At 38.8% G+C, this 122,940-nt stretch overlaps 3 protein-coding genes across 13 annotated transcripts in view; 1 reads left to right on the top strand and 2 right to left on the bottom strand.

Annotated features, from left to right (window-relative positions):
- The first annotated feature begins 1,854 nt into the window (after positions 1–1,854).
- Positions 1,855–59,068, top strand: PCM1 (pericentriolar material 1). Of its 11 annotated transcripts, none has more exons than XM_067468745.1 (41): positions 1,856–2,157; positions 7,485–7,610; positions 7,993–8,238; positions 9,162–9,434; positions 10,888–11,058; positions 11,212–11,328; positions 14,261–14,443; positions 15,659–15,836; positions 17,417–17,488; positions 18,749–18,858; positions 20,058–20,274; positions 21,514–21,715; positions 23,650–23,826; positions 26,089–26,243; positions 27,258–27,481; positions 29,228–29,376; positions 29,996–30,125; positions 30,581–30,691; positions 31,167–31,357; positions 32,188–32,385; positions 33,143–33,365; positions 34,779–34,924; positions 35,361–35,551; positions 35,824–35,995; positions 36,804–37,159; positions 38,054–38,221; positions 43,199–43,371; positions 43,486–43,614; positions 44,457–44,577; positions 44,733–44,852; positions 45,313–45,446; positions 46,541–46,675; positions 47,842–48,039; positions 49,041–49,100; positions 49,482–49,617; positions 51,272–51,429; positions 51,887–51,959; positions 54,287–54,543; positions 55,948–56,040; positions 56,155–56,278; positions 58,762–59,068. In XM_067468745.1, exons 2-41 carry the CDS (start codon positions 7,515–7,517, stop codon positions 58,785–58,787), a joined length of 6,393 nt encoding a protein of 2,130 aa, XP_067324846.1. In that variant the 5' UTR covers positions 1,856–2,157; positions 7,485–7,514; the 3' UTR covers positions 58,788–59,068. The 11 variants fall into 11 exon arrangements, with proteins under 11 accessions (XP_067324848.1, XP_067324846.1, XP_067324844.1 ...); XM_067468743.1 differs by having other exon boundaries at positions 17,414–17,488; XM_067468744.1 differs by lacking the exon at positions 1,856–2,157 and adding an exon at positions 2,495–2,631 and having other exon boundaries at positions 17,414–17,488.
- Positions 59,069–61,053: 1,985 nt separating this feature from the next.
- Positions 61,054–92,803, bottom strand: ASAH1 (N-acylsphingosine amidohydrolase 1). Its single transcript, XM_060778584.2, has 14 exons — positions 92,615–92,803; positions 78,315–78,361; positions 77,684–77,774; positions 75,381–75,467; positions 73,379–73,457; positions 72,287–72,361; positions 72,137–72,182; positions 69,277–69,421; positions 68,340–68,394; positions 67,888–67,969; positions 66,077–66,208; positions 65,243–65,366; positions 63,665–63,721; positions 61,054–62,546 (listed from the first exon to the last, which is right to left on the bottom strand). The coding sequence occupies exons 1-14, from the start codon at positions 92,690–92,692 to the stop codon at positions 62,457–62,459; spliced, it is 1,188 nt and encodes a 395-aa protein (XP_060634567.2). The 5' UTR covers positions 92,693–92,803; the 3' UTR covers positions 61,054–62,456.
- Positions 92,804–116,060: 23,257 nt separating this feature from the next.
- FRG1 (FSHD region gene 1) overlaps positions 116,061–122,940 on the bottom strand; it is a 10,740-nt gene continuing 3,860 nt past the window's right edge. Inside the window, exons 4-9 of the mRNA XM_060778585.2 lie at positions 121,951–122,005; positions 120,585–120,699; positions 119,718–119,822; positions 118,300–118,391; positions 117,928–118,038; positions 116,061–116,198 (exon numbers count right to left, since the gene is read on the bottom strand). Coding sequence (XP_060634568.1) covers positions 116,162–116,198; positions 117,928–118,038; positions 118,300–118,391; positions 119,718–119,822; positions 120,585–120,699; positions 121,951–122,005 — 515 coding nt within the window. The 3' untranslated portion in view covers positions 116,061–116,161. The remainder of the gene's footprint in view (positions 116,199–117,927; positions 118,039–118,299; positions 118,392–119,717; positions 119,823–120,584; positions 120,700–121,950; positions 122,006–122,940) is intronic.

Here is a 122,940-nt window from a genome sequence, read left to right as displayed (position 1 = left end):
TTTCATAAGAGCCCCATCTACACTGCCAGATAAAATTCAGATTTTCTGCTTTGAACTGAATTATATTAGTTTACACCAGGGGTCCTCAAACTAAGGCCCGGGGCCCGGATGCGGCCCTCCAAGGTCATTTACCCGGCCCTCGCTCAGAGTCAACCTAAGTCTGAAACTACTTGAAAGCACACAACAACAACAATCCTATCTCATCAGCCAAAAGCAGGCCCATACTTTCCATTGGAATACTAATGTTTATATTTGTTAAAATTGTTCTTAATTTTAATTATTGTATTGTTTTAAAATGTTTTTTGAACTACAAATAAGATATGTGCAGTGTGCATAGGAATTCATTCATGTTTTTCCCCCCGAATTATAATCCGGCCCTCCAACAGTTTGAGGGACTGTGACCTGGCCCTCTGTTTAAAAAGTTTGAGGACCCTTGGTCTACACTGTCATATAATCCAGTTCAAAGATGATAATCTGGATATTATCTGGCAGCTCAGATGGGGTCAAGGTGTTTACTAAGTGTTGGTATCTCACGCAACTCCAACTCCCATAATGCTATAGCATTGAGTCCCATTTGAGTGTCCTAGTGCCCATCTACACAACCACATAACATAGACTATCAAGGCAGAAAATCCCAGAATATCTTTGAATTGGGTTATCCGAGTCCACACTGCCATATATTCCAGTTCAAAGTAGATAATGTGGGATTTTATTCAGTTGTATTTAAGGGGCCTCAGATAACCCAGTTCAAAGCAGATATTGTGGATTATCTGCCTTGACATTCTGCCTTCTGGAACTGGGGGCCCTTCCACACAGACCTATATCCCAGAATATCAAGGCAGAATATCCTACAATATCTGCTTTGTCCTTGGGTTATCTGATTCCACACTCAGATAATGTGGGATTTTCTGCCTTGATATTTTGGGATATAGGGCTGTGTGGTAGGGCCCTGGGTCACATGGCTGTGTGGAAGGGCCCTAAGCACCTTCTGTACAATGTTTGTTTGTTTGTTTGTCTGTCGTGTCAGGACAACCAGTCAAATTATATTACATTTCTAACAGAACAAAGCAAACAAACAGATAAAATACAGCATTTGTGAGTTTGGTAGTTGGTTAAATGTCCTTTGACCAGTATCTGGCCACTTGGAGTGCTTCTGGTGTTGCTGCAAGAAGGTCCTCCATTGTGCATGTGGCGCAGGTTGCATTGCAGCAGGTGGTCAGTGGTTTGCTTTTCTCCACACTCGCATGTCGAGGATTCCACTTTGTAGCCCCATTTCTGAAGGTTGGCTCTGCATCTCGTGGTGCCAGAGCGCAGTCTGTTCAGCGCCTTCCAAGTCGCCCAGTCCTCTGAGTGCCCAGGGGGGAGTCTCTCATTTGGTATCAGCCATTGGTTGAGGTTCTGGGTTTGAGCCTGCCACTTTTGGACTCTCGCTTGCTGAGGTGTTCCAGATAGTGTCTCTGTAGATCTTAGAAAACTATTTCTTGATTTAAGTCGTTGACGTGCTGGCTGATACCCAAACGGGATGAGCTGGAGATGTCTCTGCCTTGGTCCTTTCACTATTGGCTGCTACTTCCTGGCGGATGTCAGGTGGTGCAATACCGGCTAAGCAGTGTAATTTCTCCAGTGGTGTAGGGCGCAGACACCCCGTGATAATGCGGCATGTCTCATTCAGAGCTGTACAATAAGGAACCCCCACGAGGGATCTGAAAGGCCAACGCTCCACTGTGAGCGAGTCCCTTGCGTAGGATGTAGAACTACAGTTCCCAGGAGGCCTTCTGTCGAGGAACGCCGAGGGTTTGAGGCAGCCCCCGCGCACTGCACTCTGGGAAACGTAGTCCTACGCACGGCTCCGCCTTCGGGGTTGTTGGGCAGAGCAGAGGCCGCACTGCACCTGCCTTGCCGGCCACGTGACCCTGGCGGGGGCGGGGATGCCCGCGCGCCAGAGCCTCGTCGGCGTTGCCGTGGAAGAGGTTACTAAGTAACGGTGTGTGTATCCGCCCGCCCCCTTTCGCTTCCCCCTTTTTTTTGTCAACGGAAGGAAGACCAAGATGGCGGCGGTGGCAGCCGTTAGAGTTTCTGTGTGAAGGTTGGGGAGGCTTTTCCCTCAAGCCGCGGAGGCTTTTCCCTCTACAACAAGGGAAAGAGCGCCATTCCCAGGTAAAGCAGAGGCGTTCCTCGCCTTCCTTCCTTCCTTCCTTCCTGAGAGAGAGAGAGAGAGACCCTTCACAACATCTCTGAGGGAATAATGGGGGCGTTGTTTCTCAGTGGGCCGCGGCGCGCGCGAGGCCGTATTTGCATGAAGGGGGCGTGGCCTCGTCGCGGGCCACGCGCTCCTTTGCTTTTCCTTCATTTCCCCCCTCCCGCCTCCGCGAGCGCCTTTGATAGGCTCCGCCTCTTTTGCGGAGGCAGGGTCGGGGGCTGCCTTTGTTGCTAAGGGCGACGGTTCCATCGCCTTTCCTGATTGGCCCACCGCCAAGCTGCCAGTCTTGTTCGTTCCCGCCCACTCCCCTTGCCCTGGACTTTGCCGCCCGTTTGAGGGCAGGCGCGGGCTCGCTGGCTCTGCCCTTTAACTGCTCCCCCCCCCCCCCAAGTGACCCTCCATTTCTGACACAACTTCTAGTTTGGAGGCAGGTAAGATCTTGGCCGTGGTAAGCGGGTGGGGGAAAGCACCCAAAGACTCCTATATTCCGAATGGGGCAGCTCAGCCTCAGGTGGGCCTCTGTTAAGGTTCTGTGTTTATGTATTGTCGAAGGCTTTCTCACAACCTCTGAGGATGCTTGCCATAGATGCAGGCGAAACGTCAGGAGAGAATGCCTCTAGAACATGGCCATATAGCCCGAAAAAACCTACAATAACCCAGTTCTGTTTATGTGTTTTTTGTTGTGCCTTCAGATCTGTTCTGATCTATGGGGTTTTTGTTGGCATTTGGTTGTGTTGCCCCTTTCAAAGGCAAATTCTGAAACCTCTCGATCTGTTCCTAATCTGACACTATGGCCCCTTCCACACAGTTGTGTAAAATCCCACATTATCAGCTTTGAACTGGAATATATGGCAGTGTGGACTGAGGGCCCTTCCATACAGCCATATAACCCAGAATATCAAGGCAAAAATTCCCATAAAATCTGCTTTGAACTGGGGCTCTTTCTACAGTTTCCTCCTGGGAACTGTAGTTCTACATCCTACGCAGGGGACTCGCTCACAGTGGAGCGTTGGCCTTTCAGATCCCTCGTGGGGGTTCCTTATTGTACAGCAGGTGCTAAGGGCCCTTCTACACAGCCATGTAACCCAGAATATCAAGGCAAAAAATTCCACAAAATCTGCTTTGAACTGGGGCTCTTTCTACAGTTTTCTCCTGGGAACTGTAGTTCTACATCCTACACAGGGGAATCGCTCACAGTGGAGCGTTGGCCTTTCAGATCCCTCTTTGAGGGTTCCTTATTGTACAGCAGGAGCTTAGGGCCCTTCCACACAGCCATGTAACCCAGAGCCCTACTACACAGCCCTATATCCCAGAACATCAAGGCAGAAACATCCTACATGATCAGAGTGTGGACTCAGATAACCCAGATCAAAGCAGATATTGTGGGATTTTCTGCCTTGATATTCTGGGATATAGGACTGCGTGGAAGGGCCCTGTGATAACCTAGTTCAAAACAGATATTGTGGGGTTTTCTGCCTTGTTATTCTGGGTTATATGGCTGTCTGGAAGGGCCCTGAGAGGTGCGGAGAAAAAAATACAACAGCTTTATTTGCAAATAAGGCCTGTCAGATGAGCAAAGGAAGAAAGTGCCACACAGAAACCTAGCTCAAGTGGAGCTTTTATAAGATTTCCAAATATGTTTCACACTTTCACACATTTTCCTTTCATATTCCTCTTTACCTTTTTTCTTGACCATAAAGCTTTCATCAGTTGTTTACCTAAATAATTCAAGTAAGCAATTTCCCAACAATTTTTCAATTGCAGGTCATTCAACCCATCAAACACTGTTTGGACTTTCTGAGGCCCCTTCCACACAGCTGAATAAAATCCCACATTTTTTGGCTTTGATCTGGAATATATGGCAGTGTGGACTCAGATAACTAAGGACTCTTCCACCACAGCCCTATATCCCAGAATATGAAGGCAGAAAATCCCACAATATCTGTTTTGATCTGGGTTATCACAATGTGGGATTTTCTGCCTTGATATTCTAGGATATAGGGCTGTGTGGAAGGGGTCCTAGTTCAAAGCAGATATTGTGGGATTTTCTGCCTTGATATTCTGGGTTATATGGCTGTGTGGAAGGGCCCTGAATTCTTTTTGAACTTTCTTCCTTCTCTTTAATGTCTCATGCTTCCATTTGGTGCATTTGTTTAAACTTCCTTCCTTACATCTGAGGGTATTGCCTTCATCTGGCATTTATTGCCTGGTCTCTCTCTCTCCCTCTCTCCTCCCCTTCCTGTGGTATTTCCCAGGCCCTTCAGTTGATTTCTCTACATGACTAAAAGAGACTATTTATTAATCAAACCGTCATCTCTTAATACTACTTATTTTTCATATTACTTAAATCAGGTCCTTATCCCCTTCAGTTTGCCATCCTCTTCCTCAGAGACTAAGAGGATATGTCTTGCCCAAGAACACTTGGTGGGTTTCTGTTTTTTTTATTGTGTCAGAAGCGACTTGAGAACATACTGCAAGTTGCTTCTGATGTGAAAGAATTGGCCACCTATAGAGACATTGCCCAGGAGATGCCCGGATGTGTTACTATCCTGCTGGGAGGGTTCTCTCATGTCACTGCAAGCTAGAGCTGACAGATGGGAGCTCACTCAGTCTTGCAGATTCAAACTGGCAACCTTCAGGTCAGCAGTCCAACCAGCACAAGGGTTTAACCCATTGCACTACTGCAGCTCCAGTGGATTTCTATTCATACAGCATCTTAAAATAGCTGTTTATTTTTTAATGTTGGTTATATATATTATATAGTAACTTACCATCATGCATAGGATATACAGCATTCTGACCAATGCCTCCCATTTAAAGCTGTCTTCCTTATATTATCTGAGCTATTTATCACAGAGATCCATGTCATTAGCACTGAAATTTAGCTGTGGACTTTTAAAAAACTTTATATTATGCAGTTGGCAAATTTTTGCATACAGTAACTAATGTAAAGCTGAATATGTTACTTAGATCTACACCACCACTGTAGAAAATACCAATCTCTATGTGTAGCAATCACAGTGGAATTAAAACTTCATGGATCAGATAAAATGTGCTGTAGTCCAAAATATATCACAATAAAAATGTTAATACCTTTCCATCATTTTGGATTTAGCTGATTAAGATGCTGCTTCTTGCTGATTGTTTTTAAGGGATGTTGTTAACTCTGATGCATGGTTTTAAATTGGACTGATAAAAATATGTGCAAAATATCTACCAAGTCAAACTAATAGTTGAAGAGGAACATTGCTACTTTTGAATAACAACTGGGATTGTATTGTTTTTTACATGACATGTGAAATTGGCATGGTGTCTGAGTCCCTGGTTGCATTGGCTTGGCAGGAGCAACTGTGCCTCCATTATTATTCAGCATGGGACAAACCATATGTGGAAGAGAATTCCTAGTGTCAGGTTATTGGGATAACTATTAAAGATAGAGCCAGTATTTTAGGAGCCTGATCCCATGCGTATAGCAGGCTTCAGTTCCTAGGAAATACTGCCTTTTGACTTTGAAGAACACTTGTGCTATATCATAATAACTAATTACTATAAGTAACAACTATATTTTAGCAACATTTACCTGTAATTTTTCTAATAAAACAGTTACCTTTTAGCAGCATTCCTGAATTAATTCACCCTCTTTTGTCCAACCTCCTGTCTTGAAACAGTATCTACTGGATTGCAACCATAGGGTATCATATTTTTTCTTTAAACATTGGCTATGCCCTTTTGTTTGTGGCAGTTCATAAGGTGATAAAAGAGTTCTTGTGGCTGATCTTAGATACTGACAACACCTATTGGAAACTTGCTTTTCACAGTTTGATATTACATTACTGCCCGTATTTGATGATAGCAGTTTATTTAGAGAATTGAATTGAGTTGTGTCTGTGGCTTTCCATTTCAGGTAAGTTGGTGTAGCTCATAGGAAAATTCCACGTGCTTGTTAATGGTTCTGTGATACCTAATTTTGAAAGGGCATTTTTGACTTTTTTTTGTATTGTAAACACATTTTAAAAGGAATGTCTTGTAATGCTAGCACTTTCATTATTTCTGTTTAGGGTTCTGGCACTGAAAACTTTAACACACACAACTCCCATTTTAATGAGATCATAAGGTTCAAGTTTGCTCCCACATATCCAGTGGTGTGTCTCATTGAACTGCAGAATTGTCTTCCAAATAAACAGATTTCACTGAAAATGTATCAGAAACAGGACTCTGATATTTTGTCAGTATTTTTCTGCAAGAGTAAAAGTGAAAAGTTGGAGACATTTTAGTATGCATTTCCATTCATCATAGGTTTTACTTGGTACTAGTTGATAAGGAACCACATATCTATCCAGGAGATTAGTGCCAACCTGTGTGGCATCTTGTAACTTCTAATGGAAGTGAAAGAGCATGACAGGGCAGCAAAGCTTTTATAAGAGGATTCTTCTGAAAATAGCTTCTAGGAAGATGAGAATGAAGTCAGAAAAGCAAATAAAGAATGTATAAATATTCTTAATCACATACACATGTAATCTTTCTAATTCAAGATATATCTTATACAAACAACAATGATAGACAACTGCAATAGATACTAGGGGGCATATTTCTGTCCTTTGAACTCTATGTGAGCCCACAGAACCTGCCCAGTATGCAATCACCAACTAAAATAAATGAGTGTCAAAAGTTAATTTCCAGTTTTGAAAAATTGATGTTTAATTATATATGCTTATGTGTGCATGGATGCAATTAATTTAGAAGATGAATTTCTGTTCTTAGAAACTTCCAGGAGTTTACCTTAGGAGCAGTCTGTCAAATTTGAAAGGGGTCAAGACCTGCAAAGATCGCCTCAGGAGGTGACATAGGGCCCAGGGCAACCCTTGCTAACTCTTGTTGTAGAAGTCATTATTACTACTCCTTAAGAAAAATGATGAAACTTTGATGAGGCTTTCTGTATGAATGTTGTTGCTATCTTTCAGCCCAATATTTCTTGAAATATATTTATTTTTAGGAAGTAATTTTTAAAACTGGCCCAAAGAGTGGTTTGATTTTTTTCCATTAAATAAGCTTGTGTTTATTATGATCTGTAATTAAATTAGTAGAACATTGCATAATAGTCAAGTGGGTCAGGTGAGATATAATGGAAATTGTGTTTGTTTTGTTATACAGGTGAAAGCACCTGTATAGTCACAAGACTGATAATGTTGCAGGAAAACAGGGGTTCCTGTTACATGTGAACTGGCTTAGTGACTAAGCTTAACTAGAAGAGTGATTCACTTAAACTGTGTGTTTTCTCTTGAAGGTAATTATTGTTAGCAGTTGATTATACAACATGGCAGCTGGAGGTGGTCCTTTTGAAGAAGGAATGGATGATCATGACTTACCCAATTGGAGTAATGAGAGTCTTGATGATCGATTGAACAATACGGTAAAACTACAATTCTTGGTGTTTGTATTAAAATATAATATTATAATATTAAGCTGTTATGTATATTATATGTCATAGTAAACCCTTTTAACATTTATAGTGTTTATAATCAATAAATTGTGGTTCTTTTCATTAGGATAGCTAAAGATAAGCATGCAATCTATTTTAGTGTGCTGTCCAGAGTTTTTGTAAATGATAGTGTCCTGCTGTCTTGTTTTAAATGGAAAATATAATACAATTTAATTTAAATGCTTCTTATTTAGTGTGGGTTTTTTTTGCTAAGAATCAGTAGCTTCGGATAATAATTTTTTATTCAGTTATGGCAATAAAGTTTATTTTTATTTTGTGAATGTGTGTATTATTTGTTTTTGTGTGTGTTTAGAGCTGGGGCGGTCAACCAAAGAGACCAAACAAATCTTCAGAAAAAAACAAGAAAAAAGTTTCTAGTGAAAGTGAAACAAGACTTACTAATGACATCTCTCCAGAATCCACTCCAGGAGTTGGACGAAGGAAATCGAAGGCTCCTCATAGCTTTCCTCATACAAGATATATGACTCAGATGTCTGTCCCAGAGCAGGCAGAACTAGAAAAACTTAAACAAAGAATAAACTTCAGTGATTTGGATCAGGTTTGTGTTTGTACTCAAAAGAAAAATGTGGTCCTGAAAGCCTATTAATATTGTTTATGTTATTTTAAGAAACAAGGTGATTATAACTTGAAAGCATATATTATGTTTGTGTGCATAGATTTAATTGGTTGTAACTAGATTCTGGACCTGTATGTGCATAGGGTTTAATGCATTTGTTTGCATCGCCCATTTCACTTGATTATAATACTTTTGATTCACACTTTTAAAATGCATTTCCCCTCAGTTACATTTCTAGAGATGCAACAGGGGTTTTATAGCACATTTATCACAACTGTAACTCTTAACCTTGGAAGGAAGTGTCAATGTGTCTAGCTCAGGAATGCTGTGTTTTTTTACTTGTTCCTTTAATAGGGATTGAGGGCAGGTAGAAGTAGAAGATAGCAATGCCTTGAATGCTACCTCAGGTTGCAAGCTAGAAAACATGACCAGATGTGTGTCTTGTCAGTTGGTTCACCTTCCATGTTCTTTTGATAAAAGAGTCAGCATGTGTTTGTGTGTAAAACTGGCAGTTGTCAAAGGGTCCTGATGTTTGTTCTGCCATCATCTCATAACTCAGACTGATAAGGAACTGGGATAATAAAATGAAGCTATGGATTACATTGCATTTGGCAACTTTTCAGTTCAGTCCTCTGCCACTATTCTTACCTGTAGCTATGGTAAACAAGAGAATAGAGAACTGGGAGAACTAGGATGGGCAATGAGAAGGGCAGGACAGGAGCTAAACTCAAGCGGTTGAAGTAGGGGATGGGCAACTCTAGACTGCATTCCTATATGTATTTTATGATGATACATTATTCAATAGCTATCACTTATTTGTTCATATTTTTATCTCTAGATTTGAAGAACCGTAGATTATATTTAAAAAATGATTTAAGTAATTTGTTGATATTTTATTCTTGTAGAGAAGTATTGGAAGTGATTCTCAGGGAAGAGCAACAGCTGCTAACAACAAACGTCAGCTAAATGAAAACAGAAAGCCGTTCAACTTCCTCTCACTACAAATTAATACTAACAAAGGCAAGGATGGTGCTACAAGTTCTCAAACACAGGAAACTGCTGGTTCATCACAATATAAAGACTTAATTACAGCTGCCTTGAGTAAGGATTTGCTGCAGAATTGTCCTGTCTCAATTGAAGAAGATGGAAGAGGTGAACCTGCAGTGGACAGTAGTCAGGTATGGTTTTTGCTTCATGTCTCTGATTCATGTAGAAACAAAATTTGAGTAGAATGTGTAATTGTTGTGTTTCTTACAATACAAACTTTTTTCAAAATTTTATTATGAAAGGGAGGCAACATTTAAGAGTGTGGTTGAAGGTGTTCGTGGCCGGAATCACTGGGTTGCTGTGAGCTTTCCGGGCTGTATGGCCATGTTCCAGAAGCATTTCCTCCAGACAAGAGGTCTTTCTCCCACCCTGGACATTCTACAGATATATAAACCTCACTTGCCTAGTTTCCAGAGACCCCTCAACCTCTGAAGATGCCTGCCATAGATGTATGTGAAATCTCAGGAGAGAATGCTTCTGGAACATGGCCATTCAGCCCGGAAAACTCACAGCAACCCATTATTTAAGAGATCATAAGCTATAAGACTTGGAAGATAGTAGTATATCAGTCAAACAATTTTGCAATTTTGGTTTTTTTATGCAAGGATACATTTTTTTATTGAATCATGATTTGCTTCTAGAGTAGTGTTCACAAACCAGACACCCTCTTTACACTTTGAACTTCAGTCAGAACCCCCAGTCAACATGACTAATGGTCAAGTTGTAACAGTAGTAGTCCCCACCTTCTGCATGGCACCATGTTGGGAAAGCCTGCTTGAGAGACTTCAGGACAGCTAACCAAACAAGTTATATGAGTAGAAATGAAAATGTAGGACTTGGGCTGATTGAATTTCTGCCTTTAACATTTTAATTTTTTCATACATTCTTTGTCTATGTATGCTTAACTGGGAGTAACCTCAACCCAGTGATGATGATGATGATGATGCTAATAACAGTAATAATAATAATAATAATAAATGAGATTGAACTGTTAGCAGTCACACAAAGAGATGCTTATTAATGTTATAAGTTATTTATATAATTATCCACATATATCCCTATATTGGGGTGGTAAATGTGGAATTCCATTTGTTGACTTGAAAAGCAGCTATTTTTAATGTTAAATGGTGCAGGCGAGTGCTGGATCCTATTTAAAAGGAGAATAGCTACCCAAGGGACTTACAAAAGAAGTAACTGACTTTGTTTATCTTTCCCTTTCCTTCTCTTTTTTGTTTTAAGAAAATGGGCTATCTGGATGAGTCAAAGACTGCATGGAACAGTGTAGCTGGGTGCACTTTACCCATCCTGACTTATATCCTTAATTCACTAGCTTAGATTTGAGTTTAGCTTACAAGGTTACCATAAACTTTGTGTTTCGTTGTGGTGCTCTTGTTGTCCTACATGAACATATCTCATGCTGGATTTCTAATAGTAGAATGGGCGTTTTAAAAAAAACTGGATGGGGTGACCACCCTCTCAGAAAACTTTTGCACAGTCTATAGGGCAACCACTAGCAGATCATTACAATTGACCCTGAAGTCTTTAACTCTGTATATATCTGTTACTGTCTTGTAACATTTTCAGATTGTGAGCAGATTAGTTCAAATTCGTGATTATATTGCAAAAGCCAGTTCCATGCGAGATGATCTTGTTGAGAAAAATGAGAGATCTGCTAACGTTGAACGCTTATCACATCTCATAAATCATCTGAAAGAACAGGAGAAATCTTACCTGAAATTTTTACAGAAGATACTAGTAAGTTTGAGAATTTAAATTATCTTTCAACTCTATACAAACATTCTTGGAAATAGCATGGTGAATGAGTTTATTATGTAGCAGTTTCCCTTTAACTTTCCCTTTATTACTCCATTTATATAGTTTTTTGTTTATGCCACTAAAATATTCCAGGCTAGAAAGAATGAGGAGGAGGATGGTCGAACTGTAGATTCAGCTGTGGGATCTGGTTCTGTAGCTGAGAGCACATCGCTAAACATAGATGTGCAGTCTGAAGTTTCAGATACAACGGTAAGCTGCTTTTTAGTAATTAAGGTAGTAGCAAATATGCTTTCTTCTGCAGATAAATGTTTTTATTCTGAATCTTACTTCAAGAAAAAAAAATAGCAAGCTAAAAGTCTTGACATTGTTTTTATTCTGAATCTTACTTCAAGAAAAAAAATAGCAAGCTAAAAGTCTTGACAGTGTCATAGAGAATTTAATTATTTTAAATCAGATGTGGTTAGATCCTAACTACCATGAAACTGAGAGCATTGTTTCACTTTCACCATCCCCAATTTGGCCTGTTTGGGAACAAGTCTCCCAAGGTTACAAACCCCCTGGGGTGGAATCTGTTGCAGGGCGTTGCAGCAGGAAAGGGAAATTGCTCAGTATAAAAACCCTCAGATGCTCAAACAGTTTTTACTTATTTTATGCTAGGAATAGTTAATGGATACTCACTGCTTAATAAAATTTGCCTAATGTAAAAGGTTCCAGGCTTAGAGAGACCTCACCCTCTTCTAGAACATGCAGTCTACACATTTTTCAGATTGTGGCATTCTAATGAACTCTTGATAGGTGTGAAATTGGACCCCTCTGACCATACATTCTTAATTGTTTATAACTTTCAAAGTGTTATCTTCAAATCTATTTATTTGAAGTTGTTCCATTCCTTGCCTATTGTGTTCTCTGTTGTCTGCTAAAATAATTCAGGTATCTGATAATGTGGTTTTCACTTCAAATGCAATCCTATATTTATTTAGAGGTAAGCACCACTGACCTCCATGGGACTTACCCTTAGGTGAGTGAAACTAGACGCTTCTCTCCATGTTTCTGCTTAAATTGGCACACACAAATATTGTAAATGTAACAAGCCTGAAAAATGAGCATAGAGAAACCTTAAAACTCCAGGATTTCTTTTTCTGAATCGGCCATGACACAGAAGAGGAATTGTTTGGAATAATATCCCCCATCTCCAAAAGTCACAGTTACTTGATCTTGGTTACTATTTCCTACTTTTCCCTGCCTGCCAATTTTAAGAAACATCTACACTGTAGAATTAATGCAGTTTGACACCACTTTAACTGCCGTGACTCAGTGCTATAGAATCCTGGGCTTTGTAGTTTGGTGGGACGTCACCACTCTCTTATTGTAGTTCCACAAAGCTAAAGGCCTTGAAGACTACAACTTCCATGATTCCATAGCATTGAGACATAGCAGTTAACATGGCAGGGACACTGTGATTCTCAAGTGTAAAGTACTTTTTCACTCTGCTTCTACAGATTTTTTTCCCCTCTGAGATGGAAGAGTAGATGAATCATTTAACAGCATCTTTATCACCCTAATATTTCTCTCACTATGCCCTAATAGTTTCTGACCTTCCTAAATTTATTCTGTTCTCACTTAAAATTAGCTGTTCAATGTGTGCAGTTATTGATGAGGTGAGAACAAATGATCATGGCCATAACAACAACAACAACAACAAACTTTATTTATATCCCACCCCCTCTCCAAACAGGACTCAGGGTGGCTTACAGAAAATAAAACACAGTACCAAAACCAAAGCAAAAATAATACATAATACATGAACAGCAATCTCAAAAATCTAACAGAAAAGAAAATACAATACAAAAACCAAGGCAAAAATAAAAACATAATACATAAACGGCAATCTCAAATCCTAATAGACTAACATAACAATAACACAGTAGAAAATAACATGAATTTTAAAAAATTGCTGGATTTTGTTGGTGCACTACATTGAACAACATACAGCAGCTTGTGTCATATACAAGGAAATAATTGGTTTTGACTAGTCTATCGTTCAATGGTGGCTATACCTATGGCCTTTTTCTTGATCTCTCCACAGTGCTGTAATTATGTTGCTGTTTTGCCTTGACAGGATGCTGGCCTGTGTCCTTTTGTAGTTGGTAGAAAATAATTACACAGGCAAGAAGAAGTATTTATGGTTCTTGGAAGTTCCAAGTTGGGCCATGGGTGTTAAATTAGAATATTGTATCTCAAAAACAATTCAAATGGTGAATTTTGTTTTCTTTGGAAGCTTGTCTCTAGTGATAAAATAGTAAATTGTTCAATACTCTTGAATTCTAGTTGAAACACTGAACAATATTCAGTTGGAAACTTATTGGCATTTAATTGGGCACTATGGTTTCCTACTCTCTTTTGTGAAGTGTAATGCTTTGTATGAATGAGATTTTTCTGCATAAACATGTGGCAGTAATGTATTGGAAGAAACAAGTTGTGAGTAATAGTAATTAGATTTTAAAAAGTAAGTAGCCACATTGCTACTTTGTAAATGATCCACAAGCTTAAAACATTACTGGGAACATAGTGGGATAGCCATTTCTGTACAGTTCTGACATTGCTGCTGGTAATGTATAAATTAGGTTGTCACGTTCTTAATGTTTTCTTTCTTTTACAGTCTGGGGTTTGCTTGGACAGATTTTTAAATAGTAGAAATTCAAATAATACATTACTAATAATACAAGAGAAATGTTCAGGTGTCAGTCGTGTCCACAGAAGGTGTATTTAAAGTAGGAATCTTTGTTAAATTTCCAGTCTGATTCTTTCAGGTTTGTGGGATCTGATGTTTGAGTTGTCCCCCATGCCTCTACTTAATCTAGTCACTTTTTGGGTTGTCTGTCTGCCAAACCTACAAATTGCCTATTCAGTTTTTGGGATCTTGGAGCAATTGAGGGATTTTGTAGAAGGAGCTGCAGTAATAGAAATTCAAAGACACTCTTGTTCTCCTGCATAACTGTTAATCTGTCCATTTCGCAAAAAATAAAATAAAAATCTATTATACGGTATATAGACATAGCTTAAATTGGCTGTTAGATTAACAAATAAAATAGTTGAATAGATCTGTAGTTTTATTAGCTTAATAGCTATGATTAGCAGAAGTATGTACTTACAGTCTAACTTACTAAACTATTTGATAAAGGAAGCATCTTTTAGCCTGGGACCTCGACCCGGCATTGAGGACAAACTAGGGAATTCAACTTCTCAAGGACAGGTTTCAAACATGGATGATACAGGAAGTCCAAAAGTGAGATGTGACAGAGCTGCCCTGAATGGCAGCTGGCCTAGTAGGATTAATAACCAAGAACCTGGATTGCCCTCAAAGGTACACTTATCAGATTTTGCCTTGGAAAATTTACAATATAGGTATTAATGTGGATTCTTTCCTCCCACATAATTGTTTTTATTTCAAATCTATACATGCATTAATCAACTGCTTTAGCCCTTATATAGATGATCTTTCTTAATACTTATTGATAGTTAATAGGCAGTCTGTTTTAATGATTTATAAGGATTAATTGCTTAGAATTAGTCATCACAAACTACAATTTTAAAACTGTTTAATCTCCTTTCTCAATTACTCTGTCACAGCACGATTCCCATTTGCCATCATGCCAAACTTGATTCATAAGTCTAACATGCTGTTTACATTTTGTTCTACATATGTGTGTGTGTGAACAAGAACATTTCTCTGATGTAGTGTATTAACCTTTTTGCAATCAAAATTATTCATTTTGTTGGTGAAAATAGTTGCTCAGTTCTAAATGTCACCTTTCAGTACTATGGATTGTAGACAGACTTGCTTTTCTGCAAATGGAAAATGTAGTGAATGTTCTTGCTTTGTGATCTAGATGTTCCTGTGGGGAGAGGGGAGGAAACTGATTTCCCCCAGTTTCATCTTCCTCTCCGCTCATAACCACCAAACTTGCTGTTATGGAAGGTCCCCAAGTCTAGTTGCTCTCATCTGGAAGATTTCCCTTCTTCTTCCTGTTGCATTAAAATTGTGATTTGATTGGCCTTCTTTGGATGGCTTTCTTTTTTCCTTAATGTTCATAGTATTGTTAGTGTTGCGACATCACAGTGCTGGGAGATAGATACAAGACAGTAGGACTTGAATGTGCCCTGGCTGGATGATTCTCCTTTGTGGTTGTACAAAACAAAAGCAGTGGTTGTTAAACTTTTTCATTCACTCATTCTTAAAGCAGACTCTAAAAAGTAAGGGCCTTTTCACATTAATATGGCAGTGCTGTAAGCACTTATTTTGGAAAGAGCCCCAACTAAACACAGTGGATTACAATGTATGTAACACTGTTCAGTATTGGTGATTTTATTGAAATAACGTACAAGACATAGTCAGATTTTTTTTTAAAAAAACTGAATATAAGTAACCTTGGCTAATGAGCTATTGGCCATGAGGAAAGGGTGACAAATATACTTGATGATCAGTGTATAAAGTAAGCTTGCAGTGCATTATACATTTGTATTAATTGCATTTATCTTTTTTGCATTACTGTCTGTTTTCTAAACATTTATTTTCCAGGCTAGAGATCCTCAGCAAGAAGCTACAGAAGAACTTGTAAATTTAAAGAAGCAGCATGATTTACTAAAGAGGATGTTACAACAGCAGGAACAATTGAAAGCTCTTCAAGGGAGGCAGGCTGCCCTTCTTGCTCTACAACATAAAGCAGAACAGGCTATTGCTGTCATGGATGATTCCGGTATGCTTTTGTTATATACCCAAACAGAAGTTCTCAATCAGTAACACAGACCCACCCCCCCTCCATTTCTCTCTTGGTGTTGCATCCCAGTTCAAGAAACGAGACCATAAGATTAAATCCACCACACTGGACTGTAGGAAAAGCAATCCTTGTTTATTGATGAAAAATTGGTTACAAAAGAAAGGTAAATGCAAAGTCAAAAAGCCACAGAAAAACACAGCAGTCAGTAGAATCTCTGAACTTGAGCAAAATTTCAAAAGCCACAATACAAGAACCAGGAACCTGTTAGTCTTTTACTAACCATGAACTTGATAAATACAAGCCTCTGGGATTACCGGCCATGAAACACAGGAATTCTGCCAAGGCACAGCCACAGTCCCAAACGTTGCTTGATCTAAAGAGGCACCCGGCAGGAGGCCTCTTAAACCAAAGAAGCTATTCTTTGAAACGCCCCTTGACTTTGGAGCCTGGGCCTGTCTCTCCTGTAAATGAAGTGACCTTCGTAGAAACTGGGAAATATTTCTGTCTCTAACTATCTGTTCTCTTTGGTCCTCATTAAAAACCCCAGGTGGAGAGATATCACGGCTAGTTTCCAAAACATTTTCCTCCAGCTGTTGAGTTTCATTTTCATCACCGTTGACCTCTGTATCAACAACAGATTCCACACTGTCAGGGTCAGGGAGAGCTTGCTCAGTTGGAAAAACTATCAGAGAATCCGGTTCACACAGATCAGGATCAGGCTGAACCCCAACACCAACACTTGGTGTTTGGTTTTGTGGTCTGTTTTTGGGGGGTGCTGATTTAGAAAATTGCATTAGATAGACTGCATCAGCTCTAATTTCTTAGAAATGGTTGTGGTTTTCTATGGGTGAGCAGTTTGCGACTGGTAGTTGGCATATATTCTGTATCTCAAAAGCTAGATCTGATAGGGGAAAACTGGTGTCATGTTTGGAATCAGCACGTCAAATGTAAGAACCATCAGCAGTGAAATTGTGTACATTATTTTTCCGGTGCTGTTACTTAAAAATGAGAAATTTACTCAAAATTGCATCCCAACTAACTTATTTATTTACCACACTTGTACCCCACCCCTCTCATCCCAAGGGGACTTTAGAGCGGCTTTACAAAGGCAACAGTTTGATGCCACACATATACATATTGATAAATAAACAATATATTAAAATTCAAAACAATGAAAACCATCAGCATTAAAACATCAGTTAAAATCACGCTATCAAGTCATACTCCAGGGCCATTCCATTCGTCATTGTGTTATTTCGTAATGTCTTATTACATTGCTCCAATTTACTTATCCAGAAGCCAGTGTAATGTCCTATTATGTATATAATAACCAAGAAGTATTTGAGGTATGATAGTGGGGAATAATGTATTCCATGTCTTGTTGGAAGAAGCTATACAAAAGGATGGTTTTATATTCTTTTACTGTTCAAGAAATCGGGGATGACATGGCCATCATTTTGGTCTCATGTTAGTGATCCAAGGTTACTCCTTTAGTTGACACTGTTTTTGGCCATAATAGAGCTTTTTCTGAGCTGTATTTTCTTTTAATTTCCCAGCAGCTGCTTCTGCCTTTATTGATGCTCCAGTAGTGGTCCCTAAAGATGGAGATAAAACTGCTAGAGGGGTTCAAGGTAATGTAGACTGGGCATGTGTAGCGGCTGTCTTGGCTACTTCTATTGATTGCATAGAGAGGATAGTATAAACTTAGTTCAACCCATGCTGGGAATTGTATTTCAGCAACATCTTGGGGGTGATCAAACTGGGTTTAGATCATCTATATTTATTTGTCGTGTCAGGGCAACCAGTCAATAGATAATCTATGATCTTGATGTTACTGCACTCCGCTAAAAAGCCACCCTGGCCTAATGACTAAAGACATTCATTTTCATAGCTCATAAAGTGCAGTGTTCTCTGGAGTCAAAGGAGATAATTGTGCACTCTATTAGGACCAAAGAAAATGCATCCTATACTTTGGGATGTACTTCCCCACTGGACACATGCATTTCTCATGAAGATTAATCTGGTGGGACGGAAACACCCTGGGGCAACTTAGTTTAGAGAGGAGTCTTCAGTTGTGAACTTTTAAAATGTGCCTGCACCTCCCATTGCCGTAAAGTTTCAGCAGCATGCCTCCCTTAAAAGCTAACCCATGTCTCCATTAAGGGACTCTTTGAGTTATCTGCTGTATATTTTGACATGGTTGAGCTTGAGAAGGAGCCAAGTGGCACTAATGCTAGACCAAAAATTGTGGTCATCCGATCCCTGCTTTTCTGGGTAGAAAAACTTACCCCATCCTTTTAGATGTCTTCTTTAAACTAGACCAGAAGAAATCTTCTGTGTGCATTCTCTAGTGTGATTAGTAATCTCCCAAGATATAAAGACCTTTTTTGTATGATGTTTTGCATTGTGAGCCAATCAGTTTTTCTAAAGTAGAAAAATATTTTTCAGATATTTAAAATGTTTCTGTGTTCCATACTGGAGCCCCCGGTGGTGCAGTGGGTTAAACCACTGAGCTGCTGAACTTGCTGACCGAAAGGTTGGCAGTTCGAATCTGGGGAGAGGGGTGAGCTCCTGTTGTTATCCCCAGCTTCTGATAGCTTAGCAGTTTGAAAACATGCAAATGTGAGTAGATCAATAGGTACTACTTCTGCAGGAAGGTAACGGCACTCCATACAGTCATGCCGGCCACATGACCTTGGAGGCATCTAGAAATGGAGATGAGCACCACACCCAAGAGTCAGACATGACTAGACTTAATGTCAGGGGAAACCTTTACCTTATATTCCATAGTTCATGATATGATTGCATTTTCTGTACCTTGGCACCTTGGCCTACTTTGATTGAAAAGGTTATCTTTTCTAATACATGTTGTTTCCTTATCCTATCTGTAGTGGTAACAGAAACCACAGGTAGCATTTCAGGAGTGAGTCTAACTTCTGAGCTGAATGAAGAATTGAATGACTTAATTCAGCGCTTTCACAATCAGCTTCATGATTCTCAGGTAACCCCTTTTATGTATGGACTATACAGGTTTTCCTCAGTTAACAAAATATATGTGTTCAACAGTATTAATATTTTAACAGAAAATTTGGTTCCAGGGAAGAAATAACCTGGAAAGAATAGAGATTGGTCCATATACCACAAAAACAGAAGAAGTGTTCAATAAGCTTCAGCATTTTATTCAAAATCAAAAATATGCATGTGAAGAATAAAACAACTTGATCAGACAAACCTTCAGTAAATAAAGAAAAAACATTTAAGATTGATGACAGTAGAAGTTTGTTCATTCTAGCTCAAAATTTACTTTTTTTTCCTTTGCATTGTTTACACATATTACACATATTTCTGTAGCTTGACATTGCAAGGTTGTATTTTCCCATTCTTCCTTTACCACTAGTGTCTTGATGCTGATGCTGAGAAATGTCCAGCTGCACAGAGGACAAAAAGAAATGGGACTAAGGCATAAGAAGCTTCACGCCTTGTGTATGGGACTTCTAAAACCTTTGTTTTAAAAATAGACTAATAAAAGAGATATATAAAAAGGTTTCTCAGAGAACTAGCTGAGAAGTGTCCATCAACAAGGACAGATTCTTGACCTGGAACTTGAGTTGGTTTAAAATGTATTAACAGAGCAATTATTTGATCCTTTAAAAGAGTGAAAAACCATGGGATGCTAGTGGCTGCATGGAACCCCTCCAGAGATATTTCCCCAAAATTCACTCAGTGTTTACCCCCAAATGTTTCCAGACACACTCTAGAGGACATGTGGGCTTATTTTGCTTTTTGGGCCCTTTTTAGGAGAGGCTTTTTCTTAGCAGGAAGTGATTTGAGGATGGAGTGAGTGCTTTTCTTTTGGCAAGACTTTGTAGCAGAACCGAAGAAGAGAAAGGAGTCAATAATTAAATGCCTGATAATCATGTGACCTCTGCCTCCTGCCAGCCATGAAGAAAGATAAGCCATATGATCATAAATTGCTACTTTGAACACAGAATGACTTAAAAAAAACAACATTCCATTATCTTCTAGTCACAATCCTTTAATAGACTGAAGCAGAAAAAGATTGAAAGGTGGTATGATTTGTGTTTGAGTTTACATTTGCAGTGTTAAAACACTGTTATATAAACCACTTTAAGCTGCGTTATTGTAAGCTGCCTTGATCCCTCCAAATAAAGATGATAAAGATGATATATTTACTTTTAGGTTCAAGCGGTGCCAGATAATAGAAGGCAAGCAGAAAGTCTCTCTCTTACCAGGGAAGTTTCCCAAAGCAGGAATTCCTCCATGTCTGAGCATTTGTCTGAAGAGAAAGCACAACTCTTTAGTAAGATGATAGCACTGCAGGGTAAAAAGCAAAAAATGGACAAATTGCTAGGAGAATTGCATACGCTTCGTGACCACCATCTTAACAACTCATCTTGTAAGTATTGTGCAGTTTTATGAATTCCATTTTGTGCTTGTATTATTTTAAGGTGATGATACAGTCTAATGGTGCAAACTTTCTGTGAAGTTTTTAGTTGATATTTGAATGTATAATCTTGAGATTTGAATTCCCGCTTAGGTTCATTTTCCTACATAAAGTTAGGAAAACTGTTTTTAGAAGCAAGTAAGGAAGGGGTATTGCATATTTGTATATGCACATGTTTTAATATATATACACAGAAGTTACCATAGTTGTCCCTAACCATTCAGACTTGATAGAGCTACCTATTCAGATTTCTTCTATTTTCTTGACTTCTTTTCACAGAAAGTAATGTGTTGATTTTATGCTTTTACAATGCTGTTGCAAGGCTAAACATCATATGTTTGCAATAAGTTAGAGCATATGCCTCCAAAAATAAATAGCAGAAATTCATTTTCTAGCAGTTCAGTTGACGTTAAAGCATTTCTTTGTAAATAGGTTAAGTTGATCTTAATCATAATAAAATTTTACTTATTTGTAATAGGGCTGACCTAAATTATTCTATAGGTTCTCAACCTGTGGGTGCCCAGATGTTTTGACCTTCAACTCCCAGAAAAGCTAACAGATGGTAAACTGGCTGGAATTTCTGGGAATTGTAGGCCAAAATATCTGGGGACTTATAGGTTGAGAACCACTGCTATAGGGTATCAGATAATTCTGCCTAATGAATTTAAACAAAAGGGAGGGATACCTGCCTGTTTGTTGCCAAATATCATATTTGTCTATTTTCTCTTCTATAAAAAGAGATTGGTGAAATACAAATTAAAATTGTAACGCAATGGCAGCTGAAGTTAGTATTATATTGATTTCATCCAATGCAACAATTAAGATACACATTTTTTCTTTTCTCTTTGCACATAATATATAAAGTTACTTTTCATTTAGGTAAAACTGAGCAAAAATTGAAATATCATGTGTCACGGATTGATCAGAAATTATAAACTAATTCCCAGACAAGAATTCGACACCTTCTTTCTATGTATTTAAAAAAGAGAAAAGTCACTATATGGGCCTATATCCGGTGCCTTTCTGATGTTTTGGAATTAGGTTTCTATCAAGTTCAACATGATGGTAATTGTGCTCCTCTGGAAAGTACTGAGTTGGAGAGAGCTACATTAATTGATCAGTCAAATGTTCCAGCCAATCCTTTATTCCTTTTGCACAGAAGATAAAATCCGTTTGTTTTCTTATTTACAGTGTTGCCTGGTTCAGGTTCTCCTCAAAGGAGTGTTGATCAAAGAAGTGCAACTTCGGTAGCTTCTGCACCTGTAGGGATAGCAGCAGGCGTCAATGAAGAACCGAACAGCTTAGCATCATCCGTTGTCTATCATCCAGACTCTGTAACCTCACAGAATGAAAGTGAAGAGGATGACAACCTAAATGCAACGGAAAAGCTTCAGTAATATACCCTTACTTGTTAATTTTGGATATATAGTTGAATCAATTGTCTGTAAGAAACAGTTGGGAATAACATTTATTTGAGAACATGCTATGTACTAGTTGCAGTTTTAGTCATGGATATTTTCTATTTTTACACGATTCTATCAATAGGTACTACACTGCAATGGATTACAGTTCTATTGTGAGTTCAAATTGTGTGCTGGTAAAAAGGCAAGGTTGTATGTTCACTGCTAATTTGTTCACTGCTAGTTTCATACTGAATGGTCGATGTATGCATAGCCTCAGGTTCCTTCAAGAAAGTATAAATAAATGTCTGTGGTCCCTTATAAATACTTTTCTGACAGTGCTTGGTAATTCTGTTTTTATCTGTGCAGCCCACTAGAGACTAATCTTAGTATAGGTTAAGCATTCCTTATCCAGAATGCTGATGTTTGAAATGCTCCAAAATCCAAAATTGTCTGGATAGATCAGGTAGTGACTTTTTTTTCTTTCTGATGGTTCAGTGTCAAAAACCTTTGTTGCATGCACAAAAATATTTGATTTACAATATTTTATTTAAAATTACCTTCATGCTATGTGTATAAGGTGCATATGAAACAAATTAGTTTTATCTTTAGATTTGAACCTCATCTCCAAGATGTCTCCTTATGTATATGTACGTAAATACAAGTATTCCAAAGTGCAAAAACAAAAAACAAAAAAACAAAACCAAAAAAAAACAAACCCCTCCAATATTCAAAATATTTTTGGTCCCAAGTATTTTGGATAAAGGATACTTAACCTGTATGTGGTCTTGGACTCTAATGAGTAGAGTGCATAGCTGTAGAACTGTTCTGGGAGGTGGTGTAATGGTTAGGAGGTAGAGGCATTAATTGTGATGTCTTGGGTTCAGATCAACTCTATTCTCACTAGTGGCTTTAGATGTGTCACTGTCCCTCTACTTTGGCAAACGTATCTGAAGTATAGGTATAAGACCAACCTACAGTGTAGATATAAAACCTATAATGATGTATCATTGTTGTAAGATGTTATAGCAGAAAATTTACCATATTCATTTGTAAGATGCCATCGATTGTAAGATACACCCTAATATCAGTATCACCACCACTATCAAAAGTATATAGGGCACACATGCGATTCTAAGTTGCACCCAATTTTTAGGGATGTTTATATAGGAAAAACAGCATCTTAGAATGGAAGAAATTTAGTTTTTGAAGTAATCTGAACATTCCCCAGAAATTTTATTAAATAATTGATCCCAAAAACCTGGGTTGACTTATCCTTGGGCCAGTGTAATTACTGTGCTAATTCTTACAAAAAAATGAACCATTCCCTACTCTGAGTAGAATGGCAGAAGGCAAGAGCTTGGTCTGTCCTGGGAGAGCCCAAAAGAAGAACTAACTCCCACTACTTTCTCCACCATAGTGTTGCTTCTGGCCTTTTTGAATGCCTTGAGCAGTACTGGCCACTATGTGGAATGACCCTATGGGAGATCAAAATCCACAATTTTGGCCCCCCAACCCCCCATTGACTAATACATGAGGTTGGCTTATACAGGAGTATATACGGTATGTATATGCTAAGCAGTAGCAGCCAGATTTTAAAGGAACTGCGCAGGTGTTTGAAACAACTCTTTAGCAACCGCTTTAACATAAACCCCAATCTTGCTTGCTTAGCTTATGTGAAGTTAGAGTAATCAGATGTTTTTGTATTTCCTTGTTGTTGTGGTTGTTTTCATTCTCTTCCTCTTCTGCCCAATTTTTCTAGTATGTATCCAGAAAATCATGATAGTTACCAACATTTTGGCAAAAACTAGTTTCCTTGAGGAAAACCCCAACATTCTATTTTCCTTTGCACAAAAAATTTAAAAAGACTCTTAAATAATTCAAACTCTACTGAACATTCTGTCACTTTAAACACTTTGCATTGTAGGAAATTGAATGAAGTTCGGAAGAGGCTTAATGAATTGCGTGAATTAGTGCACTACTATGAACAGACCTCAGATATGATGACAGATGCCGTTAATGAGAACACTAAAGGGGAAGAAGAGACAGAGGATTCAGAGTGTGATTCTGACCTTGAGAATCCACAGCCTGTTACCAATATTAGGTTGGTTATTATTGGCATTCTTCTGTTAAAATGATGGTGACAAAATGACATAGATCTTACATTATCAAAATCAAATCATGCTACAATAATTGGTTTTATCTGGAATACCTGAGAAATGAGCATATTCTTAGAGGAAGTGAGGAAAAGGAAGCCTGTGTGTCCTGCTGCTTCTTATTACCAATTGCTTTGTCTTACCTATTTTTCTCTTTTATCCCAGAATGCACCTAATTTAATTCATGTCTGGAAGTGACATTTTTTTCACGCTTTGCCCCCAAATAACTGTTATATTCCTTATCGCATCAAGATATGTGTCACTGCCTCTTCCAGGTTATATCTTGAACAGGAGGTGCTTAACTCCATTCATTCACCAAGAGTAGGATATTCTCTATTCATACCTGAAAAAAGAAGTCTCATAGTAACTAACTGCTTCTCTGTTTTCCAGCAGCAGCGAAGAATATGCTACTCTTGGTGAGTGGTAGGAGTTAACTAAAATGGAAGTAAAATACATTATGTGTACTACTGAAGCACATTGTAAATTAGTCCATCATGTTTCATTCAAGAAATAAGCAGGCTGGGCACTTGCTTCACTGCAGACAGTGCTTGTCCTGCAGTTTAAAGACTGGGATTTCTGAGTGGTACGAAGGAGCAGTTGACACAAATTGTCACCACCCAGAAAAGAAGCAGGTGTTCTACTCTCCCTTTGTTTTTTCTTCTGTCTCATGTAGATAAATGAAGTTTCAGAGAAGTGAAACATCAGACGTGAAATTGATTGTACTAGAAGATAGCCTTTTAACTCAAATCTAATGCTCACCTTTTTTGGCTAAATTACCTTGCTGAAATGAGGGTGCACATTAGATTTGTGTCATATTTAGTAATCTTCGTGCTGAACTGAAGAAAAAGGGGAAGCTACTTCAGTAGCTGTTCTTGGAGTTCCTGTTTGAGGGATTCTATCTCTAATTTAATGGCCATGGCTCCATGCTGTGCCATCTTGGATTTGTAGTGAGGCATCAGCATCCTTTGGCAGAGAAGGCTCAAGACCTTATCAAACTGCAGCCCCCGTGATTCCATAGCATTGAACCAAAGCTAGAAAGTTAGAGTGGATCTACAGCAGGCATGGTCAAACTTCGCCCTCCAGGTGTTTTGGACTTCAACTTCCACAATTCCTAACAGCCTTGTTAGGAATTTGAAGTCCAAAACATCTGGATGGCCAAAGTTTGCCCATGCCTGATCTACGGCATAGATGTGCCCCCAAGGTTTTCCTTTCCATTGCTGGGAGCATTGGCGTTCTAACACTTCCTGAGTCATTGCTTCCCAGGTTTCACTTATTAGATGTGGCAAACTGTTTTTGATGCATAATAGTTTCAGAAGCAGGATGTGATGAGACCCAACTCTTCTTTCCCCTCTCTTTGTACTTGTGAATCTAAGGAGTTATTTGGATCCTAGCCACAATGTTAAGATATATGGTTTTTGGATCAGTGTGATGGGTTTTCTCCAAGATAATTATTTAATTGCTGTTGGTACAATGAGGTATGAATAAATTCTGCTTATCTGCTTTGGTAATGTACACACACTGCTTCCCAAAATATTGAATTTTCAATGGATTTGACTCTTGTGTTGCAGTGAGTTTTCTGGACTGTATGGCCATGTTCCAAAAGGATTCTCTCCTGAGGTTTCACCCACATTTATGGCAGGCATCATCAGAGGTTGAGGGGGTTCTGTTGGAAACTAAGCAAGTGAGGTTTGTATATCTGTAGAATGTCCAGGGTGGGAGAAAGAACTCTTGTCTGGAGGGAATGCTTCTGGAACATGGCCATACAGCCCGGAAAGCTCACAGCAACCCAGTGATTCTGGCCGTGAAAACCTTCGACAACACAATTTGGGTTTCCTATCCTTTAGTATATTGCACGTTGTTGCTGTTTTGAAAGTAAGAGAAAGCTATATTGGAAGAACCACATACATTTCATAATACAGTTTGCCTTTGGTGTCTGTTGGAGTTTGGTTTCAAGACCTCTCGTCATAAATAGTGGCGTAGTGAAATGTTGTCCCTAATACTAAATGGCAATTTTATTTTATTTATTTATTGCTGGGGGGTTGGAGGGCAGGGTATTTTTTAATCTATGATGGTGGAATCTGTGGCTATTGGGAGCAGCCAGTATGTCTTTCTCATACTTTTTGTTACACAATTTTGTTTTGATTATTTTTGGTATAGAACTTGAGATGACATAAGTAAATGATATTTAATGTTGTTTTTTTCCTACCTAGAAATCCACAGGGCAGTAGTAACTGGAGTGAAATCAATTGTAACAGTAATTTGCAGTGTGGAACTAATAATAGAAGTGGAAATCACCTTAATACAGCCTGTGAAATAAACAACCGATCTGCTAACATAAGGATGTTGAATATGCCTTCAAGCGTAGGTATGTTTTGGGAATAATGTTAGAGCTGATTTTCTAAGAGCAGAAAAAAAAGTTACATTAATATTTTGATTGCTGAAATATTACTTTTTGGTTTGTTTTTTAAAATCTTTTTTTGAATCTTGAACATGAGATGTATTGATTGTTTTTAAAATGTCCTCTTATATCCTCAGTAACCTGAGGCTGACATTCTTAGAATACATTTGGAGTATAATTCCAAAAAATAATACTTAATTTAGTTTTATGTTAGAATAGCCTGTTAGGACAATAGTGTGTTCACATTAATATGCATATCTTAATATGATATTGCTCAAGGATTTAAAACAGAATATTGGATCAGTTCTTATTGGTACTTGGATGTCAGACTAGCAATGAATAACAGGCTGTGTTCCAGAGGAAGAAACTGCCAAAAACCACATCTGAATATTCCATACCTAAGAAAACCCTACGAAATACATAGAGTTGTCATAATATTATTTATTTATTTACTGTATTTATATTCCACCCTTCTCACCATGAAGGGAACTCAGAGTGGCCATGCTTTTGAAGACACATGCACACACAAGCTTACACCGCAGAGCAACATCAGAGGAAGTTGTCTTATATTGACTGAAACTATTGTTCCCACTGACTCAGTGTTGTGAACTCAGAAAGGAAGCAAGGGCTTTCAGAGGTTTCAGGCAGAATTCTTTCCTTCCATTTCCTTGAGTTCCCTGGTGTTTCCTGGTCTCCCATCTAAGTACTAATCAGACCAAGTCCTAGTTACTCTCAGACATGATCAGAAGTATTCAGTTAGATGCTAATGTAATTTTCTTCATATGAGAGAAGGGAGAATGCTCTTTGAAGCAGGTGCTTGCTATCTGTCTTTGTGATAAGCACTTAACTAAAAAGAGATTTTAAAAAATCTATCTCATTAATTTAAGATGCTTGAAAATGTTTAATTGACTAATGTGGATTAAGTGATTTAAATATTTCAGCATTGCTTATAATTAGCCATTTCATTTTGTTTACTTTGAGACTGTCATTATAATAGAGAAGATGATAGTATAGAAATACCTCAAGGTGAGGATGACGACATTGGTCCTGAAGCTGATAGAGCTAGTGAAGCTTCCTTATCCAGTCGCAGAAGCAGCATTGTTGACGAGGCACCTGTTGATGCAGAGTTTGAGCAAAAGATTAACAGACTTATAGCAGCCAAACAGAAACTAAGGCAGCTACAAAATCTGGTTGCTATGGTTCAGGTATGTTCCCGTTAATAAAGATGGCAGTTCATTGACTTAAAACACATCATTTTGATATTGGTTTTATTTTGAAAATCAGTGTGCTATAATTCTGGTTGGTTTAAGATTAGCTTTGTCCTGCATGTTTTGAAATCCTTTCCAGCCAGAAAATATTTAGAATGTGTTTTCTTTCCTCCAGGTTTAAAAATTTATTTATTTATTTAGTGTAAAAAATAATAGCAAAATTCAATGCCTCACATACATAAAAACCAAATCATAAATCTAAACAAAACAAACAACTATGCAATAAGACAATTAACCATAAGATAAAACAACATTTAAACATGGAGACATAAAAATGAAAACCACCTAATAAAAACATTAAAATCACATGATCCAAACTCGTAGACCAGGGCCATTCCAAATGTTGATTGCACAAATTCCATATTTACTTCTTGTACTGCTTTACTTTACTATGAAATGAAATAAGAATTATATTTTATGAAAGAAACTGATTTTTAAAGTAACAGAATTATGACATTTTAAGATGTGATCCCAACAAATTAAATCACACTAATTCCTGTGAAGAAAAGTTGAACAAATGGTTAATTCTTTCATCAAAATCAGTTGGGACTTAATTTGGCTAGGTAGCATTCAAACAGTCCCCCCTCCCCTCATAGATATGTGTATCCATGCTTATACAGTAGACTCACAGTTAACTGGAACACCAGAACTCTCAAACAACTTACAATAAATAAATAATAGTACTGCATTCATAAAGATGTTTTTATAACACAGTAAAACTGTGTTACTTAAGTTTTTTTTACTGTGCTACATAAGTAACACAGTAAAATTGTGTTACTTATTTGTTTTAATTTGGTTTTAATTATTTTATTTAACTATCAATATCAAGTGAATTCAGAGTTTATTATATGGTATAGTATGGGGTATAGTATTAATTAGGCCTGTTATTACCAGTAACTCTCAAGCAATCTGAAACTACATGTATTTGAAATCTACCAGTCCCCATGAGTACTGGTTAACTGAGATTGTTTTGTGTATATTCACACACACACACAGCGCTAGAGTAGGCACTCTCATTTTAGGTTAGAGATGCAGGTTTTCCATGAAAGTGAAAAAACCACAAATAAAAACCTTCTATTTTTTTTACTTGAGATAAAACCCAGGAATCCCAGCCAGCTTAACTGCTGTTAGGAACTGTGGAATCTGAAGTCCAAAACACCTGGAGAACCAAAGGTTGGGAACCACTGCTCTAGGTCCTCCAGCACAACACTTTGATCGACTTCTGGAGGACCTGGAGGAATTAGAAATTCATAGGGATAAGACATTAATCAAATCTGCCAAAGTCAAACCCTCAAATGTTCGTGTGTATAAACTATGTGCTATGTGTATAAAGGTTCCATTTATTATATCACCTTAGAATTGGGTCTAAATATAATTATTTTTACTGAAAATGAGATAATTTAGTGTGCTTGTAAGACTTCAAATTGCTTGTGTAGTTTTCTACTACAGAGAATGTATTTGACACTTCTGTCCTTCTGCCTTGGACTTTGGGAAACACCTCTGTCCCCAAACAGGATTAAATTCCATTGTTTAAAAACCAACATGTAGCAATGTTTGCATCAAATGTTCAGCATAATGTCTCAATTTCAGTGCAGCCAGAGATCGAGAACTTGTTTGTATGACCTCATATTTTGAAAATGAATTCAGAGAGATCACACCTGAAAATACTACTGCTCTTTTTAGGATGATGAAGGTGCACCAGAGGCTGCAGGGCGGGATAATGTAGATCAGTACTATTTGGCTGAAGAAGAAAAAGAACAACAGCAGCCAAATAATGTCCTAACAAATGCAAACAAGTCAGAGAAGGCTGTGGCTCTGAATGAAAAAGCAAGGTATGGCTACTTTGACTTGAAGTTTGTAATGAACTGGATCCAAAATTTCAGGGTCTATTTTTAGGCTGAGATGTTAAATTGGATATTTATTTATTTACTATGTATACTGCTTTTCTCACCCCTGAGGAGAGACAAAGCCGTGTACATCAAACAATGGCAAAATTAAATGCCAACGTACATACAAACAAAGCATATAACTTAAACATGTCACATCACTATACATTATATAGTTAAAACATGACTTAGATCAGTGTTTCTCAAACTCTTCCCCTCCAGGTGTTTTGGACATCAGCTCCTAGAAATTCCAGCCAGCTTATTAGATATAAGGAATTATGGAAGCTGAAGTCCAAACAATCTGGAGGAGCAGAGTTACTGTCACATACAGATTATTTTATTTAGCACACTTTTTGGTATACTGTTCCCTGTATAGCCATGAATGGCAGTGTCTGAGACTTCACTTTCCTATCATCTTCAACATAATAGTTGTCTAACGCTCTTGGTCAAACCCAACCTCTTGTTTGAGTAGGTGATCACCAGTTCTCATATGCCACCACTACTTTATTTACTCTTGTGCAATCTGGTTCCAGAAGACGATAAAATGGGAATTTCCTTATTTTAGGGAGAAATTTTATGAAGCAAAACTTCAGCAGCAGCAGAGAGAACTCAAGCATCTCCAGGAAGAAAGAAAGAAATTAATAAAGATCCAAGAAAAAATCCAGGTGTTGCAGAAGGCTTGTCCAGATCTCCAAGTAGGTGAAATGCTTGAATGAGGATAGCCCTGCCCCCAAAGAGATCTTTTTGTTAGCATAATGCCCTGATATTAACAGTGATAGTTCGCTTTTAGCCGGGCAATTCAAGGCTGGAACAAGCTGAGCTGGGGCACAAACATTGCTATTAGCCATGTGCTTTGTGGATGCAAAGGTAATTCTTGAAAATGTGGCACTATTGTATTGAAAGGTCAGAGAACAGAAAAAAATGTATTTTGGAAAAGGAGCCCTGATAGTGGAATGGTTGGATGAGGAGGTCAAAAGCATAAAAAATGATAGAAAGTATCATACAGTTACTAAGAAGCATATTGCAGTTCAGTGTTATCTATTATACAATTTTGCCACTTTTGCCTGTTAATCAAACAATGCTACAGAATTCAGATTAGGGATCTTAGAACATTGATTTCATTGTAATTTTAATATTCTGTTCACTCTAGCTGTCATCTAGCTTGGATAATTGTCCAGGGAATACTTCAACTGCTAATGAAATCAATGCAGGAAACAAAGCTATGGATCAGCCAGAAGAAAAGGCCTTGGTGGATAGTGAGGTACCATATCAGAGTTTTTATGAATGTATTTCCAGTCAATCTTTGTTTGTAAATGCACTGTTGCATTGGACTGTTCACCATCCATTTTATTACTTTAATTGAAGTATACAGTGAGTCTTTTGAATTTTTTTTAATTCCAGATAGTATCCATATCAAATCACCCTGACAAGATTAATGCTTTTTGAGAAGTTACATTGGACAACAATTTAGAAGTTTTAAGAAGAAAAGCTGGATGAGAATTAAGATGTAAAAGGGCCATTGGGATCCTATGGGGAAGAGATTTTTTTGTATCATTCTCTTGCATCTCTTTCTCTCCTCATGGTTTTACAGAAAAGCTGTGCTTGTTTAACAGCAGATTGCTCTCTGAACTAGTCGAACCATAAGCATCTCAAAGGCTCACATATGCTAACAAGAATGTAATATTGATTTATATTTCATATTAATATTTTCAATTAATATTTTATTTTCCAAACAGCTTTGGTCTGAGATGCGTAGACATGAGCTTCTAAGGGAGGAATTACGGCAGAGAAGAAAACAGCTTGAAGCTTTAATGGCTGAGCACCAGAGAAGAAGAGATTTAGCAGATACCACATCTGCTGGTGCTGCTTCTGTGAAAAGTGATGGATCAGAAACTCAATGCACTCCCCATCAAAGCAGAACAGAAAAGTAAGGGGAAAACCTTCATTTAATTTTATATAAGAATGGAAATTTAAGCTACTGCTATGTTTGAGGATGCATCAGAACACCTTTGTCCTTACAGTCCTCTGTGGCTGTAGAATTTTGTTGGGGAATTTTGGAGGCTTCTGGAAAAAGTGTGTTTTCCCAGTTTAGTTTCTAGAAACATGTTCTATATTCTAGTCATGTATTGTAAAGACAGCTATTTCTTCAGAATTGTAATTGGACAAGGAATATTTTTTAAATAGTCATAATTTGAATAACTATAGTGCTTTCCCCCACAAATTTTAAGAGTTATAATAATTTATCATGGTTATGGTCATTTTCAGTGCCTCTCTGTACTTAAAATTATCATGAAAAACCAGATGATGTACATTTTTAAAATTACATTTATACCCCACCCTCTCTCACCCCAAAGGGGACTCAGAGCGGCTTACAAGTAATATGTACATACAATGCAACATATTATTAGCATAGCACAATATTAACATTATATATTACTATATTGTACAATAACTATACTGTAATATTATTAGTAATATTGCATGAAATATATAATTAATATTATATTCTTTTATATTGTATTAAATTATAATATTATTATCAATATTATATATCTATGTACAATATTTATTTATTTATTTATTTATTTACTTTGCTTATATTATTATATTATATATTATATTATTGCCGAGGGGAAGGGCCTGCAACTGATGGCACAGGAGACAAGTTGGAACTTTAGTTGGCTCTGTGTGACCTAACTTTTCTTCTTAGGCCCTAGCACACCATGACTGTTTTCTTTTTAAAATACCTGCTACTAGAACAATGGCCACATGGGGAGGGTCTACTCAGTGTGCACTTGATGAAGATGAAGTCGATGAAGATGCTTATCTTTCTGATGGACTTGCTCAAGCAGAAGAGGAGGAAGAGGAAGAACAAGATTCTAGTTCCAATGAACTGTCCATATGTCCCAATAATGTAGACCAAAGCTCATACTGTGCAAAGGAAGATAAACAGAGGTTAGTTGTGTGTTGTTTATCAATATTAAAGTTGTGGTAAATTGCTCCAAGAGGGCAATTACTCCTTGACACTATTTAAAACACTGTTTTTAATTGAGTGTTACTTATTGTTTTATATGTCTAAATGTTTTATTTAATTGTATTTTAAAATTGTTTTCTTTTTTTTTTTTTTTTGGTTCTGTTTTCAGGTACCTTGTGCTTTGTATAAGCCGCACCGAGTCCCTTTGGAGAGATGGTGGTGGGATATAATAATCATCATCATCTTTATTTATATCCCATCACCATCTCCCGGTGGGGACTCGGGGCGGCTTAAAAAGGCACTCCAGGGTGCATATATATAATATTACAAGAATAAAGTTGTTATTAATAGTTCTTTATGATGTAAGTGCTTTGTGTTATTTTGGTTGCTTCATGTGTGAGTTTACCATTCAACTATACAGAGTTGTAGCTAATTAATTTTGGAAATTCAACTGAAATATTTATGGAGATGGTAAAAGTCTGTAAAGGAACAGAAGCACATGTGTTCCATCTGGATTATAGATACAAGCAACTCCCCTCAAAAAGATAGGGAAGGGAGAATGTATGTATAAATTAGTTATCTAATCTATGATCTTACCTGTATGACAGCAGGGAAGAAGTGTGTCTACGGAAATATAGACCTGTGATTTTTTTACGCTGAATATAGGCTTGTAATGTTTTGCCCCAAAAGCAGAATTTTGAAATATGTAACTCCTTGTCATAATACTCATTATTCTAGCTGGAAAAATCCACGTCCATTTTCAGCAGATGGAAACTACCGTCCTCTAGCAAAAGCAAAGCAACAACAAAACATCAGCATGCGCCGTCAAGAAAACCATCGTTGGATGTCTGAACTTTCTTATGTGGAGGAGAAAGAACAATGGCAAGAACAAATTAACCAGCTGAAAAAACAGCTTGAATTTAGCGTTAGTATTTGCCAGACCTTAATGCAGGATCAACAGGTAAAAGGCTTTTTGGGTTTTCTTTCTTATATCCTAACTTATTTGAGAGATAATATCATTGTTGAAACAGAGTCAGGACTAAAGCTTTTAGAAGTGGCCAGTACATTGATGTACTTGGTGGGTTATTTCAACTTTCAAATTAAGGAGAGCATTGCAGACTATTTCTTTTTGTGTAGCCCAACACTTGGTGTCTGGGATCGTCTTCTTCCTATTGATTGTAAGCATTGAACGAGACATCTGTGAATGGATTAACTCTCGTCAAGACTCACTCCAGCTAGAATTATGCACTATTGTTGTATAGAACCCTGGGTTCCTTCCATTTCATTAATTTTTGCCTGTTTACTATTACTGGAATTCTTTGATTCCTTACTGTTTCTGCATTTTAAAGGTATTTTCCTTACTGTGCTAATCTTTGTCTTTCATGCTTTCTTGGATAAAAACAAGACACCCTTCATCTTTCTTCCCTTTTTTTCCTTTGACTTTTACTGATTCCTTCTCTGGGTTTCCCATTTTGAATTGAAAAAATTGCTCAACCAAATTGAGGCTATTGTGTGAACAGGAGAGGAAGTAGCCATAATTTTTATGAGTTATTAAATCTGTCTTGAAATGTAGTGGCAATCTTGGTTAATATAAATTGTTATCCCAACTCTGATTTCTTGTGAGCATGTTACTAGACTAACTCCAGAGACAGCATAATTCCTGGAGCATATTCTGTTTATTTTTTGGGCTAGTTTTAGTAAATTTGGACTAATCATCAGATTCTGTGTTTCATGTATACATCAAGATGGTTATGAGACATTGCATATTCCTTGGCCATTACGGTCAGCTGTGATAAAGTCACTTTAGTGGTCTTCTTGCCTGTGGCTTTCCTTTTGGGAATCTGAAAGGCAGTCCATATGATCCTGTTGTTAGGATTTAATAGTGGATATTATTACTTTTATGGCCACCTGGTAGCACAGTGGTTTAAACCGCTGAGCTGCTGAACTTGCTGACAAAAGGTTGGCGGTACGAATCCGGGGAGCGGGCTGAGCTCCTGCTGTTAGTGCCAGCTTCTGCCAACCTAGCAGTTTGAAAACATGCAAATGTGAGTAGATCAATAAGTACTGCTTCTGTGGGAAGGTAACAGCGCTCCATGCAGTCATGCTGGCCACATGACCTTGAAGGTGTCCATGGACAACGCTGACTCTTCAGCATCACCCCCCAAAGTCAGATACAACTAGACTTAAAGGCAGGGGAAACCTTTATCTTTACTATTGTTACTTTTTCTATTGCTGCTTCTTTTAAATATTTTTGCTTGTTTTTGTTTTGCTCTACTGTGCATTATGTTTGAGGCATAGAAGAATAAAATATTTTAAGTGGCAAACTTTAATAAGAATTAAATTAGAATCAACATGTATTTTTTTTTCTTTGCAGAACCTTTCCTGCCTATTACAAACCTTGCTCACTGGTCCTTACAGTGTGATGCCCAGTAATGTTTCTTCACCACAAGTACATCTTATAATGCACCAGTTAAATCAATGCTATTCTCAACTGACCTGGCAACAAAATAATGTACAAAGGTATCGGTTTAATTTTTTTTTAGTCTGCCTTTCTCCACTGCTGAGCAGATAAATAAAATGGTACAAAGTATTTTGCTAGTAGAGAAAGAGAGTGGAGTATTTTGGAAGTGCAGTAAAGTCAAAAAGATAATGCAGTGAGGTGTGTCACATAATATAAAACTAATCACATTTTGGTACTATTTGTATTAATGTGATATAAATGAGAACATTATAATGGTCTGACATTCTTTGATGATATTTGTTTTATTTTGCCCTTCTTTGGCTGATATTTGGAAACTAGGTACAGCTGAAATTTAGCACTAGATGTGTTCTTATGTAGTACTGCTTGCTGAATAGCCTGGCATGCTTCTGACTATTGTTGTTAATAATTTGAATAACATTGTGCTTAAAAATCTGTTTTATAACTCACTTTTTAAAAAGCTTTCTTATTTCCTAGATTGAAGCAAATGTTAAACGATTTAATGCATCAACAAGAGCAGCAGCAGGCAAGAACAACCAAAAAGGAAAAATCCAGCAGGGCTCCACCACCTCCATCACCAACTGTGTTTTGTCCCTTCAGTTTTCCTTCCCAGACAATGAACTTATTCAACATGCCTGGATTCACAAATTTCTCTTCTTTTCCACCAGGTGGGCATTTCAGAATTGCATGGAAGATCATTAAATGGCTAGTATGGAAACTCCATGAGCCTTACCTTTTATTTCTAGATGAATGCTGGATGCAGTGGTGATAAGGACACAATGCGTAATCCATTTTAAAATCCTTGGAGAAAAATTGGATATAAATTTAATGAACTTTTCATACGTTATCTGACATTTACTATTTTTGCATTTTATGATATAAATATGTGCACTGAGCAGTGAGTCAAGTTATCAATTTCTTATTTGATTTTCTTTAATAGGTATCAACTTCAGCCCAATGTTTCCACCTGGTTTAGGGGATTTCTCACAAAACTGTAATGTTCAAAACAATGAGCAGCAGCCATTAGAACATAACACTACTGGGAAGACTGATTATATGGCATTTCCAAAACCATTTGAAAGTAGTTCCACTCCTGGAGCAGAGAAGCCAAGGTATTTTTTTAGTATCATTTGAATTATATGTGAGCTGTATTGCTTTTTTATCCCTTGCCTACATTTAAAAGAAAAAAATTGAATTGAATTAGCTTGTTACTAAGTTTTCTGAAAGTGTGTTTTTTCCTCTCATTTCATTACTTGTGAAACAGTGCTATGAATATCAATTTTGTAGTTGAACAATAATAACCTAGTTAAGAAAATCTGAACCCATTTGAAACATTTTGAAAGAAAACCCAACAGTTAATTTTATCAAGTGCATTTTCAGTTTCAAGCGGAATAATGACAGTAGAGTCGGATCTTTAGTATTTGAAGCATTTGATATCAAGTATTTGATATCAAGTAAGCCCTTGATATCCATGGGCTTTGGTTCCAAAACTCCCTGTGACTACCAAAATCCTTGGATGCTTAAATCCCACTACTTATAGTCGCATAGTAAACGGATTTCCCTTATATAAAGTAGCAAAAAATAAGGTTTGCTTTTGTTTTTTTTTATTTTTTTAAAACATTTTCAAGTTATGGATGGTTTAATCTATGAATTCTGAATTGGTAGATAGTAGTACGCTTTATTGATTAGCCCATCGGCTGTATCAAAACACTTGACAAACACATTTAACATATACATATACAGCATACAACCCACAGTACAACAGAAGTTAAAATAAACAAGCTCTGAATTGGTAGATAATTGAGAGGTGGCCATAATCAAATTTGTGACTAACCTTTTTAGTGAATTAATGCTTGTGAGTACATTTTGAAGTCTATTAGGCATTATCACAGTATTATAACCCTCTTTGTTTCTGTTAAGAGGCCAGAGGCAGTCTGAAGAAGAGCTGGAGAGTAGATCCGCATGGTTAAATGAACATCAAGGAGGAGGGAAAGAGAAACCGTTGTTCCTGAAGACTGGATTCGCAGTACCAGTACAAAATACAGCGTGTAGTAGTCAGAAAAGCCAGCCTGACACTGTCAGGAGAAGGGAATTTGATGAAGAATCTTTAGAGAGCTATAGCAGCATGCCAGATCCAGTGGATCCAACTACTGTGACAAAAACATTTAAACCTAGAAAAGCATCTGCACAGGCCAGCCTGGCTTCAAAAGACAAGACACCAAAGTCCAAGAGCAAGAGGAGCACTTCTCAGTTTAAAAACTGGCCTAGAACTAATGGTATGCTCATTTTAAGCAAACATAATTTGAGAGTGTTTGTTTTCTTTGCTTGTATATGGAATTTGTATATGGAATTTTCCTCTCATACAGGTAAATATACTTGCCCTCTATAGTCAATTCAAAGGCATATTTTTGTGGGATTTGCAATACGTATTTAAAATAAATAATAGAGTTGAAGAGAAATATTTACTTAAAATTGACCTCTGATAGTGTCACTTCCCTACATGGTTTTACAAGGAACTAATAATGGACTGCTACTGGAGCATACTTAGCATAAATTTGTTATCTTTATACATTCTTGAGTTCTGTACTACAAAGGGGTATATTAAAAATAAAATGAAAATAAAATTGATAGGTCATTTCTAAGTGAACATGTTTGGGAGCAAAATTGATTACTATTATTGGAATTTTATGGGATCAGATTGTTGTGACAGTCTATATTGAGAAAATATATTTCAAATACATTAATAGTAATGTAGATAAAATAACATTGTCTAATCCATGGGTTGCTGTGAGTTTTTCGGGCTGTATGCCATGTTCCAGAAATATTCTCTCCCAACGTTTAGCCCACATCGATAGCAGGCATCCTCAGACATTTCGAGGTCAGTTGGAAACTAGGCAAGTGAGGTTTATATATCTGTGGAATATCCAGGGTGGGAGAAAAAACACTTGTTTGCTTGAGGCAAGTGTGAATGTTGTAATTGGCCACATTGATTAGCATCTAATCCTTTTTTTCTGGTTTGGTCACTCTGATTTGAATATTGATTTCCTCAGAATCTTCTAATGGAGATCTTTAATATATACGGTTCATTAATCTGGGATTATGATATTTGACTCTGTGCAAAATCTTCAATAACTTGTGCAAGTTTTAAAAGCACATCTTTTCATTTTAAGGATTTGAAAGTGCCAGTGCATCTAGTACGTGTGAGCCTTATAAGCGAAATAGGAGTAGGCACTCCACTCGAAAAGAAGAAGTTACTCAAGCAAAAGTGTTCAGTAAAAAGAATCGGGAACAGCTGGAAAAAATAATTAAATACAGTAGATCATCAGAAATGTCTTCAGGTACAACAAGTTAAAAGTTTGCATTAAAATGAATTGTTACTTAAGATAAAATAGGATCAAAATTTGTTGGTAATGATGTATACTATTAATATAAGAGTTACTTACTGTTGTTACCAAATCACCACTAAATGTAGATAAATTGAGAAGTACTTTTGCATTCAATTATGGTCTTTTCAAATGGTTGCAGATAATACTTCATAGAATCCAGGGTTACTCATTTTTTTAACTATTTAAATTATATTATGTTATACTTTTAAATAAAATTTAATAGTACCGTATTTTCCAGTGTATAAGATGACTTTTTAACCCTGGAAAATCTTATGAAAAGTCGGGGGTCATCTTATATGCCAGGTACAAAAATTATGATATACAAGTACCATATTTTCTGGTGTACAAGACAGTTTTTAAAAGAGAAGAATAAAATCCAAGCTGTGTAGCTTGGATCTCCCTCCTGCTCTCTCCTTCTCTCCCTCCCTTCATGGGGCGGGTGGAGAAGGAGGCTCCCAGTGGCTCCCAGCCTCACATCGCTGCCGCCACCTCTTCTTTCACCCCTTTCCCTTGGAGACAGAGGGAAGGAGGTCCTCCGTGGGCAGAAGTGAGAGCTCTTTCAGTTGGGTAAAACCAAGGGAGAGACAGCAACCCTTTCCAAGTTCATTGAAAGCAGATTGAGTGAGGGAGAGTGGAGGAGGTGGCTTCTCCTCTTCTCTGTTGCCCAGAGGCTCCCAGCCTCGGGTCGCCGCCTCCTCCTCAGCCGCCGTACTGTCAGCCGAGGCAGGCATGGAGTGGAGGAGCCCCTCGGGGAGGCTGAAGCCTGGCAGCAGGAGCCTGGGCAGCCGAGGGGTGCAGCAGCAGCAGAAGCAGGCTTCCTCGCCCTTGGCATCTCTGAGCGGCGTGGCCTGAGGAGGAGAAGGGAGGGAGGAGGAGGAGGGTGGAGGGAGGGCTCAAGGAGGAGGAGCAGCAGGCCACATTGCCATGAAGACAATGGTGGCCCACTGAGTTGTACCCGCTGCTGCCACCAGCCTGCTGCTGGCTATGCCTCGCCATGAACCTCCTTCAGAAGACAGCCCTCAAGCCCGGAGCAAAGAAAGTTTTAGGAAAAGGATGTTGGAAGAGGGTAGTCTTATACGGCGAGTATATCCCAAACTCTATATTTTAATTGGAAAAATTGGAAGTCGTCTTATATGCCCAGTTGTCTTGTATGCTAGAAGATACATTATTTAACTGACAAAAATTGTTTCTATTTAATGAGCGACAACTTAAGTAAAAGCTTCATTCTCTAAACTTTTTTTAGAGCTTGGAAATGGGGAATAAATTGTGATTAAATCTTTATTTCACTAATGGTGATACAATGGAGTAAAATTCCAATTATAGCTTGATAACTTTCTTTTGCTTTTAATTATCTTTATATTTAAGGGAATGTGGCTTCACTGAATGGTGAAAGAGAAATACTACATAATTAAGGCACTGGCACATGCTGCTTCATTCAGTCATTATTTTAGAAAGTTATTCATTTTGGTTATTTTTGAGGAAAATAGGAGGCTTCCTTTTGGGAGCAAGGAGAAGTGATTGACACTTTGAGTCAGTTTTGAGAGTTAATTTTTTTTTGTTTTTGATGTCTCCCACAGTCTTATTTAGTAAAATCTGTCCCGGATGAGTGTGCTTTCGTCTTGCATTTTTTTTGGCCATTAAAAAAAACCAGGGGAAGTTTAAGACAGATCAGGATAGTCCCACAGGTTGCACTGATCTGCAAAGCCTGCATGTAGTTTGCAGATTGCCTGAATTAGACAACTAGTTTTCTTCCGATTTTGGTTGTATTTTGTGAACATATATAGTAAGTTAGCAGTGGCTGAGTTGGATACAGCATTAAGTTATAATTTAGTACTGTGAGAGCAAACAAATGTCACCTACCACCACAGGTTTCAGAGGAGGTTTCTTCCATTTTGATTAATTGCATTTCACTACGTTGTCTGAAATAGTAATTCATATTTACTATGGTTAACCTTGGTTTATGAAGTTGGCTTGCTTTCACTGACCATAATTAATCTTAACTGCTATCAAGAGTTCAAGTAATCAATTATAGTTAAGCTCAAATGCAAGCATCTAGTCTTTTCATATATGTTTGGCAGAAGAAGAAAGGAGTGTCTAGTCCAGAGGAAGGGAAGGGTCAGTTTCATCATCCACACACATTCATTTGTATAGCGGTGATGGGTGGTGGCAATATATTTGTGTGTGTTCTCCCACCCACCCCTTTTTGTGTGGTTCTTTGAAATTGTGGGAGATTATTTTAAATTTGAATTGTGAAGTATTTTTTAAAATTGGAAGTATTATATGTCTAATGTACTCTCAGCTATACACAAATTGCTGGCTTTAGCAGAATTGATATGCCGTTTTTTGCATATCAATTGAGACATATACTCAAATAATCCTTTTAGGAATCTTTTTTAAAAATTCATTTTGTTCTCTTGTGATTTTTTTGTTTCACCCCTGCCAAAAAACAAACAAGCAAAAGCCTGAAATATAAGGGCTCTTTGGGGATTGATTTGAAATGTTAATTAATTTTTCCCTTAAATATAAAGCTGTCTCAAGTCCCCATATTGGGACAAAGGCAGGATATAAATAAGTAAGTAAGTGACATTTCTCCCATTATTTCATTTGGCCTTGCTTTTATTTCTGATGCACATTTCTGTGTTTATCACTGTCTGTCCTTCCCGTCCACACCTTCCCTACAGCACATGCTAGAATACTGCAGCAGTCTAACAGAAATGCATGCCTAGAACCACCAGGTAATGCAGTAGTTGCTTAGCTTCTAAGCTTATCTGTCTTTATTCTCTGATCTCTTTTTCTAACTTTCATTGTTTTGCTTGTTGAAATAGCAAAAACTGTACAAATTGATTCTGCAAATTAATGTAACTGGCTTTTATCAGTTTGTTTTCTGTTATTATTGTCATTGTAATAATAACCAAATCTAGAATGTGAGTGGATTTGATTTTGATAAATCTGGTGCTTGATTCTAGTCTCAAACCCAACAAAATGTAATACCATGCACTGTTTTGTGCATTCTGCTGTTTGTTGCCATTGGCATACCAGGCATGCATGTAGCATGACATGGTTGTATCAGGAATGTGTATGTATGAGTGTTGCAGGTGTCTAGACTAGTGGTTCCCATTGCAACAAGAGCAACTGGTCTCGTGAAACTCTTATAGTGCCATGGCAATGGGGATGTTGGGGGGCGGGGGGAGGCTATCCATGAAAGGTGCGACAACAAACCTCTTGACTGCTGCTTCTTCTCCTCCTCCCTCCTCCTGAACTGAGCCGTTCCATGTTGCACCTGGAAGTGGGGGCGCCTTGGGGTCTTCATTTTTAGGCCTGTACCTGGGGTTATTTGGGGTGCTGATTCAGAAAATTGCATTGGATAGACCATATCAGCTATAGATTATTAAATATGTTTTTTTGTGGGTGAGCAGATGGTGACTACAGGATGGCATATGTTCTTTATCAGAAACTAGAGCTGATGTTGTCTATCCAATACAATTTTCTGAATTATCACCCCAAATAACCAAGCCAAATCTAAAATTGACTAAAAATTGATTTGTAACCCGTTTGGTATTAATGTTGGAGAGTGGTCCCTGGTCAAAATGGTCCCTGGTCAAGTGGTCCCTAGTCAAAAAAAGGTTGGGAACCACTGGTTTAGACACTTTGGTCAGCTATTACGTTTGAATTGGGGGTAGAGAATCAGAGGCCCCGGGGGTGTTGTGTATGTGAACCATGAGTCGTATCTGGCCCATCCCAGAGTACAGAAAGTGTTCTGTTGTGATTCTTAAACTTTCCTTGTACCTAGGTTTTCAGAAATTATTTTGGGGAAGTAAAGAATGGGTAGAGGTAAATAAATAGCCTGCCTTCTTATTCATTGTAACATTTATGAGTTCTCCCCCCTGCCTCAAATTTCAGGAAAAAATGTGGTGGGCAACACAGAGAAATAGGAAAACCCTGCTTATGTCTGTGTGTTTTGTCTCATCATCTGCACTTGCAAGATATTCACATTTCTGCCTTTCACAACTATAGCTGTGGTGACTAAGATGCTTTGAATCTCAGTTATGATTTTTTAATGATGGATGACCGACCCTAGTCCCATGTTCTCTCAACACATGAAGGGAAATCAGACTAGTCATGTCTCTTTCATGTTATTTCTGCCTTTCTCATGTGAAGTGATGAATTTAAATAGCAGACGTGTACTTTCCACATACATATAAAAAACAACATGAAAAAGGAGTTCTCTTGTTCATAGTCTTCCTCTCCATATGAGGAGAAGGGTGGAACAGTTCCCTCCTTAACAGGTACATAGAGCTTTTGTGTTATAACTTCATAGTATGACTAGTATTCTGAAAATACTCACTTTTACTTGAACACAGTCAATTGCTTTATTTATATCTTGCTTTTCCATCAAAGTGGGACTCAAGGCTACCTAAAGAGTAAAAGATATAAGCATACCACCTGATAGTAGAGTATGTTACTTTAGCAAACTAATATTTGAGAATAAGATGGATCCAATGGGCTGGGGGATGAAAGTGCTGGGCTATGAGCATATTGTCACCAAATAACATTCCAGTGTATTGTGATATGTGATTCTTACATGGCTGCAAATATTCAGGGCTGCTATGTTGGGTTAGCTGTGTTCTTTATTACTAAGGGTAAAACAAATTCTTACCTGTTCTGTTCTAACTTATTTGTAGTATTCTTAAGTAGGACCTTTTGTGAAAATGTCTGGTATAAATATTTATGTAATCTATAAAATATGGGTTTCAGAAAATAATTCATAGTTGTACTATTAGCTCTTTAAAAGCACACAGCTACTTTGCGTTGTATAGTGTTGCCTTTAGGATATGTGTTTCCCATATCGAGGTAGTGTACATTATAATAGAAGAGAAGTGTCGGTGGAACACAAGATGGTACTTAATACTTGGTTTTTTTTATTCACAGAAACAGGCAGTGACCTTTCTATGTTTGAAGCTTTGCGAGACACCATTTATTCTGAGGTTGCTACTTTGATATCACAAAATGAATCTCGGCCTCATTTTCTGATTGAGCTTTTTCATGAGCTACAGATGCTAAATACAGATTATTTGAGGCAAAGAGCATTGTATGCTTTACAGGTATTTGAAATGTCATGATTCTATTGTTGCTGTTATTATTATTACTACAATTACTACTACTGCGAAATGAAAGTTTCCACAATATAATTTTAACAGAGGTTTTGCCTTATATAGGATATAGTGACCAAACATGCTTCAGATGATAATGAAAAAGGAGAATGTTCAAAACCACTGAGCTCAGCAGCTTGGGTAGGATCAAATTCAGAGCTTACTCCTAGTGAAAGCCTTGCAACTACAGATGATGTAAGCTTTTTTAAAAAATATTTATTGCGTTGTCCTGCAATTATTTTTTTGTGTTACATTGAACAGAGAATTGCCTGTGAGTAGACATGCATGGTGTTCTGCAGGCACTTAAATGTAATTTGTACTCCCATCCTAACAATTGTGATCACCCCTCACCCTGGCTTAAGGGAGTCATAGATTCTCTGCTTTGAACTGAATTATATGGCAGTGTAGAAGGGGCCGAAATCTCCTGTCTCCCTTTATCTAATAATGGGTGGTTGCTTTTAAACAACCAGGTGTTTTTGATTTTGTATTGAATGACAAGGATGCTTTATAAATAAATAAAGAAATAAATATTCTGTCATTCATAGTCACCATAAATCAAACTGCTTTGACAGCAGCATTATTAAGAATGTTAATGTTAAACTGTGAGTTGATCTATTCAGGGTGATTTCTGGATTAAATTGCATACATTTAACCCAGAAAATGTTAGGAATAATTTTAACATAATATCTCATTCCTGAATATTTCCTGTCCCTTGTGATCATTAGATTTACTTAATTATGCAGATTAGATGCTTCCTAGAGAATATTTTTATTAATACAATTTAACGTTCTTTGCTAGTAAAACTTTGAAACTTTTTGTTAGATTCTTCGTGGAGAAAAATTCATAGTAATCCAGTTTAAGATTCTTTTCCAGCTTTTTTATTTGATGCATGCGACTGAAGAATTGGTTTGATGCATGTATACTTGAAGTTGTTCTGAAACTTTTATAGTCTTTTATAGCTTATGAAAATAGTGTTGAGAGTGGCTCATTGTTAGTGGAAGCATATTTGCCAACTTATTTTACTGCATGATTTTTAGGAGACATTTGAGAAGAATTTTGACCAAGGAGCCTGTAGAGAGTGTGAGAAAAATGATGCAGACAATGGCAGCACTATGTCTATATCTTCAAATTTTGAACCCTTTGCTACTGATGATCTTGGTAAGCATGGATTGGGAAAGGGCTATCATAGAGATCTTACTCAGCAGAGATTTCACTGGTGTACTTTTTATTCCAACAATAAACATTTTTTTTCTTTAATAGAGTAAGTTTAATCTGTTTGATTTTTCAAAACATAATAAAAGTTTTTGTTGTAGGCAACACTGTAATTCACCTAGATCAGGCACTGGCTCGGATGAGAGAGTATGAACGGATGAAAATGGCTGCTGAAAATAACCTTGACTCAGAAGATGGTGTTTCTTCTTCTAAGCTGGAAGGTATATGTTTGTTCATTTGTCACTATTTTCTCTCATATTGTTTCAAAGAAACGTATGGATCAGGACTGCACAACTTGGCCAAAAATCTTTTTGGTGGGCCACCCTGCCAATCAGGAAGCCCAGCTGCTTCCATGGGCTGCACGGAAGCCCTTTTCGGGTCACATCTGGCTGAGGGCCCTATGTTGTGTAGACCTGGCATAAATATTTGTCAGATAGTTTTCAAGACAGATATTGTCTGGACCTATTGTGCCTTCTTATTGTCCTCTGGGCATACGTATTTGATGTTATTTCCAAGCAGTTGATATTTTTACACTTGATGAATGTCACTTTATTTCTTTGAATAAGTATTATGGCTATAGTAAACTGTGTAAGTGGTATAAATCAGTTAGCCAGACAAAGTTACCTATTTTAAACAGCAGTTTTGTGAACACTTACTTGATTGTACTTTCTTTTTGTGAAGGTTCAGATGTAGTTGAGAGTCACAGTGCAGCACAGCCTACTGAAGTGTCGGCTGTTCCTTGCCCTCGAATAGATACTCAGCAGCTTGATCGGCAAATTAAAGCTATTATGAAAGAGGTCATCCCCTTCCTGAAGGTAATCAAATTTCTCGTTGAAGTAAACAGAAATCAAACAATATGTTTTTTCCAGAAAGTTGCAGGCTTAGAAACATTGTTCTCTCCTGAAGTGATAAATATTTATTCCCATGACATGTACAAGATCAGAACAATAGTATTAGTACATAATGAAAACAAACGTTATCTACAACCAGATTTGTGTTTGGGAGGAGAGACGTAAAGATGCAGAAACTATGGTTAAGCAAAGCACTACTTTTCTGTGTGAGAACATAGCACTTGGTACCTGAAGCACCCTTGGCGAAATTGACAGATTCAGTATATGTATATAAAACATAGACTAATAGTACAGTGGAGCCTCTACTTATGAGCTTCCTAACATAAGAGCATTTTGAGTTAAGAGCAGTTGCTCAGTCTGGTTTTGCTTTGACATACAAGGAGTGTTTTGAGTTAAGAGCAAGTGCTTGCATGAGAGTACAGGGCTTTAGGGCTTCAAGGGAGAAGTTTCTGTGCCTCTTGTCTGCTTTAGGAGATTGATGTCTGATTTGCTCTTGTCTGCTTTGAAAAAGTTTGGGTTAGTTGATTTTGTGTGGTTTTTATTCATGCTTCATGCACTTTGTGCTTGTCACAACTTTGTGATTCTATCAATTTAAAGTTGATCTTTCTTTCCTTTTCCACGGGAATGTGTATTTATACATTAGTCATTATTTATAAACTACATTTTATTTAAAAACAGGAAGCAAAAAAATTAGAAGTGAAGGTTTAGGGGGCTGGAATGGATTAATAGCATTTCAGTGGGAAATTTGCTTTGACATAAGAGTGTTTTGAGTTAACTCAGTTACAGAACAAATAAAACTCTTATCTCAAAGTATCACTATACAATCTGAAATAATTTATCTTTTATTCAGTAGCCTAAATGCAATTGCTGGCTTTAAAGTAGTCTCTTGAATAAATAGATGAATGCTAAGTAAAGAGTAGTGTAGATTCCATTGATTCACTGGGTATACTTTAGTTGGAAGCAACAGTTGTATATGGACTAATAAATAAAACAAAATGTTAGGTTTTTTCTGAAAAAGAGTTCTTTTGCAGAGTAATATACTTTTAATATTACCCTAGGAGCACATGGATGAGGTATGTTCTACTCAGCTTTTGACTTCAGTAAGACGCATGGTCTTAACCCTTACTCAGCAAAATGATGAAAGCAAAGAATTTGTGAAGATATTTCATAAGCAACTTGGTAGCATATTGCAGGTCAGTATGTACATTATTTGGCCTAAAACCAGGGTGGTGTAGTGTTGGACTAGGGTTGTAGGAGACGAGGGTTTGAATCACCCCTTGGCCATGGAAACCCACCTGATTTGGACAGAGAAGGACTAGGTTCATTCCTGTCACCTCCCAGGCTAAAAAAGCTACTCATCTGAGGCATTGAGTGCTTGCCTTTTTGTATGTGTAAACTGCCCTGAGCCCCATTGGGGAAAGAGGGTGGTCTAGAAATAAAGGATGATGATGATGATGCTTATTATTATTATTATTATTATTATTATTATTATTATTATTTTACCTAAAATTAACCTTTGTCTGTCCTCATCTCCTCCTGCTTCAATTCCTACTGGTTCACCCTCCCTGGAATGAGCATTCACATTTAGTATCAGCTTCTCATAGTCTTTAAAAAACTATCTGACTGTTATTAGTTTTATTTTAGAGTTGGAAATGTCAATAAGATTTGTACAGGAGAGTTTCATGCTTAGAATGTCACTTGTATTTCTGCTTTAGACTTCTCAAAAGTTGGCATTTCATTGTAATCTATCTTTGTATGTTAATCACTGTTGTGTGTATAAGAGTACATGTGATATTAGTGAACCATCTTGGGCTTGAATTGAAGAAGATTCAAGTTCAATGCCATATTTGACCACAATACTCACTACATGACCTTAAGCAAGTCAATCAAGTAGTAACGGTGATTGTGAGTGAAATTATGTAATCCCATGGATGTAATCCTAGGAGTCCCTGGGGGTGAAGTGGGTTAAACTGCTGAGCTGCTGAACTTGCTGACCAAAAGGTCGGCGGTTCAAATCCAGGGAGCGGGTGAGCTTCCCTTCTTAACCCCAGCTTCTGCCAACCTAGCAGTTTGAAAACATGCAAATGGGAGTAGATGAATAGGTACTGCTCTGGTGGGAAGGTAACAGCACTCCATGCACTCATGCCAGCCACATGACCTTGGTGGCGTCTATGGACAATGCCGGCTCTTCGGCTTAGAAATTGAGATAAGCATCACCCCCCCCCCCCCCCCCGAGACAGACACGACAAGACTTAATATCAAGGGGAAACCTTTACTTTGACGTATGGATGTCAATCTTAGTTATTGGAGAGATAAGTGATGCCTTTCAACTAATAAACCCAAATTTCTTTTTCCACAGGATTCACTGGCAAAATTTGCTGGCAAGAAACTGAAGGATTGTGGGGAAGACCTTCTAGTGGAAATTTCTGAAGTATTATTCAACGAACTAGCCTTCTTCAAACTTATGCAAGACTTAGACAACAATAGTTTGACTGTAAAGCAAAGATGTAAAAGAAAAGTGGAAGAAGATGGAGCAATGCAGTCTTATGCCAAAGAGGTTAATATCACATGTTAAATTTTCATAAATACACTTTTTATATATTTAAACTTCCTAAAGAATGGACAAAATTGCATTTTGTATCTTTTCAATTTTTTTCCAAGACCATTTTACATTTGATCAACTTTGCTATTTTCACAGTAGAATTTGTAACTTGCCACTTTGACTTGTGTAAATTTAAATTGAACAATGGATACTATTTTTCCTTGATATTTGTCATTTGGCCTGCATTCTCCTTTGAAGTCAATATCTAGCTCAATCTTTTGTTCAGATTTTGGACTTCAATTTCCATAACTCCAGACTACTTCCTGTGATGTGGTTGATGGGAATTGTAATCTAAAACACTGGGAGGGCCCTAAGTTGGAGAAAGCTAATCATGTTGAATACTTTAAAAGCAGAGCTGCATGCTTTCTTACATTCTCCTCACTGAGGGAAGTTTACTAACATGTCTATAAGTGCTTTTCAGAAACTTCTTGTTCTTCTGTGTTGGGACAAGTCATATATCTTTGTTCATGGGCTTTATCTTTAATAATGGCTGTGGTTTGTTCCTACCGGAGTTGTATATAACACACCAAAGAACATCTTTGGTGCTTGTAAATAGGAGCAATATGGAAATAAGCAGAATGAATGTGCTTACAATATAAAAAAACTCAACCCCACTCCTAAATCCTGGAAATTATTCCCATTTTAACATATTTGATTCTCATTTAGAAAGTTGAAGAATATTTGACATAACTTTAAATTTATTACAGCACAATAAGTGACCAGGAATATATTCACCTCATGCATTCATTCATTCATACATATATACTCCACCTTTCTCTCAATAATGGGATTCAAAAATGCTGACAACTTATTTAAAACAATACAATTAAAATGTAAATAGCTGTCTTGTGATAAGAAATCAAATTGATTTCTTTACTAGAGTGAGTCCAATATTTGATTTTTCTAGCACGTGATTGTTTGCTTGGTTTAGAACTTAAAACACATCTTTTTTTAAGGCAAAAAGAGCACTTGAAGGAGGAGCTTGTTCATCTACTGAAGATATTGATGAAGATAAGGTAAGTTTTTTTTTCAAGACTTTGGAGAAAAAGACCTTATCTTTTAATAAAAATTTGCAAATTTAATGTAATTTTAAACACACTGGATAGAAATTTCCTGAGAAGTGATCATTTCAAACCTAATAAACATTTTTCTTCAATGCAATAATTATTGAAAAATAATTCAACGAGATATGTAAAAAATGTATTGCAGTGTCTTGAAACAGCTTTGGTGTTTCCATTTTTAACTCATTTGTTTGTTAGGTTTTTTTTCTCTTCAGCCTTAGTGAAACAGTAATGTTACTTTACAAGGGTGCTGTAGAATTGACATTCATATTAGACAAAATGGGTGAATCTAAATGCTGTAAGCATGTATGGAACGTGACTTTTGTTTATGTCTAGGATAAAGATGAATCTGAAACTATTAAGCAAGTTCATGAATCAGCAATATTCAATAATAGAGAAGTGCCTAGAACTATTAGATCAGATGCTTCGGATCAGGAAGAAGAAGAGAATGAGAGTTGCCCAGTGTCTATAAGTAAGTCATTTTCACAGATTCTGTCATAACTTTTATACTTCTCTCATAAGAATGAGATTAAAAATTAATAATTTATAGATAAGAGAATATGTAATACGTATTACAGATTGAGCATGTCTTATCCAAAATACACTAAAATTGTTGGAAATAGCAACTTTCTCAAGCCTCCACTATTTGTTTGTTATGTATATAATTGCTTACTGCATTTTATGTGTGTATTGGTTTGCAATTTTACATAACCTCTTTGTTGTGGGAGGTGCTGCAGAACATGTGATCAGGTCTGGACATGTTCAGGACTAAGACTCCGTTTTATTGTGCTTTAGAGGTAGAAGCTATTAGATTCTTAGAGAGAGTAGAAGGTATCTTTATGCTTTTAGACTTCGCTGTGTGTTTGCATCAGCAGCTGTGAGTACAGTTTAGTCTTCAATATAGGAGTAGTATGCTATATAGAAGCTATTAGGCTCCATTGTTCAATGGTCTCTAAGTAAGATGCCCTGTGTTACCTACACAGAGACACTACCTAACATCATATTGTAATTAGATTCATAAGCAAAGCACCTGTATGCTGTATACATGAAGTTTTGTGAGTACATCAACTCTGTTACTTTTAAAGAAGACTATTTTGTCTCTTGAGAGCATAATTTAAATGCAAATATATTTTAAGGGAGACTATATTTTTTGGGGCAACTAAAGGAACAATTCTGAAACTCTGATGAATATATGTTTTTTGTGCATTGGGATGTCTTTGTCCCTAACAGTTCAAAGACATAACTAGGTGCGTAAGTTTAACAGCTGAGTGATCCAGTTGCTTTGCATGAATGCTGGTGAACATGATTTTTCAAAAGGTTGTGACTTCTATCAAGGTCATGCCTTTCCTGTGACCAGTGGTTTTTCAAAAAGGTTATGAATCCTATTTCCCAAATGGTTATGGAGATTTACATTTTTTAAAAAAATAGTCTAGATGACCTTTGCTTTTATTTGGTTTTATGTAAAAAAATAATAAAAAATATCGTGCCTTCAGGCTATGTGTATTAAGGTGTGTGTGTATGTGTGTGTGTGTACACACACACACACACACACACATCTTAATACACATAGCCTTAATACACATATGTCGTGTCAGGAGCAACTTGAGAAACTGCAAATCGCTTCTAGTGTGAGAGAATTGGCCGTCTGCAAGGACGTTGCCCAGGGGATGCCCATATGATTTGATATCTTTATCATCCTTGTGGGAGGCTTCTCTCATGTCCCCGCATGAGGAGCTGGAGCTAATAGAGGGAGCTCATCTGCCTCTCCCTGGATTTGAACCTGCAACCTGTTGGTCTTCAGTCCTGCCGGCACAGGGGTTTTACCCACTGCGCCACCAGGGGCTCCAGGTATAAGATGTAGATGAAATACATATGTTGTTGGTTTTTTTGTTTAGAGTTGAGTCTCTTCTCCAAAATAGTCCATTATGTACATATATGCAAATAAAAGTATTCCAAAATCCAATTTTTCTTTCAAAATCCAAAACATTTTGAGTAAGGGAGACTTGACTTGTAATGCATTTATTAATCCATTTCAATATGAAGTTTGCTGCCTAGGGTGATAGCCGATTTTATAATGCTTGATAATACATACACAATATTTAGTTTACTCTTAAATTTTATTTCAGGCTTGTCTAAAGCAGAAACCCAGGCTCTAACTAATTATGGAAGTGGAGAAGATGAAAATGAAGATGAAGAAATAGATGAATTTGAAGAAGGGCCTGTAGATGTCCAAACCTCCCTCCAAGCAAACAATGAAACTACTGCTGAAAATGAACAGGAGCAGGTATAAGACAACTTTGGATAATATTGGATCTTTATGGTTCGCTGTTCCTTGGGAAAATTTGTTAACCTTCTTAAATGAATTGGTTTGTGTAACATTTTTTAATATGTACAAAGGTGATGAAAATGCTCCCAAAATTTTAACTTGATAAACAAGCTTTAAGACTAGTTTTTAAAACTAGGAAGACTCAGGAAGGAAATGACTTTATTCATCCATATTAAGGTCATACATTGGGAACAAAAAATGTAACTGCATACATTTTGTTTCTAAACTAGACATTGTGGAGCATTGTGATGGTTTTTTTCTTTCTGCTTTTTGAATTGTAAATTGCATTCATATTGACTGGACACATGCCTAGTCTGCATGCAGGAAGCATCAGAGCACTATTTTATGAATAATTAAAATGTGGTTGAAATTTGTAGACGTTTACTGTTTTGATCTGTATTTAAATTTTTTACAGATTTCACAACCCAAATCTGAAAATTCAGATGATTGTATCACAGTGCTTTCTGAACAAGAATCTGTGGCTAAAGGTAGAGTGATTCGTTTTTCAAAAGGACTAATTTTCATTAGATCATTTATTTTTAATATTCATACATATGCACAGCTGCATTATTTTTATCAGATACGTTTTTAAAGGCTATTATAATTAGGATGTATTGTATACTAAATAATGAAATATGCTATTTTAAAACTCTTTATTTAGCCAGTTCTCATTACCAAGTTTTCTGTTATTTGACATGGCATAAAAATTGATGTTATGAATGCTGATTAACAGCATGAATTACCTTGTTCAGATCTCTATTCTTTCAAAACGACACAGGTTTTTTTTTTAACAAAGGAATTACCATTTAATGAAACCTTGAAAAAGTAAGCATTGTTCACATGGGTTGCTGTGAGTTTTTCAGACTGTATGGCTGTGTTCTAGAAGCATTCTCTCCTGGCATTTTGCCCACATCTATGGCAGGCACCCTCAGAGGTTGTGAAACTAGTGAGTTTATATATGTGTGGAATGTCCAGGGTGGGAGAAAGAAGTCTTGTCCATTTGAGGCAAGTGTGAATGTTGCAATTGGCCAGGTTGATTAGCATTTAATACCCTTGCAGCTTCAAAGCCTGGCTGCCTCCTGCATTTAATCATTGTTCACATGATTAAAACTTTGATCATCTCCTTTAAAATATAAAACAACTAATTGTGGAGGATAGATTAAAAAGAGTTAATTTTGTACAACTGTCAAATAGTTGGGTTTGGATTATCTTGACAGTAAGATCTAGCTTGCCACAAAATGCTCATCTGTCCGGTTTAGGTACATGCTGTGTAAAATACATTATTTATGTACAGCTTTGTTGCCTTTATTGCCAGCTTCTAGTGCAGGATACTGCAACTTTATGCCTATTTACCTGGAAGAAATCCCTGTTGAAATCAGTGGGCTTTGGGGTTTTTTTGTACGAATACATTTAGGATAGCAATGTAAAATGTAATGTTTACCTGACCAAATTTAAATGGTGATAACTCTATTAGGTATTTTTTAAAAAAATGCAGGTATTTTTATTGAATATTTCCAGATATTTTCACACAGGAGGTGAAAATGAAAGTCGGATAAAAAGGAAAAAAGGGAGGATTTATTTATTTATTTATCGTGTCATCAGCAACCAACCAACCAATCAACCAAACAGACAAAACACAGAATTTGCAAGCTTGGTAGTTGATTAAATGTCCTTTGACCAGTATCTGGCCAGTTGGAGTGCCTCTGGTGTTGCCGCAAGTAGGTCCTCCATTGTGCATGTGGCAGGGCTCAGGTTGCATTGCAGCAGGTGGTCTGTAGTTTGCTTTTCTCCACACTCACATGTCGTGGATTCCACTTTGTAGCCCCATTTCTGAAGATTGGCTCTGCATCTCATGGTGCCAGAGTGTAGTCTGTTCAGCGCCTTCCAAGTCACCCAGTTTTCTGAGTGCCCAGGGGGGAGTCTCTCATTTGGCATCAGCCATTGATTGAGGTTCTGGGTTTGAGCCTGCCACTTTTGGACTCTTGCTTGCTGGGGTATTCCAGCGAGTGTCTCTGTAGATCTTAGAAAACTATTTCTTGGTTTAAGTCGTTGACTTAAAAGGGAGGGTGAGGTTAATGGAGTTATTGTTAATAGGTTAACTCTTTACAAATACCTAGTATGTTGCCAAGGGAGATTCCATATATATATAAGAAAAAAAAGGAATAATAATTGTCTCTCCTTATATTTTTTGTATTATTCCGTGTTCTTCTTGTCATCTTCTCCAGCATTTCTTCATTAAAAGCTCAGCGTCATTGTTCTTATTTACATTATTTCTTTTAATTCTTCTATCAAATTTTAATTTTAATTTAATTTAAATGTTTAGTTTCATCTGTTAGTTAGTAAATTAGTATTGTGCAGACAAAAATTACTATGTATCATTATTCTACCCCAATGATCCCAATCTATTTAGGGGGTACCAGCTTCTCTTATTCAAAGATTCTTAAGTGAGGGGTTAATAAGTATTACGAAGTGTATATATAGTCTTGAAATCTCACTCTTGCAATTTTTTGTGTGGTTATTAGTTATTTAAGCACGTTAGTTTGTCCATTTTGACCATTTTACAGACTCATATGCTCTATGTAAAGACTTTCAAAATTACAGTTTCCTTGATACCCATTTTTACAGGATCCCTGTGTTGCCATCTAAGGATTGAGTCTCTTAGTCTCCTTTTCATTAGGCCTTTTGAAGTGTCTTTAGCACTTCTGAACTATGGTGTTCATATTACTCTATCCTTTCTATACTTCTTCCAAGTAATACGAAATGCCTCAAGTACTTTTCCAGGCTCTGTAGCAAACTGCTGTGGTCTTTTTTTTAGGTGACCTGGATTCACCTGCTGTTGTGCCTCAGTATCTTAACATTATAGAAGATACAAAGCCCATCCCTGTTGGTGCTGCTGAGGATCTCAATCCAAGCACTATAGTAATAGAAGAACAAGACTTGCCGTTAGCAGAAAACGAAAGCCATGCATCAGTTACTGTACATGAAGAACCCACCAAATCTTCATTGGGAACGCCTGAAAGCTCTGTGGTTGACAGTCCAGATACAGAGTCTCCTGTGTTGGTGAATGAATATGTATGTATTCGTACAGATGAGGCACAGCTGTGCATCTTCCTTTAAATATTAAATTGGGGGTGAAAAGTGATTTAAATTCCTAAGTTTTGTTCATCAATATGTAATGGAGGGACTAAATCAGGCATGGGCAAACTTTTTAACTTGGGGGCCACATGGTGGGCCGGAGCAGGGTGGGCAGGCTGGGAGGGAGAGGAGTTCTCCCCAAGCACCCTCTCTGCCCTTTCCACCTCTCCCTCCTCTCTTTTGAAGGCTGAAAGTGAAGGAAAGACTGGAAATATTTGGATTCTAAAAGGGTTAGCTTTGGTCAGGATGAGATGGTGGATGGGAGAGAAAAACGGAAGGAAGGAAGGAAGGAAGGAAGGAAGGAAGGAAGGAAGGAGAGAGGGAAGGTGAGAGGGAAGGTGAGAGGGAACGGTGAAAGTGAAGGAAGCGGGTGGAGAAAGAGGGAAGTAAGGGAGAGAGGGAAGGAGAGAATGAGAAAGAGGGAAGGAGGAGGGAGGAAAGAGGGAAGGAAGGGTGAAAGGGAAGGAAGTAAGGGAGGGAGGAAAGGAGGAAGGAAAGACAAAGGGGAAGGATGGGAGGGAGGAGAAAGAGGGGAAGGAGGGAGGAAAGAGGGAAGGAAGGAAAGGTGAAAAGGAGGAAGGGAGAAAGGGAAGAGATGGTAGGAGGAAGGAAATAGAGAAGGAAGGAAGGATAGGATGGTGTGAGAGAGAAGGTCCTGAGAAAAGAGCCCAGGGGACCGCATCCGGCCCCTGGGCCTGGGTTTGCCCATACCAGGACTAAATCCTTTCCCCCCATTTCTGTTCAAATGGGATACACCAGCTGTACTCCCCATTAACAATACATTTTCCCCCAAGAGAACAGATTTTCCACTTGGGATGTTACAGCTTTAAAATGAATAATCTGCTCCATTATCTAAATTGCATCAATTAATTGATCTCATAGATTTTAATGGTATAAAGCAGTGATACTCAACCTGTGGCTCCCCAGGTATTTTTGCCTACAACTTCCAGAAATCCCAGCTAGTTTACCAGCTGTTAGGATTTCTGGGAGTTGAAGGCCAAAACATCTAGGGACCCACAGGTTGAGAACCACTGGTCTAAAGGTATATCGCTGCTCTCCATCCAAATCAAATCGCATGGCAATAGCTCAACATTGGTTATACAGAGGGATCTTGGTATCCACTGAGGTTTGGTTTTAGACTCCACACGGATAGTAAAATCCATAGATGCTCAAGTCCCATTATAAAGAATGACGTAGTTAAATAGCACCCTTTATATAATGGTATAGCTTTTTGGATCATTCTTGTTTTCTTTTCTGTTAATATTTTCAAGCCACAAATGCTTGAATCTGTGGATGGAAGGCTGACTGTATAAGTTAATAACAACCATGTTCTGACAACAGGAAACTGGTTCTGGAAATAACAGTCAGAAATCTGATGAGGATGACTTTGTGAAAGTTGAAGATGTATCCCTTAAACTTGCAGTCTATTCTGAGGTACATTTCTTGAAAATCTTTTTTTTTTTTGGTTTGTTTTGAAAGTATCATACAGAGAAGGCAGTTAAGAATATTAAATTTATAAGAACTAATCTAATTTTAATCAATTTCCAGGAAGAGCTGATGAAAACAATGGAGGCGGAGGCTCAGACTAACAATATTACTTCAGAAATACTGGCCAGTGCAGAAAACCATGGTGAAGATTTAGTGGGAGATCCTCAAATCCTGAAAGAACCTGGTGAGGTCCTTTAATGTCTTTGCTGTCCTCCTTAACTTAATTTTACAATTTTACTTAATGCAGTTTAAATACTCTAGTGAACATGAAAACTTTGAACAATTAACTTTTTAGTGTTAATTGGAGCAAACCGAGTGTTGACAGAGCTATTTTACTCATATTTGTTTGATGTATTTGTGATCCAGTTAATGGATTTAGCCATGTGGATGAAGGGCAGTTTGGTGCACCAGTACTACTCCCATTTCATTCTGTCATATCATCTGATAGATGCAGGATCAGCAATGCACCCATTGGTGCTTTCCCATTTATTTCAGTGGAAGAAGTTGATATTTGTAGTTCTTTGTCCTCTGGGTGTGGATGAACTGCAACACCCATCATCTTGGGGCCACCCCAACAACCCCTCCAGTACTTTAAATTGGTCATGTTTAGTATGTGTGCCAAGTTTGGTAAAGATCCAGTGTCAGTGGGGTTCACAGTGCTCCCTGGATGTTGGTGGATTACAGTTCTCATCATACTGGTTCAGCCTGCCCCCCTCCCCCCAGTATTTCAAGTTGTTCATGAGGGGTATGTGTGTATACCAAGGTTGGTCCAGATTCATCATTGGTGGGAGTTCACATTGCTCTCAGGATTTGAGTGGACTGCAAGTCCTAACATCCCAGGTGGGCAACAGCCACCACATTGTCTGTAGCTTTAATTCTTCTGTGCATGCGGCAGGGCATTGTGGGCACGCATACAGATGTGGAGTTGTTTGTTCTGCTCCGCAGTTGTACAAGGTGGAGGGTTCTTCTAGGTCAGTGGTTCTCAGGCTGTGGGTCCCCAGGTGTTTTGGTCTATAGCTCCCAGAAATCCCAGCCAGTTTACCAGCTCTTAGGATTTCTGGGAGTTGAAGGTCAAAACCTCTGGAGACCCACAGGTTGAGAACTACTGTTCTAGGTAGTGCCATTTGCCAGGTTGTATTTTGATATGCCCACTCCACTTCTGAGTCTGTTCAGGGACTTCCAAGTTGCCCATTCTTGGTTTGATCCTGGAGGAAGACCCTTGGGCACGCAGCCTGGTGAGGAAGGGACCCTTTGACACAGAGAGCAGCAGAGGTGGCGAGGAGGAGGCCGCTGCCGAAGAGGGCCTCAACGATGGCAGCAGCTTCCCCCTCATTCCTGTGCTGCTCCACGCTCTTTCCTCGTGAGGCTTGGGTGCCCAGTCTGGCAGGGAGCAGCAGAGGTGGTGAAGGAGGCTGCTGTCGAAGAGGACCTTGGTGGTGGCGGCTTCCCCCTTGCCTCTCCGCGCTCCTTCCTCTCTAGGCTTGAGCCCCCAGCCTGGCAAGGAAGACCCTCTGAGGCAGGGAGCAGTGGAGGTGGCAAGGAGGAGGCCGCCACGAAGTAGGGACACTCTGCCCACTTGAGTGGGCGGCGTGTCCCTACTTTGTTGATTTTCACTTATCAAAGGTGGTCCCGGAACGGAACACTCGCGATAAGTACGGGATTACTGTACATGTTTTGTTCAGTGCTATATTCATCTGCTTTGTGTGGGTAGACATGTGCCAAACAGGGCAGGAATACTCAACAGTTGAGTAAGACAAGCCCAAGGCTGATGTTCTTATTAATTTTGGGTCTGCACCCCATGTGATACCATTAAGTTTTTACAGGATGTTATTGCGTGCAGCTACTTTGTGCTTGGTGTTCATGCAGTTTCCTAAATGTTCGTGTTCAATCTAAGGTGACACCAAGATATTTAGGATGGAGCAGTGTTCGAGCTCTTGGCCTTCCCAGATAACTTACAATTCCTCTTGGCTTCATGGGTACATAGGAAGAAAGCACATACTTGTGTCTTGGCAGGGTTAGGCTTCAGGTGGTTATCTTTGTAGTAACTGGAGAGATCTTTCAAGGCGTTAGTAAGTTGGTTTTCAATTGTTTCAAAGTCTTTTGCTTGTGTTGTTAGGCCAAGGTCATCAGTATATAAAAAGCTCTTTGTGAGTAGTGGCTGTGGCTGAATGTTAGTAAAGATGTTAAACAAAGTTGGTGCAAGAACACTGCCTTGAGGTAAACCATTCTTTCGCCTCCTCCATCTACTTTCCTGCCTTGAAACTCCACATAGAAGCTGCGGTTTTCTAGGAGGGTCTGGACAGTTTTTCTAAAAGCATAGTTCCGGGTAGTATGATAGACATTATGCAGCATTTTTCTAGGCTTCACTGCCGTAAGGTCCACAAAACCTGTTCCCGTAATGCAACCTTTCTCATGTGCTTTCTCGATTCACTCAGTCAGATTAAGTTGAGCTGTACAGTTTTTCCATGGTCTGAAGCCTGCTTGTTGTGCAATAACAGGTCCAAGTAGGTTTAATAGCATCCTCTCATATACTTTATATAGATAATATAAGAGAGAGATATTGGTCAGTAGTTCCTTCATTGGAGACATCTCAACATCATCATCATTATAGCCAAGAATATTTCTTATCACTGCTTTAATCATGAACGTATTCTCTTCTTTTTCCAGAAACTCTTGGAGCCCAAAGTGCGTGAAAAATCATTTCAAGGGTAACTCCTTGGCCTACTTCATCTACAGATGCATATAGAAAATGGCTACTAAATTCCATGCATTGTAATCTGTATAAAAATGTAAATTAGTTTTTCATACACCGCCTTTTAGAGTAGGCACGCTAACTTTGGCCCATAAAACTTAAAACGGCTACAACTGAGCTTTCAGTCTGGCTGCACAGTTCTTTGCTGTCTTGTCTTTTTTATGATTTGATTGTGATTTTAGCAATTTCAAAAATGTAGTTTTAATAAAAGTTGGCTTGTAAGTAGGTGTGTTTTGAACTATGCTATACAAAATTATGAAGAGTCAAGTTTTATAAATTCAAAGCATTTTTTTTTAAAAGAAGGTACTTAGGCAAAGTGTTTGTTTTGCAGGAACACTGTTGCCTCCTAAGGAACAACTAACATGCTGTATGCAAAAGTGTCATGCAGTGTTTCCTAAATGTTCGTGATACCTGATACGCCCAAATTAGAATATTGGTGGGATTGGCAGGGGTCGATTTTGTCATTTGGGAGTTGTAGTTGCTGGGATTCATAGTTCACCTACCATCAAAGAGCAGCCTTTACCATGTGAACAGGGAGTGATGGATCCTGCCTCATTGAAAAGCTTCAAGTAGAGACTAGATGACAAATGGTTGGAGATACCCTAGTTCTAGATTTGCTTGCATTTGATGTAGGCAGGACTGTATGAAGCCGCCTTCAAATAAAATTCATGGCACTGCAATTATATCTGTTGCGATGTGAGAATTAGGTGGATTTCAGATATGTAGGAGCTGAATCTTTGAGAACTGAAGAAGTCCCAGCAGACTGGAGGAAAGCAAATGTTCCAATGTGTCGTCAAAGGCTTTCATGGCCAGACTCACTGAGTTGCTGTGAGTTTTCTGGGCTGTATGGCCATGTGCCAGAAGCATTTTTTCCTGATGTTTCAGCCACATCTGTGGCAGGCATCCTCAGAGGATGTGAGGTCACAACCTCTTGAGGATGCTTGCCATAGATGTGGGAAAATGTCAGGAGAGAATGCTTCTGGAACATGGCCATACAGCCTGGAAAACTCACAGCAACCCAGGGCAAATGTTATCTCTATCTTCAAGAAGGGAAAAAGGAGGACCGAAACAATTACTGTCCAGTCAGGCTGACATCAATACCAGAAAAGATTCTGGAGCAGATCATTAAGGAGGCAGTCTGTCATCATTTACAAAAGAATGTTACAATCACTAAAAGTCAACAAGGATTTTTCAAAAAGAAATCTTGCCTGGCTAATCTTTTTTCCCAATAGAGTTACAAGCTTGGTAGATATAGGGAATGCTGTGGATGTAGCAGACCTTGATTTCGGTAAGGCCTTCGGCAAGGTCACCCACGACCTTCTTTCAAACAAGATAGTAAAATGTGGGATAGACAATACTACTGTTAGGTGATTTTGTAATTTGTTAAGCAACCAAAATCAAAGGGTGTTCACCAGTGGTTCGTCTTTAACCTGGAAAGAACTAGTGGAGGGCTGTAGGGTTTGGTCCTGGGCTCAGGGCTGTTCAACATCTTTATTATTGAATTAGATGAAGGTTTAGAGGGCATGCTTATTAAGTTTGCAGATGATATCAAATTAGGAAAGATAGCTAATACTCTAAAGGACAGGATCAGAATTCAAAACAACCATAACAGATTAAAGAGTTGGGCCAAAACTAACAAAATTAATTTCAAATTCTACGAAATGTTTCCATCTTTCTTTGGCTGCTGTTTTTCCCCATGAAATGCTTCCTGTGACCCTAATGTAAAATTTGCTTGGCAAGCTTTATTCAGAGGCAGCTTGCCATTGCTTTCTTCTAAGACTTAGAGACAATGACATATCCAAGTTCACCCAGTGGGTTTCCACAGCTGAGAAAAGATTTAAACCCTGGTTTGGCAGAGTCCTGGTCCAACATTTAAAACCACTGCACTATTATGGCTGTTTCTCCAAATCAAAGAAAAATAGTTGACATTAGATTATTGTGCTTATCTGGGATGATGTGAATGTCATTTAAGATGAAAAAGAAGAAGCCTATGTTGAAGTTGGCCTTGCTTGAGATACAAACTGAATATGACAATAATTGTGGACAACCGTTCCCAGGCAGATACAGGTGGGGTATAAAATTAATAACCTGTGTAGAGTATAAAGTAAGCATTTAGGAGAAAAGGAATGGCTATACTGAAGGTGCAATAGCCATTATCAAAACTACTACATTGGGTATCATTTCCCAAGAAGTTAGAACACGACAGATAATTTATCATTTTTTTATTGTAAAATGATCGAGAACTTGTTAAAAGATACATTCTTAATACTGACTAGCAGTACTGAAACATTAATCATCTCCATTAATTACTAGGAAAAAGAGGAACTTTTGTTAAGCAACCCTGTCCTGTATTTTAGTAAGTGCACCACAAAAGAAAAGTTTGAAGGATGAGATAGGGACACTGTAATGCATTCCACAGTACACAGGCAGCCATTCCCTTAGCATCGTTTCCTCTCTAGTCTTCCCAACTGGAGAACAGGCAATGGCACAAGGTTCAGAAACAACGAGGCAGGGAATATTGTTCCAGGGATGGCATAGACAGGAATTTCAAAGCCATGTTAATACTATCCATGCTTGAGGCCAGTTAACCATGGCAGGAAATTGAGCTTTACCCAACATTTATGCCTTGACGAGGAGGTGGTGATGGTGAGGAATACTGCACCACTACTATAAGAGCGCATCAGCCCCTTACCATTTGCCATTGTGATTTTTCCAGATGTTATTGTTTATGGGTTTTATTTTAAATGTTCTTTTTAGGAATCTCTAGATCCTACAAATTTTGACCCCCCCCCCCCCCATGGCAGACTTTCTCAAGTCATATTAGAGGACCTGGAGATTTCTAGAGAGAAAAGCTCTCTTAGGAATATTGAGGTCCTCCAATTTAATTCTATGGTTAGCTCCCAGCCGATCTTGACCATAAAGTTAGGCTGAAAGACCTAAAAATTCCTAGAGGTGTTTTTTTCTCAGGTGTAAAAAAGTTAGCATTTTTTATTCAGGGTTTTTCATGGGCTATATGTTCCTAATCTCTGTGAATGTGGAAGACTGTACAGCTCTAGATCCTTATTTCTCCAGATGCATGCAGAACACAGCTATATTCCCCCTATGTTGGATTCATCTCTCACTCTATTCTCTCTCCTAATTTTAAATATATGGAAACGATGCAAGCATTCCTTCAAGCTGACAAAGCAGTGAAATGCTGAGGTAGCTGGTAGACTGTGGAGCAGGCAAAGCACCATGATGGGGCGCTGGATTCTTTCAAGTCTGCACAACACCGCTTTCCAAACTGTCCCTTTCCCCAGGGCTGTAATTCCATCACATATGCCCTATTAAATGAAGTGGCATAGGATGGTGCTGCAAGATTAATCTAAGCAATGACTAGCCAAAGCAGTAGGGACTGAAAGTCATTTGGGTTTAGCTTCATACACAAACAAGCAGACAGTTCAAAGTAGAATGTCAATTAAAGGTCAATTTTTGGTGTGAAGTACGACCAGGCCTAGAAGCTCATTTCCCAACCCACAGCAGGCTAAGATTCTCTCCCCACTCCCTCCCCTAATTTCCCCTGGAGAAAATGCATCCCACATTAATCTGATTCTATGGGCAAGTGCAGCCCTCACCAAGGACTACAGGGATCAGGACAATCCCTCAGGTATGTCTCTATGCGTCCATCAGAAACTTCCAACAGTGTTGTTGACACAGTCAGCTAAATAAACACAGAGAAAAATTAAATTTAGTTTGGGTCAACAGAAAAATATATCAATACAGTAAAATGAATCACTTTAAAAGTTAAAGTGTCAGAACCCCTTGATAACTAGGGTCACTTTTGGTCATCTTGGGAATATTGTAGCCTTCTGGATATTTTTTACTGCAATTTCCAAGATTTTCCATCACAGCCTTTCCTGTCCTGAGTTGCAGTACAAGTAAAACATAGATGGCTACACAATTCTTAAAACTATGCATACAAACTTTTAAAAGACAAGTTTTAAAAGGCTTTCATTCCAGATGCTTGCACAAATTCTGCTTAAACAAATGCAGTGATGAAGAATGTGACAACCCAGCTGTGAAGCACAAAGACCATGAAGAAGAATGTTTAGCTGTCACACCTGAAGTAATGCCATGCATTAACTGATTGCATAAACAGGTCCCTGCCAGTTTCATGCATGGCATTACTTCTGCAGCTGACAAAGTAGTGATCTACTAAGGCTATTCATACTTCTAACATGGGAGACAAATCTGGTTTTGGAAACCAAGATCTAATTTTATGCTCATGCAAATCGCAAGCTATCAATATGGTATATGTTTATATAGCATACTGAGGATATATAACACTGGCCAATACACATTTTGGTGCTTCAAATGTTAGTCCTGTTCTTGGGTATATCAGACCTGTTGATTCCAAAAATGGCATGTTTCCCCCTATCAGTTCTAGTTTTTGATATACAGATCATATGTTATCTACCAGTCACCATCTGCCCACCCATAGAAAATCACGATATTTATATCTAAGAAACTAGAGCTGATGTGGTCCATTTGATGCAATTTTCTGAATCAGCACAGCAAATAACTCTAGGAACAGACTTAAAAATCAATAACATCAATAATTGGGGGGGGGGGGTATGCTGTGTAATTATAATTAACATATGGGTAAAAAGGAAAATATATCACTACAGTAAAATGTATAACTTAAAAAGTTAAAGTGACTAGGGTCACTTCTGGTCATCATGGGAATATTGTAGCCTTAACCAAGCCAGCTTTTCAAGTTATGAGACTACATATATGATTCAAGCAGGACATGCAACGGAAGGCACAAAAAGAGCTTACCTTGTTTAGGACAGGCTTTGTGGAGAGAATGTTGTAAATCGCTGGTAATGAAACATTCTGGGAGGGAAGAAGACTGAAGTTATTCTGATGCCTGAATCAACTCATAAAGAAGCATCTACGTAAGGAACAGTTGTGTCAGCTTTGGCACAGCAACAAAGCAGAGAACAGGAATAAATCATCCGGGGATTAAGAAGCTTTTAAAGCTCAAGAGCCAAATGCCAATTTGGAAAGATTTCTGAAAAGTTGTCCCAGTAGTGGGACCAAAGGAAATGCCAGACGTAATTGATTTTGTCTGAAAAGGATAAGAATATGATTGACCATTCTAAAGCAACCCAATGAACTATGCAGAATCACTCAATTACTTCTATGTTGCATTTAAAGTTGACACCCACTTTTGTGATAATGTTCTAATCTCTGAAGAAACAATGAAATTGAAAGACTACCCCTCACTACAAAAAACCAAACAAAACTTAAGGCTTTGATTCCAGATTTCACAGTATCACAGTGACCTTATTTTTCTGGTTACATACCGACAACTAGCATAAAAAAGCAGTAGAACAAGATGTGGGAATTGTATCTTCATATCATTTAATGTATATGTCATCTGAATTATTACATCAATCTAGTCTGATTTGGTAATCAAGCAGTCCTGATTTGTAGTTGGATGGGACATCCATCCAAGTAATCTGGGATTACTAGAGATCTCTAGATAGGAAAACCTTAAAGAAGCTAGCATTAAAGCCTGGCAATCAATGCAAGTCAGAACTTAGAGGAGTTCTGATTGGCTAGAAGGAGTTTCAGGAAAAAGCAGACAATTTCAACAAAAAGGAGTAAATCATGAAAATGAACAAAATCTGGCTACCAGTATTAAAAAAACTCTAAAATTACAACAGCATAACAATAGAAAGGAAACAATCAAGGATATCTAATCACCTCTCAACAAAAGTTTGTTGGCACGGCCAGGCCATCAAATGCTAATAATCAAGGTGGTCAGTTGAAACATTCACACCTAGCTCCAACAGACAAGAGTTCTTTGTCCCACCCAGAAATATATAAACCCATTTTCCTAGTTCCAACAGACCTCACTACCTCTGAGGATGCTTGCCATAGATGCAGGTGAAAAGTCAGGAGAGAATGCCTCTATAACATAGCCATATGGCCCGAAAAAACCTACAACAACCCAGTGATTCCGGCCATGAAAGCCTTTGATAATACATAGTTCAAATTAGCCACAATGTAGCATTTGGACAGAATGCCTGACTGTGGTTAATTGAAAATGGAAGATTTTTATGGCTGAGAAAGAGAAGAGAGGAGGCACAGCATACAAGCTTCAGCAGAGCCAGAAAAATATACTTTCCAGTCCGCAACTCCTCAGATACTCAACCCAACGTGATACGTGCTGTACAATGTCTTGAAGGGTTGGTGTTACACTGCTATTACAAGACCTTGACTGATCCTGTTATGATGGATTGAAGCTGACATCCTGGGAGTTTCATTACGTGCCACACTTCATTAGGTGTCAATCACATTAAGAGGTTTAGTCATCTATACCAGGACATTTGAGTTCCACCACTTTACCTCTTGCGTTGTTTGGTTCAAGCATTTCATGGCGGGATCTCTCCTGTTATCCAGAACAAATGGATCCTTCCAGCGATCATAATTGGTCTCCACCAAATACCAGATACCTCTTTTTATGTCCAAGCTTGAAATGAAAAAAAAATATGAACACCTTTCACATCCACCCCCACTCTTTCAAACATGGATACATTACAACACTTCATATTCTTGGCACATTATCCACAGGTTTTTCTATAGGTTGTACAGTATATTGCTAATGTATTCTTGGCTAAATTAAGCCAGAAGGCATATTAAGGAGCTTTCCTTTTCCCCTTCCCCTTCCCCTTCCCCCCCCTCCCCCCCTCCCCCCCTCCCTCCCTCCCTCCCTCCCTCCCTCCCTTCCTTCCTTCCTTCCTTCCTTCCCTCAATACGAAAACATGGTTAAAACAAGAAGAACATGCTCAAAAAATACTAAAGAAACCCATGTTTGCAAGCACCAGCTTTTCAACCACTTTATCAAGTCACATTACTGGTAGCAGTTATGGAGCCCCCGGTGGCACAATAGGTTAAACCTTTGTGCCGGCTGAACTGCTGACCTAAAGGTAGGCGGTTCAAATCTGGGGAGTGGGGTGAGACTCTGTCTGTCAGCTCCAGCTTCCCATGCGGTGACATGAGAGAAGTCTCCCACAGGATGGTGAAACATCCGGGCATCCCCTGGGCAACGTCTTTGCAGACAGCTAATTCTCTCATACCAGAAGCAACTTGCAGTTTCTCACATCTCTTCTGACATGAAAAAAACAAAACAAAACAACAGATCCATCTGCTTACAGAGCTTCAATTAACGAGCATACTTACGGCCATATATCTAAGGTAGCACTTCGAGAACGTGTAATAATACAACCCTCTCCTGATTTAATGCCTCCCAATATGAAATAGGCTGGTGCCAGCAGTTTTTCGTTAACAAGTCTTTCCTTTGCATCTTCATAACTATATTGAATAGAAACAACGAGAGAGATACAACAATTAAGGGCAACATATTCACTGTAGCCCAAACCTTCCAACAATGCTGGACTACAGTATGCTCTGGCTTGTTTGAAAGTGCACTAAAGAACAAAAGTAATAGAAGAGATAAAGAAGAATCACTCCAAATTAAGGACTAGAAAGAACATTGTGTCTCATAAAATCAAGGCAGGCAAGGGGAAGCCATGGACACAGCTAGTGTTTCAAAGCAGGAGGTCAATAATACTATGTAACACTATTTTTATTTCTGGATTATAATGGTCATTTCCTAATTGTGTCTAACATAAAAACATTGAAAAAGAAATTTCAATAAATATCTCCTGGCATCTCAACCAATTCAACATAGTTTGTGGTAGCTACAAAAACAACGTTTTTGAAGTGTAACAACTACTTTCAAAGCAAGTACCATACAAATAAACAGAAAATAACACTTACAAAACAGGAACAGAAAAACACCAACAAATTTTGTTACATAGTGTAATTTGAGAAGGGAAAGCACAAGAGATGTGAATGTCTGTTTCTCTGGTTGCCTAACCAAGTTCACATTCATTTAGTACAGGGTTATCAACTTGTGGCCCTCCAGATACTGTTTTTCTACTATTACCATCACCCTCACCATCACCCTGATTATGCTGGCTACAGTTGATGAGAGTTGCAGTCCAATAATATCTGGGGCTGAGCCACAGTTAACCTAGCACAGCCTTGTGTTCTGGCTCTAACATCTAATTACAAAACATACATTCATGACCAGAAATTGTCACTGAACCTAATTACATCCTCAGTGAAGCTCACTGTAACTGCAAAGACTGAAGACCGTGAGTCTACAGCAGGTTATGGGAAGGATTTTCTGCATACTCTTGCCTCTCCACGAAGAGTGATCAAAGTGATCATTAGGTCCCATTGTGAAAGACAGAAACCACTATGGATTGAGATGAGAAGATTAGGAAAACCAGAAGGACCATGTTGTCCTGCATTGATTAACATCCAGTGCTTGTCAGGTAAGAAGGACTGGAGGTTTAGTACAGCCGGTAAATCATCAGCAACTATAAGATCTATCAACTGAAAGGTTGCAAGTTCGAACCCCGGGTTGGCATGGGCAGCCAACTGTTAGCCTTGCCCACTGTTTACCTAAGCAGTTCAAAAACAGCTTTAGCTGTAATTAAAGAAATTAGGTACTGCTAAAAAACGGGGGAGGTGTTTTACAATGCCATAAAGAAAAAGAAGATCAGAACATGCTGGTATGAGGAAGTCCTGATGGCTCTTCGTCATAGAGGATGGAGTGACAGCACCCCCTGTGGCATGACACAAAAACTTCCTTCTGTTCTGTCTGTGTACTGTCTATACAAACAGCACTGAATGTTTGCTGTGTATGTGTACTTGTGATCCGCCTTGAGTCCCCTTGGGGGTGAGAAGGGCAGAATATAAATAAAGTGTTGTTGTTTGTTGTTGTTGTTAAGATACAGGTCAAACATGACATGTGGAAGGTATTTTTATTTGCTTCAGATATTACAACCCCCGCCCCCAAACAAGATTTAAAGGCAGAAAAGTGTTATATTTTCCTAGTCACATAACAGTGATCTTCAGTGTTCTCCTTATTTACTGAAAGAAATACAGCAGCAGATCAAATACACAAAGCGCACTGTTACCTTGTACCATTTTCCAACACATTTCTAGTGAGGAAGCTCATCCACCAACCATCCCTCTGACCAATTATCCACTCAAAGAGTCCTGCAAGAATCACAAATTGCAGGAAATTAATGTATTAGGCCAAAAGGTTACAGACCAAGTAAACATGCACAGGATTTTTGTGTAAGGCTTTCATAAACCAGCCATACTGCAGTTTACATGGGAATCAGCCTAGTTTCAATAGAGCTTACTTGCAGCTCCATGTGAGCATGAAATCTTATTAAAGCATATAATTTTGTAAAACACTGCTTTTTTCACTTTGTTGTGCAAGAGAGTAAAGAAAAAATGTAAAGAGAGTAATCTTATTAGCACTGCAGCCCCAAATCAGAAACAGGACAAGTTATTTTCAATGAGCTGATAAAATTGCTGTTTTAAAGTTTTCCCCCCTAAAATAGATAATTAGAATACTCACCAATGTAACCTCCATCTAGACTGAAGCGCTCGTTCAAGGTGAGAGAAAAGGCACCCTAAAATATGAAATCAGTCAACACTTGAGTTAACACTCTTGTTTCCAGTGGGTATCAGGTATCATTCAACTGTTAACATCTCAGGGAGTTTCTTACTTTCAGCAGCAAAATATGAGCTCTATCTAAACTACTACTTAACTGCATTTTATAGCTGGGGGGGGGGGGGGGGACTGTTTATACCGCATTTGAATTTACATTAAATTGTACAAGGAGAGTGAGAAAGTTGTTTGGGTGTCACAACCCATTCCCAGGGATGGGGAACATTAGGAACTTGAGATTCAGATGCACATAGAGATCAATTTGCACTGCTTACTAGAAAATCTGACTGTTTATGGAGACTTGTTTATACATTTCTACCTCAAAATGACCACCTAAGAGCACCCCTTAAGAAAAGATTAAGTACTCTGGCTAAATGGGAAAAGCTGAAACTTTGGTAACATGTTTGTTTCTGTTTCTCATAATAATTTCCACATTCATTAACACCACTAGCCTTCCGGTTTTTGTAATGGAGAGACTACAAAATCACTTATCATATCTGTTACAATGGAAAAGAACCCTTCAAATTTATTTCCAGAGAGTCTGGTGCAGCAAAAAGAATATGATGCAGCAATTTATGCAATAATATACATTATGGCACAAATAGTCAGGGATTACAGTTCAGTGTCGCCTGAAGTTTATGAACATGCACTGGCAAGCAGGCAAATTATTGTTTAAGGAATCATACTGTATTATATTTGGTTGGAATAGAAAATTCTGAGTTGCTGCTAACCATAAGTGGGAGCTTCTAATTTTCTCTTCCTGATCAAAGGAAGGTCTGCTGATATTTATAGGAGGAAGTTACATCATAATGCACTTAATGTGGTGCAAATCAAAAATACTTACAGGCTTGACTCCAGAGACAATTCCCACATAGCCTGCAAGATTTGAAGACTTAAATACAGTTTTATTGTTCCTTTGAAAGTCCAATGACGCCATTAATGGCTTTAGTTCCTTTGTTACAGACCAGGAACTATTTTTAATATCCCACCTGCAAAGGAAAAAAAGCAAGCACCTTTAAAAATTGCATCACTTGGGAAGTTATTTTTGGGCTACTGATCCCAGACACTCCAATTACTCCAACAGATAATTGTGAGTTGCAATACAAAAAGAAACTTTGCCTATGTATAGCTGTCTATTGAATGTTAACAGTAAGCATTACTCTTGAACAGTGGTTCTAAGCCTGTGGGGCATGAGATGTTTTGGCCTTCAACTCTCAGAAATCCTAGCAGCTGGTAAACTGGATGGGATTTCTGGGAGTTGTAGGCCAAAACATCTGGGGACCCACAGGTTGAGAACCACTGCTCTAGAACTATACAGAATGGCAGCTTCTCCTGATGTTTGAGCGTTTCAGTTTAACACACAAAATGCTAACAGGCTTAGTGTATTGTATGCTTAAAAAGAGCATAGAAACCCGCCTGCAACATTTTAATGCAAATTCTGCACCAAGAGCCAAACTCTGTGACCTGCACTCAGTACAATCATTGTTGTTATCTGAAACAGTGGACAGAGAAAGGGAGTTAAGCCGGGAGTTGTAGAAAACAGTCTAAATTGGTAGAGTGAGTGGTAAATATCGTGCTAAATTAAGGCAAAGGTCCATTGTGCCTAAAGCAAGTTGTTATGATCGCTGCCGAAAAAGCTCCCCCTGAATATCACTGTATTGGGCAATTACCAACTAGCTGTCAATCTTTTGTCTGGTACTGGAGCATGTAGTTGCTGCCCAACTCCTTTCTGGATGAGAAAGCTTATCTGGATCAATTTCATGTCACACGTGGGTTTCATTAGAAATAATATTATATTCTGCAGGACAGAGGCAGCCACGATCACCTTAGTGGATGACCTAAGCCAGAAACAAGGAAGGACGTGTTTCCTTTCTGGATCCCTTTGTGACTTTCAAAACCTTTAATCATGGTATTCTTCTGGCTTTCTGATTGGCTGGGGCTTGGAGGAACTGTGTGGCAGTGGGTCATTCCTTGCTAAAGGGACAAATCCAGAAGGTGATGTTTGGGGACTCCTGTCTAACTTAGTTTTCAGTTTTGTCAGTTCAAGTTTCAATTTGTCTCTATAAGTTGCTTCAAGTCATTTCTGATGTATGGTAAATCAAAGGCAAACCTATCATGTGTTTTCCTGGGATGTGAACGTGTGACTCGTTCAACATCATCCACTGAGTTTGCATGACTGAGTCTTCAAAGTTGTATTTCAATGCTCAAACCACCACACCATACAGGCTCTCTTTGCCCGCTATGTTATTTATATAAATGAAAGTGCTGGGAGAGGTTGTCTGGAGTTTTGGGATCTGGTCTCACCAGCATGATGAAGACACACAGCTCTGCTACTCCCTTCTATCTCAATCCAAGGAAGCTGTCTTGGTTCTAAACTGGCGCCTGTCATCAGTAAAGGATAGGATGAGGGCAAACAAGTTGAACTTTAATCCAGATAAGACAAAGATGGTCCTGGTTTAGTCGAAAGGCAGATCAGGGAATGAGATTCAGTCCGTGATTAATGGAGTTATACTCCCCCTGAAAATGCAGGTTTGCAGTTTGGGTGTACTCTTGGATTCAGTATTGAGCCTAGGAGCCCAGTGTCAACGAGGGCCATTAAAATTAAGGCTTGTACATCAGCTGCACCTATTCCTTGAGATGACACATCTGGCCATGTGGAAACCTATCTTAGCTATATCCTGTTTTGAGATTCAAGACGCTCCATGTGGAGCTGCCCTTGAAGAATGTTTGGAAACTTCCCGGAATAATGATCTCATAGCACTTTGTCCTTTAAAGCACTTTACATTTTTCTAAGTCTGCTCGTATGCTCTTCCACAAACACCAGTATCATCTTCCGTTTGTGTCCCAGCATATTTCCAATTTTAATGTTACATTTGGCGCCCCTCTGTTTTAATTGTGTGTTGTTTTATTGATAATGTTGTTTATCTTATTGTCTATGTTTTTTAATTGCTTGTATTGTTGTTTTATTGCTGTATTGTCGTGTTTGGGCTCGGCCTCATGTAAGCCGCACCGAGTCCCTTGGGGAGATGGTAGCGGGGTACAAATAAAGTTAATAAATAAATAAATAAATAAACAAACAAACTTCTGGTGATGCAAACAGCTGGATACAATAACATATAGGTCCCTTGTTGCAACAGCTCTATTGGTCGCTGGTCTGTTTCTGGACAGAATTTTACACAACTCCGGTCCAGGCTATCAGATGCTCCTTATCTCCCTACAGGAGCCTGCACATATCTGTGCCATCATCCTCACATAAACATCTTTTGGAAACATGAGAGAAGGCCTACTTGGTGGCTGCTCCCAGGTTCTGATGCCCTTCTGCTATCTTATCATAGGCAGGTAAAGACCTTTGTATTTTGGCAGACTTCAGAGGATTGACTACTTATGAGGAAAAGGACTTCAAGTGTGCTGTTGATTTTATTTGTTGCTGTTCTTTTTAATAGTCTAACAGCTTTTAACTTAATTGAAAATGGAATTATATTTTAACTTGTCTACAATGCAAAATTTAGCTGTATCTATTTGAGCTTTCTTATGTTGTCTTGGAAAAAGTTGGGATATAAATAAATATAATAATAGGATGATAGAACTTGTATTTTTCATCCTAAAGTGCTTTAAATAAAGTAAGACAATTGACTTCTCTTATATCAGAGGCTCAAGCTGTTTAATCTCACTCAAGTAAAAAAGAGAGAAGAGTCCATACATACCCAAGAAACAACCCAAAATCAAGATTTCTGGCATGGTATAGCTTTCCTGGTTTGAAAAGAAAAATAATAATAATAAAAGGAATGAAGTTTATCCATGAGAAGAATAACCCGAGTATTATCATCATTACCAATTGACACGGTGCTATTTACCTGTTGTGTCCTCTGCTACTATTGAGGTACACACTGTGAAGATTTCATAGAAGATATTGAATACAACAATATCGCCTGTTGGGAAAGAAAGATGGAGGAAACAAATTATTCAGCAAAATGACAAATTGAAAGTAAAATAAGCAGACAAAGAATGGGAAAGGAAGACTGCAGGATTCTACATATCTTTAGAAGATCACATTTCAGTCACAATGTGTGACATACAGTGTGCCCTTTGTATCCATCTGCTGGGGTTTGGTTTCAGGAACCACCTTGGATACCAAAATCCCAAAATAGACAATGATGTAGTAAAATGGTGTCTCTTATATAAAATGACAAAACTAAGGTTTTCTTTTTGAGTAGATAGGGAATATTTTCAAGTCATGGATGGCTGACTCAATGGATACAGAGAGCCAACTGTAATCAGAGTGAGATGGCACGTTCCAGGATGAGAGATGTTGAATGGTATTTTCTGATGCCACCCAGATACTGAAAAGATGCAAAAGCTACCTGGTTCATCATATTTCCTCCCTTTTTGGGAAACACTGAAGCTACAATTTCACTTCAGTTACCCAGCATGCTACACTTCAGTTTCTGATTATACTAATGTCTTCTTGATTTGTGCAAAACAACACCCAGGTTATCTAGATGAGTCAGACTTCAACTCCATCATGGGATTCCCATGATGGCAATTATAAGTTTAGCACATCTGAAAAACGTCTGCAGTATAGGACATGGAATTGAACATTTTAAATCCATGAATAAGATAATAGGATCACAAGACCTATTTGTACACTGAGGAGATCCTGTCTGATCTCCAGGACAAGAGAGAAGATCACTGTGAAAGCAAAACTTGATCTCACTTTTGCTACTCTAAACATCATTGCATGAAATTAACAACTATTCAGACATTATGTCTGTGCAATTTCAATCACGTGCAGTGAAGAGTCTTATGCACTTTAGTTATATATATGTAATGGAATCTCAACAGGTATTGTAGAGTAGTTAATTTAAGCAGTTGCAGCAAATGATGCCTTCATATTCATCTTGCACTACTGGGAAAACAAGATGCTGTAATAATTAAATCAGAATTACCTAAAGGTGTGTCAGTAGCAGAGGCAATGCCTTTGATCTCTTCATCGAAAGGATAGGGGAGGGTAGTCCCTAGCCAAGCCTAAGAGGAAAACATAAAAAGTAATTGTAATATGAAAATGTTATAATTATGTATTCTGAATGTTTTCCTGGCATATAGCTAGTTGCAGCCTGTGCAAATCTTCAGACTCTTAAGATCATCTCACATATTACATAAAGACAAACCATGTTAATCATGGAATCACAGAGTTGGGAGAAACCATCTACTCCAATCTCCTGCCATGCAGGAAAAGCACAAAGTACCACTGACAGATGGCTATCCGGCCTCTGCTTAAAAGCCTCCAAGGAAGGAATTTCCACCACACTCCGAGGCAAAGAGTTCCACTGTTGAACATTTGAACTCATTGCTCCGAGTCCATCTCCAGGGCAGAAGAAATCAGACCTGCTCCCTCTTCCTTGTGACATCCTTTCACATATTTATACATACATGGCTATCAGGTCTCCTCTCAAACTTCTCTTCTGCAGGGTAAACATATCCGTCTCTTTAAGACATTCTTCATAGGGCATAGTCTCCAGACCTTTGATCATTTAGTCGCCCTTCTCTGGACACCTTCCAGCTTGTCAATATCTCTCTTAAATTGTGGTGCCCAGAATTGGCACAGTATTGTAGATGAGGTCTGACAAAAGCAGAATAGAGAGGCACCATTGCTTCACTGATCTAGACCAGGCATGGTCAAACTTTGGCCCTCTGGGTGTTTTGGACTTCAACTCCCACAATTCCTAACAGCCTGCCATGCTTGATTTAGACACTATAACTCTTTTGATGCAGCCCAAAACCCCTCTGGCTTTTTTTAGATTTTGCATCACACAGTTGGTTCATGTTCAACTTGTTGTCAACAAAACTCCAAGATCAAAACATGGCTAAACAAATGTTATTAAAAAGCATATTCAATGCACTTTCCTCCACATATGTTGGCTGATGAAAGCTGGAGCCTAATATCTAGAGGCAACAAAACCTTCAGAATCGATGAGCCCCATAACATCTATCTATAAACGAAGATTCCCTCCTGATCCATGTTACTTGGAAGTAGGCTTGCCAAAATGAAATTCTTAGGCAGCTCCTTTACTTTGAATGGTTTTGTTGAAGAGGGATTTTTAGCAACGAGTGCACGTCACCCAACCAGATAATAAACAACACCTGCTGAAACTTGCTGTACTACACAAACATCAAAATATATGAGTTATCTTGTGTTTTTACTCTGGCAACTATATTCAGGAGTTGCCAATCAACAGCTTATCAAAGAATATGCCCATGACCATTGTTGATGCATCCAACCCAATTCTTTCCAGCTGCTTTTAAATAAATAGTAAACAGATACTGCACATGATTCTGAATGTGTCTATGTGCAGATGTCTGCTATCACTGCATAAGACTGCAAAACATGCCTGGCTGAAATCTTAAGAGAGTCATCTACCAAACATTGTGCATCAACCACTCCTCTATCAGGTCCAGACATTTTAGATGATAGCTGGGACTGATATCATTTGGCTATCATTTCATAACCAACAGATGGTTGAGGTTGGTACAGAGAATACTGGCTAGAACTTCTATCTAGCTGCTAGATGATCCAATAGTGTATTTCAGTAGTAGGGCTCCTATTCACACCAAGCAATTTTCTGACAAACTGGGGGAGTGGGACCCATGTATTCCATGGCAGATCCCCCACTGTGTCAAGATATTTATAAAATTTCAACCTATCTTGTATAAAATCTAGATATGTTTTTGAAATACACCAAAGATATCTATAAGGTTGACCATGACTTCAATGTATATTCTAATCAGAAATAGCATGCCTAATAACTGTGTTTACTTCCCTGATATTTGTTGATTTATAGTTGTTTGTTAGCGATAGCTGTTTGTTAGCGAACTGTTGCTAAGCGCAGACAAAAGATTCAGCAAGCTCAATCAGACTTAACATTTTTGAAATAGTAAAAAAAAACTCACCAATTTACTTTCTAATGCAGCCATGTATTTTTTATTGTGAATCAATGTTTTTATCATGCCCTTCAAGCTAGAAATCATTGTCTTCAGCTAGAAATGTGTAATAAACAGAAGGTCAGATTAATACACTTGTCGCTCAACATAGCCAAAGAACCACTTAGAAACACTTAAATCCTTCACCGATGTCTGAAAATGTTTACTTGTGAGGATGTACAAAACAAGAAGTTATTTTTACAAAAGTGGAAAACAGCAGCACCGAAGCAATGTCCATTCATGTATTTCAACATACTTTTGTTGGAGTAGCCACATCTGCCCCATCCTATGCAAAAACACATCTTACTCAATGGGGGAAATTTTGCACAGATAAATACATGTATACACATCGGCAGGTGTGTGTATATACATATACACATATCCACACAAATGTTTGTTGGCAGTCCCAATAACTGACAATTACTGGAATCTACATTTGGTTAAAACATGTAGAAAAACTGATGTGTAAAAGAGACACATTCTTTTAATTCAATACTGCACAACCAGACTGGCTCTAAATAGGTTAGATCACACTTCCTACCAACCTATAAACTAAGGATAATGGGAACTGTTGGTAGGGTTGAAAAGAAAATGTGTTCTACTCAGCATTGACAAAGTAGCCATGACTCCCAAAACCTTCTGTGCAAAAATGCACAGTCCTTGAGCATTTCTACATTTGTCAGCCTTGCAGAATATGTTGAAAGAATAAAGTGCATACAAACCAATGAGTGTATTTTAAAATGCTAATAGCTGATATGTTTATAACTCAGAAATATGCCAAAATATGTTTTACTCAATGGTGGAATAAACATACCAATTAAGAAAAGTGTTTATATTTGTGAATTTCTATTCAGAAAAAGCATATGCAAATCAATACAAAAGGTCAGGTATACAATGAAGGCAGGATTTGGAGAAATACAAAAAAAACATGAGATCACAAGATGTTCACATTCCAAAGTATTGGTCAGCAGATCCAGAGGGTACTAGTTTGAGACCCCACCTCTGCTCCAGGTGCCTGGGTACAGTACACACAGTGCAGTTATGCAAGAGTATGAGGATAAAATTTAAAGACAAAAATTAATCTATGGGCAAGATGGATGGATGGTATCCTTGAAGTGACTGGCTTGACCTTGAAAGAGTTGGGAGTGGTGACGGCTGACAGGGAGCTCTGGCATGGGCTGATCCATGAGGTCACGAAGAGTCAGAAGTGACTGAACGAATGAACAACAACAACAAACAAGCATAGTTGAAATATATCACTTCAAACTTTCCACAACCATACTTTAGATTCTTTAATAGGAAAAATATTTCCATTCCACACTGGCTTTAATTTTTAAACCATTTTTTTTTAGTTAACGTGTAATGTCATTTATTTTAGTATGTAGCATAAGATGTCCAGAACTGATAAACAGCTATATTGTCTGTCCTTAATGTGTACACAGCATTGTGTATTGCAGTAGAGAACCTAAAGCATGGGTGGACAAATTGTGGTCTGAAGGCTCAATTTTGTGCCACCCCCCAAAGATCTATGTGTGCATATGTGTGTGTGTGTATGTGTGTGTATATAATGTTTTAAAAAATATCTCTAAGGGGTGTGGAGGGCACTTGCACCGTGTCTGGGGCACCCCATCAAAACAAAAATTTGCACATTTTTTCATTTTTTAAGCCAAGATGCCTTGGTTTAAACACAATTCACATACAGAGCTTTGTGGGGCATATTTGCATGGGGGGGGGGGGGAGTGCAGCTAACTAAGATCTCATGGAAGCTTTACAGTTGGTCACCGGAATAAAAATAGTATCAGATAAAATTAAAACATACACTCATTGTATTGTGGGCTTATTCCTGACTCAAAAGAATTCCAGTGCCCCACAGGAGAGAAAACACACCTTTTGACTGATTGAGACCAACCTACTGACAGAGGACATCAGTTCTGCTCTGTTGTATCATGCCCTACCCCACCCTAAAAGGGGTCAGTCTCAATACAGCATATTGACTGAGATAAAAGTACCTCAATGGCAAAACATGTTTTTTTCCAGTACTGTTTTGTTTTTCTTACAGGAAGAAACCCTATAAGGAACTGAAATCTGGAGACACTATTACACTTGTGCAGATGGCAATACCATGCAACCTTTATATGGCAGGTCTAGTGTGCATTCTGTAACACATGACCTTAGGAGACTATTATGCTCCATCCTAATGCATAATGGATAAAAATAGGCAATGTATGACTGGAGGAAGAGCTCAAGATTCCCATGTTGGTTATGTTCCTTACCTCTGCCTTTTTGTCCGTTACTAGTTGAACCCATCTCTCACTAGGTGGCAAGTCGAGGTTTATGATGTATTTTTGAACATTTCCTTTGTACCTAAAAAGGGATAATTCTCATGATATTCATAAAAGTTGCTGCATTAACATAAGTCACTACTTTTAACTTACTCAATTTAAATGTTATTTAGCCAATCAATCATACTGCTTTCTCAGTAGTTATATTCAGCTTCCATGCATACACAAGTGCATCAGTTGTATTTATATTTAATACAGGTTTCTCTACTGCTTTCTAACAAGTCTACATAAATATAAATTTTAAACTAATTACGTAAGAGTCTGGATATGGTTATTAAAAAACTGCCCCTCATCCAAATATCATCTTATCTGTAACATAAATTAGCAATACTTTTCACTAGCACTAATTACATTTCTGGTAAAATATTGTTTTTGGATTGATTAACCATGTTTTCCTTAAACATACTTGGCCTTGGAAGTAAGAGTGCTGCCTAATTTAAGGCACATAGAAAAGTTTGGAAAATCTTCAGAGACAGTAAAAGGTTGCTGTGGAGACAGAGAACACATTTTCTTAAATCTGCAAGTATCATCTACTGATAATGTCATTTTTCAAGTTACTTACGTTGGTCCTGATGGAGGATATTCATGTATTTTGCAGTCTTCAGAAAACTGCAAAGCAAAACAGAAACTTTTTGAGAACATATATTTTTGTACTAATGGCATGCAATAAAATTGTCAGAGCTTTTGTTGCTTCAATAGAAAAATAGGAAGATGGAAGTTGCAGCCAGTATTTACCTGGGACCAACCATTACAGAAGTCAGTTGATGTTACAGTCAATTTGGCTGCAGGACTTTACAGCATATTTGGACCACAATTTGCAAGAATGATTAAAAACAGGGCTCAAGCATAGAGGACATGGCTGTTAAATATACTAAATGTTTTAAAATCAAATTGGAAGCTTTTCTTAAAACAAATTGAGGGTAGGTTGCTTTGGAATTAATCAGACCACTGCTTTATGATGGACATCAGGACCATAACGTTGAAAATATATGAATCTGGATTAAAATTATTCTGATTTATTAGTATTAAAGCAGTAGATACGGAATATTGAATATTTGTATCTTTAATTTGTGAGCAAGAATCAATTTTGTCTTAGAAAAGTGTTGGTTAGAAAATATGTAGTCAAAGAAACCTATTCTTTGCAAGTTGTCTCTGATAACTTTAGACCACTGAGTAATGTAGTTGTTTTCCTGAAGAAAATGCCTATAATCTCATCCAAGTCTTCCTTTAAAAAGTGTTTAACATCTTAGTACCTACCCAACACTAAGCAGTACATCTCACTGACAAACAACCTGCTTTCAAAGTAAAACTGCTGATGGCACGAAGTTTGCTACATAAAGGTATTGCTGAAAAAAGATTGAAAGTATTTTTTTCAGTGCTGGATGGATGCCCCAAATCCAGACAGGAATGCAAAACACACTATGGCAGATTTCGGCATGGAAAGCAAGGAATGAAAGTATAGAGAACAACAGAAGTCTGATGAGATATTCATATGCCAGAAGATTGATATATAACACTAAATATTTGTTCTATATTTTGTCCAGCTACAGTAGCCCATTTAGTCAGGAAGATGTTCTTGGTAAAAACCATAATATTGGTTTTCCTGAAATTAAACTGTGCGGGTTTTCTTTACAATAATTCATAAATGCTCTTCTCTTTTGTTTTAGGTTGACAACATAGTTCTGGGTATTGACTCAAAGGCTGGTTTCAAATCAATAAAGACAACATATAGACTGTTACTGAGTGATCTTGTATATTTGCTGGATAGTTGGCTTAGAACTAAGGTCAAGAGTTGACTTGGTCTTTCTGAAGTCATCTCCTAGGATATCTTTATCCTCAATCAAGCTAATGAGTCTGATGTAAAGGTACTGGGTACAGAGGTTACCCAATACTGAAAGTAGATTAATGGACGGCTAATTAGAAGGATTTTTTCTATCTCCTTTTTCCATAGGTAGGGATTATGATAGCTAGGACCAGCAGTTAAATGAGCAGTCCTGATGATCAGGGTGAACAGGGCTGCTAGTTAAGGCATCCACCATGTGATGTTAGCTTTCAAGACTCCAGGCATAATTGAATCTGGACCTGGAGCCTTTCCAGAAGCAGTTTGAAAAATTAATCTCTTTCTTTAATCTTGAGTCACAGGAGACCAATGGGGAGAGTCTGAGACATCCATGGGAAAATGATTGTCCCCATAGAGGCCTACTCTTTACAGAAGGCATGGGCAAACTTTGGCCCTCCAGTTGCTTTGGATTTCAACTTCTAGAAATACCAGCCAGTTTACCGGCTGTTAGGAATTGTGGGAGTTGAAGTCCAAAACATCTGGAGGGCTGAAGTTTACCTATGCTAGCTTTACAGTCGCTAAATAGAATCGTAAGATTCCCAAAGATAGACAAATATATTACTATGTTGAATCGAACCCACAAGGTTGTCTTAACACAGTTGTAACTGTTGACCAAAACTGCTTCGTTTTTTGTTTTTTTTTGCAAGGAAAAATTTGCCAAAATACTTGGCTGCCTATGAATGGCCTTTCTTCTTCCAGACAATCAAGGCTTTGTAGTGTCTATAATCCAAGTTCTAGCCATTTCTTTTATGCTGACAATACATTGCCTTAAGGTATTTTTTTTAAAGAATTATCAACGGATAGCTTCTGTAGTTAGTTTAAAATTTCAAGCCAAAATCTAGATTAACTTGCCGATAGGTCAAAGTGAGGGCTTCTTTAACTTTTTCACTTGGGATCCCTTTTGGCCTGAGAAATTTCTCAAGCATCTTGCAAAGGTGCTAGGAAAGATCCAGGATGCTGGCCTAATAGTAAAGGCTTCAAAATGTCAGATGGCCAGACCTCAGGTTAAATACCTAGGGCACATTGTCGGAGGTGGAACAATCTTACCTGATTTAGACAAGGTGCAGGCCATAAAGGACTGGCCTAAGCCACACACTAAGAAACAATTAAGATCTTTCTTAGGGGTAGTGGGATTCTATATACGATTTATCCCAGACTTCAGTACCTTAGCTGCAGCACTGACAGATGGTACTAAAAGTCAACACCTGACAAGATTGTTTGGAGTGTGAAGCGTTTTATGAGATTCTGAGAAGGGCTTTAATAACCACACTGGTACTGAGAGCACCTGACTTTAGTAAGCAGTTTGTGTTAACTACGGACGCCCCCCACCTTAGTGGGAGCAGTTCTCAGTCAGGAAAATGCCGAAGGTGATTTGCAGCCTGTTCTTTACATAAGTAAGAAACTCCTAGAGAGAGAACAGCATCTTTCGGTCATCGAGAGAGAATGCCTAGCGATTGTGACGGCCACCACAAAGTTAAAACCTTACCTGTGGGGAAGAAGATTCACCGTATGCACTGACCATTCACCATTAAGGTGGTTACATCAGGTAAAGAGTACAAACAGTAAATTAATTCGATTGAGTTTAACACTCCAGGATTTCGATGTTAAACACATCAAAGGTACTCAAAATGTAGTTGCTGATGCATTATCATGAATAATTGCATAAGGTATTCAGGTAAACTTAAGGTAATTGAAAGAGTGAAAGTAAAAGGTAATGTATGTAATGTATAAGGTAATGTTTTAAAAATGTTTAACCTGTTTTATTGGCCTGAGAAATTTTTGCATGGCATCAGGTATATAAATTAGGTATAAAACATGCACACATACACTGATAATAAATCAACATTTACAAGGCTTGCTAAACAGACTGATTTTCCTTTTTATGAAGCAATCTTTTGCAGATTCCACTGAAAAACAGCCGTTTCTATTGATGTGACATGTTTCCGGACCACTACATTCTCTGACAAGGGTCATTTGAATATTTATAAGATTTGTGGGCCATACAAAATTTTCAACTTAAAAATTAACAGTTGTGAGGAGGGGAGGGAGACTCCATGGATTTATTTATTTTATTAATTTAGAACATTTATATCCTGTCCTTCTCGACCTCCAAGCAAGGACTCAGGACGGTTTCCAAACAGGCAACAATTCAATGCCAACACAATCTCAAAACACATAATAAAATACAGCCATATACATTCAAATACTTATAAATATACATTAAAATGGTTTGTCAGGTTAAAATCGTCATTCAAATCAATCCAAATGAGGTCCAATAAAATCTTATCTTCACTAGCAGAAATAATCTATTCTGTGAACGCTTGATCCCATAACCAGGATTTAAGTTTCTTCCGGAAGGTCAGGAGGGAGGGGGCAGCTCTAACCTCATTAGGGAGGCAGTTCCACAGCTGAGGGGCCACCAAGGAGAAGGCCCTGTCTTTCATCCCCACCAAACACGACTGTGATGCCGGTGGGACCAAGAGATCTTAAGGTCCTTGACGGTTCATAGAGGGATCAAGATCAAATGATTTTACAGGTCTTATATGGCCTGTGGGCTGGACAATTCCTACCCTGAGGTAAATTGTACCTTTGGGGGCAGGACTCACAGTGTAAGAAACAGTAGTTTAGAAATGTATGCATTGACTCAAACTTTAACAGAATAACTAGAACAAGTTCTTGCCTTCTCTTGTTTGCTTCTGAGGACTGTGTATTTGCATGTACAAGTCTAAAAAATTAGTCAAAAAATTGACCCAGCAAAACTGGATCAACCTATCCACAGAACAATGTGTTTTAAAAGGGGATAATGTTTTCCGATTGGCAAAAGGGGGAGCCTAAAAGGAGCACTATTCTCTCTTCTGCAACAACACTTCTTTTTCAATGCCTGGGTGGGAAAATAGTGAAAACTAGGGGTGACTTGTACCTTCCCATCTCCATGTTAACGACCCCCAACTTATCCATGAATAATTTCAAAATCCCTATTTCTGGCCCCCAAACTTGTCCTCAATTTATACAAGCATATATGGCAGTTCTCAGATCTAGACGGATTTTGGACTTGCCTCTTGCTCGATAAGTGAAATGGGTACAACCTGAAGTCATACAAAGGAGAGAATACCACTTCTTCATGGAGACAAAGTTGGGCAGAAAGTTAATTTTAACTTGACTCTGTCTAACCAAGACATTTCTTTTACTTGAATGAAAACAACAAGATGAAATTGTGGAAGTAGAACCTACAACAGAGAAGGGAAACTAGTGTCTTTCCAGATAATATAGAAGTAAATGTCCCAGTCATGCCTTATCACTGTTCATGCCGGTTGGTGCTGATGGAAAACAGGAGGACATCTTGTAAGACAGCAGGTTCCTCAATCCTGACCTTACGAAATCTGGTAGGCCTCATGATCTTTATGAGTAATAAACTACAAGTTGCCATAGTGCTTCTTAAAACACAGTGACTGTATAGATAAGATGAAAGCACTTGCAAAACTGTCCTACAGTTGAGCAACATGTATGCCTCTAATGCAGCTGGAAGGATGAAATCACAGGATTTCAATGTCATGGCTAGAATGTCAGTCTGAATTATACAGCTCAAATAGACCCAAAAAATAAACCCAAAAGCCTTTGATGCTGTGGGGCTAAATTAGTGGATTTTAATCCATTAAAGGTATATTTGATGCTGATGCTGGCTTCATTCTGGAGCTGAATTACCACACCCCATTACTAAATCCTTTGGTTGTAACTGCTTATCTCACACTGTACATGTAGACATTTTTTTTAAAAAAAAAAACACCATTCAAACTATTTTACATTGTTAGAAATGTTTTAGTCTTAAGTTATTTTTATTATTTTTAAATCAGAATTGTTTCAACCTGATAAGAATGATTTCAGTTGTACACTGCACTAACAGCTCATGATGCAAATACGTAATTTTGCCATTTTGGTAATTGGTCCACCCACTCCAGCTGAGTAGGTGCATATGTAGAAAAAAGACAATGGGCTCCATGAGTACATCTACACTGTAGATTTAATGCAGCTAGACCCCGATGTAAGTGGCATAGCTCAATGCTATAGAATCCAGGGAGTTGTAGTTTTACAAGGTCTCTAGTCTTCTTTGCCAGTGCAGATGCCTTCCCAAACTACATATTTCCAGATTACAAAACACTGTGCCATGGCAGTTAAAGTGTTGTCAAACTGCATTAATTCTACAGTGTAGATGCACCCTATATGCTTGTAGATGGACTGAATTTGATCTTTAAAAAGTGTAACACATATTGACCTGCACACAAATTAGCTGGCCTTATTCAGGGTTTATATCAAGGTAAAACACATAAATAAAATTATTTAACAATAAATATGAAGCTATTAAAATTAAATACACAGTATTAATTAGTTCACCAGCAGAAATAACATATAAACTCTCTCCATTAACTAGACTGATAAAAATGCAGTTTTTGGATAGCTGGTGCATTAAAATGGTGAATATATAAGAGGGAAAGACAAGCTCTTTGGCAACTAGCTGCAGGATACAACATTATCATTAAGGTGGCAAACACTGGGGTCAGGGCGGGAGGAAGCCACTGTAGTGCAAGACAGTACAAACTACACAATTCAATATATGTATTTAATTTTATTATTTTAACATCTACAAGAATGTGGAGACAATTCTCCATTTTACTGAAGAATTATAATATATGCTTTGTAATCTCTAATGTTGCTATAATTAGGTGAATAGCAAGCAACACTTATCCTCTTGATGAGCCACCTAGTTTCTTTCCTTTTTGTTTTATGAGCCATGCAAAGCTTTTTTGCTTCACTCTATCACGCCTGTCCTGTAATATGGGTACAAAATAATTATAACAAGAACAGCAAGAAAACTAATAAAATAGTAATAATGGAATAAATGTTTTTAGTTTCAGTTGAAACATGTTTGAGCACAGAAAGAGTTTCTCTCTCTAAACCAGAAAACACGAATTAAAATGGTGATTACTGTAATATTTCTTGTTCCATATAATACAATTCAACTGTGGAACTACAATTCCCATTCACAATCAGCTATGTAATTTCCTACCCCACCTCTGTAGAAAGAAAATCCATAAACACTGCTTATTGCCAAAGGATTACAAAGTTGTTCCTTGAATCAAAATATCATTGTATATAGCTGTCTTTTAAAAAGCTGTTTTAAAATTATTTTGCTGAGTGCTCTTACTGTAGTATAGAATTCTCCACCTACACGAATTCCTTGAAAGTGAAATTCTATAAATGCTTGCTTGGAAAAAAGAGTAAGTTCTTGGGATTGCAGAGTTAACTGACTTGGAACTTCTGTGTCCCCAGTGCAGATTTTTTTTCAAGATTATGGTTATTTAAAGAAGTTATTTAGCATGATGGGAATGAATCATCAAGTAAATATAAAAACAGGAAGAAAAACTAGAAAGTGATAGGAAGAAAGAACATTTTAATGATGCCAAAAGTTATCTGATGCACAAATAAGGGAAATGCAAACTAAACAAGATTATATCTAAACATTTAGCAGATCACTAAGAAGAAGAGGTTGGCAGCTGACAGCACTCTAGATATTGCTGGGCTGCTAGCATTGCCAATGATGAGGGATGATGGAGGTTATAATCTCACATAAGGAAGACCACACACTGCACACCCCTGTATTAGGGGCACTACATCCTACATCCGGAGAATGGAGCAAAACATACACAAATTGAATGGTCCATCCCTGTGATTGGGGCTGTAAAGGTTTTGGCATCCTTAGCAAAAAATCTGGAAAACCCAAGCAAAAATGTGTGACCCTTCTTGATAATTCTCTGAACTTAGTTTTCTGTGTTCGGCTACAGATTTGGACCTTTAAATTGCTCACTTAGAACACCTGCCCATTTCAATGTTTGCACAACACAGTCATCCAGCAGTTGTGTCTGGACAGCTGCATTTCAGTTTAATAATCTAATTAAAGGATCCCTTACAATATATGTGAAACCTTTGTTCCTTTCTTTGCATGTGAGAACAAGACAGTCAAAACACAGTTCCCAACCCACTGCTTTTTAGCTCATCCAAAATAGGAAACTATGTTTAATAGATTTGTAAAAAGCCAGAATATTAAGCAAAGGTTTGAAGTTCATTATAGTGAACCATAGACCTCTTGGCTTAAGTTTGTCATCTTAAGGAGAGGGAGGAACAAAGTGGCTGTTTGCACACCCACAATTTTTATTCCTACCTTCGCTTATGAACACAAGATATTATCTTCTGAACCGGTCTAGTGTGTAGAACCAGCAGGTCTGCTGTGAATTAGAAAACTGATGCAAGTTTAAATTTCTCGCTATGAAAACATGGAAAAGCTGTAATAAATTACTAAAATGCCTGACAAATATGGGGTTAGCGTCTTACTGAACCTATAAAAATATCCCTTACAGGGGAAATAACCAAGGGAGAGAAAAATAATAGAAGGATGATTTCTTGAAACAAACAGGAACATATTTTTTAATCTCAAGGTCAAGCATTTTGCATCTGAGTAGAGGAACGTTTTGAGACAGGGTTATAAACAGGACTGCAATGCTCAGTACCAGCACATTTTTGTTGAATAAAGACAACAAGCTAACTATTCTGCAAAGTCACATGATGGAGAAAAAATAGTGCTGAGGTCCTCACAAGCTGGCCTTGAGAAACAGCAAACTCTAAGAACAGGGACAATCCGTCATAGGAAAAAGAGATCTTATATTAAGAAATAGGCAACAGGGGTTTTAGATAAAATGATTTCTTGCAAGTCAAATCCTACTTTTTTCTCATCGAAACCCACACATGTACTTTTATTACCCTTTAAAATATATGGTTATAAATATTTTACAAATAGACCATGAGACCCTGGCCTCTTCCTTGGGGCCTTTGGTTATATTAACTCCTTTCCCTTCTCAGTCTCTCCTCAGTTCTGATTTCTCCCTCTGCTCCTCCTCTAATCTCCAGACATGTCTCTCCTCCTCCACCACAGAAAGTTGGAGACTTATGAAGACTTTGCCTAATCTTTTCATTAGTTGGTAAGGAAATAGGTTCCTCATGCATATGTAAATGCAAACCCATTAGTAAACTTTTAAGTTAGCAACCTACAACTACCTACCTTGTTTATTTTTGGAGTCAGCAAGGGAACTCAGTAAAGCAACACACAGAAATTGAGGCACGCTTTGTTTGCTACTTTGTTAACCAAAGGCCAATTCCTAATAGTTCCGATTTTCACATTTTTCCCAAAAAGAACAAAAGATCTTCACTATAAGCTAAACAAATGTTTACAATGTGAAGCTAAAATCAGGTGCTTTAATAACATATAGTCATCTAAGCAAGCACCGTTCGTGAAGATGCATCCAGAAGCAAAAATAATCTGAGTAGGTGAAGATGCAGAAAACATGGAAAGAGTTATTAGGGTATCTGGTGCTCAGAAAAAAAATAGACTAAATATATTTTCACACATGATGCCAAGACCTGTTTCTGTGTTATGCTGTGTTAAAAGTAGTAAATGGAAATGAATTATTTAAAGATTCAGACACACGTTCTCATCAATGCAGAGCTTTTTGTCAAGTTGTCAAAGCAGTTATAGGGGCCTTCCACACAGTTATATAACCCAGAATATCAAGGTTAAAAAATCCCACAATATCTGTTTTGTACTGGGTTATCTGAGTCCACACTGCCATGTATTCCAGGGCCCTTCCACACAGCCATATAACCCAGAATATCAAGGCAGAAAATCTCACAATATCTGCTTTGAACTGGGTTATCTGATTCCACATTTCCATATATCCCAGGTCAAAGCAGATTTAATTTAGCTGTGGAAGTGGGCATAGATATGCTTTGAAACAGCATGTGGAAATTCTTTATTAAAAATCTCTCGAAGTTAACTGGATACATATTTAGTGTTCTCATATCTAACAGGTGTGGCTCTTATATAAGAAGCAATGAATACTGTATATTTAATTTTGCATGCAGTATGTCTTGCAAGCTAAGCTCTGTCCACTAATTCTAAGTGATTCTGTGCTTAGAAGCATATCCATTTCTGTTTTGGAAGGAAAGAGTAGATGAATAAAAATAAAAATATGCAGAGAAACCCACCATCAGTCTGGGTAAACAAGAGTAAGCTAAACAACCCAATGATCTGAACTGGTATAAAGAAAATCCCCATCTCATTCTATTTAGCATGTTGTATAGTTTTGATAGAATTTTCAAAGGGAATCATATAGTATCTTTGTGAGGCAGGGTTGGCAGTGTGGCTGAGAGGGTCTCTAGTTTCAGTACGAGAAAGACAACTTAGGAAGCATCCACAGTCTAGAATTAAGGCTGTTTGGCACCATTGGCTACCATGGCTGAATGCTGTAGAATCATGGGAACTGGAATTTTTCAAGGTCTTTAGACTCCTCTGCCAAATAATGCTTATGCCTCACCAAACCACAAATAATATGATTCCATAGCATGGAGCCATGGAAATTAAAGTGGGGTCAGACCACATTTAATTCTAGAGTTTAGATGTGCCTTGACTGAAGGCAAATACACACGCTTGCCTTCTCACAACTCTTCAGGATCTCAGTCATGTGTCAAAAATGAACTCAAGATTGTTTTCTATTGACCCACTCAGTCTCCACATGAAATCTGGAACAACACAGCAATTCCTCTTTCCCGGTCATCTGCTTGGCAGTCATCAGTCAACAAGGTCCTAAGAATAATAATAATCGGGGGGGGGGGGGGGGGGGAAATTCAATGAGTCATATCCCAGCCCTAAACCCCAGCATTGCAAAATCTTGTCTTCTTTGCATTTTCATTGCAACACTAAAGCATACAGTAAAATACAGTAGGTTCTTGGTATATGACGATATTTCATTCCATAACCCTTTGTGGATACCAACATTTGTTGATGTGCAAATCCCATTATGTAAAATGTTGTAGTAAAACAGTGTCCCTTATACAGAATGGGGCTGCAGTGGTGCAGTGAATTAAACCGCTAAGCTGCAGAACTTGCTGACCAGAAGGCCAGCAGTTCGAATCCGCAGGACGGTGAGCTCCCATTGTTAGCCCCAGCTTCTGCCAAAGTAGCAGTTCAAAAACATGCAAATGTGAGTAGATCAATAATTACTGCTTCGGAGGGAAGGTAATGGAACTCCATGCAGTCATGCCGGCCACATGGCCTTGAAGGTGTCTACAGACAACGCCGTCTCTTTAGCTTAGAAATGGAGATGAGCACCACTCCCCAGAGTCAGATTCAACTACATTTAATGTCAAGGGGAAACCTTTACTTTTACTATACAGAATGACAAAATCAAGGTTAATTTTTTTGGAATGCCCTGGATGGTGGAATCCATGGATATGGAGGGCTGACTGTACTGTAACCATGAGTATATGCACAATACATTTGCTTTATAAAATGAAGCTTCATTTTGAGCGAAAGTTACAATGGGACACGAGGAGAATAATTGTTTGATCTACTCCTCTAAAGCCCCATTTTCACCAACCATTTAATGCAGTTTGATAGTTAGCCAGCGTCAAACTTCTGCAGCCAGGCAACAAACTCCAACAAAAGCATGCAAAATAAAGAAAGCCCTTAATGCATGTCAGTGCTGTGTGTAATCACCATCTGGGCCTCAAACTGGTTCCAGGATTTCCTATGTAATAATTGGCACTGTGAAAATACTTTCTTCAATACCGGTTTAAGACTGCATTAAAATGGTCTATACAGATAGGGCCTAAAACTCAGGATCCTTCCTGACAGGCCCCATATTCCAGGATCTGATTGCAAGATTTCTGTTTATCCCAGATTATCTGGCAGTGGTGACTCATATAACCCAGTTTAAAGCAGAAAACCTGGGATCAGATCCTGAGATATTGGAACTGTCTGGAAGGGCCCTCCCTTTTCCAGCACAAGTAGAACAGAACTGTCAGCAATAAGAAAAATATACTCTGCACCAGCTCAGGAACACGGCCACTGATATTATATGGCAGCGTAGATTCAAATAATCCAGTTCAAAGCAGATAATGTGGGTAATATATGCCTTGATATTCTGGATTATATGGAAGTGTAGAACAGCCCTAATATAAAAAGAGGTATATAGTGTAGTGGTTTAGTGCTAGACCATGGGCTCTTCCACAGCCCTATATCCCAGAATATCAAGGCAGAAAATCCCATAATATCTGCTTTGAAAAAGGTTATCTGAGGCCCCTTCCACACAACTGAATAAAATTCCACATTTCCTGCTTTGAACTGGAATATATGGCAGGGCGGACTCAGATCACCCAGTTCAAAGCAGATATTGTGGAATTTTCTGCCTTGATATTCTGGGATATAGGACTGTGTGGAAGGGCCCTGGGTTATCCGAGTCCATACTGCCATGTATTCCAGTTTAAAGCAGAAAATGTGGGATTTTTATTCAACTGTGTGGAAGGGGCCTATGATTTCAAAGACCTGGGTTCAAATGGAAACCTACAGGACAAGTCACACTCTCTCGGCCTCAGCAAAGGCAAACTCTGAACATATCTTAACAAGAAACCTTTGTGATAGGTTCACCTTAACATTGCCATATTACTCTGAAGACAAGGCTGCAAAATCTGACTCAGGTACATCTACACTACAGAATTAATGCAAAATGACATCACTTTGACATAGCTCAGTGCTATGCAATCCCGGGTCTTATAACTTTACAAGACCTGTAGCCTTCTTTGCCAAAGAGTGCTGGGTGCCTCACCAAACTACAACTCCCATGATCCCACAGCACTGGCCTAGGGCAGCTCAAGAGGTGTCCAAACCGGCTTGATTCTATAGTACAGATATACTCTTTTGGCCATGGAAAACCGCCTTATAGCTTTACAAGACATTTAGCCTTCTTTGCCAAAGGTGATGGGTGCCTCACCAAACTACAACTCCCATGATCCCACAGCACTGGCCTAGGGCAGCTTAAGAGATGTCCAAACCGGCTTGATGGTACAGTATACATCTCCTCTTTTGGCCATGGAAACCCACCTTGTAGCTTTACAAGACCTTTAGCCTTCTTTGCCAAAGTTAGGTCCAGGTAAATGGCCCTCACTTAGGGTCAACCTAAGTCTGTAACGACTTGAAAGCACACACCACCAACAACAATCCTATCTCATCAGCCAAAAGCAGGCCCACACTTCCCATTGAAATACTAATAAGTTTATATTTATTAAAATTGTTCTTCATTTTAATTGTATTGTTTTTAGCACTACAAATAAAATATGTGCAGTGTGCATAGGAATTCATGGGTTTTTTTAAAAAAAAAATTATAATCCGGCCCTCCAACAGTTTGAGGGACTGTGACCTGGTCCTCTGTTTTAAAAGTTTGAGGACACTGGTATAGATATACTCTTTTGGACATGGAAACCCACCTTATAGCTTTACAAGACCTTTAGCCTTCTTTGCCAAAGAGTGCCGGGTGCCTCACCAAACTACAACTCCCATGATCCCACAGCACTGGCCTAGAGCAGCTCAAGAGGTGTCCAAACCAGCTTGATTCTATAGTACAGACCAGCCGTCCCCTGCCATGTGTTGCTGTGGCCCAGTCTGTGTATATGTCTTGTGTGTGTGTGTATATATATTTGTGTGTATGTGTATATAAGTGGTTTTGTGTATGCGTTGTAATGTATTTTTATTTTTTGGCTTTTAAAGTCTTTTCTATTGGGTTTTTCAGTGTTTTTATGAGTGATGGTCACTCGTTGACCTGAGAGGTGTCTTGTGTCCAAATTTGGTGTCAATTCGTCCAGTGGTTTTTTAGTTCTGTTAATCCCACAAACGAACATGACATTTTTATTTATATAGACATACTCTTTTGGCCATGGAGACCCACCTTATAGCTTTACAAGACCTTTAGCCTTCTTTGCCAAAGAGTGCCAGGTGCCTCACCAAACTACAACTCCCATGATCCCACAGAACTGGCATAGGGCAGCTCAAGAGGTTCCAAACCGGCTTAATTCTACAGTATAGATATATTCTTTTGGCTATGAGCAAGTCACTCTCTCAGGGCCCTTCCACACAGCCATATAACTCAGAATATCAAGGCAGATTTTTTATTTATCGTCGGGGCAGACCAAACAGTTGCACTGCATTTTTTAACAAACAAAACAAAATTTGCAAGCTTGGTAGTTGATTAAATGTCCTTTGACTAGTATCTGGCCACTTGGAGTGCCTCTGGTGTTGCTGCAAGAAGGTCCTGCATTGTCCCTCATGTGGCAGGGCTCAGGTTGCATTGCAGCAGGTGGTCAGTGGTTTGCTCTTCTCCACACTCGCATGTCGAGGATTCCACCTTGTCGCCCCAATTCTTAAGGTTGGCTCTGCATCTCATGGTACCAGAGCGCAGTCTGTTCAGAGCTTTGAATTTGGATATCAGCCAGGGTTAAATCAAGAAATAGTTTTCTAAGATCTACAGAGACACTCGCTGGAACACCCCAGCAAGCGAGAGTCCAAAAGTGGCAGGCTCATACCCAGAACCTCAATCAATGGCTGATACCAAATGAGAGACTCCCACCCTGGGCACACAGATAAGTGGGCGACTTGGAAGGCGCTGATCAAGGCAGATGATCCACAATATCTGCTTTCAGCTTGATTATGAGTCCACACTGCCATATAATCCAGTTCAATGTGGATTTTATACACCTGTGTGGAAGAGGCCTCAGGCTGGGCCTACATGGTCATTGGATGACAGTGTGTAGAGTAGACCCAGCCTGTGCCTCAAGGAAGCGAAGGCAAAACCCTCCTCTGAAGAAGTCCTGACCAGAAAAAACCCGTGACAGGTTCACCTCAGGTCAGAAACGCTAAAAAAAAGCCTTTTCAGCATTTCAAAAAGCCACACAGACTCAAAACATGGAGCATTGGCTTTGTTTAAGGGAGAATCCTCTCAGGAAAACTTTCTTCACTTTCCTCCCTTGTGCACAAACCCTCTCACTGAGGAGAAGGGAGTGGCAGCGAAGGCGGAGGAGCCTCCTTTCGCGGAAGCCGGGCTGTTCCCACGGCTTTCTCCCCGTCCCCCGCCATCCGCGGGACTCACCGGGTCCTTGGCCGAAACGGCGCCTACAACAGCGACCACTAACACAGTGGCCGCGGCGACAAGGCCCTGCGCGCGCATCCTTCCCCTTCTCCGTCCTCGCGCTCTCGCTCTCAGACTGCAAAATCCCCCGCCGAGGCCGGCAGAGAAGAAGGCGAAGGGAAGCACGAGACTCCCTGTCACGTGACCCGCCCCAAGCCCTTCCCTTCCCAAGCCGAGACTGGGAGGTACCATTCCCCGATTTGGGGTAGTGGCAAGGCCTGAGTCTGCTATGTGGTTTCTTCCACTCCTCCTCAACTTGAATTGGCAAAGAGAAGAGTGTGTTGTCGTTGTTGTTGCCACTTCTCTGCTATAGTATATAGACTCAACTTTGTTTTTTTTAAAAAAACTGCGGCTCCTGACCCACATGGCGTCCCCTTGGCTCAATGCTCTGGTCCGGAAAAATAATAAGCAGCAGTAAAAGTTTTCGGAATCACCACCTCTAGTGGCTGTTTTAGACATTGAACAACATGCAATGTTGTTAACAGTGCAGAAAGTGTGTTGTCGAAGGCTTTCGTGGCTGGAATTACTGGGTTGCTGTGGGTTTTTCGGGCTGTATGGCCATATTCCAGTGGCATTCTCTCCTGACGTTTCGCCTGCATCTATGGCAGGCTATTTTAGACATGACACAACATGCAATGTTGTTAACAGTGCAGAAAATGTGCTATCTAAAGCTTTCATGCTCGGAATCACTGGGTTTCTGTGGGTTTTCGGGCTGTATGGCCATACTCCAGTGGCATTCTCTCCTGACGTTTCGCCTGCATCTATGGAAGGCTGTTTTAGACATTGCACAACATGCAGTGTTGTTAACACTGCAGAAAATGTGTTGTCGAAACCATTCATGGCTGGAATTACTGGGCTGCTGTGGGTTTTTCGTGCTGTATGGCCCATGTTACAGTAGCGTTATCTCCTGACGTTTCGCCTGCAATCTATGGCAGGCTGTTTCAAACATGGCATAACATGCAGTGTTAATAGTTCAGAAAATGTGTTCTCAAAAGCTTTCATGACCGCAATCACTGGGTTGCTGTGAGTTTTTCGGGCTGTACGGCCAGAAGTATTCTCTCCTGACGTTTCGCCTGCATATATAAACCCCATTCACCTAGTTTCCAACAGACCTCACAACCTCTGAGGATGCCTGCCATTAGTCACAGGTGAAATGTCAGGAGAGAATGCTTCTGGAACATAGCCATACAGTCTGAAAAACTCACAGCAACCAAAGGCAGAAAATGCTTCATCTCTACTTCATGGAAAGGAGAAAAGCTTGTTTAGCAAGCCTTGCTAAACAGTGTAATAAAAATTGAGAAAAATGTTTCTATTCTGAAAGTATTTTCTGTTTAAATATGCAGTATTTACTTACTGAAAGTAGTTGTTATACTCCAGAAACTTCATTTTTCTGCCTGCCACAAACTGTGTTGTATTGGATGAGATAGTCATTGAAAAACTATAGCAAAATGTGTTGCAGGATGTCCTACAAAAACAAAGTTTGTGCAGTTTAATAAACTAGGAATCTCAAGGTCCCCAAGTCTGACTCTTATGTTGGCTTCCAGTGGATGTTGACCGTAGAGTCATGCTGGAAGTCCTAGAAATTCCTAGAGAGGCATTCCCTCAAGTTTTTAAAAAAGCAATATCTTTATTCACAGATTTTTCACTTTCACAGTAGCCCTACACCACTAACCGCAGCAGACGTGGAGGGCTAGCTGTACTCTATGATTTTATTATACATCTGTGACATTGTCTTTCTCACAATGTTTTTTCAGTAGGATCCGGTCACATATTGGAATGACAGGAGTATAGTAATTATAGAAGGAAAGAAAGCAGTATACAAGCAATTGCAAACCAGCCAATGAAAACTGTCCCAACCTGTTTCCCCAAGAAGTAGCATAGCTTTATATTTTGCGTCTTGATGCTAATTTTGGAAATTCCTGGTAGATGAGTGGGTGGAAACTGTCTATTCCATTTGTGGCCAGTGCGAAGTTCATTTCATTTTGACAGTTATTAATATGTCGACTGATCAAAAAGAGGAGTGAGGAAAAAGCAATAATGGAGGGGGATGAATGATAAGCAAGTACCTGCAGGGATAGTTTGGGTGAATGTTGTAAGAAGCTGGCACCCCATTCACACTTGCAGCTATAGGTATGACTGTGTTTTGGAAATCAGAGCTACAAAGGATTCTGGTATACTGCCTACATTTCGTTACTGATTATGAAGATATTTGGATCGAAGGGCAACATAATGTTCGGTGATTAACATGTAACCACTATTACAAGACCTCATTTTAGATGCTTGACCACAACTCCCACAGATGGACTGATCCTATTACTGCTCGTGTTGTAGTAATAGGACCAGAGGCTGATGGTTTAAGTGATGGTTTAGAGAGGATTGTGGGCTTTCCTATGGCACCAAATGATGGGCTCCCTGGTCTGGGAAATTCAAGTCTGGGAAACAATGGCTTTCTCTGTGAGAACACTGTCTTGGAAAGTGCAGGGACTCACGGGCATTCAGGGGAGTCAGAAGTAGCAACAGCAGATAAGGAATCGAGTGAGGAGCTGAGTGATAAGGAGGGTTCTCATGGAAATCCACTTGTTGCTCCGGAGATCAACAAAAGTCTTCGGTTACAAATTAGAGCCGAAACTTGATTAGGTCGTTTAGAGAGATTATGTGGGAAAGTTGTGAATGAAATTTATGGGAAACAGAATTATTTCATGGGTGTCTATTAAACAACAAGTTTACCTTAAGGTCAGTTCAGGCAACGCTGCGTTAGAGTGAGAAGCTAAGCTTTAGTTCTCTTCTTCTTGGTTCAAGTCAAGCATTGATTTTGGATTTAATGTCCCGGAAGTTTTCTATGTTCCTGTGCTCCTGTTCAAGTTTTATCAGTTATACCTTCTTGATTGTGGACTTATGCTGTATCTGTGATTTCTGACTGTTCCTAGACTTTGGCACCTCTGGAACTTTATGAGACATTTGAATTATTGCTTGATTATCACCTGTTGCTAAACCTTTTTTGGATTATATATCTTCTTTTCTTATTCCTAATTTTATATGCTTTTTATATGTTTTTACTATAAACTGTTTACTTATATTCCTGGACTCTTGTGTGGTGCAGTGGTCATAGGTGTTTCCAGGCGTGGAGTGCAACAGCTAGTGGGTCTAGGTGATACACTTCCCATCCTGCTTCTCTTGGGAGATTCAGGTCTTTCAGTACTCTCCAGAAGAGTGTAAGTTGTTGGCTTCTCTGTTAGTCTCTGTCCTCCAGTTTTTCTTTACCCACCCCTAGATTGTGGATTTACCTGCCAGAAGAACTCCAACTGTTGAGAATGAATTTAAAAGAGCAATCTCTTTTTGCAGGTCTATCCAGATGAGTTTTAAATTATGAATTTTAAATAATGTAAAGGATGTTTCAGGATGTTATATATCTAATGTTTTATCTGGTTTTTGTTTTTTCATCATCCTATATCTGTGCATTCTATTTTTTTTCTGCCTAAATGTAGTACCATACATTTCTTATTCATTTTGTTAGTTTTTGCCATCTCTCCAATCTATCGAGGCCGTTTTGAATTCTGAACCTTCTCCCCGGAGTATTAGCCACTCCTCCTAATTTGGTATCATCTGCTAATTTGATAAGCACACCCTCTATTCCATCATCCAACTCACGTTCGATACAATAGTCCTTTTGTTGCAGCCTATAATTGCATTTATTTTCTTAGCAGTTCCACCGCACTGTTGAATCACTGGCTTGAAGAACCACAATTACCGATAAGCAATCTGTTCTTCTGTTCTGGCATTAGACACTGGGTGTGGCTGCTGATTATATGAGTATTGATTGCAATCTATTACCATAGCTTTTAATCTTTAAAGTCCTGAAAAGCTTATATGTCAAATGGACCACCATTTTTTCTTTAAAAAATCTGTCTTTCTCAAGCAAGACTCTTCTGAGGATACCATCACCTTAAGAGGCCTCTTGGATGGCAATGAAGAAGATATTCCCCTGTTTCCCCCACTCTGGTTGCTTTCAGGAAGAGTGAGAAGACACCTCTCTTCAAGCTGGCCTTTAAAAACTGTTTTGAGGGTTTGCTGATTATTATTGAGATTTTAGTGGCTATGATTGTGATTTTAATGAAATTATCATCTAACTTGTTTTTAACTTCTTTAAAACAAAGCTCTAACTTGCCTTCAGCATTATTTTTCCATACAAAGCTGGGGTAAAAATGAAAATGTATAGAATAAAATAATTACCATAGGTTTTATTTATTCATTATCCTCTCTCTCAAGCTACCATATTTTTCTCTTACCAATTTTAGTTTATATTCTTCCTCTGACTGATGCATTTTGCAATAGAGATGTTCATGTCAAATGCTTTGGGGCATTATTACACCTTTTTTGCAATTCATATTTGGTGGATCTGTTACAAATAACCAAAGAACTAGTAATAGATTCCAACTCTCAGCAGATCTGAATCCACCTTCTGGCCAGTGCTGGTCTAACAGATGTCTTTATAACAGTCGACAAAAACAATGTGAGATTTGTAAAATTGCATGTGGGCACCAGTTGGAGGTGTCTGTGAATGAGTACTCCAGATGTTGACACTTAATCCTCCTTCATATGCAATAACTTTGATTTGCCAAGATCATCCATGTAATTGTTTCCTCCTGTGTGCTAACTCTGTGTAGCAACGGCAAGCAGAGAGATGTTATCTTTTCCTGCTCCATCACCATGAAAACTTCCCAGGTCTGAGACTGAGGTTGGAAAAAATGTGCCTGGACTCAGTTTTGGGGGCTGGAATTCAACTGACTTTCAACATCCAGACAATACTTTGAAACTTTTGTGGGCTTATCTATATCAGCAAAAAACAACCCCCCCCCCCCAGAAAACAACAAAGAAAAAAAAAACAAAAAACCCCAAAAAACCCTTCAGAAAACACCAAAAAATCTATATCTATCTTTATTCCAGAGCGGTAGAAACACGGAATGTACAACCATTTTAATGCAGAAAGTACTGACTTTAGATTGTAATGTGAATTTTTAAAAACTCTGCTGTTTCCAGAAAAAACAACAGCATTCTTTAGCTATGTGCTTCTATCCATTGGGGAGGCATGAGGGGTGGGCCTGAGAGATTGATGGGTTGCAAGGATTGCCATCTTTTTTAAAAGGTTCAGTATTACTAGCTGGGTAATCTAACAAAATAATAATAATAATAATAATAATAATAATAATAATAATAATAATAATCTTTATTTATACCCTGCCACCATCTCCCCAATGGGGACTCGGGGCGGCTAACATAAGGCCAAGCCCAAAGATACAACATAGCAAAATAAAATACAATATGCAAACAACAAAAATCACATCACAATAAAATACACACAGTAGCAAAATAGAGTAGACAAAGTAACCTAATATAAAATTGAACACAATGGGTGGGCCAAATGGACATGATAAAATAATAAAACCCTGGATGAGGTAGAAATAAAAGAAGTGTATTTGGGAGGAGCCCAAAAGGATAAACAGTAGGGTTAGGCTTTCAGTTTAGGACGCGGGAAAGTGCATCATAGGGGTTATATGCGTATGCTTGACATTAACACAGTTGAGCTCATTTATTTATTTATTTATTTATTTAGTACACTTGTATACCGCTAATATCTCAGCCTAAAACGGCGACTCATTGCGGTTTACAACATTTAAAAACAACAATATTCCAATTAAAAATATAAAACACATACATATACAATACACAGTATTGGGCCACCAATACAGACCAATGCATCTCTTAAATTAAAATCATAATCCAATTTCGTTGTCTGTGATTGCCAGTCCTTGATCAGAGATTTCATCGCATCGGATTAGCCGAATGCTTGCTCAAACATCCATGTCTTGAGTTTTTTCCGAAATACTATCAGCGAGGAGGCTGATCTTATCTCTATAGGGAGGGCATTCCAAAGCCGCGGGGCCACCACAGAAAAGGCCCTGTCTCTCGTTCCCGCCAGCCGCACCTGTGAAGCAGGCGGGATGGAGAGAAGGGCCTCTCCCGAAGATCTTAGGGTCCTGGTGGGCTGATAGGCCGAGATACGTTCGGATAGATATGTTGGGCCAGAACCGTTTAGGGCTTTAAAGGCCAATGCCAGCACTTTGAATTGGGCCCGGTAGCTAATCGGCAGCCAGTGGAGCTGGTACAGCAGAGGAGTTGTATGCTCCCTGCGCCCTGCTCCTGTTAGTACCATGGCTGCCGCCCGTTGGACTAGTTGGAGCTTCCGAGCCGTCTTCAAAGGCAACCCCACGTAGAGAGCGTTGCAGTAATCAAGGCGGGATGTAACCAGAGCGTGGACTACCGTGGCCAAGTCAGACTTTATTTTATTAATGATAAAAAGAACTAGAGCCATTACCCACTCCCCAGCTGAACCCAGTCATTAAATGAATGCTGAGGTGGTAGATTGGGGCCCTTACTGTTGAAAAGGGGAAAATGTTTATTTCTCTGTAGGGTCACTGCTGCTAGCTTCCTGGCCAAACATTCCCCTGGCAGAGGGCACAGCCAGGCAGCTTGCAAAATGTTGGAGCTCCCGTGTTTTTACCTGGGGCGTCCATATGACACCTCAGGTAAAAGTGAATTAATTCGACACAAAGCAAGAAAACCCTGCTTTGTGCCAAATTAATTTGACATGTGGAAAGATCCCGGTCTTTCAGAAGCGATTTTCCTCCTGCCCTTTGCCCTTTCTCCTGGTGCATCGTTTCTACGCCCCAGAAGAGAGCCAGCAGAAGAGTAATGGCAGCTGGGGAAGTAACTTTTAGTTTTAAAGGCTTTTCTGTTTTTGTTTCTTTTGCCAGAAAGTCCAGCAGGGCACCTGGACACCCTCCCCCAGGAAAGCTTATGTTTTCCACTGGTGTGGGAACAGAAGTCAGACCTGATCCGGGTTTTTCAAACCTGGGTTGGACCTGACTTTTTCCCTGTGTGGAACCAGCCAGAGTCCCGCTTTTGTAGTTGCTTGCTCTGAGGTCAAAATGAGGCACCTAGCCATACAATCAATGGTGAGTGGGTCAATGGGGCTACCACCTGACTGTTGATCACATGGCTGGGCATATCATCAATCTCAGAGCAAGTGATTTCACCAGTGAGGCTCTACCAAGGAAGTGCTTGGCTGGGAAAGCAGCATGAATATTAATGAAAGGCCAAGGAGCAATGCAGCGAAAAGGTGTAGCTGCCAAGCAGGAGCAGTTCAAAAACATGCAAATGTGAGTAGATCAATAGGTTCCACTTCTGTGGGAAGGTAACAGTGTTCCATGCAGCCATGCCAGCCACATGACCTTGGAGGTGTCTACAGACAATGCCAACTTTTCAGCTTAGACATGGAGATGAGCACCACCCCACCCAGAGTCAGACATGAGTAGACTTAATGTCAGGGGAAAACCTTTTAATTACTACATATAACTATGATCTTAAAATCATCAAAATCATTAAACATAAGACAAACATAACATTTAAACATTCAGACAAAGCATAAACATCATCTTAATATAAACATTAAAATCATATGATCCAGGAATTGTATACCATATGATCAGTTAGCATCTGCCCCACATATTTTTTTGATCTGGATAGTGCACAAGATTCTGCCCATAGTGAGTTTTCTGCTTCTCAGGAAATAGGGAATGAATAGAAATATCAATATAGGTGGCAGAAAGAAAAAAGTGGGAGGGAATGGCTCTGGCTTCCCACCTGCTGCAACCATATCATGGGGTTGTGGGGGTGGGGGTGGGCTGCAATTCCCCAAATTCTCCAGCCAGCATGTTCACTGGTTGTATGAAGGAATCTGAGTATTGGAGTTCCAAAAACACTTAGGACCTCATTACAACTGTGGAACAGCATAACACTTCATGCCATGACGTTTTCCCACTATCCCTGGTATAACGTAATTAAAGGAATATCTGAGGCAGGGGGGAACAACGAATCCCACCGCTGCCACCCATATAATAAAATTAAAGCGCCACAGCTTGGGCGGGGTGGTCAAACAATCTCACCTCTGCCACCAAAGCAAGGGATGAAAAGGTATTATAAATGACCGATGTTATTGGTAGTATTAGCCGCCACCACCTCAGCTTTATTGGTCTGAGGAACCAAAGGTGTTAATGTGTTGTAGGTAAAGGTGTGTTTGCCCTGGGTATCTTCTATTACTCCTTAACTGGCTGACTGGACTTTAAAAGTGCTTGACAGACTGAGGCTTACAACAGCTAAAAGTGAACTAGAAAAAGTTTATTGAGCTTTAAACAAACATCTACTCATAGAATGAGTGGTACAGAAGCGTAATTCAGATGTAGAGACTTAGTTGAATTAAACAGTTAGTTCTACTGACCAAAAAGCTTTTAAAACTGTGAGTTTCCTTAAACACACTGTTCTATTCTTAGAAACAGTATCTCTTAGAGAACAGACTCCTGTCTGTCTCACACACAGGGCAATAAGATATCTTAAACTTCTCCTAAGTTTAATAAGACAAGACTCTCTTTTTCTGGTCCTCTCAACACAGTAAAACCCTAGCCTTTGTCTCAACCTTATTCCCTAACCTTAAGGCTCACTTTAAAAACTCTTCTTCCCTGTCAGAACTCTATTTTAGCTTCCTCTCTTAAAATCCTATCCCTCTGTGTCTGATGTCAAGACACTTCTCTCTCTCTGTCAAAAGCTGACAGCTTTTTTCCTCTCTCAACCGACTCCTCCCCCAATTGCTATACTCAATCAGGAGTCGGCTTGACTCCTCCTCCTGCTTCTGCCTGCCTTTCAAGATGAAAGCTACTGATATTCAGGCTTCGGCCTGGTCGCCTAAAAGGTAGATTTCACTACACCTGGCTATCCCTGGCTTCCTCCTGCATTTCCCCAGCTTCTTCTTTGCTGGCATGGAGCCCAATGCCCCCCCCCCCCCCAATGGTAGCCCTGTATCGTTTAATGTGCTCTGAGGGACTCTGTGCTGGCAGTGCTGAGAAATGCTGAGAAGACACTTCTGGTCCTCAATGTGATGAGGTCCTTACACAATGCATTGACAGATAGACTTGGCTATTTTTACGGCTTTTTCCAACACACACATATACACACCACATCCAAATCACACTCCAATATATTCAAGGCAGTCAAAACACAATAACTATATCTAAAGTGAAGAGGTGTATCAGGCAATTTTGGCATGATCTTTGATTCAAAGTTGCCTGCAGCCACAATTCTTTGCTGTGTTGCTCATAAAAGTAAGCTAAATTGCTTTGCTCCTATGAGCAGTACAGTAAAAACAACACAATTTCCACCCAAACTGGGTAAAATTTCCTGACTTGATCAAAAACTAGAATGAACTCTGCCTAGAAATAATTTTTTAAACAGTTCCCCTGGCTTATTTAAATATATTTAATGAGAAATAAGCAAATAGATTGGATCATTAATTTTCTTAATCAAAGGAAGGAAGGAGAAGAGGGGAAGGGAGGAGAAGGGGAAAGTACAAGTAGGTGCAGTACTAACAGGGTGAATCCAGGACAGTTTTGGGGCAGAATACTCTGAATTTCAGATGGATTATTTTTCTGGTATAGACAGTCCCTGTGATCCACCCTGAATAACCTTGTTGGTTGTTGTGATTCTCTATGCTTGGAAAGTCTAAATTCTACATCATTGCCAAGGAAAGATTGAGCTTTTGTTTTCTATCCATGATTTTGATCTCTCAGGACAGTTTAACCCCAGTTGGTTTATTAACTCTTTTTTTTTTTGCTTAACCTCTTAGATTCTCATGGTCAACTAAAAGGAAGTTCAAGTACTTTTACCTACGCTTGTCCAATCCATGAACCATTTGACTGTGGTGAGTTTCCAGTAAAGACTGAAAAGGCTAGAGAAAATGAGCATGGAAAACTTGGGAAGCCAGGGGGCCTAAAGAGAAGTTCTCAGAGGTTTCCACCACAAACAGTCTTTAGATGGCTTGGGAAGTACAACAAAGTCTTTTATTAATGAACAATCAAACAGAAACTTCTCTTGTCTTCAGTAAAGTTAAGCAAATGATTTCAAGCTTTTAGGCAACTGGTGAATTCCTAATCTTGCCCACGAAGGACAGGCAACTGTCTTCAATAACTTCTTCTTTAAAGGAAAATCCCTGTTTTAACTTCTCCCAGGCTGACTGCAATCTAATCCTTACTGATGTGGGCTCCGCTACCGGGTCAAACTGCGTCTCGAACGCCGAGTGGACCTACCAGCAAGGCAGTAGATGTTCTCCAGCTGGAGTTCTTTGGTCTTTAGGGCTGTTTTCCTGGAAATTCTTTGGAGACTCTTAAGACCTTTCTCCCCCGGAAGGTCTTAAGGGTTGAAGCTTTTGTACATCCTATACATAAGCCTACCTTGCTGAGACTAACTAAAATGGCTCCCTTCCCTTCCCAATTGCCCTGAGCAAGGGGCAGGACCAAAACTTAACAATGAAGGACAGGTGACTTGCCCTATGACTGCAACCAAAGAAGCCACCTATCTGCAGAGTCCCTGAAATCTAGGACTGCAAGCAAACATTTAAAACAAAGCAAATAAAGTTGGAGCTTCTGGTACTGCTGTACCAGAACAACTACATCGGCTATTGCTGCAAGTAATGACAGTATGAATAAATTGCTAATATTTGTTTAAGATAGTGCTTGCAGTTCTGGAGGGATTGTTGATTTTTTGCATCTCATAGACTTAGCATGGGGATTTGGTTAACCAGTTAAAATTCATGAGTAAACCAGGTTTTTTTAAAAAAATCTGAAACATTTCGGGGGGGGGGGGGTTGAACCCCTAACCCCCCCCCCCCTCGCTACGGGCCTGCTGTACAAATACATGGATGGGTAGTGTGTTGCTTTTCAGTTTATGAAAGACTGCAGGGGTATATTTTTGCCAAGCACAATGGAAATAATGACCTGTTTCAAATTCATGGTGTTTTACTTGTAATTGCTTTCAAGAGGTCACAAGATTGCAAGCAAACTGTGTGATCTCTATATAGGTCTGTCCTTCCAAGCGTCTTGTCACCTCTGATGATCTGTTGCCCAAGGTGGATAACTTTGCATAAAGGTAGGATGTGACCTGTATCTGTTATCTCTGTTACTTGTGCAACTACAGCCTCACAACAAAAGGAATCATGTTTATATAGATTGGTGAAAGGGCAGGACTGAGCTACTGTATAGAGGTGTCTATTTATCAATTGGAACCTCAGTATGAATCATCTGTGCAGACTGTGAGAACCTCCAGGTGTTACTGGACTGCACCATTCATCAGCCTGGGCAACCATAATCAATGATGAGGGATGTTGCAATGCAGCATTTTGAGAGCCATGTGTCTTGACTTTAGGCTTAATCCACTCTGAGTCACACTAGTCAGGTTCTGAAAGTGATGAAAGCAACTTGTTTGAAAGAATAACACATTGTTTGTCCAATATAGTAATAATAATAATTGTTGTTGTTCATCAGTTCAGTCGTTTCCGACTCTTCGTGACCTCATGGACCAGCCCAGGCCAGAGCTCTCTGTCGGCCGTCACCTCCCCCAGCTCCTTCAAAGTCAATCCAGTTACTTTAAGGATACCATCCATCCATCTTGCCCTTGGTCGGCCCCTCTACCTTTTTCCTTCCATTTCCCCCAGCATCATTGTCTTCTCCAAGCTTTCCTTTCTTCTCATGATGTGGCCAAAGTACTTCATCTTTGCCTCTACTATCCTTCCCTCCAATGAGCAATCAGGCTTTATTTCCTGAAGTATTGACTGGTTGGATCTTCTCGCGGTCCAAGGCACTTTCAGAACCTTCCTCCAGCACCACAGTTCAAAAGCATAATAATATTTTATAATCAGATAGGATAATATCTGTGTCTTTGCAGTGTAGAAGCAAGGTTGATGTGCTTTTCTGGTTGGTAGTCTTTCCACTCTCCATGTGTCTTGGAACAGTTTCTCCCCATAAAAATGTTAAATGTATTGTCAAAGGCTTTCATGGCTGGAATCACTGGGCTGCTGTGAGTTTTTTGGGCTGTATGGTCATGTTCCAGTAGCATTTTCTCCTGACGTTTCACCAGCATCTGTGGCAAGAATCCTCAGAGATTTGTTCAGAGGTCAGTTGGAAATTAAGCAAGTGGAGTGTGTGTGTGTGTGTGTGTGTGTGTGTGTATGTGGAATGTCCAGGGTTGGAGAAAGAATCCTTGTCTGTTTAAAGCAAGTGCAAATGTTGCAGTTAGCAAGCTTGAGTAGCACCGAGTAGCGTTGTAGCTGCAAAGTCAATCAGTGAGGGCATTTGTATTGTGAATATTGTGAAATTACTACAATGATGCTATATTTGTTTCTGAGACAGACAGTCTGGAATAACTTCTTCTGCATGCTGAGCTGGGCAGGGAAAAGAAAATATATATAATTACTGTTATATTAATATTTTGGCTTTCTTCCTGTATGGAAGGTTAGGCAAGTTCCAACTCATGTAAAAATAGAATCTAGTTAAAATCAAGTGTAATAACAAATAAATAATAGTGAAAAATTAAACAAACTATTGTATTCAAAACTTTTAAAAGCAGTGAATTTAAAGGAGTTGAAAAGCATTTAAAATCATAATAAAAAGATTGAAAAGCATTTACGTACAATCTTATTCCAATTTGATAAGGAAAGCCCCAATTAATCCTCTGTTGTTCCATTTTTTCAGATGTTTTAAAAATCTTCTAACTTCTCTTACTTTCCTTCTTCATTTACTACAAATCAGGCTGCAAAGTGCAAAAGTAGTTGGCAATCAAATTCAACAGAAAGGAAAGGAGGGTGCAGAATCTTATGCTTCCCATTAGGCTCAGGCTAAAGCAAACCATTGTAGCATCTTCTGTATTGCATGTTCTCTCTCAGTAACAACATTTGCCATTTTGATTCCACTCTGATGTTGCCTGGCCACATATATCCTGGTTTGCAGCTATGAAATGTTGGTGTGTGCAGTGGCTCCTTGGTATCTGGTGAGGTATAGTTCCAGGACCCCTTGTAGATGCCCAAGTCCCATTACATACAGTGGCATAGTAAAATGGTATTCCTTATATAAAATGGCAAAATCAGCGTTTGCCTTTGGGTATTAAAATATATATTTTCAAGCCATGGATAGTGGAACCTGTGGTGCAGAATCTCTGAATACAATGGGTCGAATTTGTAAAACATAAGATACCAAGATAAAAAGTATAACTCATTACAAAACATTTACACAGAAACCAGCTAATAGCTAAATGCCTGTGTAAACAGAAAGTACTTTACCTTCTTGAAAATGAGAGAAAAGAAGGAGAAACTAAAATCGAACAACCCCCCCCCCCAAAAAAAACCCCAAAACAAAACACACACACATTCTCATAGTAATCTTTGTGCTGGTAGCAGAGCTCCTGCTCTCCTGGTGTACCAGGACTTCTGTCAAATAGTATAGTGGCTCTTGAATACACACTTACCCTTAAGAGAAGGAAAAGTCAACCTCCTCTGAACAAATCTTGCCAAGAAAACTTTGCGATAGATTCATCATTGAGTTTCACAGGAGACTCTAGTGATTTCATCATATGAAGTCGCTATACCATGTTAATATCATGATAATGGATAGCAGAACCATACAGGGATTGCTACCCCTGCTATCACATATTTTCGCATTTGTGCAAGTGCGCCAATTTGCTGATCCATGGTCCCATGGCTGTACTCCTGCTTCACCTTGAAACTCTGCCATCTCGCATTTCCTCTGGTCTGTAATTTTTTTTAGAATACCCTTTAAAACGCAATTTCAGAATTACAACTAAGCTTGGTTAAAAAATAATAATAATCAAGGTTCAAATCAAGGAATGCTACTTTGGAAATAGCAAGGAGGATGTGCCATGCTGGCACAGAAATGCAAGGGGCTCATTACACCAGGCAAGTGATGGGAACGTGGCACTATCTGTGGCTATAGATGCATTTTCCCATCAAAAGCAGGGGAATATGTTTATCGTGCGGTGGTAGGCCAGCAATAGGATCTATCTCTGAAGGTGGCAGTCCTCTTTCAATGCTGGATTGCAATCTTCAAGCAATAGAGTTGTAGGACCAAAAGAACGATCTACAGGCCCACATTTTGGCCATTTCTTCTATAGTAAAGGTTTCCCATTGACATTATGTCTAGTCGTGTCCGACTCAGGGGATGATGCTTATCTCCATTTCTAAGCTGAAGAGCCAGTATTGTTCGTAGGACCCCTCCAAGGTCATGACTACATGGAACGCCATTACCTTCCTGCAGAAGAGGTAATAATAATAATAATAATAATAATAATAATAATACTTTATTTATACCCCGCCACCATCTCCCCAAGGGGACTCAGGGCGGCTTACATGAGGCCAAGTCCAACAACGCATCAGTAAAACAACAAAGCAACAGTATAATTAATAAAACTCACATATAAGCAGTAACACTATCATAATGTTTCCAGATAACCTGCAAATTCCAAAGTACTGAATGTGCACCAACCTTTTTTGTATAATACTGAGAAGTAGTTTCTGCTTGAAAGCCCTTCAAATCTTCTAGGAGCCATGAGGAACATACCATAATATTACATCATTGAAGTGCCTCTCCTGGTCCTAAAGCAGGTCATAGAGGACAGTTGCTCACTTGTGTTATAATAATTTGTATGTATTTAATTGATTGGTTAAGAGCACTCTTAGCAAAGCTGAGATACTGGAAGTTTCAAATGTACAATAGGTTGTTATTACACACACACAATTATGTGTCATTAGATTGATTCTGACTTATGGTGACTGTTTCATAGGAAGGCAGAGCGAAGGAAGATAGATGCTCTTGAACTGTGGTGTTGGCGGAAAATTCTGAGAGTGTCATGGACCACAAGAAGATCCAATCAGTCCATACTTCAGTAAATAAAGCCCGACTGCTCATTAGAGGGAAGGATAGTAGAGGCAAAGATGAAGTACTTTGGCCACATCATGAGAAGAAAGGAAAGCTTAGAGAAGACAATGATGCTGGGGAAAATGGAAGAAAAAAGGAAGAGGGGCTGACCAAGGGCAAGATGGATGGATGGTATCCTTGAAGTGACTGGATTGACTCTGAAGGAGCTGGTGGTGGCGACGGCCGACAGGGAACTCTGGTGTGGGCTGGTCCATGGGGTCACAAAGAGTCAGAAGCGAATAAATGAATAAACAACAACAATCATAGGCTATCTAGGCAAGAGTTATTCAGAGGAGGTTTGCCATTGCCTTCTTCTATTGTTATTGACCTGGCTAAGGTTATTAAGTAACTTGAGTTAGGATTTAAACTCTGGCCTGCTAGATTATTACTCTAATGCTCAAACTACCACATCATGGTTATTCTGGGGGGAGGGGGGGGGAATCTTAGATAGGTCTATGTCAGTACCTTGAATTATGCCCAGAAAGATAGGGGCTCAAGAAGAAACTGATTCTTAGGTGTGGAACTGCTCCCTGTGGCAAACATCTAGCATGAATCAGTCGGGTCTTACACTCTGCACTCTCCAAAAAGCTTCTTGAACACTCCCAAATACAAATTCCTAGTGTTTCTTGGTCTGAATGAGACTGAAAATCCCAGTTTGGTGAAATGTGCAAAGGCCACTCCTCTTGATTGCAGCAACTTGAAGAATGAAGGCCAAGTGCCAAGTTACAAGGCATAGCCTCTGTTTCTGAGAAAGTGCCTGGGGGAATTGTTTCTGTAAGGATAAAGACAAATTATCTCACACAGGGACCATTTGTACAAGCAGAATGCATGTCTGCAAAAGAGGGGCAGAACAACCGGGGAAAGATGAACGTGTTTCAACTGATTATAATGCTACCTTGCAGAATTTAACTGCATGATAGTCAATGTGATGCAAGATGTTATGAAGCAAAGTTGCTTCAAAAGTGTCATGAGCTACATTCTAAAGGAGGAACTGGCCATTTTCAATGTAGGTGAATGCTACATCCAAAATTATGCCTGTGGGCATAATTAAGCAGCAAGGGAGGGATATTACATGAATTAGCTCTTCAAGATTGCAAAAGAAAGCTGTGGGTGGAGTATGTGTACTTCTGTGTCAGCCAATCCATCCTGTGAATGAAGCCAAATAGAACTGATAACTATGAAGAAGAGGAAATAAATTCACATTTGTTGCATTTGTTTTCAGTCCCTCCCCACTGTTTGAGGTTCTTGTGGTGGGGGAGAGCTGAAATGGTTCCTACCACGCACACAAAGGGTTTATTGTCTGTCTCCCACTATAGAAATCGCCACACTTGGACCTAAAATAACTTCGGGGGTAATGTGGCAAAATCATCCTCATGCAAAAAAGAAGCGGCAGTGGAGCAGGGGGTACTTTAGGAAATGTAAGCTGCTGAATCAGGTCTCTCTTCGTGTCATTCAGGATCTCATCACATGAAGTCACCTAATGCAGATGACAGTGGGGGTGGGAGGTCACCAGGTAGCGTAGCAAATCCGTTGGGCAGCAGAGAATCCATCATCCCATGACTTGCAGGTCCTGCAGTGCTCACAGTGCCCACAATGCCACCTTCCCCATCAAACGGGGGGGGGGGGGGGGGGAAGCGTCACAGCCTGGCTTCCTCCTGTGTTCGCCCTGTTGCTGGCAACAAAAAACATGGGAAACCTCCTGTGTTCTCCTTGCCTCTTCTTAGGACACATTCAGCACATTTTGGGGACAGAGTCCAACTGGAAGTAGCTGTGTATCATTTGATGCAATCCTGCGGGCTCGATACCCAAAACATGCTGAATGCGTCATAAGGTAAAGGTAAAGGGTTTTCCCTGACATTAAGTCCAGTCGTGTCTTACTCTGGGAGTTGGTGCTCATCTCCATTTCTAAGTCAAAGAGCTGGTGTTATCTGTAGACACTTCCAAGGTCACATGGCTGGCATGACTGCATGGAGCACCGTTACCTTCCCGCTGGAGTGGTACCTATTGATCTACTCATATTTGCATGTTTTCAAACTGCTAGGTTGGCAGAAGCTGGGACTAAAAGCGGAAGCTCACCCTGATCCCTGGATTTGAACCACCAACCTTTTGGTCAGCAAGTTCAGCAGCTCAGCGGTTTAACCCACTGTGCCACCGGGGGCTCTGAATGTGTCCTACAACAGGTAAAAACATCCTGTGTGATGAAGACTTCTATTACAATAGTTTCCCACTCTTGCCCTGGAACATAATTAGAAAGTGAGCAGTGCTGAATTGTGGACGAGATGCTAGATCTCAGCGCCAAGCTCTGAATTTAATGCGCTCCTCCTTTCCTCCAGTTCTCGGGGTGGGAGGGAGGAATCTCAGAATGGGAGCACTGCCTTGAAAAGTGTTTGTTAAAAAATGACATGAGATGGCAAGCCCTAAATTTTTGGCCATAATGTCCAAATAGGAAAAATCTCGACTAACTTGATAAAATTTACTTTGTGCAATAACTTGAGAAAAACATGTATAAAATGATATATAGACATTTAACGTTGTTGTAGCCTGGTCAGATTCTGAGAGTTCAGAAGATGAGGCTGGGGATGCTGGGAGAGTTTCAGAGGGTCCAGAGGAAAATGTTTTGGAATCTTAGATACTTTTTCTGAAGGGGTTTTTGGGAACTCTTGGCTTTTATGGACATAACTTGTTGAACTTTGATTCCTTTTTAAATATTTGCTTGCTTTTCATAATCATCTTTTTCATACTTTGGTTCAATAAACTTTTACATTGGATTATCTGCCCAGTGTGTTGTTTGTGGTGAAAAGAGGCTTCAGAGTACTAGTGCAACAAATTTCAAATAAGCCATCAAAAATGTCTAGGCATGTTTAAATCAATATTGGAATTCTACAAATAGGAAAGAGTATTTTTTCCACATATAGTAAACTTTCAAGAAAGCAAAAAGCTATTTATATGTTAATTTTTAAAAAATTGGAAGTTGAGTGGCAATATAGTTTGAAGTGTTTTTGTTGGATATTATGGACATAGAATTGGGTCATAATAAACACTGTATGGGCTACTACTTCGATACACAATAATAGCAGCAAAAATACTGTTTGTTGTATTGCCGAAGGCTTTTATGGCCGGAATCACTGGGTTGTTGTAGGTTTTTCAGGCTGAATGGCCATGTTCTAGAAGCATTCTGTCCTGACATTTCGCCTGAGACCTCACAACCTCTGGGGATGCCTGCCACAGATGCAGGCGAAACGTCAGGAGAGAATGCTTCTAGAACATGGCCATACATCCCAAAAAGCCTACAACAACCCATACTGTTTGTTCCCAATAAATATAACTGAAATTCCCTTAGGATGTCTCAATCATCAATTACAATTAATATGTTTTAGATTTTGCAATCAGAAAAATTGCATAAGTGATATTTGTCATAATTATTTATAAGAGCAATGTTGCTATTTAAATAACATGAGAAACAGTGTGACTTCAGCATAACAGGTCTAACTGGAATACCTGCAGAAATTGCTACTACAAACTAGTTTTCTTTGCTTGCTCCTTGTTTTTAAACCTTGTTCATTATGTCCCAGGAAAACTTGCAAAGCTGGTAATATTGCCATATACAAACTTCTTAACAGTATTGTCAGTTAGTTTCTCAGATTGTGTGTGCATCTTGACAGTGCAGAAAAAAGGGTACTCTGGATCAGCATCGCTGGAGGCTATACAGTTGAACCGTCGCACAGCCGGGTTTTGCTTTGATATACAAGCAGCATTTTGAGTTAAGAGCTAGCTCCAGAGGGAGCGTTAGCAACAGAGGGAGCTTGAGAGTACAGGGCTTTAGGGCCTCAAGCTGGTAATATTGCCATATACAAACTTCTTAACAGTATTGTCAGTTAGTTTCTCAGATTTTGTGTGCCTCGTGCTCTTGTTTGCTTTGAGAGATTGCTGTCTACTTCACTCTTGTCCGCTTTGAGAACTTTGGATTAGTTGATTTTGTGTGTTTTTTTATTCCTAGTATGTTTGGCTTCATGAAGATAGAGAGGAAGAGAGAGCAAGAGAGGGAGGGAGGCTGGATTGTTTACAGTATAAAGAAAAGGATGCTTCTGCCTCTTCACCTCATGCTTTGAAATTCATTGCCACAACTTTCTGCTTCTACCAGTTGGATGCGTTTTGACTGACTTGTAGAGAAAAGGGGGCAGCCCTGAAATCTAGGATTCACTTTTTCATCAGGCTCAAGGGTGTGCTACCACACCTAATACGGGTTTGTTGCTGTGACTATAAAATGCAGTTTAGCAAAATGTACCGCCTCCACAAACCAGTTCAAATTTGTCCGAACAAAATAATTCAAATAACTCTGAATCAGTTGCAGACAACTGATTCTTATCCCGCTTGGAAGTTATATTTAGAATACAAGCTTGAGAATCCAGTGGTTGCCAACCTTTTTTTGACCATGACCACTTGACCCGGAACCACTTGACCACTTCACCAGGGACCACTCTCCAACATTAGTACCAAAAGGGTTACAAATCAGTTTTGGTCAACTTTAGATTCGGTTTGGTTATTTGGGATGCTGATTCAGAAAATTGCATTGGATAGATCATATCAGCTCTAGTTTCTGATATATAACATATGCCATCCAGTTCTCACCATCTGTTCGCCCACAGAAAACAGCATTTTATAATCTAGAGCTGATGTAGTAGTAATCTTTCGTGAGTAGTCAGCCTCTCCCCTCCCGACATCCCCATTGCCTCAGTACTATAAGAGGGTTTTGTGAGAGAGACTAGTCACTCCCGTTGCCATGTGGTTTTGAGGCAACGGTGTAATAATAGTGAGGCCACTGACCATATTTTAGTTCTTGCAGACCACTGGTGGTCTACGGACCACAGGTTGGGAATCACTGCTTTAGATAAAGGGATAGCTTAGCTTCAGAGTTAAAAACTATAGTTAAACTTCAGGTGGAAATGAAGACATGTATGTGTTTTTTGGGTGGGGGTATGAGCTTCTGATCATATGGACTATTTTTGGTCTCAAGCAATATGATTTCTTAAACCATAGGCCCTTCTGTATTGTCAGTTGTTGCCTCCCTATCAATACACTCCATTCTTTTTGCAAGTTGTTTGTAGCAGTTGGGTGAAACTGCATTAGGGTTATTTAAACCTGATTTTGAGATGGTCATATGGCTTGAAGAGCTCTTTTAATTATTTCTTATATTTCAAAAGCCATGTTGCTGTAATACAAAATGCTTATTTCACTAATCAAACTCTAAAAGAAACGTTTAAAAGAAACGTTTTCAAAAAAGTAAATAGGAGCAGAGAAGGGGACATATTATTTTGATCTGTCATAGAATAAAAAAGAAACCCATCTGAGAGTGGGAAGAAAATGGCAGGGATTGTTAGTAAATCATTTGGGACATGGAACCATTATTTAGATATTGAAAAATCCTGAGAACTAGAGTGCCAACACCTTTTGATAATTTGCCACAATTAAAGAGGGATGTGTCAGATTCAGGATTACTGCGCAATATTTTGACAATAAGTTAATGGGAACATTGAACCCACTCCTGTTACTGTCACAACTTTCAGATTTTTCCCGGTCCATTTCCTATTGTGAAGGAGAAACTGCATTCTGTCAGTTATCCTTTATTAAAATGTATGTCGCAATCAACAATACAGCAGTCATCTTGCTATAATTATCTCTATAGCAGAATGGCCGGCTTCTAACCCACAATATTATCTGAATGTTACAAGAGATTCCAACAAACAGCTATCATAGGCTACACCGTGACATAAAATCCAGATTATCCACTTTGAATTGGATTATATGGCAGTGTAAACTCAGATAATTCAGTTCAAAACAGATAATGTTGATTCAGTTCCAAGCAAATAAACGGTTCGGGCCCAGACTATTTCATTAACCGCATCTTCGTATATAAACCAGCCCAGGCACTGCTCTTGGTCCTACCCCTCAAGCATGGTTGGTCGGAATGAAAGATTCCAGCCATGAAGGCCTTAGACTACATCATCATCATCATCATCATCATCTGCTTTGATAATCTGGATTATATGGCAGTGTAGAAGAGGCCATAGATGATGAAATGGATGATTTCTCCTTTTTAGCTTGTAGACACCATATTTGGCACTAGAATACAGGGGCCCTCTGCTGATATGTGGCTGTATTTGCGCACTGAATATTTTCAATATAGCATTGTTCTGGCTAAACATGATTAATAGTATTCCCAGATCTTTTCATCTGATATTTCTCCACTGCATGATGATTTTATTTTTCAGCTAAATTGACATCTCTCAGATTTTCTACAAGATTTGGTCACAAACTTTAGAGATAAGACAGCGTAAGCCAACTAAGTAACTAAATAAAAATAGTCACTCTTCAGTATAGGTTTACATGCCTTCACCTTTCCAGCAGGAGTGGTTCTGAAGAACATCAAAAGCGAAGCATAACAACAGAGAAACTAGTCAGGTATGTATGTGAAAGATGAACCAAAGATAACACTGCCTCAACAGAGATTCTCTTGTAGGTTCGATAATGTCAGAGTTAACTGTGTTCATATATCCTTGACAAGTTAAAGCTGTGTAGGGTAAGAAAAGAGAGAAAAGCCACAAGAGGACAGAAAAAAGAAGCAATGTGTTAGGGGAAAGGAACAAGGGATGGAAGCAGGCAACAGAAGAGGTAGGTAAAAGTTGTTACTAAAGGTATCAAGAAAAGGAACTTAAAACCATAAGGATTAATTTCCATGCCACACCACTTGAAGGAGCATTAGCCGTTATTATGAAAAGATATAAGTTACCTCCTCACTTTATGGTGGCTTTAGAAATACTAAGATACCTCTATACCCCTCATTTGAAGCTTGCATTCTGTGAAGGGCACCATCCATGGCAGTAAATTGCTTATTGTTGCTATTTGAGTCAAAAAGCAAGCCAAGCCATGCAGAGTTGTGAGAGGCACTGAGAATTTAGATCACCGATCTGTCTCTCTTGGAAGCTTGCTGGCAAAATGGAAGTCCAGGTTGGCTAAAAAATATGATTGGCTCAATAGGCAGGGTTCACAGGGAAACCCACGTGCCTGCCCATGGCTGCCTCTTTGCGCAGTTTTCGGCAGCCACTTGGTCTATAATGGCTGAAAAAAAATGGCGGCGGAGAGTGCGATTATGGCTGGATGAACCTGCCGGAGCCTGTTTTTCAAAACGGATCTGTGCACAACCCTAGTGTTAATAGTCCTCATGTCGACATTCCTACTCAGCTTCTCTTTCTTCTCTTACAGCTTTTGTAGCCTCTGACCAGTTTCATTTTTGGATTGCTTATCTTGAAATTATAAGCTGTACTTGACTGGTCAAGGAGATATTTCTCTGCAACTCTCCAATTACAGTCTTTCAGCATTTCACCAAGCCTCCCACTAGCAACATTTGACAACCTTTGCGCAAGCTTCAAAAACCTATTGCTTGTGTTTACAGCATTAGTTTGGAGTAAATATTTATTTACGACATTTATATTCCGCCCTTCTCACCCCGAAGGGGACTCAGAGCAGCTTACAAGATATATATACATACAATATATTATATTATTAACATAGTACAATATCAGTATTATATATTACTATATTGTACTATACCATTATATTGTAATATTATTAGTAATATTACATGTAATATAAAATATATAACTATAATATCATATCACAGAGTGAGGCAGCATAACTTCCTTTTTTAAAATGTGTGCCATTCAGTCGGTTGAAGACGTAGCGAAGCGTTAGTGGTCTCGTTCGAGAGGCGGGAGTATAAAGTTTTGTCCTGACACAGTTCAGTTGCCATCATGCGCTGGAACAGAGAGGAGCGTGGTTTTGCTGTTGAGGCCTACTTTTCGAGCGGATTTGGAGTGGCCAGCCCGCTCTCCAGATTTGGCCCCTTGTGATTTTCTTCTATGGGATTTTGCGAAATCCCGTATTTGTGTGAACCGTCCAAGGACCCTACAAGATTTGAAGACCAACATCCAGGAAGAAATTGCCAACATAACGCCTGCTATGCTGGCAAGAGTCATGACAAATGCCAGAAATCGGTTTACTCAGTGTATGGAGAATGGGGGACGTCAGCTACCTAATTTGATCTTCAAAACTACATAAAACAAAACTTTCGGTATGCGCCTACGTTATAAAAAAAATAAAAATTTCTGATTCATACAATGGGTTTTATTAAGTTTTGAAAAAAGGAAGTTATGCTGCCTCACCCTGTATTATTATTAGTATTATATTGTATCACATTATAATATTATAAATATTATATGTATATACCATATTATATTACATTATATTATATTATTAGCATAGCACAGGAAACAAGTGGAACTGTCTTCTGGCCCCCTCTCTCTTCACTCTGGCCCAGTTGTTGCTGGGCGGAGGGGTCCCCAATTGATTACATATGCAGGAGACAAGATGGAACTGTTCCCCCCCCCCCCCCCCACTCTGATAAATACAATGGCTTCAAGTAGGAACATGGGCATTTTCAGAACAATGACATGAACAATTAATTGCAAAAAGAAGGAACAAAATTTCAGCATGATTGAAATTTATTCCAACCAAAATGATTTTAAAAACAATTTATATACAAAAGAGCCACCAACAGAGGGAACACAGACAGTTGTGGTTTCAGCTACTTGCAGTATCGATCAGCTTTCAATTTTGATCTCCTAGAACGACAAGGGGGGAAAAAGGGATGTATAAAACTGTGGAGATACCCATATAACGCATTTATAAACCAGCCTGTATTGTGCTGAATTCAGATATTGTGTTGTATGCACACCTATTGACTTATAACAACCTTATGAATGGCATTGGTCGTCTTAGGCAAGGAGTCCTCAGAAGTGGTTTGGCATTGCCTCCCTCTGAAATGTAGCCTACAGTACCTGGTTTAGTAGTGTCTCATCCAAGCTCTAACCAGGGCTGATCTTACTTAGCTTCCAAGATCTGATGGGATCTGGTGACTTCAGGTTATTCAGGTCTTTGTGTATTACTTAGTGAGAGCCAGTATGGTGTAGTGGAGGCCAGGGTTCAAATCCCTGCTTGGCCATGAAAACTCACTGGGTGACCCTGGGCAAATTACATTCCCAGCCTCAGACGAAGGCAAAGGCAAACCCCTCTGAACAAATTTTGCTAAGAAAACCCCCATGATGGATTTCTGTTAGGGTCACCATAAGTCAGAAACCACTTGAAGCAAACAAAAACAACAACTCCACAATATTGCCTTAACCACATTACATCACATCCTGTTTCCTAGTTGCAACCAGCTGAAATGGCTGAGCAAATATCTATATACAATCTTTTTCACAATATGCGGGTACGTTTGTCAATATGTCTCGTTATAGCTGAAGTCTCTCAACTTGACTAAATCCAGAAAATCTTTTACAAAATTCTGAAGTTGCAAGTGGAGTGAAGATAGGTGACATCAGGTGTCTAACAGTATAGTCCCACAACTACATTGGAATCAAAGCTATATGAGTCCCCCCAGGGGTGAGAAAAGCGGTATATAAATACTGTAAATAAATAAAATAAATTCTAAGGGGAATTACAGACAAGAATCAATCAGGGCCAGGTAACACTTTCACCAAAGGATCCCCCAGGTAGCAATCAGCCAGGCTTTGAAGCTGCAAGGTCATTAAATGCTAATCAAGGTGGCCATTCGCAACACTCACCCTTGCCTCAAGCAGACAAAAGTTATTTCTCCCACCCTGGACATTCCACAGATATATAAACCACACTTGCCTATTTTCCAACAGATCCCTCAACATCTGAGGATGCCTGCTATAGATGTGGGTGAAATGTCAGGAGAGAATGCTTCTGGAACATGGCCATACAGCCCGGAAAACTCACAGCAACCCAAAACTATATGATTAATAGGGCAATTTGTTTTTTTTAAGGCAAATCTGGGGCATGATCACTTCCCATAAGGCGATGGAAGGATTCCCATAAGAACAAGAATGCTGTAGCACCCATTTCCAACGTAATGGTGATTCCATGGAATGAGAGAATCATATGCATCATTTCTTCTGCATCCAAATCAAACTGCTGTTGAGGAAATTGCATGACTATCACATGTGTAAGAACTGAGGGAGGAAAAAGGGATCTGTTGGACCTTAGAGTGGTCACTCTGTGTGGGGTTACATTCATACATTATGCACTTTTTCCTGAATATGAACCCACAAAATCATTCTCAAACATCTTTAAATGCAATGAAGTACACTAATTTGGGTGGACGAAATTCCCACTCGGTTTAAGTTGTTTTGGGATAAATGCCTGAGAGACAGAGGAAACAAATGTAAGATGTTCCATTAATAAGTATAAACCTGATTTGGAGCACATCCTCAAGTCACTGTTACTTGACTCTATTGAATGACAACTCTATTTGAATGGAAAAAGTACCTGTCCAACAATGCCTCATGAAAAGAGCCTTCTTTTCTAGCTTTTTTCAGGACTTTACTGTCTTCTTGGCTTACTTTGAGTTTGCGATCTTGAAAACTCTGGAATTTCTTCCTGGAAAGGAAAATACAGACCAGAAATGTAATCATTCGATCTAACAGCAAAATCATCTCCTGCCCTGTGAGTGCAAGTTGTTCTTTAAAACAAAATCCATGGGATTGCAAATGAACACTAGCATGTTAAAAAACCAGGTTTGTCTAGCTTTACAGAAAGCATAGTTTATATAGCTATCAAAACTAGAGCTCTGGCATTCCATTCGGGACACAAAGGATAATCCATGCACCAATAAAGCTTACTTTTAAAAAAATGACATACACATAGTTTATTTCACATTGTTTAATGTTTCCTTTATCTTCGTCTGGAATGTCATCTTTTTCCTTGGCTTCTCTTTCTGCACACATTCTGATCTAATGCAAGAGAAGATAAAAAAAAGTTAGATCTCAATTCAATTGGTATTTGTAGCTAGATTCATAAAATTGTAAGAGTTGGAAGAGACCGCATGGGCCATTCACTCCAACTCCCTGCCATGCAGGAAAAGCATAGTCAAAGCACCTCTGACAGGGTGGTAATTTAAGATTTATGGAAATCCATTGATGAAATTAAGGCCCCTTCTACACCGCCATATAATCCAGATTATCAAAGTAGATAATCCACATTATCTGCTTTGAACTGGATTATATGAGTCTACACTGTCATACAATCCAATTCAAAGCAAATAATCAGTATTTTATATGGAAGTGTAGAAGGGCTCTAATTTACTTAAATTAAGATTAATATAGAAATGAGCATATGCCAAGGATTAGGGAGTACTTTCAACTCCCCTGGATCTTTGGCAGAATTAAGGTTTCAGTCAAGGAGCAGCCCGCTTTAGTCACTTTTGTATGGAGTATCCTGCTGTCTCTGCGTGGACTAGAGAATGAAAATAGTCTCAGGATAGATATTCTGGGGGAAAATCGAGCCCAGGGTAGTGGTGAGCCACTTGTTTCCAATGAAAACTGAATTTAGCTCTCCAAAAGCCAGATGCCAAACTTCTTAATGTTTTCTCCAAAATAAAGGATATTTTCCACAAATTGTATCTCCTCGGATGAGAACATGAGAACATAACTGTTACATCAGTAAGTCAAAGAAGCACTTTGACAAGATTTCATAAGAAAGATTTAAGTGCACTGTGAAATATTATCATCTTCATATCATACCACCAAATATAAATATAAATAACTCTTTGTAAATATACCACCAAATTGTCCATCATTCTGTATTACAAGCACTCCAGCAACATTGATGATGAAGAAATTGTGTTTACTGTATGTGAAAGCAGGTAATCTAGAAACATCCCTGGATATATAGTTTTCAACATGTGAGAAGTAAAACTATTATGTAGGCACAGGGTGAAATCCAACTGAGTCTGCCTAGTAACAGAAAGGAAACTGTTGGGAAATGGATCCCCAGTCCTTCTTGGAATCAAACTGATGTAGTAGTTGCACAACACTAGAATTTGATCAGCTCAGGCTGCAGCCTGAGGATGAATTCAGCTTGACTCCTCTTGTGAAAGCTGTATGTAAAAGCGTTACTCTTTTGGTTAAAAGCCAGCTTAGACAATGTATTGTTATAGTCTCTGTTTTTTTTTAAATCAGTGATTTCCACTGATGAAATTCCACATCAAGGTGTGCTACATGTTTATTTTAAATATCCATATAAATATAAGAGGAACATTTACAGTCCTTTCAGATTACCTTAATCATTTCCTCATCTCCTGCTGTTTTACTTTTGGCTACTATATCACCTTCTTCATTACAGCTTATAAAGCAGCTGTTTGCTGCTAACAGAGCCATTTTCCCCTGCATTAAAAAAGCAACAAACATCAAGCCAAGTTATGATAATATTATTACAAACTGTTTTGTATTTTTACACTATCCGTGATTAACATTACGTGGTTGACAAACCCACACATTTCAGTTTGAAACCTACAGTCATGCCTCTTTCTTTCCAAACTCAGAACTTTTTTCAAACTCAGAACTTTTAATGAACAACACAATAGTGGAAGGTGAAAATGTGATTTGGAATGCAAATTTGCACTACTAAATTAATGTTAGCTCTAAGCTTAACCAAGTTAACAATTACACAGTTTTTGTTCCTGGGTTATGAATGTCATTTCCTAATTGGTTCTATCATGAAAAGGTGGAAAAAGTTTAATAAGCTGCAAAAACTTTGTTATGGTCTGCACAATGAAAGTTTAAAGGTTAAATGGCATATTTTTATTAAGGAAAATTACAAACGCAGTGCTCAGACTGAAAGAAATAAAAATACTACCCTCAGCCACAAAAAACGTTTCTGGAGTATAACAACTACTTTGGTAGTAAGTACTGCACAATTAAACAGGAAATAATACTTTCAAACCAGGAACAGATTTTTTAAAAATGGTTACATATTGCTATTTTGTAGGAGTCTTTTCATTTGCTATCTAAGTGGAACGGCAACAGATGGGACATTTTTACATCTCTACCCTTAAACTTGTGCTTCTAGATCCAAAAGATGAGATACAATTCAAACTCAAGAGAGCATGCACTGGGAATTACTTTTGAATAGCTGAAGATACTTGCCTCTTCAAATACGGGCTCCCACTGCTCTCTTGAACCTATTGCATCAGAACGCCCAATAACCAATCCATCTGAATTAATGCCAAGATATTTGCCATAGCCTGATTTCAACGCAATTCTTAAAGGGAGAAAAAAAAACACTTTATCAATCAATTAGACATTTACTGAGGTTGATGGTCTGACAAACTGTGTTGCAAGAAACAGTTCAGTACTCTGAAAACTCATCGAATATGTTTTTCTGTTCACAGTGTGAAAAAACTGACAAGGGAGAGAAAATGTCACTGAAAGACAGATAATTCATCATGGGCTGATGTGTTTTAGGGCAGGGCTTTTAAAGCTTTTCCCATTTGTGACCCCTTTCTGCCCAAGAAATTGTATGCGGCCCTAGGTATAAAACATTTACTGATAATAAATCAACATTTGCAATGTTTACTAAACAGGCTGATTTTCCTTTTTATGAAGCACAGCTTTACATTAATCTAAATTGCTAAAGCATTTGGATTAATGCTGTATTTCAGAAAACATTTAGTGGTTTCATATTTTTTCTGACTCACATTTTCACTTATGGGACCCCATTTGGGGTCAGGTCCCAAAGATTAAGAAGCAGTGTTCTAGGGTACACTTACCAACAAGCCTGGCCTTCATTTGAACTCACTGTAGAAGCAGGAGTGAATTACAGTCTTGCAAATGCTATAGACATGCAATTCCCCTCACAAGTATAGCCAATGGTTCAGGGAACTGTGTGTTTAACGGAAGATGCAGCCCAACAATTTCTGGTAGATCATATGCCCCCCATACGCTCTGCAACATGACCCAGAATAATTAGATAGAAGAAAGTTTCCAGAACATTTAAATGTTTGGGGGGGGGGGGGGGGGGAGAAGCACAGTTATAACATCAAGGACAGAGAGTGACTATGCCTTCATCTATACTATTTGTGTAGTGTTTCCAGTGAACTGCAGAAGATGCTTTAGCTGTACTTCATAAAAATGAAAATTAGCCTATTTAGATAGCTTTGCGAATACAGATTTGTTATCAGTAAATGTTTGATTTTTTACGCTATGTTATATACCTATACAGCTGGGTCCCATAAAAGCTTATTGAGCAGAAAGGGTTTGCAAATGGAAAAGTTTAAGAAGAACTGGCTTAAAGGAATCCTCCCCATAGGAGAAGAACAAGAAATATTCTGCAACAGAACATGATTAGGAGTATATGTACACCTTAAACATAGAGAGAAGAATAATGTTTTTCTATGCTATGGTTAAAAAAGAGATCTGAGAAGAGATAATCCATCTCAGACATTATTTTCTATCAAAATCCATGAAAGCGTGATTAACTCAACAGTAATTGAAAGCTGAGGAGGGTAATTACCTTGTATCAGACAGCTTGACAGCAGTAAATTGTTCAGGTGGGCTAGGGCCTTCATCTGAAGATATTAAAAACACATTAGATGATCGTTTGGTTAAAACTGAATCTTGTTAACAATTACTGCTGCAGATCATTCAAAGAATGCACCGAAGCCTTAATAGCTTTGCAAGGTGTCTAATTTATCATTCTAATCACATACTTCCATATCAAATAAATAATAAGCCAATTTTATAGCAATTATAGCAAGCTTTATGCAATAACTGAAGAGCATACATTTTCTCCCTGGTCTTACAGCACAAGATGAACAGTTGATCCTTGTATTATAAGATTTTCAAGTATAATCTGGAGCCCTATTTTTCTTACCTAAATTAATGTCTTAGGTTCCAGCTGAAACATACCAGAATTGTGCTAGAGGACCCAGCCATGGCTGAAGAAGTGTTCTCTCTAAGCCCCCGACATGATTTTATAGTCAACTTCTAGTAGAATGGCTGACAAGACGTTGACTATAAAATTCTGCTGGAAGTCTAGAGAGAACACTTTTCTAGGCATTACTAGGTCCTTCAGTATGATTCTGCGATATTCAAAACTCTTCTCATGTAACCGAATCCACCTTCAATTGGCTTACAAAATAAGCAGCCTACAGTCTAGATACATTATCATGTAACTGACAGAAAAGTAATACAGAGCATGACTGCCTAAGTAACTGAAATCACAAATATTGTTGTGTATGTGTATGTGTTAAAATGTTTGTCAAGTGTTTTGATACGACTAATGGGCTAATCAATAAAATGTACTACACAAACATTGTTCAAGGCTTGATTCTTTTTGAGTGCATGCCAGCAATCCAATTTAGCACTTCATCTCAACCAGAATGATAAATCCCAGGTTGCTTGGTGGAAGAGCGTCATGTGTCAATAACAGAATATGGGGAAGTTATTATTGTGGTTTACAGCAATTAAACTCCTTGGGAGATTTTGGCTATTGCCATCTTAA

Source organism: Anolis sagrei, chromosome 5 (genome assembly GCF_037176765.1).
Source record: "Anolis sagrei isolate rAnoSag1 chromosome 5, rAnoSag1.mat, whole genome shotgun sequence".
Lineage (NCBI taxonomy): Eukaryota > Metazoa > Chordata > Lepidosauria > Squamata > Dactyloidae > Anolis > Anolis sagrei.
This window is presented reverse-complemented; position numbering and strand designations above follow the sequence as displayed.

Bases quoted from the DNA above. Each gene is read 5' to 3' on its own strand.
- PCM1 (XM_067468743.1), top strand. From the start codon at position 7,515: ATGGCAGCTGGAGGTGGTCCTTTTGAAGAAGGAATGGATGATCATGAC. The intron at 11,059-11,211 runs GTAAGTTTGAGA...AAAATATTCCAG, and splicing joins AATTTTTACAGAAGATACTA to GCTAGAAAGAATGAGGAGGA. The intron at 17,489-18,748 runs GTAATGTAGACT...TCCTATCTGTAG, and splicing joins AACTGCTAGAGGGGTTCAAG to TGGTAACAGAAACCACAGGT.
- ASAH1 (XM_060778584.2), bottom strand. From the start codon at position 92,692: ATGCGCGCGCAGGGCCTTGTCGCCGCGGCCACTGTGTTAGTGGTCGCT. The intron at 78,362-92,614 runs GTGAGTCCCGCG...TTTGCTTTGCAG, and splicing joins CCGTTTCGGCCAAGGACCCG to TTTTCTGAAGACTGCAAAAT. The intron at 62,547-63,664 runs GTAAGCTCTTTT...GTGTTTATTTAG, and splicing joins CAAAGCCTGTCCTAAACAAG to CTGACTGTGTCAACAACACT.